General features: G+C 45.2%; 2 protein-coding genes across 2 annotated transcripts; one reads left to right on the top strand and one right to left on the bottom strand.

Moving 5' to 3' along the window:
* Positions 1-6,325: 6,325 nt before the first annotated feature.
* ACSM3 (acyl-CoA synthetase medium chain family member 3) lies at positions 6,326-65,114 on the bottom strand. Its single transcript, XM_040439865.1, has 15 exons — positions 64,996-65,114; positions 46,137-46,358; positions 45,802-46,012; positions 37,491-37,695; positions 35,964-36,107; positions 28,141-28,297; positions 25,521-25,600; positions 24,265-24,388; positions 23,477-23,557; positions 22,644-22,745; positions 21,370-21,497; positions 18,541-18,640; positions 6,876-6,995; positions 6,672-6,796; positions 6,326-6,625 (listed from the first exon to the last, which is right to left on the bottom strand). The coding sequence occupies exons 1-14, from the start codon at positions 65,080-65,082 to the stop codon at positions 6,710-6,712; spliced, it is 1,848 nt and encodes a 615-aa protein (XP_040295799.1). The 5' UTR covers positions 65,083-65,114; the 3' UTR covers positions 6,326-6,625; positions 6,672-6,709.
* A 10,773-nt stretch (positions 65,115-75,887) lies between these two features.
* LOC121008500 (THUMP domain-containing protein 1-like) lies at positions 75,888-95,402 on the top strand. Its single transcript, XM_040441096.1, has 4 exons — positions 75,888-76,206; positions 88,357-88,510; positions 89,224-89,472; positions 94,933-95,402. Exons 1-4 carry the CDS (start codon positions 76,006-76,008, stop codon positions 95,106-95,108), a joined length of 780 nt encoding a protein of 259 aa, XP_040297030.1. The 5' UTR covers positions 75,888-76,005; the 3' UTR covers positions 95,109-95,402.
* The last annotated feature ends 27,438 nt before the right edge of the window (positions 95,403-122,840 follow it).

The raw sequence follows: 122,840 nt of genomic DNA, 5'->3' as shown, positions 1-122,840 counted from the left end.
CAAACAGGTCAGAGTGTGCCAGTGTATTGCAGCTCCGCTCCCCTACTGAAGAGAAAGACTGTGCACCAGTTTGTGTGCCTTTTTTTTTTTTTTTTTAAACAAAGTCTCTGAATATCAAGATAAGGTAGGATAAGTATAAATAGTAATCACTGAAGCTAGTAAATGTACCCTTTTAAAACGTCACTTTTAATATAACAATTAAAATAAAACCCACAAAAATATAACAAACAGATATATACAGTGCTGCCCATAATTATTCCAATTTGTGCAGAAATCCCTATCATTCCAAAGGGTTCACATACTTTTTCTTGCAACTGTATAGTGCTAATTATAAACTGGATCCCAGATTATGCTTACTTGGAATGTTGGATTCGGATAACTTGCAACTGAATATTATAATTGGAATCAATAGGATCTTATATCAGGCACTCAACTCTGGCTGCTAAATGATGCCGCTTCCCCCGAGCATCTCTGAATTTATTGCAAGAATGAATATGATTATAAGATTGGAAAGGGGAATTTATTTGAAGCGTAACTGCCTTTTTAAAGTATGAAAATATCTGGGGCCCATGGATAGACAAATCCAGAGTTTGCAGCCTATGGCCTCATGCACACGACCGTAAACGGGGTTCCGTTGGTCCGTGACCGTTTTTTCGTCCGTGGGTCTTCCTTGATTTTTGGAGGATCCACGGACATGAAAAAAAAGTTGTTTAGGATCGGAGTTTTCTCCAATCCGAAGGTATATTTTAACTTGAAGCGTCCCCATCACCATGGGAACGCCTCTGTTAGAATATACCATCGGATTTGAGTTACATCGTGAAACTCAGATCCGACAGTATATTCTAATACAGAGGTGTTCCCATAGTGATGGGGACGCTTCTAGTTAGAATATACTACGAACTGTGTACATGACTGCTGCCTGGCAGCACCCGATCTCTTACAGGGGGCTGTGATCAGCACAATTAACCCTTCAGGTGCCGCACCTGAAGGGGTTAATTGTGCGTATCATAGCCCCCTGTAAGAGATCAGGGGCTGCCAGGCAGCAGGGGGCAGACCCACCTCCCTCACTAGTTTGAATATCATTGGTGGTCAGTGTGCGCCCCCCCCCCCCCCCCTCTATTGTAATATCATTGGTGGCCAGTGTGCGGCCTCCGTCGCCCCCCCCCCCCCCGCCCGATATTACAATATTAGAAGCTCATACTTACCTGCTGCGCTGTCTGTGTCCGGCCGGGAGCTCCTCCTACTGGTAAGTGAAAGGTCTGTGCGGCGCTTTGCTTAATGATCTGTCACTTACCAGTAGGAGGAGCTCCCGGCCGGACACAGACAGCGCAGCAGGTAAGTATGATGCTTCTAATATTGTAATATTGCTAAGTAACTATGGCAACCAGGCCTGCAGTAGCGTCCTGGTTGCCATGGTTACCGATCGGAGCCCCAGCGATTAAACTGGGACTCCGATCGGAACTCTCCGCTGCCACCAATGATCGGGGGGGAAGAGAGGGGAGGCCGCACACTGGCCACCAATGATATTAATACAATAGAGGGGGGGCCGCACACTGGCCACCAATGATATTACAATAGAGGGGGGGGGCCTGCACGCTGGCCACCAATGATATTACAATAAAGGGAGGCAGGGGGGGCCGGCGGAGGCCACACACTGGCCACCAATGATATTCAAACTGGGGAGGGAGGGAGGGGGGTCTTTTATACAGACGGATCTTCGGATCCGTCTGTATGAAAGTAACCTATGGCCACGGTTCACGGACGCGGATGCCAATCTTGTGTGCATCCGTGTTCTTTCACGGACCCATTGACTTGAATGGGTCCGTGAACCGTTGTCCGTCAAAAAAATAGGACAGGTCATATTTTTTTGACGGACAGGAAACACGAATCACGGATGCGGCTGCAAACAGTGCATTTTCGATTTTTCCACGGACCCATTGAAAGTCAATGGGTCCGCGAAAAAAAACGGCACAACGGCCACGGATGCACACAACGGTCGTGTGCATGAGGCCTAAGGCTGACTTTTCAAAGTAGTTTTAGGATTGTCACTGGCTAATTCTGGAGGAGGTGATTAAGGTTGATTGGGATTGCCCGGGTATAAAAGACTACTGGATTAAAATATTCCGGAAACTGCAGAATAGCTCTCCTCTGAAATATGAAGCCTGTATTGAATACGTGATTCTTGGTAACCTCCCAGAGATAAACAAAAATAAAATTGAGCAACTATTCTGGTTTAGGGGTATAGCCCTTGCCAAGATAATAATAGTTAAGTATTGGGGCTCTATGAAATATCCAAGTTTTCAGGAATGGACGGAGTACATGGATGGGGTAAAGGAGTATGAACACAGTCTTGCTCAAACAGTGGGGAAGAAAGCAGTTTGGTTGCGGATATGGGGCAATTGGAAATGAGAGACAGGTAACACTTAGAATCACGACAGTAGCTCCGCGGAAAAGGGGGTTGATGGGAGGGTAAAGATAAGAGGGACATTTTGTATGTGATGATACTATGTTGTATTATGTTCTTTTATATCAGCTTGGTAAACTGTAGATTTCCCCTTTGGAAAATAAAAGCTTGAATTTAAAAAAAAAAATAAATAAATAAATAAATACATCCCTCAGCAGCAAACACTTTTTCTTTTTCGCTAAAAACACCACAAAAAAGCCTTTACCACAGGTTACTTCACAGCAGTGCAGGGAAAAAATTTTTTTTAGAGCTAAAACACATCACAAAAGGCTTAATTAGAAATAACTACACTGCTGAGTGGCAAATATAATAATTCTTTTTACGCTAAAACACCCCACCAAAAAAAAAAAAAAAGTTGATTGGGATTAATCAAATTCTGCTTGCTTGCTTGACTTTGTATTCTGCTACCATAATGAATATGTTTTTAAGCACAAGATGGTTGTCTCTTAATCATATTAAGGGTCTCACAGTGGGTGGGGGGGGGGGGATTTTGTTGGGGTTTATATACAAAAAAATAGTATGTTAGCTGCTTTGCATTGTGCAAATATTATTTTTGCATTATTCTGAACAAAGCATATGATGCAAGAAATTTGTCAATGTTTATTTTCATAAACCAATAAAAACTTATATGATAAAAAAAAAAAAAAGGAGAGGCCTTTAGAGGTCTGTAGGAGGCAGAATTTCAATCTGAGCATAACTGATGGGTGCAATATACAGCCTAGGAACATTGCCCCCCTGCGGTATGATGACATTTCTCAGCCCTTTGTCCAGCTCCTCCCCAGCATGCATCGCCATCTGAAGGTCACGTGGTATAATGCGGTGGTGTTTCCAAAGCCGGGCTTGTAACCCAGCCACGAACAACACCTCCTTGGTCATATACTCCATCACAGCGGCCAGGTACACTGGAGCATCGGCCATAATTTTTTTCCCTCAGAAAGCGGTGTATACGTCCAACTGGAAACCTCAGGCCAGCTCTGGATGTTCTGCTGCACTTGGCTGTGGCTCTGCTCCTCACTCTGAGACGTTCTCTATCTGACATGTTCACAAGGAACAAATGGCTACCGCACAAGTCAATAACCAAGAAAACCCAAGCCGGCTTTATGACCTCACAATCAGTACAACTCATACCTTATGGACCATGCAAATCAATTCTCCTGAATCATACTGCTCCCTGATTGGTGGAAATTCAAGCCAGCATGATGACATCACAGTCAGAAAGAACATGGTCTTATTGGATATTCAAATTACTTATGCTGTTTTCTGATTGGTGGGAATTCAAGCCATCTGTAAATTTCGCAGTCACATGGCTATCACCGCAGGATATCTGAAATCTCTGACATTTAGTACATTGTTATTTAGCACATTATCCCCGTCCTGTCCGCTGCGCCGCACACACCTGAACCAGCAGTTATGTAAAGTGTAACTGTCATTTCAGGTGACTTCTCTAGTGTTTTCCCTCTGCAGTCTCAGTTTTCCCTGAGTTACTGGGTGTAGACGAGCTGCTAAGATGTCTCCTATACACAGCACACAGAGAGAACAGGGGATCCTGCTCGACTATCGCAGTAATGGAGGGCAATATACATCAGCTCTGAGCAGTTTATTGTGATTCCAGCAGTGAAATGAGACAGTGGACTAGCCAGAAGAATGGTCAGTGTGTTTCTCTACAGCAACTCCCTCCTTCCCCTTCCATCTCTGTAGACTTCCATGGTCTGTGTGTTTCTCTGCAGCCACTCCCTCCTTCCCCTTTCATCTCTGTAGACTTCTATGTAATCATTAATTCTCATGTACCCAAAAATGGCACCAATAACAACAACATCTCATGCCCCCCCCCCCCCCCCCCCAAAAAAAAAAATACAAGCCCTCATGACTATGACTCTTTAAATTCAGCCACAGATAACAATTTTTTTTTTTTTATGTTACGGGCTATTGTTATGCAAGAGTAGTAAAATACAACAAAAACAACACAAATTTGATGTTGAAGTAACTGTACAGACTTAATAAAAGTACTGTTATAGAAGCGCTCATTAGTAGAGCAGGAGAGGAGAGCGATGAATGCAGCGCTACCTGTGCTGGCTCTGTACTTACCGCTTCCTGGTCTTCTCCTGCAGGCTCTGCACACAGGAAGTAGGTGTGCTCTGTGCCTTCAGGTCACAGCACAGCGCGCCAGGAAGAGCATCCAGAACAGGAAAGGTGAGGTGAGTTGATTTTTTTTTCCATCTGATCAAGGACTGATTAACACAGGGGTCTTATTAACATGAGCCATGCATGGGATAGGCATAAGGCCATCCTTCATATAAGATAGGGCCAAGGGCTATTCATAGTATTCAGTCTATTGGGCAGACTAGATGGGCCAAATGGTTCTTATCTGCCAACACATTCTATGTTTCTATGGGGGTCTGATCTGAGGTCAGATTGGGTGTTCTTAAAAGCATTGGAGGTCTGAGCTGAGGTCTTATTAGGGGTTTTATTAACATGGGGGGGGTCTAATCTGGGGTCTGATTAACACTGGGGGTCTGATCTTAGGTCTAATAAAAAATATTTTTCCGGTTATTTTCCTCCTCTAAAGCCTTAGGTGTGTCTTATGGCAGTGGCTCTTTATAGGGCCAAAAATATGGTAACATGTTAGTCATGCCGCAACGTTTTAAATGGGAAATCAATGGGTACGTTTCTGTTTTGTTCAAATTTTCTTCCCAAAGCGAGTACACACTTCACGCCTGCAGATACTCCTGATGTATATTCAGCACATCTATGTACACATTTGCATATACTGCAAGAACTCACACTGCCCACCTATATATGGAATACAATCTTTATTAAATGCCCTTGATTGTGCCTAGTTTACCTGTGAAAGTGAATTTCCTGGTGGCAGACTCCTTTTGAAAACTTTGAGTTGTTTCTGACTCTGAAAATGCTTGACAATTTTTATTGACACTATCCCCAAAACGTGATTATGATGTCCCTTTAATTGGTTGGTAAGATTGTTTTGTAGGCATGTGGTGTAGGGATTCTTTTATTTCTTTTTTGAATCTGACTTTTTTTTTTTTACAAACAGAACATAATTAATCCCTTTTTTTTCTTGATCCAAGATATTGATACAGGTTATACAGTACAAGACAATAAATGTCATACAATCAAAGCACGATACATTACATGGGAAGAGACATATGCATGACAATAGTAACAAACACAATGATTCCTGGAAAGACAATTTGGTAGTGGCAGTTTTTAGGTGACATTCCACTACGAACCTCTCCTATTCAAGAGTATTAGGGTACGGCCACACGGTCAGGTTTCCTGTTGCAGTTTTGGGAGGCAAAATCATGAGTGGATCTTAAAAGAAGAGAAAGTATAAAGGACATACCACTTCTCCACTATTTTTTCAATTCATTCCTGGTTTAGGTTCCCAATACTGCAGGCAGAAACTTGGCCGCGTCGTCGTACCCTTGTAATAGAACATTGGGAGGACTCATGAAACCTGCTTCACTCCCCCCATATTTTCTCAGTCTAACAATAATCTTCACTTGATCAAGAAATTCCCTATAGGCAGGTACGTCTCTATTGTAAGGATTTTGGAAAATATGTAGGGGCACATTTGGTCTTAATAAGCCCTTTAGTCAGGGGCGGATTGGCCATAAACCTTACAGGGAAATTTCTTGGTGGGCCGATGTCCAGGGGGCCGCCTGAGCCCTCCTTACGGCCATCAAATGGAAGGTATTTGGGGATGTATTCTGTGCTGCTGGCAGTATTTTACGATGGACTGTGGTATTTGGCCATGTTGGGGTGGTATAATGTGAAACAATATGGTATTGCTGGCCCTGCCTTCCATCAATTTGGACCAGACTACAAAACGGGGAAAATTTTAGTATTTTTTCCAAGGCCACTTTAAGTTTCCACTCTGCCCCTGCTATAGTTGGAGGTTATGTAGAGGCGCGGCGTATCCAGCGCCAATTCTAATGTAAGACAGCTTTCTTTCTGTCTGAAATTTAGACCATTTTCTGTGCCTAAACAGGCGTAGAAAATGATGAATGAGATGGTCTGCCTGGCTTGCCCCCTTCCCGCTCATGCCACATCTACTTTTTTTAGACCTGGGGTGACTGGGGAAGAAGTCTCAGATTCTGGCACAACATGGCATGCGACAGAATCTGTACCAGATATATGCCACAAAAAGTGTTGTATATCTGGTCATAAATGACCCCCCTATTCTCCATACTAGTAATCGCAGGTCTTACTCGTGGTAACTGGCCTTTATGCCTTTCCCCATTCTTTATTTCTCAGCTCATTCCTCCGGATCTTCCCGCTGACTGTTTTTGGCAGATGTTGAACAAATTCAATCTATTAATATTGCAAAAAGAAGGAATAAGTCAGCACAAGGTCCAGCAGCTTTTTATGGTTGTCTTCTGAGGATACGTACCTTTCTCGGGTACTTGTAAGGAGCTGTCACTTTCTTCACATGTTCCTGTAGCTCTTTTGTCAGTGTCTCTTGGTCGTGTGCAGCATATGTCGGGGACAGGACAATGAAAGCTTTCACCACCTGTATGTTAAACACATTTATAAGGTTTAATACAAAGTGCTACGTATTTAGAGGGGTTGTCCGCCCTCCAAACCAAAATTAATTACTGCCGCGAATGTGTATGAAATAGAGACAAAAAAAACAAGCCACTTAAAAGCAGCTCCATTTCAGCATCTTGTGTCCTGTCCCTATTGCTTTCTGGTCCACTGGTGGACCTTAAGGGTGAGAACCTGTCCCTGGTCATGTGGACATCTGCAGCTATTCACTTGCCTCGGTGGTGACATTTCCCTGACCACACATGACCGCAGAGGTTCAGTGCGTCACGTAGCCTCGGCTATAAGGTGGAGCTACCTTCTAGAGGTTGAAAGTGTTTTCTTTAATTTACACAAACCCCCAGCAGTAATTAATTTTGGTTTGGGCTAAAACAACCCTTTAAGACACAGCTCACTAAACTAATTTTCCCATTCATACACATTTCCTACTTAAGCCAATTACCTAGACCAACGTACTAAAACATGGGCCCCGGCCAAAAAATAAAACTCCCGAATCCTTAGGTGCCCTCTTTCTCTTTTCTTCATACTTTGGCCTCATGCACACGACAGTATTTTTTCACGGTCCGCAAAATGGGGTTCCGTGGTCCCGTGGACCGTTTTTTCGTCCGTGGGTCTTCCTTGATTTTTGGAGGATCCACGGACATGAAAAAAAAGTCGTTTTGGTGTCCGCCTGGCCGTGCGGGCGCCAAACGGATTTGTCCTGATTTACAATGCAAGTCAATGTGGACGGATCCGTTTGACGTTGACACAATATGGTGCAATTACAAACGGATCCGTCCCCCATTGACTTTCAATGTAAAGTCAGGAGTTATATACCATAGATCAGAGTTTTCTCCAATCCGATGGTATATTTTAATTTGAAGCGTCCCCATCACCATGGGAACGCCTCTATGTTAGAATATACCATCGGATTTGAGTTACATCGTGAAAACTCCATATCCGACAGTATATTCTAACACAGAGGCGTTCCCATGGTGATGGGGACGCTTCAAGTTAGAATATACTACGAACTGTGTACATGACTGCTGCCTGGCAGCACCCGATCTCTTACAGGGGGCTGTGATACGCACAATTAACCCCTCAGGTGCCGCACCTGAAGGGGTTAATTGTGCGTATCATAGCCCCCTGTAGCCCCCCCTCCCTCCCTTTATTGTATTATCATTGTTAGCCAGTGTGCGCCCCTTCCCACCCTCCCCCCCTCTATTGTATTAATATCATTGGTGGCCAGTGTGCGGCCTCCCCTCTCCCCCCCCCCCCTCCGATCATTGGTGGCAGCGGTGAGTTCTGATCGGAGTCCCAGTTTAATCGCTGGGCTCCGATCGGTAACCATGGCAACCAGGACGCTACTGCAGTCCTGGTTGCCATGGTTACTTAGCAATATTAGAAGCATCATACTTACCTGCTGCGCTGTCTGTGACCGGCCGGAGGTCCTCCTACTGGTAAGTGACAGGTCTGTGCGGCGCATTGCTTAATGATCTGTCACTTACCAGTAGGAGGAGCTCCCGGCCGGTCACAGACAGCGCAGCAGGTAAGTATGATGCTTCTAATATTGCTAAGTATTGGGGGGGGGGGGAGGGGAGGCCGCACACTGGCCACCAATGATATTAATACAATAGAGGGGGGGCCGGGGCGCACACTGGCTACCAATGATAATACAATAAAGAGAGGGGGCCGGGGGGGGCCGCACACTGTGCCACCAATGATATTAATACAATAGAGGGAGGGGGACCGTACTGGCCACCAATGAAATTAAAACTGGGGAGGGAGGGGGGTCTGCCCCCTGCTGCCCTGGCAGCCCCTGATCTCTTACAGGGGGCTATGATACGCACAATTAACCCCTTCAGGTGCAGCACCTGAGGGGTTATTGTGCGTATCACAGCCCCCTGTAAGAGATCGGGTGCTGCCAGGCAGCAGGGGGCAGTCATGTACACAGTTCGTAGTATATTCCTAACTTGAAGCGTCCCCATCACTATGGGAACGCCTCTGTGTTAGAATATACTGTCGGATTTGAGTTTTCACGAAGTGAAAACTCAGCTCTGAAAAAGCTTTTATGCAGACGGATCTTCGGATCCGTCTGTATGAAAGTAGCCTACGGATCACGGATGCCAATCTTGTGTGCATCCGTGTTTTTTCACGGACCCATTGACTTGAATGGGTCCGTGAACCGTTGTCCGTCAAAAAAATAGGACAGGTCATATTTTTTTGACGGACAGGAAACACGGATCACGGAGGCGGATGACAAACGGTGCATTTTCCGAGTTTTCAACGGACCCATTGAAAGTCAACGGGTCCGCGGAAAATCACGGAAAACGGAACAACGGACACGGATGCACACAATGGTCGTGTGCATGAGGCCTTTATCAGACAGCTACTTCTTGTCGGCCATATTGCATTTCATGGGGCTAATATCTTGGTCAGTCTGTCATCAATAATGAAACTTACCCTGGTAAACTTTTACTGGCATTCAATCACAATGAAGGAGTCTCCTTACTTCCACCCATGCCCATGGAGTGTGAACCATGATCTGTTCTCTGTGCTGTAGTCCATCAGGGAGGTGTCACATAAACCAGAGGCTCCACCCCAATTTAGCTTTTATAAATTGTGTGAAATCAATAATGTTGGGAGTTGTAGTGACATTGGTACGTGAGGAATTAGCTAGTTACTCCTCCTATTTGGTTTACAATAAGCAGTACGGCTGGAGACTGGGATATAACTGCTTTTAATATAAAGGGTCACTTCATGCAGAACTTAAAGGGGTATACTCTCTCCCTCATCATGTGGATATGCTATATGTGTCTGATAAGTGTGGCCTCCTACCTCTGGAATGTGTAGAGATAAAATAGGAAGAGTTGGGGCGCCACATGTGTGGTATTAGTTGGTTTAAAACGTGAGTTAAAAAGGCAAGAGTATGCTTACCAGATCGTGTTGTGATGAGTCACAACACCTGTAGATTGCACTGCTGGTTATTTTAAAATCCCGACCAGTAGGCGGTTGTCCGGCCTGTGGTCCTCTGCGATGCTTGGAGCAATCGACAGGTTTAATAGCTGGTTGTAAAGAATTGGTTCAGGTTCCTTTAAGGCGCTGCCTGGACTTGGACGAGTAAAACATCAGGTATGATGCCAGTAATAAAGATTGATCTTTTATTGCAGTATAGTCATGACTATACTGCAATAAAAGATCAATCTTTATTACTGGCATCATCCCTGATGTTTTACTCGTCCAAGTCCAGGCAGCGCCTTAAAGGATCCTGAACCAATTTTTTACAACCAGCTATTTAATCCTACCTCTGAAATCCACAGATATAACTAGAATTGGCCCCTGTTCACCAACTCTGGCCCACCGGGATCTGTCAATGAAAGGTAGTCGGCACCATAGAAACAACGAAGATGCTTCACCATTTCCATAGTTCCCATACAAATGAATGGGTTTTATGGAAACAGTGTAGCACTTGTTTCAAAAAGACACTGGCTGGGGGGCGTGGCCGGCGGCGCATGGAGCAAGACGCACACTAGCTGAGCTCCGGTGCCATTAAGCCTATACAGCGGCTCAAAGAGTGTTTTAAAGTTTGCCGAGCAAGCTGAACTTCTCCCCAACAGGAGACTAAGTAGGGGGAACATGGTGAAGCAGAAAAAAAAGGCGGCATCTGCCAAACTCACCGAGTTCTTCCCGGCGGTAAGCGGCAGCCAAGATGGCGCGGGTGGAGGCGCGGCCCTTCGTCCCACGGCTGAACATACCCAGATGAGCCCTGCAGCCTCTTCCTCGCTTCAGGCGAGCATCGAGTCCCCAGCGATCCGGAGGATTACATCCCAGTGTGATAGTGTCGGCACACAGAATGCAGTTACAGCAGCTGCGATCACAGGTACTGGGGGACAGAAGCATGATATGGCGCTGGGACAGTATGATAGCCCGGGAGCACAAAACAGGGCAGCTTTACTAAAACTTCAGGAGGAGCACTTAGTTACTTCTGAGGCAAGGAGTGGGGATAACCCCCTAACCGAATCCATGCTTATTATATTGATGGGAGACCTGAGGAAATCTTTACAGGCGGACTTTAAAGAAATGATAGTGCCTTTACAGAAGGAGATAATGGCTGTGGGACACAGAACATCCCACCTGGAAAACAAAATGGCGGAATTTGCCAGAGCGCACAATGATCTTGTTGACACACAAAATGAGAAAGAAGAGGAGCTAAAGTTTCTGAGAGCAAAAGTAATTGATTTAGAGGACCGTTCTCGTAGAAACAATATCCGTTTCCGCGGCATTCCAGAGACGGTTAAGCAGGAGGAGCTGCACGTTTATTTAACGGACTTATTTGTGGCCCTATTACCTGATCTGTCACAATCAGAGCTATATATAGACAGGGCTCATAGGATTCCCAAGCCCAAGAGTTTACCACCTGAGGTGCCAAGGGATGCCCTAGCGCGGATTACTTTTTATCACGTAAAGGAAAAGCTAATGGCGGCTGCCAGAGAAAATCCTGATTTACCTGATAGATTCAGGGGTGTCTCCCTATACACAGATTTATCAGCTGCTACGCTTGCAAAGAGGAGAGAATTCCAAGAGGCGGCCAAAATTCTACGTCATCATGGAGTCCAATACAGATGGGGATTCCCGGCAAAACTACTTATTTCATACAGGGGAAAGAAATTTGTAGCGTCAACAGTGGATGAGGCGGTGTCTTTACTGGACAATTGGAACCTGTCATCAATAAATTCACAAAGATCCAAGGCTCCTTCTCCGGCCAAGTTAGATGGCGAGTGGTCTGAAGTGATAAGCGGACGTACACCAGATACCTGAAGAGGTTGTATGCAGATGTGAAGGACTTAATTCCTTTAAAAGCCAAATACACAGATAATGTGTCATAGTTAGGCTTAATCGGTCGTTGGTGGTTATTGCAACCCCCTCTAGGACGCAATGTTGTCGGCGTCCAGTTATGGAAATGTTGAGGTTTATTTGTTGTGTATGTTTAATTTTTTATTCTTTTTTAGGTACCATGGTCCGGAACTGAGTATTCATATTATGCATGCCTGCTATATACAAGGCTCACTGGAGATAACAGGGAACGGGGAATTGAAGCTCATACTAACTAGCATTTTTATGTTATTAATGTCAAAATGGTGATCAAGGTTACTACCATTAATGCAAAGGGGCTTAACAGTCCTTTCAAAAGATCTCAGCTGTGGAAAAATGCGTTATTAGATAGTTCAGATGTCCTGTGTGTGCAGGAGACGCACTTGGTCACAGCTGACGCACATAGATTTAAACATAAAAAATATCCACATGTGTTCTCATCCACCTTGAAAGATAAGAAAAAAAGAGGGTATCAATAGCCATAAAAGATTCTGTGGCATTTAAGTTGGTTGACTCGAAAATAGATGTTGGGGGGCGGTATGTTATCTTGATATGTGAGATCAATAATATTCCATATACACTGGTTGCAATATATGCGCCAAATAAGGGACCTTTGAAATTTATCCGCAAGCTGTTTAGCATGGTTTCAAATCTCAAATCAGGTTCCTTATTAGTCATGGGGGATTTTAATTCATTGATGTGGCCAGCATTAGACTCTTCTGCTGCTGAGAAGCAAGACGCGCCCTCCAAATTATTCTCAGTCTCACAACAGGAAGGCTTGGTGGATGTGTGGCGGGCCAAACATGCTGACGAACGCGACTATAGTTTCTTTTCTCAGAGGCATAAAACTTACTCTAGAATTGATCTCATTTTATCTGATTTAAACACTACGTCCAAAATCATTTCTTGTGATATAGGTTACATTAGTTGGTCTGACCACGCACCAGTTCATGCTACACTTATGGAACAATTTAAGTCAGGCACCCGCACCTCATGGCGTTTGAATGAGAGGATTCTTCACTCAGCAAAATACATAGAAGGGTCGCACAGATATATTAAAGAATTTTTTACATATAATGACACGGGAGAAGTTAATATTAAATCGGTATGGTGTGCGCACAAGGCCTTCGTTAGAGGACATTTTCTTAGTTTAGCAGCTAAAGACAAAAAAGAAAGAGAAGCTCATAGGGTACGCCTAGTTAATTCTATCATTAAAAATAGTTCCCTAAATAAGAAAGTGTTTTGTGCAACACGTGAGAAAGAATTGAAAGAGCTGAGGCGGGAGTTACATGACTTGGATTTATACAAGTATGATATGGCGCTCAGGCGGATGAAAGCCCAATACTATGGGAGGGATAACAAGGCAGGTTCCTTACTGGCATCTAGGTTAAAAATGAGGCAAGGTAAAATGAAACTTCCATATATACTTAGTGATACTGGTACAAAAATTTTTGATCCCCAATTGATAGCGGAGGGAATGGCTAAATTTTATTCGTCGCTTTATAATCTTAAAATAAATGACACAACGATCCAACCTTCAGTAGAGGGAATTGATAAATTCTTAGAGGGGGTAAAATTACCCACTATTTCCCAGTCACATTTAGAAGTTCTTCAAGCAGAAATTACTGTTGAAGACATAAATAGTGCCATTAGAGGTTTAAAACCAAACAAAGCTCCTGGTCCAGATGGCCTTACAAATAGCTATTATAAGGAATTTAAAGAGTATCTGGTACCCTCACTCATGAAACTTTTTAATGAAGTGAGGCAGGGGGGGGACTTTCCGGCTGAAATGTTGGAGGCCACTATTATCACACTGCCAAAACCTGGGAAGTCACCAGACAGACCAGAGAATTTCCGTCCAATCTCACTGTTGAATACAGATTTAAAATTATATGCAAAGATTTTGGCGGTGAGATTGGCGGAGATTCTTCCTAGCTTGGTCCATAAAGACCAAGTGGGATTTGTAAAAGGAAGACAGTCGGCAGATGGCACCAGAAGATTCATAGATTTGATTGAACTGGTGGAGCGACGTGGAACGCCTTCTCTGCTCCTATCTTTGGATGCGGAGAAGGCGTTCGACAGGGTCCATTGGGGTTATCTGGAGAAAATATTAGACAAATTTGGTATTGTGGGGGAAGCAAAAACAGCAATATTGGCTATGTATTCTAGGCCATCGGCGAGGGTTCTGGCTTCTGGTTTCATGTCTAAGGTGTTTCCCATTACGAATGGAACTCGTCAAGGGTGTCCGTTATCACCCCTAATTTTCACCTTGGTCATGGAACCAATGGCAGAATACATTAGGGGAGCAAGTAATGTTTCGGGAATACAAGTTGGAGGGACCGAACATAAAATAGGATTATTTGCGGACGACGTTATCATAGCGTTAACTGAGCCGGCCAGATCATTAGTCGCAGTTATATCCATTCTGGAAGAATTTAGTGCCGTTTCGTACTACAAACTTAATGTTAATAAATCAGTAGTGTTGAATATGGGTTTATCTCCTGGGGAACAAGCATTCATAGAATCTAAATTCCCGTTTAAATGGGCGGAAGATAGTATTACGTATCTGGGGGTAGAATTGCCATTTCCGTCTAAAAAACTATTTAAAGTAAACTACGAACCACTGATAGGTACAATAACTGAGGACATTAAAACATATGCATGTAAAGAAATATCGTGGGTAGGTCGGATAGCAACAATTAAAATGATGGTGTTGCCAAAAATTCTGTATGTGTTCAGAAATGTTCCAATTTTGGTGTCCAAAAAATATATAGCGAAATTACAATCCTTGCTGTTACGCTTTGTATGGAATAATGCTAGACATAGAGTAGCAGCTGATACTCTTTATAAACCAATTGCTTTGGGAGGTCTTAGTTTCCCTAACTTACTTTTTTATTACTACGCAGTTCTTTTGACGCCTATAAGACAAGGCCTGTTAGATCCGGATCCTCCGTTATGGGTGCAGATAGAGACAATCATGTCGGCTATAAAAAATACCAGGGTAGCTTTACAATGCCCGTATATAGATCCGGTAGGTAATGAACCCAAGTCAATAGTGATCAAAGCAGGGTTAGCGCTGTGGAAGAATGTAATTCTAGCCAAAGATTTAATTCATATGAATAGATCAGATATACCATTGGAAGCTATAGAGCAAATGATACCAGATATTTCCTTTATCTCATGGAGGCAAAAAGGAATTAAAACGGTAGGGGAGGTGTGGAGTGACTTAGGGATGCTACAATTTGCTGATATATCTCATAAATTTGAGATCCTAATAGAGAGTTTTATAAATATTTGAGGCTGAGATCCTTATTGAATTCTTTACCAGAAGAAGTGGGGAAACCAAACTCATTATTTGCTACATTTTTTTTCAGTGTAAACAATAAGGAGAAGGGTATTTCAAAAATTTATCGGCTACTCCTTGAAATTTATAATAAAAAGTCTGTGTCGGGTTTAGATAAATGGGCCAAAGATTTGAATATGCCTTCAGATCAAATAGCATGGGAACATATATTCACGCTCTCCCAGAAAAATTCTAAATGTTCATATAATTTGGAGGCTACTAGGAAAATAATCTATAGATGGTACATGACACCAGAGAGATTGTCAATGATATATCCGGAAGTTATAAACCTGTGTTGGAGGTGTGGGAGGCATGGGGGGGGCATGATGCACATATTCTGGGAATGCACAAAGCTGGAGCATTTTTGGAGAGAGGTGTCTAACATGCTTACTTCAATTTTTAACTTCGCTCTCCCCTTTACTCCAGATCTAGTCTTATTACTTAATGGGTTGCATTTAGTGCCAAAGGTATATCGTACGATAGTTTTTCATATATTAACGTCTGCCAAAATTCTCATAGCTAAATATTGGAAGTCTAACAGGGTTCCGGACATCTCAGAGATAATCAATCGAGTCAGCTTTCATTGTGAAATGGAAGGTACCTTGGCCTCGTGTCAGGGAAGGTTTAAACAATACTTGAACAGCTGGGCGAAGTGGAAAGAAAAATTCTCATCTGCCAGTAGATGAGAAGAGAGATGGGGGAGATCTTTGGGAGTAGGTGTTCCTTATTTGTTATTGTAAGGAGTGTATAAGTGCATAGGAGGATGGTGACCATTGTCAGACCCTTAAATCTCCAAGTGAGCTCTATGAATTCCGTTCATGCATATGTCATAAATGTAAAGGGGGCATTAATATGGACCATGGACAGGTTGTTGTTATTATTTTGGTGTTCTTATTTGTTCTCTTCCCTATGTCCCTTCCACCTTGTCCCTAACCTGATGCGGGCATATAATGGAGAAAATGTCATGAAGTCTGTATAAGCTGCTATTTTCTAATGCCTGTATCACTTTGTCTTAAAAATTTAATAAAAATATTGTGAAAGAAAAAAAAGACACTGGCTCACCAATAAAAAAAAATCCCTTTTAATTTAATCTAATATGATCATATAAAAATTTCACATATGATAAAGTTACATTCATTTCAATTCACACAAAAATAAAAAGTTATATTTTTTTTTTTTACTGCAGGGCCCTTGTGGTCAATTAAAATATTTATGATTAAAATATATTACACTGAGGAATATATTTTAATTATATATATATATATATATATATATATATATATATATACTGTATACACACCGTATTTTTCAGACTATAAGACACACCAGAACATATGATGCACCTGGCATATAGAGGAGGAAAATAAGTAAAAAATATTTTTTATCAGATCTCAGATAAGACCCCCATTAGTCCCCCATTCCTCTTCAGACCTCAGAGCAGACCCTCCTCATAACCCCTGTGGCAAGGTGTACAGTTCAGGAGGGCATGTATTTTTCACCCAGATACCTCAGCTGGGTGAGATAACTAAAATCCAGAAGTGTGCAGTGGTCTCAGCAAAGGATAGTTTGCTGAGACAGTTTTGTTTATATTGCAATCTGGGCTGGATTTTAATTGGACTGGCAGTTAGGCTTGGTAGTGGGAGCTGCCTGTCCACACCCTTCCACCACGTATTTCCTCATACCTGAGGTGAGCGCAGGTTAAGCCTACCCTAATCAGTCTGGCATAAATCCACCCTCAGTGTGCCAGTCTGGGGAAGTGTGTGTGTGAACCTGGAGCAGAGGCTCTGTACGAGTATTCTCAGCCGGGCTGGCTGAGGGGCCACAGGTCTAGGTTTTAGCCGGGACGTTGGGTGATGCCTGGGAACCAGGGTCACGAGGCCAGAGTCGGGAGGACTACTGGGCCACAAATCCCCCAAAAGGTGTTGAAGGATCACCTGGACTGTATGGCTGGAGAAAGCCGCATTTATGTTCCACATGTGAACAGCGCTTGATATAGGTGAGTCAGGGCTTGTGTTTTTGTATTAGCAAGTGCCTAGACGGGCAGGGTTTTGTTTTGTTTAATTTATGTTTTGTTGCTGTGAAAATAAACCTCACGTTTGGACCTGCAATGCGGCTGTTGTGAAGATAATTGTGAGAATGACCCCTGAAAAAGAGCTAATCCCTCACACCCCATAATCCTCAGACCTTAGATCAGACCCCTAAACTCCATCAGATCTCAGATCAGACCCCCAAGCTCCATCAGTCCTCAGATAAGAACCCCATTAAACGCCCATTTCTCTGCAGATAAGACTCCCATTCATCCTCAGAACTCAGATCAAACCCCCAAGCTCCATCAGAATTCAGATCAGACCCCCATCAGATCTCTGTATCAGACCCCCATTTCTCCTCAGACCTCAGATCAGGTTCCCATTCCTCTTCAGACTTCAGACCAAACCCCCAAACTCCATTGGACAAAAAATAAATAAATAATGAAACTTGCCTCTCCTGCTCCGGACTGGGCTGACACTCACCATTTGCTAGTCTTCTGCAGGCCCGCTCTGCAATGTGACCTGACGTCGCACAGCATCAAGTCATAGTGCACACCTATGTGCTCCACGCCTAGCACAGTACACAGTAAGAACACCTGCAGTGAGGCGCCTAGAAAAAGACCAGGTAGCGGTGAATGCAGCTACTAACCACGCCTCCTAATTGCGGATGACTGCTTCCATTACGCAGTGTCTTATAGTCCGAAAAATACAGTATATTTTATTATTTGACTGACAGCGAGGACCCCACGGTAATAAAATTTTTGGACCAGGATTTATTTTATTTTTGTGTGTATTCAAATGAATGTAGTTTTATCTATACCGGTATGTGTTTGTAAATATTTTTATTTAAATATTTTTTATATTAATATTTATATTTTATGATTAAATTAAAAGGGATTTTTTTTGGTGAGCCAGTGTTTTGTTGATTTTATTTATTTGTTGATTTTATTTATTATTTCTTTGCTGAATAGGGGTAAATAACTATCTATTGCTGGGCCAGTGTTGGCACAACTTTATGAACAAGTGAGTGGTTTAATATCTAAGTGCTGGGGCATTGATAATTCCAGTCCACCATATTTTTAAGGGATGCCAACTTTCTGGTTCAGACTTCCACAAGACAAGTTTGCATACACAAGTGACGATATCAATGATACAGCCTCACATATTCACTGCAGCCTAGTGCATTTAAGACATGAGCATCATAAGTACTTCTTGCTAGATTTATGAGTCTGTGTCTTCTAATGTTATTACATGAAATATTGCAATATTATATACAGCTAGCTAATGGTTACCTCTCCTCTGATTGCGTCAGGACTGCTGACCACTGCAGATTCTGCAACTGCCGGGTGCTCTATCAAGGCGCTCTCTATTTCAAATGGTCCAATACGATATCTAAACAGATAAGAGGAAAATAATTTATACTGTTTAGAGCCTCATGCCCAAGGCCGTTCTATGGATCTGTAATGTGGCACCATATTGTACCTCTATAGGCCTATACAAGGGAGTAGCTATAGGGGGTGCAGAAGTAGCAGCCACTACTGGGCCCAAATACCCTTGTGCCGCATAAGAAAACACGAGTATTATGGAAAGTGCATACAGGTCAAGTTACATCCCTGGCTGGAGGGAAGGGGTTAGGTCAAGAATTTGGCATGGAGGGGTGCCGTTTTAATTTTCACCTCAGGCAGCACAAAGGCTATGTGCTTCCCTGCCCCTGGCCACAAAGCACTGAGGGAAGGGGGGCCCAAGCTGAATCTTGTGAAGTTTCTTTCATGGATGGGAATCCATAGCCCACCTGGAACAAAATCTTTGTGTTTCAGATCCCAAATATAGATGCCAGAATGAGGCCTTACAGCAGCAGCAATGACCCAGGATAACACGTTACAACCTTACAATGTTCCTTGTTGTGGACTGGTTGCTAGGCGAAATGCAGTATGATTTGTTATATACTGTTATGTAATCTTATGGTATTTATTGTTATGTATTGTAACCAGTATAGCTATGTATGGATGGCACAGCCAGGGTTAATAATTCTAGCTCAGCCTTTGTAGGAAGCTAGGTGATGGCTGGCTCCACCCCTACCTTGAGGTTGTTCTGGGGAGAGTTCAGAGAGAGAGAAGAAGCTGTTGTCTCATGCTCCCTGTAACAGCTGCTGCAGTGCGCTGCTGTTCCCCTGCTTACCGGCGAGGTCCCGGGCGCCATGCCATGTTCAGTGGTGATCTGCTGCCAGCACTTCCCATTCACCACTGCAGTCCTGGGCTCTGTCTGTATAGGTACTGTTATTCTGGGATCCACTCCACAGTTTCCTCTCAGCCCTGGCCACAGCATGCTTGCTGCTTGTTCCCTACAGCAGTTCCTTAAAGGGAACCTGTCACCAGTTTTATGGTGTCCTAACTAAGGGCAACATAAATAAGTGACTGATTCTCTTAACAAAATGCTGGGTCACTTTCTTTAATTTACCCAGTTAATCTGCCAACATCTTGTATTGAAAAGCTCCAGCTCATAATGATGAGTCCTGAATATTCATGAGCTCCTGACTCTCCCCACCCACCTGCTGCTGATTGACAGTTATTTTCTATAAGAATCAGCAGCAGGTGGGCAGGGGAGTGGCTATAGCTGTTAATTAAATAAACGCTGGACTCAATGACATCACGCTGGACTCAAATCAGCTCATTAGCATGCGGCATGTGGCATCTTTGGGTGTATATTATGAGGTAACCATCTGTCACACCAGTAAGTGAATACATCTAAGGTACTTTTTAGTAGTTAATAATTGTATATAATTAGTTAGATTATAATCAAATATCCACATGACAGGTTCCCTTTAAGGGCCGGTGCGTGTCACTTCCTGTGCTTTATGGGTTAGGTCCTGTGACCTCGCTGACCAATTCTAGCCCTCCTGCACATACAGTATATAAGTGGCCCTTTCCAGATACCTCGGTGTCAAGATCCTTGTGTCCTGGTAAGGTTCCTGATTTCCGCTTGTGTTCCTGTGTTACTGACTCGTACTTGTATTCCTGTACTCTGCTACCTGTTTGATCCCTGCCAGCTTGCCTTGACTCTCCTGTTGCCAATCCGGATTGCCTGACCTGTGCCGCCTGCCCTGACCTATTGACTGTTTGACTTCGCCTCTGCCTCAACCTTTGGTCCTGCATTGTTGCTCCTTGTTACGACTAAGTCTGCTGACAACGCCTATACCTCTGGTACCTTCCTCAGGTACCTACTGGTCCTCCTGGACCATCTGCCTCATGTGTCAATCCTCCTCAAGAGGAAGCGACCTGGTGTTCCCCTCGGGAAAGTCTATCCCCACCATCAGGGGTACTGTTAAGATCGAGGGGTTTACTTAGACAACGCCCTTAGAGGAGGTAGGACACGTGGCACAGTGGGTTCACACCAGCTGGTTCGTGACACTCCCTCCCCTTAGGCCCAAGAAACAGATCTCTGCAAGATATACAGAAAGAGAGAAAGATAAAGGAGAATCTTATGTCCAAGCATAGGCATCAAAGTAACCTTCTACTAGCGCCATTCAGACTATGCTGCTGTGAGGGACACTGTTAAGACACCCATCACACTTGGAAACATCCTGGCTGGAAGTGCCTTCATAACCTTGTATCCCGCAGTGTACATTACAGCCATTATTGCCGAAGTACTGTTGCCAGCCATAGATTCTACTGAAAGAGAGCAAGATAGTCTACAAAGAGGGCCATAACTGCCATCCTTGCCTAAATCCATACATCGCTATTTGGAAGAGAATTGCACTGTGTATAGTTGGAACTGTGTCTGCTATAGTTGGATGTACTGCAACTCCCATTTTGTACTACAGTAAAGAGAGATGTTTATTCTTCTACCTCTGGCCTGGTTTTCTGAGTTATGCACCATACGCTGGCCGTGGCACTCCAAATGCTCTGCCTCGCACCCATACAGACACAAACCATCACAGGCACCCCAACTACCATCATGCAGAAGCCCCAGAACTAGGATGTGCACTGAGGGAAGAAAGGGTGCACCTTTCTTTAACTGCACAGCCCTAAGGGGCAACGTAACTACCACTCCCATCCTCCGTTCCAGCTCCTCCAAGGCAGCTGCACAAATATGGCCAATCTATCCACAAAAATTATATTTACCCAGAAGTTAAAATAACGTCATCAGATCTTCCAACAAACCAAAAATAATCATCTTCATCTTTAATGCCTCGGTCTCCAGTAAGGTAAAAGTCTCCTCTTAGGGTTGAGGCGGTTTTCTCTGGGTCCCCCTATTGTCAATAGATATTATAAGGGGGATGAGAGCTCATTTCTTTCTGTACAAAATGTACTATTTAACCATCATATATAAAACCAAAATCATTATATTATGTACTAGATTGTGTGAAAATAAGAGTCCAGGAGCTGCAACCCCACTTAAAAGGCTTGTCCCATGAAAAATATTCTACAGTTTTCAAACCAGCACCTGAATCTGAATACTTTTGTAATTGCATGTAATTAAAAATGTAGCATAGCCACTGAGTTATTCAATAAACTGTATCTGTATAGCACCACCTGCTGTTTATTTTTTTCTTATTTCTATGTCCTGCTCACTGAGATGGCCGCACATGCTCAGTTTCATCCTTCACCTGCCTCCTGGGCTGTGATAGGGAGAGCATGGACACGCCCCCTGAGCTGTGATAGGGAGAGAGCTGCAGCAGAAAAGATACGCCCCTGATCTGCCAGCTTGATATAAATGGGGAGATCTCTGGATCCATGTTAGGTACAGGGCTGGTTCTAGCTTTGTTATAAACAGCCTGCCATGTACTATGCGATATCTGATTTTCATTTTTTACATTATTCATGGGATAGCCTTTTAATAAATGCTCATGCACGTAACCATGTACAATCGGGGAAACACTACCCGTGCACCAGCCGCATCTCACAGACTGACGGAGGCTCACTATGATTGCAGTCAGGTGGCATTATACTATGTATTTTTAAATTTCTCCTTCAGAGTTCCAGTCTGATAAGCCTCTGCCAGTCCAGGAGATGCAGCCGACACACAGGCTGTTTTTCTGGGATTGCACATGGTCGTGTGCATTAGCCTTAAATGTCTAATAAAAAAGTCAAAAAACCCTTGTAAAGGTCTGTCAAGATTCACAACCAATTGGTTTGTATTGCTCCAATACAATGAAAAATGAAGCCATTTTGCAAAAACTCTACCAGATGTATTAGCAAAACCTATGGAACAGACAGAAGAGAGTATGCCAGCAGGATCAGACTACAGGGTTTCTTTGTAGTCTGTTACCAATGGAGACACATAGGTCTTCAGAAAAGCTGTAGACACATATGACTATTTTCAATTATTTGGAACAATACAAAACATTTATTTAAGAAAGCATACATAACCAAGTTCTGTTTGTCACTAAGCTTACCATGTATTGAGAAAAAAGATAATAGGGTTTTTGAGGTGCTATACGGATTCCAATATCACCTTCTTGATCTGGGGGTAAGACATTGCCATCAGCATCAATGACCTAGAATGAAAAAAAATAATAAATTTAAAAAAAAATATATATATATATATATATATATATATTACAAATAAGTATTGGGTAGAGTTATGACTGTGTGACCTCACCATCAAAATCAATCATTTAATCATACACATTATGGAACCAGGTATTGTGCAGAAACTTTATCACAATTTCAAAGAGGTAGATGGATAGCTTGTAAAGACTTGAGCTTAAAATTTGTTTTGATAACATCTAAAATTACAAGTTTGTGGTTGAGTTTCCCAGTCCGCTACAGCTGTCAGTCAGACCAGGGGGAGGGGCTGGGAAGCAGCTCAATGCAGAAAACAGAGATCACCATAGTGAATATCCACCTCCTGGGCACTTGCAGGAACAGAACCGGGCAGAATAAAACTTCATATTCACACTACTCCTGATAATAAAAGCTCCACAAAAGGTATGTGTTAGCTTTTTCAGTATGTTTGTCCTGCTCTCCCCAATCCCTACCTAGCGCTGTCAGCAGTTTAGCATGGTCATATATCTATTACATTTTAGCCTAACTTATTGTGGTCAGTATTGGCTACATCTCCTTGGGGCTAGTAATACCGTAGTTTTTGTACTCTAGGCATATTACTACATATGACTATATAAGCAATAGGCAATATGTGGTTGAAGTCTGTCACAAAATACAACAATTCTCAAGACCATAACTGCAAATTATAAAACATTCACATTATTTGTAGAGACAGAAATACCTGGACGTCGTAGGCTGGAGAAGCCTTTCCCATAGAGCCAGGTTTAATCTTCATCCCTTTAAATGTTCCACAGACCAGAACCTAGATGATAATAATGTGTCTAGTTAGTTGTACCATACCATAAGGCCTCATTCACACTTGCATGTTGTGGCTCCATATTCTCCTTGCAGGTGTAAAATATGCCTCCTATATCCTGCATGGAGAACGTCCAATATGAGCTGCATATCTTTTCAATATGTAGCCCATCCTGTTAGGTGCTGTATATACCCTTATAGAATGGGGCTCCCATATGGAACAGTAAACAACAGAGAATCCTGAACATATTTATATTCTAAAGAGATGCATGAAACTGAAAAGGCTAGGAGTTAGTTCAAGGCAGAAGAAATGCATATTTAGAGGAATTGTATTTAAAAAAGCAGGGAGACTAACAGATTAATTAAAAAAATGTAACAAACCTTCTCTGTCCTAGCGCCTCCACTCTTCCCCTCCGCTGCAGCCATGACGTAATGTTTTGGCTGCAGCAGTAACCTGCCATATAGCTGACCACTGCAGTCAATCAGTGGCCTCAGCGGTACACAGCACAAGAGCGCTAAGGCCAAAGGTTGGATTGAGTGATCATGTGCAGTATATGGGCACTTCACATTACATTTTTTAGTAATCTGTTATGCTCTCTGCCTTTTTATAAATCAAAAATGTATCTCAGACAATCCCTTTATTTAACTTGAATAATAGCAATATGCCCAAATGCTTGGCTGCAGATAATAAAATTATGTCCAGCTACAACTTACAGTCTCTGTCTGACCATAGCCTTCGTAAATGTAAAGCCCAGTGCCGGCCTTCCATTGCTCTATCACTTGAGGGTTGATAGGCTCGCCAGCGCTCACACAATGCTGTAGACTCGGGAATCTGTAGCTTTAGAAATACACCAAAAACATACAAATAAGAATAGAAACGTCCATAGAAACATTCATTGTGTGTGTCTGTGGCCAGGGCAACGGAACAAAGGGCCAGATATCTGGGCTCTGTGGTGCCAGACCTTCCATCAACAGCTGATGATGTTGTAATGAAGCTAAGGAAGGGACAATATAACAAAATAATAGAAAAGACAGGTGCACTCTGCGGTCTTACTAAACCCTCAAACTGATTTTAAAATTGAGAGATTAGCCAACATGTCCTACGGTGTAGGACATGTCTGAGCCCGAGCACCGCGCCAAGGTTTCTCAAGTAGCATGCTGGAGGTAACTGGTGAGTTGTTTGTGAGTCGGCCTCATGCTCCTGTAATTTGCCCACTGGCTCCTGGTATAGCCCATATGGCCCAGGTAGGTGAGTGTTAGGTCCCCGAGCTACTTGAGAAACCTTGGCGCTGTGCTCGGGTTCAGACATTTCCTCCACAGTAGGACATGTTGGCTAATCTCTCAATTTTAAAATCAGTTTGAGGGTTTAGTAAGACCGCAGAGTGCACCTGTCTTTGCTATTATTTTGTTATATTGTTATATTGATTATCACATCCACATAATTGCTATCTTGTGTAGGATATCTATTGTGGCACTTGTGGTTCGCTGCGGGCATCCTCCACTGTATGCATTTTTGCTGGGGATCGTCATTAGCAACGGGCCACAAGTGCAGGATTTTCTCCCCTGTATATATATATATGCACAACTGCATGTGGGTTTGAGCACTTCCTGCTTGTTTAATACCGTGCCATTCTTTTTAGTTTGAAGCTAAGGAAGGGGCCTGTTCGGTCCTGAAACGCGTGGCTCGACAACAAATAAAAGTTCATCCATATTGATCCACCTGTGGTTTGGTGATACAACAGAGCTCTTCCTTCCCTTTTATGTGCATCTGTCTTCAATTACTATCTATGAACAGGGTGAGGAAGAGGAGGCAGATCAGCCTTGTTGACTTGTTATGACCATGGGTAGGGGATTCCTCATAATGCAATTCCCTAAAATAATAGTTAAAAAGGCTCCAAACCTGAGCTTCACGTTACTATTCAAGATCTGAATTAATTTATGCTAATCAGTAATATACTGCATGTACTTACCCTGCAAGGTTGCATAGCACTAGGATACGATAGACGGTTGGAGCTGCACAGAATACAGAAACAGGGTAGTTCTTTAATGTCTACAGGAATAAATTAAACTGTATTCAAGCAATTACTCAAACCCAGCAGATGAAGATCCTGTAAACGAATCCCCCGCAAAATGTTTCGACCACATGAAAAAGATCAGTAACTTTGTAAAAGAATTGCATTCCTTATCTTGCACCAAAGATATAACCTGTATTACAATCCAGAGCTGCAATCATAATTCTGTAGGCTTCAGAACTGAAATTTTTAAGCAATCCTTATTGTCTCAGAAGTCTTATATAAACCCAATTCCAAAAAAGTTGGGACGCTGTGTAAAATGTAAGTAAAAAGAGAATGCGATGATTTGCAAATCTCATATTTTATTCACGATGGAGCACAGAGCACATATAAGATGTTGAAAGTCATGACATTTTACCTTTTCATGAAAAAAATAATTAAAGGGGTATTCCAGTTGTTAGAAGTTATCCCCTATCCACAGGATAGGGGATAACTTTTAGATTGGCCTGGGTCCTACCGCTGGGACCCCCACCAATCACGAGAACGGCGGCCCCATACCACCTGCAGCCCCCCAGAAATGAACGGAGTGGCCGGTCAGGCTCCACTCATCTCTTTGAGAATTCCTGAGATAGCCGAGCCCTGTACTCACTGGCTATCTCCAGAAGTCCCATAGAAATAAATGGAGAGGCCGCACGCATGTGTCCTGTGGATAGGGGAGAACTTCTAACAACCGGAATACCCATTTAACTTATTTAGATGGCAGCAACGTTGGGACAGGGCCATGTCACGGCCTTTGGTGTGCGCTGTGACACTGTTGCCACACTTGCGGTTGCCCGCGGCAACGTGTTGCTGTGAGAGCAGGCGGTGGCAATGTCTCGGCCTTCTGGGTGATTGCCGTGACATGGTTGCCACGCATGCTGTTGCCGGTGGTAACGTGTGGTTTGGTATGCTTGTGTGTGCACTTCCCCTTTAGGTGGCTTCCTTCCTCTGTCTGGTGTTGGAAGGGTTAACTCCCTAACCAGTGTTTTGTGAACACTGGGTTTATGTGTGTGTGGGTGTGGCTGCTTGGGCTATTTAGCCTCTGCTGGATGCCTGAAGCTCAGTGTTCCTCCAGCCTTGGTGTATGCTGGTGGTTCACTGTTCCTGGCTTTTACCATCTGTCCAGTGAGGGTCACCCTTGTGGTCATTGATGTTATTATGGTGTCTCTTTCCCTTCTTATCTTTTGGTTTGTGTGGGTTATGTTCAGGGTGTTGTATGTCTTGTGTTGTGTTACATGGCTGGTGATGTTTGGTGTCCAGCATGTTTGCTAGACATTCCACTGTCTCATGTTTATTGCAGCTATGGGTGTCCTGGGTTCCTGTGTGGTTTGTGGTGTGTGCTGTGTCCTTTAATGTTGGTGTGGACAGCAGCACTAGTGCATGGGTTCCAGTCAGCGTGTCTGTGGCAGGTAAGTGTGTTATGGGTTTCGCTTACCTGCCATCTCCTTATGCTGTATGTGTTCCCCTCTCCTTGCAGCCTGGCCTCAGATAGAGACTCCTGTTCCTCCATGACTGGGATGAACAGGTCATCTCTTCCCTGCTCCTTGGTGAGGGATTACCAGGGCGACTTAGGGTCTCTAGGAATCCAGAGTATGAGCCGTCCTACCATTGGGGTCCGCTCATACGGTGAGGAGTCAGGTAGAGGATTAGGGACGCTGTAGGAGGTGACCTGCTTCCTTATTACTCCTTTTGGCCAGGCTGATCCCCTTTTACCCATTGAAACCGCACCGTGGGGGGTTTCCCCCACTCCCCATCGTGACAGGCCATGTTTACCATTATGTAACAACCGCTCTTTTTTTAACAGCAGTCTGTAACCATCTATGAAGTGAGGAGACCAATTTCTGGAATTTTGGGAGAGGAATGTTGTCCCATTCTTGTCTGATGTAGGATTCTCGCTACTCAACAGTCCAGAGCCTCTTTGCCGGATTTATTGTTTCACTACGCGCCAAATGTTTTTTTTATTGGTGAAAAGTCTGGATGCAGGCGACCAGTTCAGCACCCGTACTTTTATTCTGTGATGCCATGCTGGTGTGATAGAAGCAGCATGTGGTTTAGCATTGTCTTGCTGAAATACACAAGATCTTTTCTGGAAGAGAACATAGGTTGACCTAAAATCATTGCGTTCTGCTTTCATTTGCATTTATTTACATGTTACACAGCGCCCCAACTTTTTTGGAATTGGGGTTGTATTTGCATCTGGCACTGCAATGTAATCTCATGCAAGCGAAACTAAGTGCCCCACTTTACGATAGGAGCTTAGCTGAGATGTTCATGGGTGTGTCTGTGGACAAACTTGCTGACAGCTTCCAGTGACCATCAGATATGAGCTGGCTGTAATCAGTACAGGTTAAGCAATGCAATGTACTGTATTTATGAACGGACTCTATATTTTATGATTACACCTACATATCTTCATGTAGCTACATATAAACTATAAAATGTTATTGTGGTTTTAAAATTACTTTTACCCATTAGTCTAATACATTATGGTGTGATTTTGACCCCCTTTATATAATACGGAATTGCTATTTTCACTTACTTCCAAGATTACACTTGGGTCAAATCGAGGCATGTAGTGAGCAAACACACATGTACCCTGAATCCAAGGAGCAAAAACACTGCTCCATGCAGATTTTGCCCAGCCTGTGTCTGATGTATTCCAAAATACGTCCGAAGGGGTTAAATCCAGCCAATACCTGCATGGACAAAAAGGTTAAGAAATTATTCTGCAAATTCCCATCATTTTCGGCGAGGGCAAGCAAAGACCTGTTGTCAGAGCTCAGCACTACCTTCCCTCCATTTGATCTTATGGGTAATGCTATACCCAGGATGGCTGACCTGTGGCTCTCCAGCTGTTGTAAAACTACAGCTCCCACCATGCCCTGCTGTAGGCTGATAGCTGTAATTATAAAAGTATGCGATCTGCACTCCAGTGCAAAAGTTACAGAAGGCAGGAAAAACACAACTTTTCGAGATCAGATCAGCAACTACATCAGAAGCACAAATGTGAACTTTATCCCTCTTTCCAGCTCCTGCGATATGTGGCCCCGTGGACGACACCATCACAATGGCAACCTTTTGACCAAATCTTTGGTTTAAGCATGCTTAGCTTTGGTAGCGAGGATCTGTGTTTGGCCTCGTTCCCAGGGCGGCTTTGCTAGCTGGGAGGCTCCCTGCTCCTAGGTCTGCCTTGAGCGCCGAGATGATCACTCGGTGCTCGACTGTCACGACCATGGTCATGGTCGCGACTCCTGGACCCGCATGCAGTTGCCTGCGGTTTGGTCTGTTGTCAACCACATGGTGTGGGCTGCTGGTATGTTGCCTCACATGTGGTTGCCGCTGGCAACATGTTTGTACTTGGCAGTATAGCAGCCTGAGCTGTTGCTAGGCAGCTTGCTGTCAAGTGCATGCGGTTACACCTGGCAACCTGTCTTTGTAGGTGTGCCTTTTGTTTGTATGGTATGCACTTTCTATGTCTGGTGTGCACGGGGTTTATTATGTTTGTATGCACTGTGACACCTCCCTTCACTTGCGGTTGTCCGGGGCAACGTGTGGTGTTGTGTGCATGTGGTGGCAGTGTCTCGGCCTGCTGGCTGTTCCCCAGGACATGGTTGCCACGCATGCCGTTGCCGGCGGTAACAGGTGAGTGTGTTGTTTATGTGCTTTTCCCTTTAAGTTGCTTCACTACCCTGCCTGGTGTAGGAAGGGTTAACTTCCTTCTTAGTGTGTGAACACTGGGTGTGTCTGTATGTGTGTGGCTACTTGGGCTATTTAGCTTCCGCTGGATGCCTGTATCTGAGGGGTACTTCAGCCATGGTTTGCTGGAGTCATCCTCCTGGTATTATTCCATCTTCCAGTGAGGGCCACCCTTGTGGTCATAAATGTTTATATGTGATGTTAAGTTGATGTTGTTTTCCTTTCATGTTTAATGCAGCTATGGATTTGGGTTCCTGTGTGTGTATGTGTGTTTGCTGTGTCCATTTATTTATAGTGTGGACATCAGCTGTGAGCACGGGATCCAGTCAGCAAGGCTGTGGCAGGTAGGTGTGAACTAGTGTAGTTCTCCTGCCATATCCATAGGCTGTTCTTGTTCCTATCCTCTTGCAGCTTGGCCACTTTAGACTCCTGTTTCTCCGCGTCCAGGAGGAACGGGCTGTCTACCCAGCTCCTAGCTCATCTGCGGAGGGTTAGTAGGGATCCGAGGTTCCGGAGCATGAGCCCTCCTACCATCAAGGTCGGCTCATGCAGCTAGGAGTCAGGGTCAGATTAGGGATGCGATAGGAGGTGACCTGCTCCCTAATTCTGTGGTCCTGGCCAAGTAGCGACCTACCATCTCCTGGCATCGCACGGCTGAGGGTTCCCCCATCCTCAGCCGTGACATCGACTTGTCTGTCTGTCAGTCATGTGACACTGGCCACGTCACATGACCCTCACTCCCCACTATAAATACAGGCGGCCTGCTGGCTACAGGTTGCCTGTGATTTTCATCTCTAGGGCTGTGAGTAATATTATTATTGCTTCCTACTTGACCTCTGGTATTGACCTTGTTTGTTTCCTGACCTCGCTTTGCCCGCTCCCTTGGTACCTACGCTATCTCTCGGATTTAACCTCGGCTCGTTCTCGGATTTCGTCTCCTGCCTCATCCCTTGTATTGACCTCGGCTAGTTGACCCGCCATTGCCTTTCCCATCACTGGGTACTGTTGTCTTATCTACCTCCCTGTCTATCCGTTTGCCTTAGTCTTGTGTACCGCCTTCTGCCTTGGCTGTCTGTTCCTCTCTTTCTCTGTTTGCTCTGCTCTACACTTACGTAGGTCAGGGACCGTCGCCCAGTTACGCCCCGTCACCTAGGGTGGGTTGTGCAAGTAGGCAGGGACAGGATTGAGGGTGGCAGTTTAAGGGGTGCACTTCCTCTCTACCTTCCTTACCCGTGACAGAATCACAGGCCTCAAATTAACATTGACAGAGTCTCACCGAGCATGTGCAGGGTCTTGCCCAAATTGTGCAAGAATTAGAGAAGAGGTTACAGGTACAGGAGACCGCCCAGACACCCCCCATTCTCGCTCTCGCCGCCATTTAATAGAACCGCATATTAAATTACCTGATCGGTTCTCGGGTGACCGACGGAATTTTTTAGCTTTCAGGGAGAGCTGCAGACTTTATTTCTGACTACGACCTCACTCCTCGGGCCCTGACCCACAAAGGGTTGGGATAATCATCTCTTTGCTTCAAGGGGACCCCCAGGAGTGGGCCTTTTCTTTGCCGTCTGACTCCCCTTGTCTCAATTCTGTCGACCTCTTTTTCCAGGCACTAGGGGTCCTTTACGATGAGCCTGACCGGGCATCTGTGGCTGAATCTAATCTAAAAGCCCTTACCCAGGGAGAGCGGCCCGTGGAAGATTATTGCACCCAGTTCCACAAGTGGTGCGTTCCCTCGGGCTGGAACGAGCCTGCTCTCAAATGGAGCAGGGTTGACAGAGAGGTTGAAGGATATGCTGGTCTTCTACCCCAGTCCTGACTCTTTAGAGGAGACCATGACCTTAGCCATCAGATTAGACAGACTGATTAGAGAGAGAGAGCGGGAGCATTTGTTTTCTCCTCATCCCCTTCTCAAACCTGAGACTTCTACCGAACCCAAGATGGAGGCTCAGTTGGACGAGCCCATGCAGCTCGGGATGACGTGAAGAGAACTATGCTGTCGTCGCGGCTCTTGTTTTTATTGTGGCGACTCCGACCACTGGGTTTGTCAATGTCCCAAAGCTCCTCCTTCCGGTAGATCGTCCAGGTCAGAGGGATCCAAGAACAAGGTATTCCCAGAGGTGGTAAGAAGCAAACTATTGTTGCCTGTCTCAATTTCCTTGGGGTCTTAAAGGGGTCAGGAAGTGCTTTTGTGGATTCTGGGTCAGCATTTAGTTTTGTTGATCTCAAATTTGTTGAACGGGTAGGGATCCCAATACTAAAATTGTCCACCCCGGTCCAGGTGGTTGCTAACGACTCTACTCCCCTCCTGGGGGCACGATAAGACTCTGTACTCCCGAGATTACCCTGTCTGTAGGGGTCTGCCACTCTGAGAAATGTTCTTTTTTCATTTTAGAGAATCTTCCGGTACAAGTAGTTGGCATGCCCTGGCTTCAGCAACATAATCCGGTCATAAACTGGAGTCTGGGCGAGTTAGAGAGATGGGGTTCCAACTGTAGTTCTTGCTTAACTGTAGTTCAAGCTGGAGTTTCCTTTGATGCCATTCCCCACTTTATTGCTGATTTTTATGATGTTTTTTCCACTGCTCAGACCGACACTCTCCCTCCCTATAGGCCTTATGACTGTTATTGAGTTAGTTCCCGAGTCCAAGTTTCCTAAGGGACGCATTTACAATCTCTCTGGTCCTGAACGCACTGCCATGAGAGACTACATCCAGGGGAGTCTTAAGAAGGGACATATTAGGCCCTCCACCTCGCCCTTGGGAGCTGGGTTCTTTTTTGTTAAGAAGAAGGACGGTGGTCTCAGACCCTGTATTGATTATAGAAACTTGAATAAAATTACTATTAGGAATCAATATTCCATTCCATTGATTCCAGATTTATTTAACCAGATCTTGGGTGCTTCTTGGTTTTCTAAACTCGATTTGAGGGGGGCTTATAACTTGATTCGTATTAAGGAAGGTGATGAATGGAAAACGGCCTTTAATACCCCAGAGGGACACTTTGAGTATCTTGTTATGCCATTCGGTCTATGTAATGCCCAAGCTGTGTTTCAGAACTTTATGAACGACATTTTTAGAGAACTTATCGGCAAAGTTATGATTGTTTATCTTGATGATATTCTTGTCTTTTCACCTGACTGGAATACCCATGTATCTCACATCAGATCTGTTCTTAGAATCCTCAGGGAGAATCATCTATCCGTTAAATTGGAGAAATGTGTGTTTGGAGTTCAAGAGATTCCCTATCTTGGGTACATTCTTAGTCCACATTCATTTAAAATGGATCCCAGTAAGGTTTAGGCTATCCAGGACTGGGTAAGACCATCCTCCTTAAAGGCACTTCAACGCTTTTTAGGATTCGCCAACTTTTATCGTAAATTCATAAAGAATTTTTCTGTTATCGCTAAGCCCCTTACTGATTTAACTAAAAAAGGGTCTGATCTTGTCAACTGGTCATTGGAGGCCTGTCAGGCCTTTGAGACTTTAAAAAATTGTTTTCAAGTGGCCCCAGTCTTGGTTCAGCCTAATCCTGAGGAACCTTTTGTGGTGGAGGTCGAATTTAAGACCGTGTGCCTTCTTCTCTCACAAGTTCTCTCCTTCGGAGAGAAATTACAACATTGGAAACCGCGAGTTACTGGCCATAAAATGGGCATTTGAAGAATGGAGGCATTTTTTAGAAGGGGCTAAACACTGTATTACGGTCCTCGCTGATCATAAGAATTTAGTGTTTCTTGAGGCGGCTAAACGCCTTAATCCTAGGCAGGCTAGGTGGGCTCTATTTTTTACTCGTTTTACCTTCTCTGTTACTTTCAGGCCAGGAAGTAAAAATATTAAAGCAGATGCCTTGCCCCGGAGTTTTAATGCCATCCAACCTCCTGACACTTCTCCTGAACCCATCTTACCGGCAAGCATCTTTGTGGCAGCGATATCCTCGGATCTTTCCTCTGAAATTCAACGAGCTCAGCAACTTGCTCCTCCACAAACTCCTTCAGATAAGTTGTTCGTTCCCGAGCATTTTCGTTTTCGTCTTATGGGTGAGTGTCATGACTCTGTCCTGTGTGGTCATCCAGGCATTGCTGCCACTAAAGAATTGCTGCTGAGGTCCTTCTGGTGGCCGCTGAGGTCCTTCTGGTGGCCTACTTTGTCTAAGGATGTACAATCTTATGTTTTGGCTTGTGAGGTATGTGCCAGATCAAAGCCCCCGAGAACACATCCCGCTGGGGAACTACAACCACTACCCATTCCCTGCAAACCATGGTAACCCATTTCCATGGATTTTATTTCTGACCTGCCCCCCTCTGAGGGGAAGTCAGTGGTTTGGGTAGTGGTTGACCGTTTTAGCAAGATGGTGCATTTTGTTCCTTTAAGTAAGCTCCCTGATGCGAAAACCTTAGCATCCTTGTTTATTGAACATGTGGTACACCTGCATGGTGTCCCTGAAAATATTGTCTCTGATAGGGGCGTTCAGTTTGTTTCCGGATTCTGGAGAGCTTTTTGTCAAAGATGCGACATCTCTTTATCCTTTTCGTCTGCTTTCCATCCAGAGACTAATGGACAGACGGAACGGTTAAATCAGGCAGTGGAACTTTTCCTGAGGTGTTATGTATCGCACAATCAGCTTTTATGGGTGAGGTATCTCCCGTTAGCATAGTTTGCCATCAACAATCGGGTTAATTCGTCCACAGGAGTATCTCCTTTTTTTTGTAATAGTGGTTTTCATCCTCGTTTTAGCTCTAATTCCTCCGCGTTCTCACTCAACCCACAGGCAGATGCTCGGCAATAAAGTATGTGTCACCGCCAGTTCTGTGAGAACGTCTGGCAGACGTTCTTCTCTACCTCTTGTATGACATTCTTTGTTTTGGTTTCACTTTGTCAGCTTCTTTCCTTCTCCCAGGTGTCACTTATTTAGACTAATCGTCTTCCTTTATATTCCCTCCCATACTGCCTCACTTTGCGGTTTATACTACTTCCTGGATGAAGTGTTCACTGCCGGAGGCTGCTGCTTCTGTTTGCTCAGATAAGTCTTTTCCTTTATTGTGTTTCCTTGCTGGCTTGATTCTAGGTGACCCTGACTCCGTCCGTATTAAGTGCAGGGAGCCGGTGGTCGTGTCCCCTCACTATTATATGGTTTTCAGGTGTCACCACAGTCTTAGGTACGTGGGCATGCAATCGTCTACCATTGAGACCCTTGCATGTGCATAGCAGTCAGGGAGAGCTCTTAGGGTTTTATAGGGCTCACCTATATGCTCCTTAGTTTGGGATCAAGCCAGTCGGTCGTTTATTTATAAGTTCCAGCTATCTGCAACTTCATTCGTGACAGTATGGTTGTCGACTAAGAATCTTTCTTTGAAACATTGTTCTCGAAAATTCTCTCCGCGTTTCATAGGACCATATAATATTATTGAGGTTATTAACCCGGTGTCTTTTAGAATAAAACTACCCGAATCCCTTCGTATACATGATGATCTTTACTCAAAAAATATGTGTCGCCAGTGGTTCCTTCTAAAAAACCTCCCCCATCTGTGGAGGTTGAAGGTCAGGAAGAATTCGTCATCTCTAGAATCATGGATATTAGAAAGGTTAGAAACTCCTTTCAATACCTGGTCCACTGGAAAGGTTTTGGACCCGAGGAGAGGTCCTGGGTACCTGTGTCCAGGATGCATGCTTCCAGGTTAATTGCTAAGTTTCACCGGGAACACCCTGAGAAAACCTCGTCCACAATGCTTGGGTCCGGTGGCCCCTCGTAAAAGGAGGGGTACTGTAACGGGGCGCCGAAGGCGCACTCGGTCTCCCATCAGCCACAGACCTGCTGCTTAGCTTCGGGAGCGAGGATCTGTGTTTGGACTCGTTGCCAGGGCGGCTTTGCTAGCTGGGAGCCTCCCTGCTCCTAGGTCTGCCTTGAGCGCCGAGCTGATCACTCGGTGCTCGACTTGTCTGTCTGTTGGTCATGTGACGCTGGCCACGTCACATGACCCTCACTCCCCACTATAAATACAGACGGCCTGCTGGCTACAGGTTGCCTGTGATTTTTGTCTCTAGGGCTGTGAGTACTATTATTACTTGACCTCTGGTATTGACCTTGTTTGTTTCCTGACCTCGCTTTGCCCACTCCCTTGGTACCTACGCTATCTCTCGGATTTGACCTCGGCTCGTTCTCGGATTTCGTCTCCTGCCTCATCCCTTGTATTGACGTGACCTCCCGGACCGACCTCGGCTAGTTGACCCGCCGTTGCCTTTCCCCTTCACTGGGTACTGTTGTCTTATCTACCTCCCTGTTTATCCGTTTGCCTTAGTCTTGTGTACGGCCTTCTGCCTTGGCTGTCTGTTCCTCTCTTTCTCTGTTTGCTCTGCTCTACACTTACGTAGGTCAGGGACCGTCGCCCAGTTACGCCCCGTCACCAAGGGTGGGTGGTGCAAGTAGGCAGGGACAGGGTTGAGGGTGGCAGTTTAGGGGGTGCACTTCCTCTCTACCTTCCTTACCCGTGACAGCTTACCGTGACCACATTGGGCCTTCCCAAGAATAGTTGACTCTGGCATCTGCCCACGTGTGTCTAGTGCTGATGCCAGTCCTGTCTTGGCCACTGAATTACAGGGTGGAGAATTTACTTGTATAATATTTGTAATGCAACCTTTGAAATTGCTTAGTTTCTTCCATATTTTCTTACCTTCCATTTATAGTCAGTCCTAGCCCGTAGCTGCAGTGACTGTGCTCTGTCATTTTTGGAGAACCTGTTGTCCCACTAGTGAAGAAAATGGTCATTGGATCTGTACTCCTGGTCCTAACACATGTGTGCTGGTCGTTAGCCACCCTTCAATAAAGGTAAACACATTTTATTATATGGTCATTGGTGGATTTTTCCTTACATAATAATATGATGGAACATACCTATAGAGTAATAGGCCCTTAAAGTTAAAAAATTGTTGCATTGAAAACAACTAAAGACTGCATGGGTATGTTATCCTGCAGAGTGATCGAAAATAGGGAAGGTACCCGATGTAGGGATAGAGGTAATGATAGAGTGAGAAGAAGAGTTTAGACAGAAGGACACAATGCTGGGTCTCACACCCTAGGTATCCCTGATTCTGCCTATCCCCCTCTCACTTTCAAGCCCTAGAGCGTCCCTTCCTTAATTTAGACTGCCCAGCTTCGTCAGACAGATATGAACGGGTCCAATCACTCCTGACGGCAGCAGCCATACGCAGGACGCCATGGAGGACACCCGCACCATTCTTCTGTGAACAATGCTCACCTAACATTGAACAGATAAGTACACAAAAGAGTGATCTTGTGCCTTTGAACTGTTGCTGCAAGCACTTGGGCACACCTCACTGAATAGTTGTGAAACATATTGGCAACATCTGACCATAATGACTGATTCAGCATTTGGGAGTGAACACTATATTGGCTTTGAGCATTGATAAAAGTTGATCTGGGTTGATTATATCATATCACCTTTGATCACAACTGATCTGTGATTATTTGATACAACATCTTTTGGGAATTTTGATTACTCCAATTTGAACTATGATCTGGCCATAGTTCTTATGTGGTCATAAGTATATATTAGTCCCCTGAGGAATTAGTAAATACTGATGAAACGCGTCGGGACATGTATTGATCATTAAAAGGGATACCACAAGGTCCCTAATATGTTGAGCGACACTGGTGTTTACTGACATAGGTCTGATTAAGTCAGACAGGAACAGGGTGTTGCGAATTCTATTCTTTGTTAGTTTTATATGTATGTGACTACCAGTGGCGTCAGGAGTGATTGGACCCGCTCATATCTGTCTGACGAAGCTGGGCAGTCTAAATTAAGGAAATGACGCTCTAGGGCTTGAAAGTGAGAGGGGGATATAGGCACACTTAGGGACACCTAGGGTGTGAGACCCAGCATTGTGTCCTTCTGTCTAAACTCTTCTTCTCACTCTATCATTACCTCTATCCCTACATCGGGTCCCTTCCCTATTTTCGATCACTCTGCAGGATAACATACCCATGCAGTCTTTAGTTGTTTTCAATGCAACAATTTTTTAACTTTAAGGGCCTATTATTTTATTTGAGACTATTAAACGTTAAGTTTTATTAAGCTACCCATTATTTGTTAAAGTGCTATTGGATCTAAGGGTTTGGCTCATAATATGAAATAACAGTTTGACCATCTTGATTTGGTTGTGTATAATTAACATACCTATAGAGCTCTTGAAAACTCAGCCACCCTTCTCTGGTTCCAGACACGGTCATTTTGGTTTTTAGCAATGGAGTTTGGGCTGAGATGGCATCTACAGCTGGTGCCAGTTCATGGCTAGTGATAATGCACCGTGCTTCTGATGTTTGCAGCCTGTGTAACATATCCTTTGCTGTAAGTTGAATTGTCCCAGGAATTAAAACTAAACCTGTAAATTAAATGATGGAGACATTAGTTGGAACTCTACTTATAATGGTTTTGAATTTCTTCCTAGAAGAGCATCTGAGGATGAAATCCTTGATCAGCTGAGATGTAACTTGAAGCTCCACGTCCATAAAGCAAGATTTGTAATAGACCACCAACCATCACATTTCTAGTACTGCTGTCTTCTTATATGACAGAGTGAGCTATGCTTCGGGGACATAATGCAAAATCTGTAATACAGTAGGCCACTAAACTGTCACATTTCATTTCTGGTCCTGATGTCTCCTTATTATGAGGTGGCACTCCATGTGAGCGCTGCTTCCTGTTCATTACACTGCCCGTCATCTCTGAGGTTTCGGCAGTGCAGTGTCATTTGAATCACTTGAATGGAGCAAGTACTTGTAATTACATTATGCCACTGCCTCACAGGAGACAATGTGTAGTGCAGTTCAGAGGGAGCAGCACTCGCATGGAGCGCCGCCTCCTCTAAAAACAGCTGATTGGAGGGGGTGCCGGGTGTCAAGACTCCCACCGATCAGATATTGATGACCTATCCTGACGATAGGTCATCAGGATACATGGAGCTAAAAACAACAATAAATTACTAATAGGAGTTTACTATAAACCACCTAATATACCAGAGTCCACAGAAAATCTACTACTAAATGAGATAGACAAAGCGGCAAATCATAATTAGGTGGTTATTATGGGGGACTTCAACTACCCAGATATAGACTGGGAAACTGAAACTTGTATATCCCATAAGGGTTCTTGGCAATAACCAAAGACAATTACCTTTCCCAACTGGTTCAGGACTCGACTAGAGGGACGGCCATACTGGACTTCGTATTAACCAATAGACCTGACAGAACAACAGACGTGCAGGTCGGGGGACACCTGGGAAATAGTGACCATAAAGTAATAACCTTCCAATTGTCATTCAAAAGTGCGTTTCTACAGGGAGGAACAAAAATACCAAACTTCAAAAAAGCTAAATTTAGCCAACTAAGAGAGGCCATAGGCCTAACTAACTAGGACAAAGTCCTCAAAAATAAAAATACAGCCACAAAATGGGATATCTTTAAAAACATCCTAAAATCTCATTGTGAGAGGTACCGTATATAAAATGAGAATGCTCGGACTGGGAGAAAACGTCTGTAAGTAGGTAAGTAACTGGCTCAATGATAGAAAACAGAGGGTGGTTATTAACGGTACATACTCAGATTGGGTCACTGTCACTAGTGGGGTACCTCAGGGGTCAGTATTGGGCCCTATTCTCTTCAATATATTTATTCATGATCTTGTAGAAGGCTTGCACAGTAAAGTATCAATTTTCGCAGATGACACTAAACTGTGTAAAGTAATTAACACTGAAGAGGACAGTATACTACTACAGAGGGATCTGGATAGATTGGAGGCTTGGGCAGAAAAGTGGCAGATGAGGTTTAACACTGACAAATGTAAAGTTATGCACATGGGAAGGAATAATGCAAGTCACCCGTACATACTAAATGGTAAAACACTCGGTAACACTGACATGGAAAAGGATCTAGGAATTTTAATAAACTGCAAACTAAGCTGCAAAAACCAGTGTCAGGCAGCTGCTGCCAAGGCCAATAAGATAATGGGTTGCATCAAAAGGGGCATAGATGCCCGTTATAAGAACATAGTCCTACCACTTTACAAATCGCTAGTCAGACCACACATGGAGTACTGTGTACAGTTCTGGGCTCCTGTAAACAAGGCAGACATAGCAGAGCTGGAGAAGGTCCAGAGGAGGGCAACTAAAGTAATAACTGGAATGGGGCAACTACAGTACCCTGAAAGATTATCAACATTAGGGTTATTCACTTTAGAAAAAAGACGACTGAGGGGAGATCAAATTAATATGTATAAATATATCAGGGGTCAGTACAGAGATCTATCCCATCATCTATTTATTCCCAGGACTGTGACGAGGGGACATCCTCTGCGTCTGGAGGAAAGAAGGTTTGTACACAAACATGGAAAAGGATTCTTTACGGTAAGAGCAGTGAGACTATGGAACTCTCTGCCTGAGGAGGTGGTCATGGTGAGTACAATAAAGGAATTCAAGAGGGGCCTGGATGTATTTCTGGAGTGTAATAATATTACAGGCTATAGCTACTAGAGAGGGGTCGTTGATCCAGGGAGTTATTCTGATTGCCTGATTGGAGTCGGGAAGGAATTTTTTATTCCCCTAAAGTGGGGAAAATTGGCTTCTATCTCACAGTTTTTTTTTTTTGCCTTCCTCTGGATCAACTTGCAGGATAACAGGCCGAACTGGATGGACAGATGTCTTTTTTCGGCATTATGTACTATGTTACTATGTTACCTGCACAACCCCTTTAAAGACAATTCCTTGCACAAATGTGTGCAGGACCTGCAGAAGGAACTGCACAGGTAAGGTGACATGACCATATGTGTGCAGGTCCTGTTACTCTTGAAGGACCTGCACAAATAAGGTCACATGATATCTACGCAGGTTCTGAAGCCAAGGAGACTTCACAGAGGAGGAGAGCGGTGTGCTGTGGTGTAAGTGTATGGGGTTTGTCTGGAGTCAAAATATTTCCTGTCACTGTCTACTTAACCGCTTGCCGTAACACTAACGCCGAAAGGCGTCAGTGCGGCGGCACTCTCAGGTCTCAGCGACTCCTATTTGCGTCATCTCGTGAGACCCGAGATTTCCTGTGAACGCGCGCCTACAGGAGCGCGCGTTCACAGGATCGCATAGTAAACAAGTTGAACTACAGCCTGCCAGCAGCGATCATTGGCTGGCAGGCTGTAGATTTTTAAAATAACCAATGAAATGGGTATGTCAGACGCCATTTTTTAAATAGCGTCTGATATACCTGCTACCTGCTCCTCTGGTGGTCCCTTTTGCTTGGATCGACCACCAGAGGACACAGGCAGCTCTGTAAGTAGCACCAAGCACCACACACACACACATTACACCCCTCCCTTTCACTTATTAACCCCTTATTACCCCATATAGACTCCCTGATCACCCCCCTGTCACTCCCCTGTAATTGATCACCCCCCTGTAAGGGTCCCTTATCACCGCCAGTTACTTAGCTACTTGTTAGGTAGTTAGCGCCCAGCCCACCGCACCGCACTCACTGATTAGCGACAGCGATGACGTTAATCAGCGACTAATCAGCGACTAATCAGCACTAGTACTATATAGTATCTGTAAGTGATCAAGACTGATCGCAATCAGATCTATATCAGTACATTAGGGTCACCTTAGGCTCTACAAAAAACGCAGTGTTCGCCCGATCAGGCCTGATCTTGTGCGCACACTTGCGTTCAGTCCGCCCCACCGCAGTGAAATTTTTTTTCTGATCATTGCAAAAACACTGTAAAATCGCTGCGGCGCTATAAAGATCACTTTTGAGCTTTCTGGATCTTTATTAGCGATCGCAGCTTTACTTCGCAAGCACTCCTTTTTACTAGGCAGGTTTGCTCTTTTTCCTGGGTAGTCTCAAAGGAATACCCCCTAAATTTAGTTAGCCCAAAATGTCAAAGGGGTATTCCGCTGAAGAGGCCTACAGGATTCTGGCCGTGATGGATGAAAGCGATGGGGACGCCTCACCCGCTGAATCCAGTGGTTCAGAATATGAACCTGTAGACAGCAGTGGCACTCTAACCGTTAGCGAAGATGACGAGGTTGAGGTCCCTGCTATGGTCAGGCGTACCCGACCCCATGTCAGGGTTCTGCATACCCCGCGTGATGAGCCTCATTTGCAGCAGAGTGGTGCTAGCGCTGATCTTGTTTATGGTGCGGCATACACCAGCAGCGCAGCACATCCTGGACCTTCTACCAGCACTGCCGTATTCCCTGGTGAAGTGGCGAGAAGGGCAGTTCAAGCTGCTACGGTGGCACGTGCATTAACTTCCCCGTCGCAGCCACAGCGTTCACAGGCCCGTAGAACCCTTAGTCTCCCAGAGGTGCTGGCAAACCCAAATTGGCAATCCCCTGCTTCCGCCGCACCCGTATTGCCCCCTTTCACCGCCCAGTCTGGAGTTCGTGTGGAGACAGCTCACTTAGGATCAGCCCTCGAGTTTTTTGAGCTGTTCTTCACTGCGGATCTCTATGACTTAGTTGTGGCAGAAACCAACCTCTACGCCACACAGTATATAACCGCCAATCCGGAAAGCTTCTATGCCCAGCCTTTCCGGTGGAAACCAGTCACAGTTTCCGAATTTAAAATATTTTTGGGCCTTATCCTCAGCATGGGTCTAACTAAAAAAAATGTATTGCGGTCCTATTGGTCTAAAGACCCAATACATTACATGCCCATGTTCTCTGCTGCTTTGTCCAGGGCACGTTTTGAGGTCATCATGCGCTTTATGCATTTTACTGACAATAAAACCTGTCATCCAAGAGGCCACCCTGCTTATGACCGGCTCCACAAAATTGGGCCCCTCATAGACAGTTTGTCATGCAGGTTTGCAGATGCGTATACCCCCAATCAGAACATCTGCATAGACGAGTCCCTTGTACATTTTACCGCAAGCGCGCCCGGTATGGGGTCAAACTGTATAAGCTCTGTGAAAGGGCCACAGGCTATACATATCGTTTTAGGGTCTATCAGGGAAAAGACTCAAAACTGGAGCCGGTCGGATGTCCTGACTACCTGGGGAGCAGTGGCAAGATTGTCTGGGACCTGGTGTCACCCTTACTCCACAAGGGGTACCACTTATACGTGGACAATTTTTACACAAGCGTGGCCCTCTTTCGGCACTTACATATAGTCAGAATTCAATGCTGTGGCACCGCGCAACCTAATATCCCACTTGCACGGGGGGAGAGAGCTGCCTTGTGTGACCAAGAACTGCTCGCGGTGAAGTGGAGGGACAAGAGGGACGTTTACCTTCTGTCCACCATTCACGCAGACACGACAGTACAAATTGAAAGGGCAACTGGAGTCATTGAGAAACCCCTCTCTGTCTATGACTATAACCTTCACATGGGAGGGGTGGACTTCAATGACCAGATGTTGGCTCCCTATTTAGTGTCCCGCCGCACCAGACGCTGGTATAAGAAGGTGTCTGTTTATTTAATTCAATTGGCTGTCTATAATAGTTTTGTTCTCTACAGTAAGGCTGGGAGAACGAGATCCTTCCTAAAATTCCAGGAAGAGATCATTTCGGAACTCCTGTATCCAGGAGGGTCTGTGCCCCAAGTCCCTGATGTAGTTAGCCGGCTACATGACAGACACTTCCTAAGTGTCTATCCTGGTACCCCAACTCAGCGTTCTCCAAGAAAAAGATGTTGTGTCTGTAGCAGGGGTGGAATAAGGCGTGACACCACCTTTTTTTGTCCTGAATGTCCTGACCAGCCTGCCCTATGCATAGGGGAGTGTTTCCGCAAGTACCACACACAGGTACACTATTAGTGTAGGGATTAGTGCGTCAAACAGGACAGGCACACAGAGGTCTTAGGGCCCTTTCACACAGAGCTGCTACAAACCTCCTTTCACCTGGGACAAAGTGCATAATGTACTTCGCCACATCTCTGGGCGATTTGCGCTTTGCACATTGTCCCATGGGGAAGGAGAGGTTTGTCCTCTAAAGGTAAAAAAATAAATAAAAACACCTTGGGAATACCTTGGGGTGTCTTCTTTCCAAAATGGGGTCACTTGTGGGGTATTTATACTGCCCTGGCATTTTAGGGGCCCTAATGCGTGAGAAGTAGTTTGTAATCCAAATGCGTAAAAAATGCCCTGTGAAATCCTAAAGGTACTCATTGGAATTTGGGCCCCTTTGTGCACCTAGGCTGCAAAAAAGTGTCACGCAATGTGTTTTGGGGTGTATTTTTACATATACCCATGCTGTGTGTGAGAAATATCTCTATAAATGACAACTTTTTACTTTTTTTTTATACAATGTTGTCAATTTACAGATATTTCTCTCACCCAGCATGGGTATATGTAAAAATACACCCCAAAACACATTGCCCTAGTTTTTCGGAGTACCGCGATACCACATGTGTGACACTTTTTTGCAGCCTAGGTGCGTAAAGGGGCCGAAAGTCCAACGAGTACCTTTAGGCTTTACAGGGTTGCTCACAATTTAGCCCCGCCCAAAATGCCAGAACAGTAAACACACCCCACAAATGACCTCATTTCGGAAAGTAGACACCCCAAGGTATTCACTGAGGGGCATAGTAAGTCCGTGGGAGATTATTTTTTTTTTGCCAGAAGTTAGCAGAAATGGAAACTTTATATATTTTTTTTTTTCTCAGAAAGTGTCATTTTCCGCTAACTTGTGAAAAAAAATTAAATCATACATGAACTCACCATGCCCCTCCGCGAATACTTTGGGGTGTCTTCTTTCTAAAATGGGGTCATTTGGGGGGTATTTATACTATCCTGGCATTCTAGCACCTCAAGAAACATGACAGGTGCTCAGAAAGTCAGAGCTGCTTCAAAATGGGGAAATTCACATTTTTGTACCATAGTTTGTAAACGCTATAACTTTTGCGCAAACCAATAAATATACACTTATTGGATTTTTTTTTATCAAAGACATGTAGCACAATAAATTCTGACACAAACTTGTATAGAAATGTAATTATATTTGAACAATTTAACCAGAGAAAGTTAAAAATACACTTTTTTTTTGAGAAAATTGCAGCCTATTTTGATTAATATCAGAAAAACGAAAAATCTCAGCAGCAATCAAATACCACCAAAAGAAAGCTGTATTTGTGAGAAGAAAAGGAGGTAAAATTAATTTGGGTGCCAAGTTGCATGACCGAGCAATAAACCGTTAAAGTTGTGAAGTGCCGATCTGTAAAAAAGGGCCTGGTCACTAGGGGGGTATAAACCTGTGGTCCTTAAGTGGTTAAAGTATACATGTCTCCTCTCCTGACTTGTCTGTTTTTAGTAACTACTTGCATCCCCCATGTAATAACAATTCTAGAGCATCTATACTTATGGCTCTATGATGTGCCAGTCCTTTATTATTCCTGCTAGAAGTTATAAATGAACAACTAGCAGTTTGCAATGAAAGTTCAAATGGGTGTTATCATTTGGGGAAGGGGTGAGTCCCTGCACAGTCTGACACTGGCAGCACTGATTGGATAGTGTCAAACTGTGAAAAGACACCCCCCCCCCCCCACCCCAACTGGTAACAATCAGCCGGACCTTCATTGCAAACTGCTAGTAATGAATTCATAACTTCCAGCAGGAATAATAAAGGAATGTCACAACATAGAGTCATAAGAATACAAGCTCCAGAATTGTTATTACACGGGGAATGCAAGTAGTTAAAAAACCAGACATGTCAGGAGTGATGATAGGTCCTGTTTAAAGGCTGCACTACTGCTGGAAGACTATAATTGACACTTAGACGAGAAATCCGTGCGGGTGAACGCATTGCACCCACACTGAATCCGGACCCATTCACTTAAATGGGGCTGTTCAGATGAGCAGTTATTTTTTAACACTTTATTTTTATTTTTTTTATTTTACACTTTTCATCCCCCATAAGGTCATACAAGACCTCTGGGGGACATTTAACTTACCCTTTTTTTTTTTCCACTGTTGATTTCTCCTGTAACTGGGGCTGTACAGCACTCACCCGGCTCCGGCGGTCACATGACTGCCGGACCGGAACAGGAAGCGCATAGCGCTTTCTGCTCTGTATACACAGCGCTCAGTGAGTGCTGTGTATACAGTGATCTAGAAGGCAGGGACACCTGGGAACTGTCCCCGCCTTCTCTAAGGCCCCTTTCACACGGGCGAGATTTCCGCCCGTGCATTCATTTCTATGGGGCTGTGCGTTGCGTGAAAATCGCAGCATGCTCCTCTTTGTGTGTTTTTCACGTAACGTAGGCCCCATAGAAATAAATAGGGGTTGCTTGAAAATCGCAAGCATCCGCAAGCAAGTGCGGATGCGGTGCGATTTTCACGCACGGTTGCTAGGTGATGATCGGGATGGGGACCCGATCATTATAACATGGTTATAAGGGAAAATAATAGCATTCTGAATACAGAATGCATAGTACAATAGGGCTGGAGGGGCTGGAGTCAGGAAATCATGCTGCTTGTGGTCAGGGAAGGTCCCCTTTCACTCTACGTACCTGATCTGATGCACGCAACATTAAAGAGCCACCACTCCGGTACCCGAGGAAGAATGACAATAACCCTGTCTCCTGGTTTCAAGTCACAAGCGTCGGAGAGTATATTCGCCACTTTCCTGGAGTGAAACCCCAATTCATCGAAGCTCCATTTGACCTCTTTTCCTTGCCCATCTATCCACCACAGAGCAGGATTGGGATTTCTGCTGCCATCCTGGAAAAAGACCATCATCTATTACTACTTATATATCATCCTCACATTACCCAGTGCTACTTCCAACCATTTCCATGGCCAGTTTTATGATGTGCGGGATCTGGAACAAATCATAGACATTTACCTTTTCAGCAGCAGTCCATTTATCTAAGATGTCGCTAGCGAAGTTGAAGTATTCCGGCAGTTCTAATTTGTAACTTTTCTTAACATCCTCATAGTCCGAGAAATTCTGAGGGGCATAAAATTTCTGGCCTTTGCTGAATAATCTGCAGCAGACACGTGTGTTAATATGGGCGGTGAGATGTTTAGCTTTAAGAAGAATTTTCATGGCTGACACATCAGGTCCCTGTACAAGAGGAAATTCTGTAACACGTTGAATATAAGGACACAAACAATATCTATCTATATTATAAAATAACAAGTTTTCCCCATTTAAAACTAGATCACTAATCCATCTGCATCCCTCTTGCTGTATATTTCCATTCTATCATGGATGAAGTGTGTGATTATCCTTCATACCTGTGCTGTAGGATGTGTTTAGTCTAATAAATCCTAATTCCCCAAAAATAAAAAACTGGTAAATAAAAAAAAAATTATAAAATGATTAATGCAATTTAAAATAAATAAACTGAGCCTCTTCAGGACTGGGCGATTTTTCATTTTTTACGTTTTAGTTTTTCATTCCCCGCTTGACCTTTCCTCCCAAAGTATTATCTAAACAGGTATCCTTATGTGCTTTGAGTTTAGCACGTGGATGCATTCAAGAAAACAAGATACAACTTATTAAAGGGAGACTAATATGATGTGGGAGTGTATCTCTCACCCAGGTTCCCCACCAGGGTAAGATAGCGGAAATCTAGAAAGATGCAGTTGCTTCAGCAGAGTCTGCTGGAGCTCTTTGTTTAAGTTTATATGGGCTGGATTTCTTTGGACTGGGAGATGGGTTTAGTAGTGGGATTTCCCAGTCCACACCTGTAGCTGGCCAGCTAAGACCTGTCCTAGGTTGCTAATATGGCTTATATGTGTATTACAGCTAGACCTGCCAATAACCTTAATACAGTTCCAATGTTTATATGTTAGAGACAAAAGCAGAGTTATTTACTGTGACTTCATGTTTTTGGATGTCATGTAACAGTTATATATTATGTTCACAGAAGCAGAAAAGATAATATGCCTTTAAGATTCATTATATGAATGTAAGGTAAGCTCAATGACACAGCAGAATCAACAGAAAGCATAGAGTTAAAGGGCTTCTGTCAGCCCACTAAACCGTTTTTTTTTTTTTTGCTTAATAATAACCCCTACACTGCGATTTATCCATACATAAGTAAAATAAGAATTTTGGTTCAGTAGAATTTGCTAAAACCCTATTTTTATAATATGTAAATTACCTTGCTACCAGCAAGTAGGGCGGCTACTTGCTGGTAGCAGCCGCATCCTCCGATGGTAATGACGCCCCCTCTGCTTGTTGATTGACAGGGCCAGCGGACGGGATCTTTATCCGCTGGCCCTGCCTGTTTTCATTCAATATCTGGCGCCTGCGCCGCGGCCGTACCTATCTTCAATCGGCGCAGGCGCACTGAGAGGCGGCCACTCACTCGGCCGCTTCATCCTCAATGCGCCTGCGCCGATGACGTCACATCTACACCCGGCGCAGGCGCATTGAGGATGAAGCGGCCGAGTGAGTGGCCGCCTCTCAGTGCGCCTGCGCCGATTGAAGATAGGTACGGCCGCGGCGCAGGCGCCAGATATTGAATGAAAACAGGCAGGGCCAGCGGAGAAAGATCCCGTCCGCTGGCCCTGTCAATCAACAAGCAGAGGGGGCGTCATTACCATCGGAGGATGCGGCTGCTACCAGCAAGTAGCCGCCCTACTTGCTGGTAGCAAGGTAATTTACATATTATAAAAATAGGGTTTTAGCAAATTCTACTGAACCAAAATTCTTATTTTACTTATGTATGGATAAATCGCAGTGTAGGGGTTATTATTAAGCAAAAAAAAAAAAAAACGGTTTAGTGGGCTGACAGAAGCCCTTTAAACTGTTGTTACTGAGTTACAGGAGTCTTGACCAATCACAGCCAGTCTTACACTCAGCCTGTGTGGGAAATCCCCTAGTTGGAATCATTATTCACCACCAGAGGAGAGGAGCTGAACAGACATTCACTCCACTAAGAGCTGTGTTTTATGGGAACAAGAGGCCAAAATTTATATTTAGAACAGTCATATAATGTTCCTATTGTTAATGTAGTGATTAGAACTGTATACTGAACCAGTTATGTGTTTGTTCACAGTTCCACCATACAAATACGAACCGCTCATACCAGATCATACTGAGCCACAAAAGCAATCAATCATCAAATAATTGCATACAAACAAACCAATAGCAAATCTCAGATATACCTCTCAGAGAGATCATAAAGTGCTTAAAGAGGACCTTTCACCAAAAAAAAAAAGTAAACTAACAACACTACCTTATGCTGCTGCTGCCAGTGATGCCCAGACACGTTTTCTTATTTATAATGGACCCCCCGTTCGTCCGCTTTGCCCCCCGTTATGTTTGGCGCCGAATATGCAAATGAGGCGCCTAAGTTATAGTAGGCGTCGATTCCCTAGGTATGGTAGGCGGTCTTCTGTCTCCCTTGCTGCCAGCGCATCCAATCGCAGCGCTCGGCTCGTCTCGGAGTCCCTGGGGACTCCGAGACGGCGCCGGCTCCGGAACTCTGCAAGCTCAAGTTCTCGCGAGAACTTGAGCTCCGTCTCCCTTGCTAAGAGCCGAGCGCTGCGATTGGATGCGCTGGCAGCACATAACGGGGGGCAAAGCGGACGAACGGGGGGTCCATTATAAATAAGAAAACGTGTCTGGGCATCACTGGCAGCAGCAGCATAAGGTAGTGTTGTTAGTTTACTTTTTTTTTTTTGGTGAAAGGTCCTCTTTAAATAACTTAAAGTGAGAGTACAGATACTGAAGAGAGAAATATATCCACCATTTTACGTTGAATGACAAGATTGAACAGCTAAACCACCATCTTGTGCATACCGCCATTTTGTGAGTCTTTATGCAACGCGTGTTCGTACATGGACTATCTGCTGCGGAGGTTGCAGTGTTATATATGAAGAAAAGTTGAAGTTAACAAAATAAGTTATTTCAAGCATTTAGTGTGCTCTTTAACCCCTTCCCGACACATGACGTACTACTACGTCATGAAAGCCACTGCGTTCCCACAATTTGACGTAATAGTACGTCATGGTGATCGGGCGGGTACCGGAGCGGTGCGCAATCAATGCAGGGGCCCGGCAGTCCCTGGTATCACTGTAAAAGCTGATGCAGGCGGATTAACCCCTTCTATGCCGTGGTCCGCGCTGACCGCGACATAGAAGGGGTTTGTGTCGGGTGAGGGACCGCATTAAGTATCCGCACTGCTGTGGCGGGGACTCGATGTGTCAGAAGGCAGCCCGATGCTGTGCAGAGGCTGCCCAATGCCTTTCACGGCATCGGGACCTGCCCTCTATGGGTGCCGAGGAGATCCAGCCTCAGGCTGCGTCTCCTAGGCAACCTGTTTGTGTATGACTCACTGTAGTACACAAACAGGCAATGCATTACAATACAGATGTATTGTAATGCATTGCAGAGTGGATCAGACCCCCAAAAGTGATCAGAAATAAAGTAAAGAAAAAAATAAAAAGAAAAAAATAAAATGTGTTTTTAATAAAATAAAGTAATAAAATTAATAAAGTAAAAAAAGAAAAAAAAAATGCCCCTTTCCCCTTATTTTATAATAATAAAAAACAGAACCTCCCCCACACACATATTAGGTATCACCGCGTCCGTAATGACCGGCTCTCTAAATTTATCACATGATCCACCCTGTCCGATAAACACCATAAAAAATAAAAACGGTGTAAAAAAAAGCCATTTGTGTCCCCTTACATCATAAAAAGTGCAACACCAAGGGATCAAAAAGGCATATGTCCCACAATATGGTATCAATAAAACCGTCACCTCATCCAGCAAAAAATGAGCCCCTAGCTAAGACTACCGCCCAAAAAATAAAAAAAACTATAGCTCTCAGAACATGGAGACACTAAAACATCATTACTGCTATTATTCTGCTAAAGTGAAATACCTAATATATATACATATTTTTTTTATGTATCGCCATGTCCTAAACAACCAGCTCTATAAAAATATCACATGACCTAACCCCTCAGGTGAACACCGTAAAAAAAAAAAAAACGGTGTAAAAAAAAGCAATTTGTCACATTACATCACAAAAATTGCAATAGCAAGTGATCAAAAAGGCATATGCCCCCCAAAAATAGTACCAATCAAACCGTCACCTCATCCCGCAAAAAATGAGACCCTACCTAAAAGAATCGGTCAAAAAATAAAAAAGCTATCACTCTCAGACAATGGAGACACTAAAATATAATAATTTTTTGCTTCAAAACTGCTATTATTGTGCTAAAGTGAAATAAATACAAAGAAGTATACATAATAGGTATCGCCATGTCCATAACAACCAGCTCTATATAAATATCACATGACCTAACCCCTCAGGTGAACACCGTAAAGAAATTTTAAATAAAAACTGTAAAAAAAAAAGGCATTTTTGTCACCTTACATCACAAAAATTGCAACACCAAGCGATTAAAAACGCATATACCCCCCAAAATAGTACCAATCAAACCGTCACCTCATCCCGCAAAAAATTAGTCCTTACCTAAGAAAATTGATCAAAAAATAAAAAAAGCTATGGCTCTCAGACTATGGATACACAAAATTATCATTATTTCAATTTCAAAAATGCTATTATTGTGTAAAACTTAAATAAATAAGAAAAAGTAGGCATATTAGGTATTGCCACAGCCGTAACGATCTGCTCTATAAAAAAGTCACATGACCTAATCCCTCAGATAAATGCTGTAAAAATAAATAAAAACTGCACCAAAACAACCAATTTTGTAATAATGAATCAAAAAATCATATGTACCCAAAAATGGTACCAATAAAAACGTCAACTCTTCCGGCAAAAAACGAGCCCCTGCACGATCAACAGAAAAATATAAAAAAAATAGGGCGTTCATAAAATGAAGATACAAAAACCAAATTTTTGTTTTCAAAAATGCTTTATGTAAAACTGAAACAAACATCATAGAAAGTAGACATATTTGATATCATTGCGTCCGTAACAACCTGCTCTATAAAAATAGCACCTGATATAACCTGTCAGATGAATGTTGTTAAAAGTAAAAACGGTGCCAAAACATAAATTTTTTGGTTACCTTGCCTCACAAAAAACGTAATATAGAGCAATTAAAAATCATATGTACCCCAAAATAGTACCAATAAAACTGGCACCTTATTGTAATGCAAGGCACCAACGAAACAGACCAGTGAGGATAAAGTCAAAGGGGTTTATTAACAAAATAAACAAAGTCCAGGTAAACTTCACTGGGCAAACGTCAGGCAAACAAAAAACAAAGGAAAGCCAGGAGTAGTCCCGATGCGTGCATAAGTCTCTGTGCAACTTGCCAGGTAAACGGATGCGTCACGGAAAGTCCCGGGTCCTGGGTCCCACTGGAATGGACGGAGTCCCAGTAAACTTCAGTCAGTAGCTAGCAGTACTGACCTGCACCAGGATAAGGAAGGATAATAGTGGGCACTGACCGACCTGGGAGGCCAACTTTTATGTGCCTGATAACAAATCCCAGGGCGCCAAGTGTCCACTCCCCATAGGTCATGATCGTGCCCTACACCTGTGTACAAGGCTTTGGTCGGTCATTAGTCAATTAAACCAATGCCGGCTCCCTAATCTGCTTTGAACTTGCGGCCAGGTGCTATTCCCTTCGCGTGACCGTGTATCCCCTTGCGAACCCGTTTTCGAACGTAAATGCGGATGCACGACAGGCTCTGCGAGAGTGCGTCGACATGAACACCGGAATGGAATCCGCAATAGGCACCGGAGACAAGCTCAGCCGCAGCGTACTGCCACTAGCCCGGCAAAGCTGTCCCCAAAAGCTATGCAGTCTTCCCCTCCGGCGCATATGCAAACGCATCCCCACGTCGGTTCTCAAAGGGGTCGGAGCTGGTGTATCAATGGAGACACACGTAACCTGTCCCGCAGCTCCACGAGGACCCTTTTTGGTCACACCGGAGTGCGAGACAGGTGAGGATCTCACACTTATCCTGTTTCCAAAATGTGGTCACTTCTTTGAGTTTCTACTGTAGGGGTGCATCACGGGGGCTTCAAATAGGACATGGCATCTAAAAACCAGTTCAGCTAAATCTGCCTTCCAACAACCATATGGCGTTTCTTTCCTACTGTGCCCTGCCGTGTGCCTGTACAGCAGTTTACGATCACATGTGGGGTGTTTCTGTAAACCGCAGAATCAGGATAATAAATATTGAGTTTTGTTTGGCTGTTAACCCTTGCTTTGCTACTGGAAAAAATTGATTAAAATGTAAAATCTGCCAAAAAAGTGAAATGCTGAAATTTCATCTCCATTTTCCATTAATTCTTGTGGAACACCTAAAGGGTTAAAAAGTTTGTAAAATCAGTTTTGTATACCTTGAGGGGTGTAGTTTCTAAAATTGGGTCATTTTTGGGTGATTTCTATTATGTAAGCCTCACAAAGTGACTTCAGACCAGAACTGGTCCTTAAAAAGTGGGTTTTGGAAATTTTCTGAAAAATTTCAATATTTGCTTCTAAACTTCTAAGCCCTAAAAAATAAAATGTCATTTTCAAAATGATCCAAACGTGAAGTAGACATATTGGAAATGTAAAGTAATAACTATTATATGAGGTATGACTATCTATTAAAAAAGTTAAGAAATTGAAATTTGAAAATTTGGGAATTTTTCTAAAATTTGAGATTTTTTCACAAATAAAGGAGAAATATACTGACTCAAATTTATGACTTCAAGCAGTGATCAGCCGGCACTCCGTTCAAACAGCGTGGTGCACGTGTCCGAGATAGCAATCTCACGTATATTGTAAGAAAAGACCGGCACTCACTAAATCTTCTGCAAACTCGATGCTTTAATCGGTCACATATCGAATTTCTGTGACTCGTTTCGGCTCACTGTATGAGCCTTTCTCAAACAGGTAATGGCATACAAAGTAGCCTACAGGATTTAAATAGACCGCCAAAGTGGAAAGGACATCAGGTAACCATGGTGATGGACTAAACAAAAAAACTGAAAACCGTGAGGAAACAGCCCAACTGCAGCAGCATCAACAAATACAACAATAATATGGCATGTGAAGAATTCTCCAAAGGTGAAGACAATTTCAGGATGAGATGATGCCGTTGGGGGTTCGTCACGTTTTCTGAAATAAAGAAAAGAAAAAGCAAGTAAATTAAATGACACTTACATAAATATTAAAAATAATAATGGAGCTTGGAAATTACAGGAAACTGTTGAGATCATACTCCCGGTTCAATCCCCTGGGTTCAAGTGTCTGCAGTTTGTGAATCCAATAGGCTTCACGTTTTTTTAACATTTTAATCCTGTCACCACCTCTGCGAGGTTGCGATACTTGTTCGATAATCTGAAAACGCAACTGTGAGACATTATGACTGCAGCGATCAAAGTGGTAGGGAACCGGTAAGAGCAGGTTCTTTTTACGTATAGTGGACTTGTGTTTTGAGAAGCGATCCTTCATCCGCATAGAGGTCTCTCCTATATATAAGAGACCACACGGACATTTCAGTAAATACACCACGTAATTGCTGTTACATGTGAAAAATCCCTTAACAGGGAATTGCTTTCCTGTATGGGGATGTAAAAAATATTCGCCTCTGATAACGCTCGAGCAGTGTATACACCCCAAGCAGGGAAATGTGCCCTTTCTTGGTGTGGATAAGGTAAGTTGTCGTTTCTCAATCTGACTACTGCCCACATCAGCCCTTATTACCATGTCGCGTATGTTTTTATTGCGTTTGTAACAGATTAAAGGAGGACTGCCCCATTCCCAATTCCAGAGGGTTCACAGAATTGTCTCTAGTGCCGGGGTTAAGGAAAATCGTTTGAATGAAATGTCAGAGATTTAAGAGTCGTGGCTACCCCACTTCACTGCTCAATAGAGAGAGGAATAAAACTACTTCTTTGGGACAAAAAGAGGACAAAAAGTCACGTATACCATTTGTCGCTAAATATCACCCATGGGTAAACAAGTGTAGATTCATTTTATATCGACATTGGAGTATTTTATCCAGGGCATACCCCTCTGTGGAGGCATTTCAGAGTCCTCCTTTAATCTGTTACAAACGCAATAAAAACATACGCGACACGGTGGTAAGGGCTGATGTGGGCAGTAGTCAGATTGAGAAACGACAACTTACCTTATCCACACCAAGAAAGGGCACATTTCCCTGCTTGGGGTGTATACACTGCTCGAGCGTAATCACAGGCGAATATTTTTTACATCCCCATACAGGAAAGCAATTCCCTGTTAAGGGATTTTTCACATGTAACAGCAATTACGTGGTGTATTTACTGAAATGTCCGTGTGGTCTCTTATATAGGAGAGACCTCTATGCGGATGAAGGATCGCTTCTCAAAACACAAGTCCACTATACGTAAAAAGAACCTGCTCTTACCGGTTCCCTACCACTTTGATCGCTGCAGTCATAATGTCTCACAGTTGCGTTTTCAGATTATCGAACAAGTATCGCAACCTCGCAGAGGTGGTGACAGGATTAAAATGTTAAAAAAACGTGAAGCCTATTGGATTCACAAACTGCAGACACTTGAACCCAGGGGATTGAACCGGGAGTATGATCTCAACAGTTTCCTGTAATTTCCAAGCTCCATTATTATTTTTAATATTTATGTAAGTGTCATTTAATTTACTTGCTTTTTCTTTTCTTTATTTCAGAAAACGTGATGAACCCCCAACGGCATCATCTCATCCTGAAATTGTCTTCACCTTTGGAGAATTCTTCACATGCCATATTATTGTTGTATTTGTTGATGCTGCTGCAGTTGGGCTGTTTCCTCACGGTTTTCTGTTTTTTTGTTTAGTCCATCACCATGGTTACCTGATGTCATTTCCACTTTGGCGGTCTATTTAAATCCTGTATGCTACTTTGTTTGTATGCCATTACCTGTTTAAGAAAGGCTCATACAGTGAGCCGAAACGCGTCACAGAAACTCTATATGTGACCGATTAAAGCATCGAGTTTTCAGAAGATTTAGTGAGTGCCGGTCTTTTCTTACAAATCAAATTTATGACCATCATGAAGTGTAATGTGTCACGAGAAAAAAAAATCTCAGAATGGTTTGGATCAGTAAAAGTGTTCCAAAGATATTACCACATAAAGTGAAGCATGTCAGATTTGCAAAAAATGGCCTGGGCAGGAAGATGAAAACAGGCCCGGGGTTGAAGGGGTTAAACCTACTGTGTCCATAAAACGGCACTAGAAGAATTACAGAGTGACAGACAGTCTGGTTGGACTAAAAAGTTAGAGGCAAAAAAAATATATACAATGCAACAGCACTCTGCAAACCAAATAAAGTACAATAATGCCAAAATAATAGAAAGAATTCTGGTGCTAATGCTACGCTAATAAATTTGAGACGCTTGGCAAATCATTTTGTACAAAATTATTTGGGCCCGTCTGCCAAACGTCAAGACCCCCAATTTTTCTAAAAAGTTGGAGATATCGAATTCTTCTAATGCCACTTCATAGTGCTGAGCCTGCCACAACACCCCTCTATTACTGTTTTTATCCCTAGCCCGTGGTGATCCCATGTGAGGCCTGCTGGGATCATCACTGGGAAAATAAAGCAGACCTCAGAATGCCAGTCTGGGGGAATGAAGCCTGGAGAGCTGAATTGTGTGGTTAGAGCTTTGTGACTGGCTGACCATGAGGCTAAGTGAAGCCTGATCTTCCCTGGTGTGAACAGGACTCTATAGGTGAGACAGGAACCACCTGTGTATTAGGTAGAGCCCAGACGGGCAAGCATTTATTTTGTTTTATGCTAGTGCTATAACTTTACCTAACCAAGTGACGCTATAACTTGAATGCTAATGTTATGCTGAAGTGACCAAATAAAGCACAGTTTGGACTTTGAAACCACTGTCTCTGTGAAAATCTACTGTGAGTACAGATCCCTACAGTATATATGTGTTTTTCTGTATATATATATATATTTGTAGTCATGGCTACGGCCAAGAGATATCCGAAGAACCCTAGAGAGAGAAACAACGGGAACAACTTAACCCAGCTAGGCGTGTCTTAGCTGACCTGACTAAATGGCTTGTTGTGTGCCCTAAGCCCTGATCGTGGGTAGGCCTATAAGTGGGCATACCCTGTGGAAATGAGAAGATAAGGGAGGGAGGGTGGGGCACCTGAGAACACACGCCTATGAGTGAGGCTGTGGCTCGTATATGAAGAGCCTCCACCCCTCCCACAAATGCAGGCTGACTAATCAGCCTTACCAACTTGTGGTCATGGCTACGGCCAAGAGATATCCGAAGAACCCTAGGGAGAGAAACAACAGGAACAACTTAATCCAGCTAGGCGTGTCTTAGCCAACCTGACTAAATGACTTGTTGTGTGCCCTAAGCCATGATCGTGGGTAGGCCTATAAGTGGGCAAAAACCAAGCCAAGTAGGGTAGAAAAGGAACTCGAATGGCATGTGCAAACTAATCCCCAAGCCAACTGCAAGGCGTCAGAGATCTAGAGCGAAAATTCGAGGTGTATGAGGCAAGACCAGAAGGAGACCTACAACCCCTCTTGTGGATGACAAGGCCAGAGACATGATGCTGAATATTGCGGATACTGCCCCAAAGCGGAATGGAGGACCGGGAATACGTTGTGAAATGGATCATGAAAACCAACTGAACCTTGTAAAGTTTTGGTTCTAGTGCGAGTACTGGCAATGCCCTAGCCTCAGGAGATCGTGGGACCGAAACCTAATTGCCTAGACTATGCAGGAATGAGGGCCAAAAAGAACCATGTGGATAGGAAGAGAATCCTTGAATAGTTCCCCAGACAACAGCTATCTGCTAGCCGTGGTCTGCGCGTTGTTCTACTGTGTCCCCCTGAGAATTGTTTTAACGCTTGAGACGAGAAGACCGACCTACTATCTGAATCTTCTACCATGAGGAAATGCTGAACTTTGTCCAAAACCCGATTCAACGTGGTTGTAGGGAGAAAATGAATTCCTGGTCGTAGTAAAAAGGCAAAGACTTTGCGCGGGGACCTGGTTGACAAGATATGATCGACTACGATCAGAGACTGAAATGCTAGAGGGAATTGCCCTACTTGTTCTTCCTCTGGCAGGACCTGAACGAAAGCATGAACAATTAAAGCAAGACGAAAATATCTGCGTAAGACATGACAATGATGCTGTAGGGCGAACCGGACCAGTTTGCGGTCAAAACATAAAGTGAGTGATCAACATGGATTATTAGGAAATTAGGGAAGCAGGTATGTATGCGATACATACGGGCCAAATCAGCACAGATGGACAACCAACCAGGCAATCAGCCCAGCAGGACTGAAAACAGTCATCGGGCCCCCGAAGCCATGGGGCCGAAGCCGTCATCGGGCCCCGGAAGCCATGGGGCCGAAGCCGTCATCGGGCCCCGGAAGCCATGGGGCCGAAGCCGTCATCGGGCCCCCGAAGCCATGGGGCCGAAGCCGTCATCGGGCCCCCGAAGCCATTGGGCCGAAGCCGTCATCGGGCCCCCGAAGCCATGGGGCCGAGTTTATTTCATTTTATTTTTTTCAAGAATTATAACTATAATAAGTGACCTGAATAAGGTGCAGGTGAAATCAAACCATGAGCCTGACCGATGTGGCAGGCGATACCTAAGATAAACTACGTGGCCTGAATAACATGGAAGGTGACCCCTAACGTGGAAGGTGACCCCTAACATGAGTTCAACTGCATGACCTGAAAAGACGAAGGGAAATGTGACAGAAAATGGAGATAATAACGGACATTAACTAAAATGAAACCTAAATAACATAGGCTGGCAAGCAGGTAAAGATGCGAGTCATTCAAAACCAAAAGCAAAGCTGCACAGGTGGACAGACAACCATTGGTCAGACCCCTGAAGCCATGGTGCCAAAGCAACCACCAGGGGCCCATGGAGCTGGGCAGCCACCGGGATGCGAACCTTAGAATTAAGGACGGCTGGGGAAAAGATTGGGGCTTAACCCAACGGATTTAGTAATCAACCGGGACTCGATAACCTAGAAAGACAAAGACATGGGGGTAAAGCTTCTTAATGAAATGAACCGCAAGTACTAATCTGTAAAATATAAATGAACAAAAGAAAACTTCTGAAAGGTGTGCCATGGAAAATAGTATCAGATGGCCGTATGACCTACCAATGTCGATGACAATTGTGAAATCCTCTAAGCCAAGAGCCATGCGTGCGAGCCTCTTATGGCGGGAGCCATGCGTGCGAGCCTCTTATGGCGGGAGCCATGCGTGCGAGCCTCTTATGGCGGGAGCCATGCGTGCGAGCCTCTTATGGCGGGAGCCATGCGTCAGATGACCGTGGGAACTACGAATGACGATGCCAGTCGTGAGGTCCTATAATCGAACAGCCACTCGTGCGAGTCTCTTAGGGGAGGAGCCATGCGTGCGAGACTCTTATGGCGGAAAAAAGTATCAGATGGCCGTGCGAACTACAAGTGTCGGTGCCAATCGTGAGGCCCTATAAGCGAAGAGCCACTAGTGCAAGCCTCTTAAGATTTTTTTTTTAAATAAACCATTTATGCAGCACCAGAATGCCTTGGGGACTCGCATGACCATGACCCTCTCCAACAGCAAACCTGGGACACTAACTAGCCTACAACCATGTCGCACCCCTAACCAAAACATGAAAAACGGTCATGGGGCCCCCGGAGTCATGAGGCCGGATCAGTCATAGGGCCCCCGAAGCCAGAGGGATGACGTTGTGGTGACGATAAGTAATTAAAACGTAAGCCGGACCTGATGGGATATGCAGCGACTTGAATGATTGGATTGGCTAGAAGGTGGCCTAAGGAACATAACTGCCAACAGGCATTGAAAATATAGACATTAGTAATCCGAAGCACGTGCATGCATAAAACACTAACCACCGCAAACCATAAAACGTAAACATGAAATTGAAACAGAGATGGGAGAAAAACAAGAGCCTGAGGCATTGCAAGTTCGCTAAGAGAAGTCTCTTATCGTGACAAACAAATGAACAGCTTGTGAAAACATAGCAGGAAACTTACTCCTTTTGGCCCACTGACCTCCGCTGAGGAGCTGTTTGGTGAACTGGGGCAGGAGACCAATCTGAGTGAAAACTAACCAGAAGTAAAAGCAGACCAGTCTGAGTGATCATGAACCAGGATTAAACAGAAAAGTAGGCCTATGGAATGTAACAGACCACCGAGGAAAGGAACGTAAGCCTGAAAAGAACGCAGTTATGTTTGTCGGGAGAGGTACTAGAGCGGTGGGTGCAGACTGCCCCGGTGAGATTATTGAGTAAAACCATGATGTAGCAATGCACAGGAGAATGCAGCTTTGAGTGGAAGCAGAGTACAACACATGATGTAACAACAAATGGGTGAATGGAGTTTTGGATGTGAGTGGTACCTAAAAAACATGGTATGGGCGCAGCTCTGAGTATGGGTAGCGCATGAAAAGCATGGTATAAAGCAGACGTATAAATGCAATCTGAAAGTGAGCAGAGTATTGAACGTGATGCGAAAGCAGACACGTGAACGCAGCTCTAGTAGTGAATAGAGTATAGGACAAGATATAAAAGCAGACATGCGGACGCAGCTTTGGATGTGAACGGAATATTAACTTGATGTGACAGCAGACATGGAAAGCGGCTTTGGTGAGTGGAGTATACGACCTGGTGTAGCAGTAGAAGTGTGAACACAACTCTGGGTATAAGCAGAGCATGAAATTTGGTATAACAGCAGCTCTGGTTGTAACAGTGACATGAATGCAGTTCTTGAAATGGGCCTGGAAAGAACCTGTAGTAGCATAGGACGTGTGAACGCAGCTCTGGGTGCGAGTAGAGGAAAAAAGATGTACCAATAGACGTATGAATGCAACTCTGGTCGTGGGTGGAGTGCAAAAATGATTTGACAGCGTAGTGTGAATGCACCTCTGGGTGTGGCCGAGAATGAAATTGGAAGAATAGCAGCTCTAAATGTGAGTGGAGCATAAACATGATGTAACAGTGAACATGAATGCAGCTCTGAAACAAGCCTAGTATGAACATGTTGTGACAGCGGACGTGTAAACACAGCTCTCACAGTGAGCAGAGCAAACATGGTATACCAGTCGACGCATGAACGCAGCTCTGGTTGTGAGTGGAGCAAGGTGGGAACACCAGGGTGGTGCGTCCAGAGCATAAAAACGGAGTAACAGTAGCAGCTATGGCTGTAAGCCAAGTATACAACATGTAATAACAGGCATGTAATACGGATCCGGCTGTCGGCTGGGTACGAAATGAGATGTAACAGCCAACAGGTGAACGCAGCTTGAATGTGAGACCAATCTAAGTGACTACGAACCAAGAGTAGAAAAGTGCTGGACAGTAAGGACGTGCGGATGCAGCATAAGACATGAAATAAAAGCCAAAAGTGTAAGGCTACTTTCACACTTGCGTTCGGAGCGGATCCGTCTGGTGTCTGTACAGACGGATCCGCTCCTATAATGCAAACGCTTGCATCCGTTCAGAACGGATCCGTCTGCATAACTGTTTTTTTCAGATCTGATTTTTCACTTCGTGAAAACTCAGATCCGACAGTAAATTCTAACACAGAGGCTTTCCCATGGTGATGGGGACGCTTCAAATTAGAATATACTAAAAGAACTGTGTACATGACTGCTGCCTGGCAGGTGCTGCCAGGCAGCAGGGGGCAGACCCCCCCCCCCTTCCCTGTATTTAACTCATTGGTGGCCAGTGCGGCCCCCCCTCCCCTATATTTAACTCATTGGTGGCCAGTGCGGCCGCCCCCCCCCTGTTTTTAACTCATTGGTGGCCAGTGCGGCCAGCCCCCCCTCCCTCCCTCCCCTGTTTTTAACTCATTGGTGACCAGTGCGGCCAGCCCCCCCTCCCTCCCACCCGTTTTTAACTCATTGGTGGCCAGTGCGGCTGCCCCCCCCTCCCTCCCTGTTTTTAACTCATTGGTGGCCAGTGCGGCCGGCCCCCCCTCCCTTATATTTAACTCTTTGGTGGCCAGTGCGGCCGGATCCCCCTCCCTCCCCCTGTTTTTAACTCATTGGTGGCCAGTGCGCCGGCCCCCCCTCCCCCCCTAATTAAAATGACCGACCCCCCATCATTGGTGGCAGCGGAGAGTTCCGATCGTAGTCCCAGTTTAATCGCTGGGACTCCGATCGGTAACCATGGCAACCAGGACGCTACTGCATTCCTGGCTGCCATGGTTACTTAGCAATAGAAGCATTATACTTACCTGCGATGTCTGTAACCGGCCGGGCGCTCCTCCTACTGGTAAGTGAAAGGTCTGTGCTATAAGCAATGCGCCGCACAGACCTTTCACTTACCAGTAGGAGGAGCGCCGGGCCGTTCACAGACATCGCAGGTAAGTATGCTTCTAAAATTGCTAAGTAACCATGGCAGCCAGGAATACAGTAGCGTCCTGGTTGCCATGGTTACCGATCAGAGTCCCAGCGATTAAACTGGGACTACGATTGGAACTCTCCGCTGCCACCAATGATGGGGGGTCGGTCATTTTAATTAGGAGGGGGGGGGGAGAGGGGAGGCCGCACTGGCCACCAATGAGTTAAAAACAGGGGGGGAGGGAGGGGGGGCCGTCCGCACTGGCCACCAATGAGTTAAAAACAGGGGGGGGGGGCGGCCGCACTGGCCACCAATGAGTTAAAAAAGGGGGGGGGAGGGGGGGCCGGCCGCACTGGCCACCAATGAGTTAAAAACAGGGGGGAGGGAAGGGGGGCTGGCCGCACTGGCCACCAATGAGTGACAACTGTGTACATGATACAATATACCATCGGATTGAAGAAAACTCCGATCCAATGGTATATTAATAGGGATTCCTGACTTTACATTGAAAGTCAATGGGGGACAGATCCGTTTGCAATTGCACCATATTGTGTCAACGTCAAACGGATCCGTCCCCATTGACTTGCATTGTAAGTCTGGACGGATCCGTTTGGCTCCGCACGGCCAGGCGGACACGAAAACGCTGCAAGCTGCGTTCGGGTGTCCGCCTGCTGAGCGGAACGGAGGCCAAACGGTGCCAAACTGATGCATTCTGAGCGGATCCGCATCCACTCAGAATGCATTGGGGCTGTACGGATCCGTTCGGGGCCGCTTGTGAGAGCCTTCAAACGGAACTCACAAGCGGAACCCCGAACGCAAGTGTGAAAGTAGCCTTAATGCCGCTCATGATAACAACAGAGCATGAAAGTGCGGCAGGGTTTTTTTTTTTTTAAATCAAATCGTTTTTATTGAACAATAAATACATAGTAAAACATAAAACAATACGTTGTATTTTCCTTTCTTTGCTTTATCCACCGTGTGGAATCAGTGAACAACAGTAATCATAGAGATACCAACACACAGTTTTATCAAGTACCTATACATTGCGTGTACACATGCTAAAACAAATATTTTAGACATAGAATTACCACTATCTTAACCCCCCCAACATCCCTCCCCCCCCCACCCTGCCCTAACCCCCCCTACCCTAAAAACTGGTCTTGACCGTCACGAGCCTATATAACCACGTGAGTATGAGATAACCATTCACTCCACATTTTATCAAACTTCTGAGGACACCCTCTCTTCACATACACCCCTTTTTCAAGTATCAGCATGTCATGCACTTTCCGTTCAAACTCACTCAGTGTAGGCGGACTTCCCTGGATCCACCTCATAGCCACCAGCTTCCTGGCCACATACATCAACCTCGCCACTGCAACCTTAACCGATTCAGTCCCTCCAATCTCAGACACATACCACAGAATACACACCTTAGGATCTTTTTGAATTTTCAATGTCAGTTTGCTATTAATCATATTCCTAACATCCTCCCAATAATTACCAATTACTGGACAAGACCACAGCATATGCAACAAGTCTGCACCATCTTCCATACACTTTGGACATTTGTCATCACTTCTCACTCCTATCTTTTTCAGGAACACCGGTGTTTTGTACACTCTATGTATGATAAATAGTTGGGACAGTTTGCCCTGTTCGCTCAAGGACACCTTGGGGACTCCTTCCAATATATCTTCCCACTTATCCTTAGACATATCTCCCACGTCAGCCTCCATTTTTTCATTCTTGAAAGCGGATACCCCTCTAAGAATTTTTCCAGTAAAAGAGCGTACACCTGTGATATTAACCCTCTTTTTCCCCCACCTGTCAGAAGAACAAGCTTATGGACGACCTCCATTTGAGCTATCTCACATCCTTTCCGCAACGTGACCTCAAGGGCATGCCTTATTTGAAGATATTTATAGAACCACTCCCTAGGGATATTAAATTCCTGCTGCAGGTTTTGAAATGACTTACATATCTTGTCCTTAATTAATTGGCCAATTCTCGTCACTCCATAAGTTTCCCAGTTCCTAAGTCCTGGTATGGCAAATAGTTCTGGCAACAAGTGGTTCTTTCCAATAGGGGAAAGTTCACTAATACCACCTACACCTCTTAGCTGCTTCACTTTTGCCCAAACTTTTTTCATAAGTTCAATAAGAGGGAGTTTTTCCCTCCCTGCATGCATTCCTGAGCGGCAGGGTTTTTAAGTACATGGAGCAGTGAAATACGTGAAGTCTAAGGATGGTGGTAGCGGGGGGAGGGGGGAGACACGTGGCAAGGAACAGCTACAGCAAAAAAGGCCTAAATAATAAACGCTGCGTCCGATCTCCAAACATGACGTCACGTGCAGCCCGGGTAACTCTTCCTTTACAGCAAACCGGCTGAAGTAACTTTTCATACGAGACGAACAAAGCGAAGTAAAACTTGTAAGATTTATAGGAACTAACTCCTATTACCAACAAACAAAGTAGAAAAGAAATAGAAGTATTTAGCCCCAACGAACAAACCTGAGGTAGCAGATTCTGAAGCCTCCCGTTCGCTAGCAAAGACGGTTCTGACCGGCCAGGAGAGATGGCCCCGGCCCAACCTACTTACGTAGTATGGCGCGTGCATGCTACGGTAGCAGAGAGCAAAATAACAAGCTCCATGCTGCAAAGAAAGAATCCTACCACCAGAGAAGCGAGTTTGCTAATGACACCCAGCGGCAGCTGTGCGGCTGTGGCTCCTATATGAAGAGCCTCCACCCCTCCCACAAATAAAGGGTGACTAATCAGCCTTACCAACATATATATATATACATACAAAAAGGTGTAACAAAAGACAGTAATACAATGCACAACAGTTTCATAAAATAAAAATAAATAAACCAGAAACCTAACACTCACGTAAATGGCATACGCCGGGACAGGCAGAAAACCAGGACAAATCTTCACTACTTCGGTGAGCCCTAAGAACTGACACCCAGCCCCGTTTATTTGTATACCTTTTTTTAGCCATCCACTATGTCCATGTCACCGTGGAGGATCTAAGTATAGCGAATTAGATCATAACTCTATTTTATGATGCCAGTGCTGTCTTATTTCGGGTTGATAAGGTGTGACTGGCTAGAAGGCAGCTTCAAAGGCCCTAGATGACCAGACACAGATCTCCAGCCAAGCACAGTGCAGCTCCTCGGGAAACTGTGAGGAACTGATGGAGAAAGTATTGTATTTTCTTCTTTCATTACACAATGAATAATATCCAGAATGTGCTATCCCTTTAAGTGATCTCCTAAGCAATCAATGCGCTTTTGTAAACAGAAGCCCTAGAAAATGCAGCAATGTAATTCCTAGGCGATATATTGGTATTCGTCCCCACCTGCTACTGCACATTAGGGTTGTGCAGTGTCAGAGGTTAGTGGCATGAGGATCCCGTATACATCAGTAATACTTACAGTCTGTCGTGTGAAAGTCTCTGAACCTACAGATGTCAGATCCCACTTCCCTATTCTGGTTTTACATAAACGTTTGAGGAATGTCATAGAGCGGAAGGCCTGGAGAGATAGGCTACAACTGGTGGAGGAGGCACTCATTAGTTACTATTAACTATTCTTCTGCTGGAAAGCTGAATGAGTGCATTTCTTGTCATATCTTGCAAATAACCGGTATATATACATAAGAACAGCACTATAGCAATTTCCTAATAAGTAATTAGGGAACCTGGATTATAAAATATTCTGGATTATCAAAAGGAGCAACATAGAGATGGGCCAATCGATTTGCAATTTGTCCCGAATTTTCCAAAATATTCAGATTTTGGTCGAAGAACATGCAGATGCAAAAGACAAGCAAATTTGTTTTCATTCATTAGGAAAAGAAAGCAAAGCCGCTCTGATGCTACCAGATATAAGATATGCTAATTTGCAATTATTTTCCCCAGAAATCCAGAGAAGCATTGCCTGGCCTACAGTACTCTACATGTGGAATGGGTGCTCTCCATAAGGTGAAACAGTAGTGACCAAGGCCTCTCAGTTAGCTAAGCCATTTCTCTCTGCTCTGCACTTAAGAGGAGCAATCACCTCTAAACAGCAGATGAGGTTAACTATTAGCAAAGTTATCCTTGAAAGCCAGTTTAAATGTTGAGCATTGAATTAGGATAGTTATGTTATATCTGGTGTTATGAGATACTTATCTTTTTTTTTGTTTCCATTTGGAAGGAAAGCTGAATTGCACATCTTATTCCCAGAGGGAATAATTGAGACAACACATAATTGAGAGACAACCTACTTAGAGTGAGCTTAGCAATCCAGTGAAGATGTAAAAGTGCACAGCATGGGAATAGAGGGGAGTAAACTAATCTACCGTAAATATAAAACTTTGAGATCTGGACTGCCTCCACTGAACTGCTTGTGTAGCGCTGCAGTTAATAGCGCTAAATCAAGGTGACCCAAGCCCGCCCATCAGTGCCGGAGACATCACCAGGAACACTGCTGGATGGAAGCCTCGCCTAGCAGTTTAAAAACATGAAGAAAAAAGCCCTTGCCCTGCACAATCCAGATAATCCAATCATAATATCAGGGATAAAAATGTGGTTATGTCCGGGTTCAGCTTTGAATCCGGACAACCCCTTTGTCACGGTCCCTCCCGTGGCAGAGGTTAGAAGATCTGAGAGACTGGCTGCACATGAGGTTATCTGACAGCCTCTCTGTTTTCATGTGTTGCAGTGTTGTTGTTGGTAATGAACACACCTCTTGTGTCAGGTGTAGCTTGCGGTTGATATTCTCTGCCTGGAGTTGGAAGAGCTGGTGTGTTGTCCTCTTCTGAGTTCCTGCTCATCCATTTTCTATTGAAGATACGTGTTTTTCCCTTTGTATTTTATTGTTCCCATTTGCTCGTTGTTTACTAGGCCTCAGGGAGACGTTGGTTTGTTCATCTGGGAAGGAACCAGTAGTCTCAGACCCTGTCACTACTCCTAGGGATATTCAGGGTTACTAGGGCCTAGGTTTACGGTGTATGAATATTCCCACCTTCAGGGTCTATTCATATTGACAGGAGTCAGGGCTAGGTTTAGGGTTTCCATAGGTGGTGACCGTCTCCCTTTCCCTAGCCTTGAGGCCTAGCTCCTTGTCTTTTTTCTTCTGTTGTCATTCTTGTGTTCCTCCCCTCCCCTTACAGCGTGACACCCTTTAACTAGAAACTATATTACAAGACGTGGCGTTAACTATCACTGTGCGGCACAGTATTACAGAGAGCGGGGTACAGTAATACAATATGATGAAGCACCTTCATATGATCGATCAGACCCATATCTACTAAAGGACTTATCTCACTACAGACAACCCCTTTCCTATTAATCAGCTGAACACCGCAGTGTATTGTTAGGGTATTTTTAAGTACTGATTGGTTCTGTCCCCTTTAATTCTGTATCTTTTATACTACTTTTAGTATTCTGTGTAAGATATTTCTTGTAATGTAGTAGGTTAAGCATACCCGATGCTAATGTCTGTGAGGCGCTGCGGAATATAGTAGCGCTATATAAGTGCATAAAGTAAATTTAAAAAAATAAGACCACATCCCTTAGTATTGATCTCAGGACATACGTGGTGCACAATGGAGGAGGGGCTGATGGGAATAACTGTGGTCTGCAGCGACAATTAGGGGGACTCCACTTGGAACCTCATCCTAGGTAGGATGTAAGTATTGATTTGCCCTATCTCTTGTACACCCTGGGGTGTCGGTCATGTGTTGTAACGTGGTAGACGGCCATGTGTTATAGCATGGCTGACCGATACCCTACCCCATATTGCATATTTAGGCTAGTGATGTTTATTTACTTTTTATTATTCTGCATGCAATTTGTCTGCTTTATCTTATATGTAATCACAATTAGTAAATATATTTATTCACTTAGCCTGCTTAAGCTTATTCATTCTCAAATCTTTTGAATTCACGTTACACGCAGGGCATGCATCAATACCCCCTGCATGCAGCTCGTTTTGCCAAGCTGTGGATAACCAGAGATATAGACAAGGGATGTTTTTATGTATCAACCCAAACTCAATACCCCCTAGTACCCTCCAACCAGAACCCTTTCCCCCACCTGTGAGTTGGAACCCCACCAATCAGATATTTATGGCTTATCGTGAGGATGTGTCATCAATATTTAAATGGACTGTTCACCCCTGGAGACCCCTTCTGCAGACCCCCCAGGGTGGTTGGATTCACAGAGGGAATCATACTTACCTGAACCCCAACTCTGCATTCCATCTCCATGGATCCCCCCTGGCTATGCAGTTCTCGGGTCTCCAAGTGTCAACATCTGATTTCACATGGGTCGCAAGGCCACTGCAGTGTTACCCATGTGGTATGTCCCAGCTATTATTCACTAAGTATGAGTCTCACCACGAATCCGGACGTGCTGGTGGTGGGGTCTATGGAAAAGGTCCCCAGAGGTGAATAATCTGTTTAATACCTGGACATAGGGTTGTTTCGATACCAAAATTTTGATTTGGTTTCGATACTATAAAAAAAGTATTGCGATACTCGATGCCATTCGATACCACGCGAAAAAAATTAAATGCAAAAAAAAAGCTGCGTGCATTCCGCATTTTATGGAACGTCCGGCCCATAATCGAACAGCCCTATCCTATTTTTGGGGGGACAAGGTGACTAAAAAAAATGGCGAATCGAGCAGTTTTTCTTTTCTTTTACAGGGTTCACCGCATAGGAGATATTTTTTTATATTTTAATAGTTTGCACTTTTCGGACGCAGCGCTATGTAATCTTTTATTTATTTATTGTTTATATATTTAATATGTAAAATTGGGAAAGGGGTGATTTATACTTAATATTTTGGTGGGGTTTCTTTAAAACTTTTTTTTAAAAGTTTATTTAATAACTATTTCCCCCCTTAGGGGCTAGAACCTGGGATCTTTTAATCCCTTTTTATTCACCCTAATAGAGCTCTATTAGGGCGAATAGGATCTTATACTCTCTCCTATGCATAGTACACACAGCAGCCAGGGCTTCAGTAGCGTCCTGGCTGCCATGGTAACCGATCGGAGCCCCGCAATTACACTGCTGGGGCTCCGATCAGAAGCTGCCACTGCCACCAATGAGAGTAGGTGAGGGGACCCTGTGGCCACCGCCACCAATGATAATTAACTTTTAATATTTAAATACAGCCGGTGGCAGAAACACATTGCCAGCACCCGACCTCTGACAGGGATCGCAGCACTCTGTCAGAGGTCGGGTGTCGGCAATGTGTTTCTACCGCCGCCTGCATTTGTAATGTATTAAACGTTAGTTATCATTAGTGGCGCAGTGGCCACAGCCCCTCCCCCCCCTCCGCGCTCTCATTGGTGGCAGCACAGGGGGGAGAGAGAGACTGCTTCCTTCTTCCCTGTGCTGCTGAGGGAACATGGAGAGCGCCGAGAGCAGTAGCACAGCCTAGTATCGATAAAAGAAAAATCTGATATCGGGCTAAAAGTATCGATTGGGTATCGAAAGTTCAATACCCGAAACAACCCTACCTGGACAATCCCTTTAGTTCTCAATGGACATGATGTTACAAGCAGGGGAATTGGTTGCAGCACTCACCTGAGCGCTGCTGCCTTTTCCTCTGAAGTCATGTTTATTGATCATAAGACCATTTTGCAGCATGCACGCAATACCACGAAAAGCCGCTATACAATGTATGGCAATGTACTTGGTACTAAGTAAAAAGGCTGCAGCGCTGACAAGAGCACCACGGCTGACTAGCAAGGGTGCCGGGAGCTGGACCCTTACCAATCAGATATTGATAACCTATTCTCAGGACAGGCCATCAATATTTAATTCCCCCTTAAAAAAAAAAAAAAATACTTTTCTAATCCACTGTTAAAGAGGAACTTTCACTACTGTACAAACTAAAAGCCAGGCTATAGCTGTGCGCTGCGATTGGCCAGCGCTGCAGCAAGGGACACGCCTCATACAAAAAATCAGTCAGAGGGAGCGCAGACACCGGGGCCTATACCGGGCGAACGGAGCGGCGCCCAGACATACTAGTAAGTGCAGAGGGACCCCTGGGCGCCGCTCTGCCCACTGATATAGTTTGTTTTTAGTTTGTACAGTAGTGAAAGGTCCTCTTTAAAAAATAGTTTGTGAAAGTTTATAATACAACAATGGCTTAAAAATGTATGTAAAATAAGGACATACAGTACCTTAAAGGGGTTGTCCGGGTTCAGAGCTGAACCCGGACATACCCTTATTTTCACCCCTGAGCCTAGCATCGGAGCATCTCATGCTCCCGTGCCCTGCGCTAAATCGCGCAGGGCACGGGCTCTTTTGTTTACAATAACACACTGCCGGGCGGTAACTTCCGCCCGGCAGTGTGTTCGGTGACGTCACCGGCTCTGAGGGGCGGGCTTTAGCTCTGCCCTAGCCGTTTTACTGGCTAGGGCAGAGCTAAATCCCGCCCATCAGTGCCGGTGACGTCACCGGGGTTCCTGTCTGCCCCATGGAGAGCCCCGGTACGTCACCGGAACTCCTAAAAATGCCTTTGCCCTGCGCAATTTAGCGCAGGGTAAAGGAGAGCATCGGAGCATGAACTGCTCCGATGCTCATGTCAGGGGGGCTGCAGGGGTGAAAATGGAGGGATGTTCGGGTTCAGCTCTGAACCTGGACAACCCCTTTAAGACAGTATCCATATCCCTTGAACTTTTCCACATTTTTTCACGTTACACCCACAAACTTGAATGTATTTTATTGGGATTTTATGTGATAAACCAATACAAAGTAGCAAGTATGTGTGAAGTAAAAAAGAAAATGATACATGGTTTTCAAAATTTTTAATAAATAACAATCTAAAAAGTGTGGTGTGCATTTGTATTCAACCCCTTGTACTCTGATACCAGATCCAGTGCAACCAATTGCCTTCAGAAGTCACCTAATCAGTAAATAGAGTCCACCTGTGTGTAATTTATTCTCAGTATAACTACAACAGTTCTGTGAAGGCCTCGGAGGTTTGTTAGAGAACCTTAGTGATCAAACAGCATCATGAAAACCAAGGAACATACCAGACAGGTCAGGGATAAAGTTGTGGAGAAGTGTAAAACAGGGTTAAGTTAGAAAAAAAATTATAGCATCACCGAAAACCTACCAAGACATGGCCATCCATCTAAACCGACAGCCTAGGCAAGAAAAGCACTAACTAGAGAAGCAGCCAAGAGGCCCATGGTCACTCTGGAGGAGCTGCAGAGATCCACAGCTCAGGTGGGAGAATCTATCCACAGGACAACTATTAGTCGTGTACTTCATAAATATGGCCTGTATGGAAGAGTGGCAAGACGAAAGCAAACCATAAGAAGTCCCTTTTGCAGTTTGCCACAAGCCATGTAGGGGACACAGAAAACATGTGGAAGAAGGTGCTGTGGTCAGATAAGACTAAATGCAAAAGACTATGTGTGGCGGAAAACTAACACTGCACATTACCATGAACACACCATCCCCACCGTAAAACATGGTGGGGCAGCATCATGCTGTGGGGATGATTTTATTTAGTAGGGGTAATAACTGGCAGCAATAGTAGTGTCTGAAAAAAATGGATCTGGCACCATTGACAAGGATTTTAGTGCTGGATCCGGCATGTTTAATTTCCCATGCCGCACACAAAAATGCTTTTTGCAGCAGCACAGTATGGAACAGACAAGTCAGTAAGTAGGAGTGTGTATGGCTGTATTGGTCTAGTAGTAATAGTAGCGGCGGCTGCGTAGGGGTAATAGTAGTGACAGTAATGAAAGTAGGGGGTTAGGCCTCTTTTACACGAGCGTGATGGATTAGGTCCAGAGGCGTTCAGTAAAACTCGTACCATTTTGCAACCAAGTTCAGTCAGTTTTGTCTGCAATTGCATTCAGCTTTTTCCGCGCGAGTGCAATCCGTTTTGATTTGTTTTTTCACGCGCGTGATAAAAAACTGAAGGTTTACAAACGACATCTCATAGCAAACATCAGTGAAAAACGCATTGTATCCGCACTTGCTTTCGGATGCAATGCGTTTTTCACTGATGCCCCATTCACTTCTATTCACAGCGATTAATAGCAACCATCAGCAATTGCAATCTACTCATTGGCCTCATTATATGTGAAAATCCTCATAGATCCATGTCTCATGCATTTTGACAAAAGAGATTTTTTTTGTACACTGGCGGAGGAAAAGTTAGTCAATTTGGGTGTCACAACACCTCCTGCCAAGCTGAAAATCCTCTCGAGGTGACACTGGAAACTGGACAATACAGTAGAGAGAAGCCAGTTCTGACCACTGTCTGCCCTGAAGTTTATGGGGTCAGGGAACATGATCTGTGCAGAAGAAAGGCCAATGGCCAGGTAGGATTGAACCTGGTTGTTCAGGCGGTATGTCTCCATTTACTGATTTGCATCAGCCTGGCACTTGAAAATACTGCTCCATCATGTTCATTGTCACGGGGTTCCGAAGGTGCACTCGGTCCCCCATTGCCCGCAGACCTGTTGCTTAGCTTTTGGAATGAGGATCCGTGTTTGACCTCATTCCCAGGGCTGCTTTACTATTACTAGCTGGGTAGCTCCCTGCTCCTAGTCTGCCTTGAGCGCCGAGCTGATCACTCGGTGCTCGACTGGTTGGTCTGTCGGTCATGTGACGCTGGCCACGTCACATGACCCTCACTCCCCACTATAAATACAGGCAGCCTGCTGGCTACAGGTTGCCTGTTAATTTCTAGATTCCTGGCTATTTGTTGGACTGCTGAATACTTACCTGATCCTGTTCCCTGACCATCCTTTTGCCTGCTCCTCCTGTACTGCGCATACATCCTGGTATTGTGACCTCGGCTCCCACCTGACTACTCTCTTAGGACTCCTCTTGTACTTCTCTGCTCTCCTGGTATTTGACCCCGGCTTCTCCTGACCATTCTTTGCTTTATCCTTTGTACTGTGTAGCTCTCTTGGTTCTGACCCAGTCCGTTCATGTTCCGTATTTTGTCTTGTCTGTCTTCCCTGCACGTATCCTAAGTTAGGGACTGTCGTCCAGTTGTCCCCTGTCATCAGGACTCGTGAGGCAAGTAGGCAGGGCCAGGGGTGAGGGTGGAGCGCAGTGGTCACTATCCTTTCCCCGGTGTGTGTGTGTGGACGTGACCGTTACATTCATGAGACTGAACTGGCTGTTGCTTGTGGTAGAGGAGAAAGTGGGAGGTTAGTGATTCGGGGGGTGGAGAGGGCCACAGACCACCAAACGGCAGGCGTCTGCTCACCAAAATGCTGCAAACACAGTGGGGGAGAGTTATCAAAACCAGTGCAAAGGAAAACTGGCTAAGTTGTCCATAGCAACCAATCAGGTTTCACTATTAATTTTTCAGAGCTCCTTTGGAAAATGAAAGGCTCACTCTGATTGGTTGCTATGGGGAACTAAGCCGGTTTTCCTTTATACCAGTTTTGATAGATCTCCCCCACTGTATTCTGGTAATAAAGCAATTTGGCTTCCCTTTCAGCAACAGGAAAACATTCCCCCATTTTGCCTTGATAGCAATGGTCTAAAACAGTGATGGCTAACCTCCGGCACACCAGCTGAGGTGAAACTACAACTCCCAGCATGCTCCATTCATTTCTATGGAGTTCTGAGAACAGCCAAGCAAGTGTGCCGGAGGTTAGCCATCACAGGTCTAAAAGCATGGCTATCCAGTAATTATCAGATTGCTTGAAGGTAAGGATACGGCTGTCATTATGTAAGCAAGCAACCATATAGCTTGTAATTCTGGCGTTCATCCAAGGACCCAGTTCTTTCTGGCACTGTCCCGCACTGCGAAGATTGGTCATCGTGACCAGTGCCTTCGTCGTCATCAGCCTTGTTCTCTTGCAGATGTTACACCTCCTTCTGTGGTCACTCCTCATCCTCCCATTCTTCTTCCATGGGACTTTCTTCATGTGGAACCAGCCACTCCGTTCATTTCAGGGTGGCTGCAGGAGGTATGGACCCCCCATTTTTGTGGTCGTTAGGGGTCCGAGCGGTAGGACCCCCAGCAATCTGATAGTTATGCCCTATCCCTGTGATGGATAACCTCCGGAACCTCAGCTGTTGTAAAACTATAACTCCCAAGATGCATACTTGCTTGGCTGTAGGGCTGCAACGATTACTCTAAGTTATCGATAATATTCGAAAACGGGATTCGTTGTCGACAAATCCCGTTATCGAATAATCGGCCAATTCGTTGCTATGCGGGCGGGAGCGGGCGGTCAGGCGCTATGACTGCGGGTCCTTAACCGGCAGTAACTTTTACTTGAACTTTAAATCAGCGCATCTTTATTACCTTACAATGAAGCTCCGGTAACAGGCAGAGCGGGCGGCGGCGTAACGTCACTTACTCACGTGATGCGCCTGCTTCATTCATAAAGTGGGCGGAGCAGGCGCGTCACGTGACTGAGTGACGTTACTCCGCCGCCCGCTCTGCCTGTTACCGGAGCTTAATTGTAAGGTAATAAAGATGCGCTGATCTAAAGTTCAAGTAAAAGTTACTGCCAGTTAAGGAATACTCTTTAGATATGAATACTGATGTGAGAGGCGGGGCCGGTGTATTGGGAGACACTGTTATGGGGGAGATCTGTGAATGACACATATAGCATAAGATGCTATATAGTGTCATCCATAGATCCCCCCATAGCAGTGTCATCCACAGATCCCCCTCCCCATAATATTGCTGCCATCCACAGACCCACCTCCCCATAACAGTGCCATCCACAGATCCCCCTCCCATAACAGTGCCATCCACAGATCCCCCTCCCATTACAGTGCCATCCACAGATCCCCTCCATTACAGTGCCATCCACAGATCCCCCCATAACATCGCCATCCAGAGATCCCCCATAATGGTGTCATCCACAGATCCTCCATAATAGTGTGTCATCCACAGATCCTCCATAACAGTGCCATCCACAGATCCCCCCATAAGAGCACCAGCCACAGATCCCCCATAATAGTGTCAGCCACAGATCCCCCCATAAGAGCACCAGCCACAGATCCCCCCATAAGAGCACCAGCCACAGATCCCCCATAATAGTGTCATCCACAGATCTGCCATAACAGTGTCATCCACAGATCTTCCATAATAGTGTGTCATCCACAGATCCCCCCATAACAGTGCCATCCACAGATCCCCCCATAACAGTGCCATCCACAGATCCCCCCATAACAGTGCCATCCACAGATCCCCCATAATAGTGTCATCCACAGATCCCCTCCATAACAGCGCCATCCACAGATCCCCCCCCATAACAGTGCCACCCACAGATCCCCCATAATAGTGTCATCCACAGATCCCCTCCATAACAGTGCCATCCACAGATCCCCCATAATAGTGTAATCCACAGATCCCCCATAACTTGTCTTTTTTACATTGTAATGCAACATTTTTATAATTATGTAACTCCTAAATTTGTTTTAATATGGCCTTTGAACATAATTTTTGCAAGTAAAATCATATAAACCCCTTTTTTGTCATTTTGGTGTTTTTTTCCTGATTAATCGAGGAAATTATTGACCACTAATCGATTATTCAAATAATCGTTTGCTGCAGCCCTACTTGGCTGTTCTCAGAATTCCACAGCATGCTGGGAGTCGTAGTTTCACCACAGCTGGAGTTCCAGAGGTTAGCCGTCTATGCCCTATCCTGTGGATAGGGGATAATGTGAAACAACCGAAATACCCCTTTAAGGCCGTGTTAACATCACCGTTTTGTTTTCCGTTCCTCTGATTCGTCCGAAAAACAGAAACATTAAAATAATAAAAATCCATTACGTTGAGCATCCATTGTGCTAATTTAGCACCCATTTTTACCATTTCCATCACAGATCCGTTATTTTTGACTGACTTTTTCGCAGGACTTTTCCTCCCGTCAAAACAAAAACAACAAAATACTAATCTCTGACGGAAATGGCAAAAACAGATGCAAAATTAGCGCAACAGACGCTCTAAATAACGGATCCATTTCAATTTTTCTGTTGGATCAGAAGAATGAAGAACAAAACGGTGATGTGAACTCGCACCTATAAATAATTTGGTTCTAATCAGTTACTAGGGTTCCGCCGCAGCTTGTGTGGCTGTGTCAGCTTAGCCAGAATGCGGCACTGCTGCTTCCAAGTGGCTGCACCCTGAAGAAAGTCCATTTTTGATACTGGTGACTGAAAACAGAGCAATAAGCCTCCATTAGTAGTGGAGCTACTGAAACATTCCCAAGGAGGTGTAATATCACCAAATAACATGGAGCACCACAAGCTGCAAGTCACTGGCAAACACCATCCTAACACAAACCACGTGTTACCAGCAGATGCCCATACAGCGGCGCCTCCTGATGACGTCAGACGCCCCCCTTACCAATTACCACACAACGGCGCGTCCTGGTGACGTCACAGGAAGAGACGGTGGTTACGTATTACCTTTGTGTGACAGGCGCTCCTGCAGCTGAGATGAACCGTCCCCCCGTATTTGGACCGAGGAAGAGAAGGCGGTTTGTGAACAAAGGCTTGAAGAACTTCAAGTTTGGCAAGCAGATGACGGTGGGCATGCAGGGCATCCTCATCTCCTGCAGCCAGCATGGGAGGGACTGCGTGTCGGAGGCCTACCGCCTGCTCACTGAGTATGGAGACCTGCTGTACGGCCCTGAGAAGGTAGGGCCCGAGCTCTGCCATGTATCTGTACGTGTATCCTGGCACCCTGCGGAGCAACCACCCTCAACATGCACGAGGGCTGCAGATTGTAAGGGCATGCTGGGAGGTGTAGTTCTACCACAGCTGCAGACAATGCACTCCCTGCCTGACCCTTTAGACCCCTTTCACACGGGCGAGTTTTCCGCGCGGGTGCAATGTGCAATGTGTGAGGTAAACGCATTGCACCCGCACTGAATCCGGACCCATTCACTTCTGTGGGGCTGTGCACACGAGCGGTGATTTTTTTACACATCACTTGTGCGTTGCGTGAAAATCGCAGCAGGTTCTATATTCTGCGTTTTTTCACGCAACGCAGGCCCCATAGAAATGAATGGGTCTGCGTGAAAATCGCAAGCAAGTGCGGATGCGGTGCGATTTTCACGCGTAGTTGCTAGGAGACGATGTTAGTAAATTGATAAGTCAATTTACTGTATTATTTTCCCTTATAACATGGTTATGATATATTAATACAGAATGCTTAGTAAAATGTGGCATGAGGGGTTAAAAAAACCACTCACCTCATCCTGTTGTTCACGCAGCCGCCATCTTCTTCTTTCTTCTTCTTTCAGTTAAATGAACAAGCGTGGTGTTTGCTGTATAAACAGAAAAACGGGGCACACTATAGGGTGAAAACGTATGGGAGATTGAATAAACTCCAATTTAGGAGGCTCACCTTGAACGGTTGTGCATATATAGGCACCAGATGAGAATGGCGTATCTTCAGAAGTATTTATTGCAAACTCGCTACGCGTTTCGAGGACAAAAATCCCTTTCATCAGGTGAATAGTGTTGCATAACAATTGAACAAACGAAACAAATTGTTATGCAACGCTATTCACCTCATGAAGGGGATTTTGTCCCCGAAACGCGTAGCGAGTTTGCAATAAATACTTCTGAAGATACGCCATTCTCATCTGGTGCCTATATATGCACAACCGTTCAAGGTGAGCCTCCTAAATTGGAGTTTATTCAATTTCCCATAAGTTTTCACCCTATGGTGTGCCCCGTTTTTTTCTGTTTATACAGCAAACACCACGCTTGTTCATTTAACTGAAAGAAGAAGATGCCGGCTGCATGAACAGGATGAGGTGAGTTAATTATTTTTTTTTTTTTTATATAACCCCCTCATGCCACGTTTTAGTAAGCATTCTGTATTAAGAATGCAATTATTTTCCCTTATAATCATGTTATAAGGTAAAATATTAAAATATACAGAACACCTAACCCAAACCCGAACTTCAGTGAAGAAGTCCGGGTTCGGGTCTGGGTACCACAGTCGGTTTTTTATCATGCGCGTGCAAAACGCATTGCACCCGCACAATAAAAACTGAACATCGGAACACAATCACAGTCAAAACTGAATGCAATTGCGTACCCACTCGCACAATTTTCCCTGATCGCAGACGCAACGCATCCGGACCTAATCCAGAGACGCTCATCTGCAAGGGGCCTTAATGACCCTGTTCAAGTTTAGTTTAAAGGGGCTGTCCAGGTTCAGAGCTGAACCCGGACATATCGCCATTTTCACCCAGGCAGGCCTCCTGCTCCTACACTGTTTGTTTATATTTCTTCACTGCTAGGAGGAGGCTTCCGCCTAGCAGTGTTGCTGGTGACGTCACTGGCACTGATGGGCGGGCTTTAGCGCCGGTGTTAATTTGGGAAAAAGGAGGTGATTTTGAGTTAAAAAAAAAAAAAAAAAATATATATATTTTTAAAGTCCCCCTAGAACCGTGATGGCGAACCTATGGCACGCGTGCCAGAGAGGGCACGCAGAGCCTTCTCTGTCGGCACGCGCGCCCTAGCCCATATGTAAAGAGGAGGATCGCGGTCCGGACTCCAGCTGACTTACATTGATGTGCGCCGAACACAGAGCGGGGGACTGGCATCAGCGCTGCGCCAAACACAGAGGGGAGGGACTGGCATCAGCGCTGCAAAGACAGAGGGGTGTGAGAGGGGAGGGACTCCCATCACTGCGCGCCTCCTGCAATCAGGAAGCAGAGAGGGCAAAACATGTGATATGGGAGGGGCGGAGGCAGAGCCAGAGGACCGAACGGAACATTGCAGGGCAGCTCACTACCCTTCAGTATTCCGTCAGTGACTGCTTGTGGGTTTCAGGTAGAAACATAACGCTGGTTGGCTGAGCTTCTGCCAATCAGTGTTATGCTTCTTCCTCAGCTGTGTCAGTACAACATCATCTTGCTCTGTCAGTTGTACAGCCTGGACCCACGAGCTGAACAAGCAGTGAGAGAATCACATCTGGCCTGGTATAATTATTTTTTAATGTAAAACTTCACACTGACTGAGGGGACTCAGGGAGCACCCCTGTTCCCCACTCATACACCTCCAGACTCCAGCCCAGTGTATGGGAGGTGGTAGAGGGGTCCTCCTCCCTAAGGGCCCATGCACACGACCAGTCTAAGGCTTGTTTCACGCTAGCGTCAGGACGGATCCGACAGCCTGTTGGATCCGTCCTGCCGCTAGTTCACGTGTGGCCCCGAACTGCTGCTCATCCCCATTGACTATAATGGGGGCGGATTTCCGGCAGCAGCGCTCTGTGAGAGGCCCTTGGACTAAAACTACGACATGTCCGACATTTAGTACGGCAGCCTCTCACCAAGTGCTGCCGCTGGAACGCCGCCCCCATTATAGTCAATGGGGATGAGCAGCAGTCCGGGGCCACACATGAACTAGCGGCAGGACGGATCCAACAGGGATCCATCCTGTCGCTAGTGTGAAACTAGCCTGAGTGGGCCATATGTCCCGGACTGGTATTGATCATGTGCAGGGGAGCACACAACATCATAAGATCTTATGATTGTGGGACATTAGTTCCCCTGTACACAATCAATGCCTGTCCGGGATATCTGGTCCGCTCACGTTATTTGAATGAAAAAAAAGGATCTCTGCCGGTCCCCAATTATAGCGAACAGGGCCAGGTGAACTTCCGGCAGTGCACGTGGTAGTTACGGATCCGGCAGGCTGTTCCCCCACCGGAAAAGCCTGCCGGAGAAGGCTGCCACTAGTGTGAAAGTAGCCTAAGTTGGGAAGTGTTCAAGTTACCATTATTTTTCCATTCTGAATAAAGAAAAAAAAAAAAAAAAAGAATCCTGTAAAAAAAAAAAAATCCTGTGCATCAGTTGCACATTTAGCATTTATTTGATCCATTTCTGTGTGATCCTTTAGGCCTCATGCACACGACAGTGAATAATGGCCGTGTGACTGCCGTCTAAGTAACGTCCGTCACACAGCCATTTTTAGCACCAATGAAAGTCTATGGGGCTATTCACATGGCCGTTCTTTTAACAGCCAGTGAATAGCATCTGTCCAAAAATAGGACATGTCTTATTTTTGTCCGTTTCCACAGCCATGCGGACCCCACTGAAATCAATAAGACAGCCAATTGACGAGTACACTTTTATTAGGGGTTTAAAAGTGTCCCCATGGTTTAAACAATGCCCCCATGGTGACCCGCAGCAAAAAAAAAAAACAACTCACCTCACTTGCTCGTGGTGCGGCAGTCTCTTCTCTCTTCATTGAGCACGACCTGCCGAATTACCTGCGATGTGTGTGGTGACGTCATCACGCACATCGCAGGTCCTGTTCAGTGAAGATAGAAGAGACTGCTGCAGAGCGAGCAAGTGGAGTGTGTTTTTTTTTTTTCCGTGTAAAATCAAGAAAACAGAAACAACGGTGGACCATTATGGGGGCATTGTTTAAAGCATGGAGGAAATTAAGATGGGGCATTAAAAAAAAATATTCATACCCTACGGGGGGCCATTATTTAACCACCTCAGCCCCCAGTGCTTAAACACCCTGAAAGACCAGGCCACTTTTTACACTTCTGACCTACACTACTTTCACCGTTTATTGCTCGGTCATGCAACTTATCACCCAAATGAATTTTACCTCCTTTTCTTCTCACTAATAGAGCTTTCATTTGGTGGTATTTCATTGCTGCTGACATTTTTACTTTTTTTGTTATTAATCGAAATTTAACGATTTTTTTGCAAAAAAATGACATTTTTCACTTTCAGTTGTAAAATTTTGCAAAAAAAACGACATCCATATATAAATTTTGCTCTAAATTTATTGTTCCACATGTCTTTGATAAAAAAAAAAATGTTTGGGTAAAAAAAAAAATGGTTTGGGTAAAAGTTATAGCGTTTACAAACTATGGTACAAAAATGTGAATTTCCGCTTTTTGAAGCAGCTCTGACTTTCTGAGCACCTGTCATGTTTCCTGAGGTTCTACAATGCCCAGACAGTACAAACACCCCACAAATGACCCCATTTAGGAAAGTACACACCCTAAGGTATTCGCTGATGGGCATAGTGAGTTCATAGAACTTTTTATTTTTTGTCACAAGTTAGCGGAAAATGATGATTTTTTTATTTTTTTTTTTCTTACAAAGTCTCATATTCCACTAACTTGTGACAAAAAATAAAAAGTTCTATGAACTCACTATGCCCATCAGCGAATACCTTGGGGTCTCTTCTTTCCAAAATGGGGTCACTTGTGGGGTAGTTATACTCCCCTGGCATTCTAGGGGCCCAAATGTGTGGTAAGGAGTTTGAAATCAAATTCAGTAAAAAATGACCTGTGAAATCCGAAAGGTGCTCTTTGGAATATGGGCCCCTTTGCCCACCTAGGCTGCAAAAAAGTGTCACACATCTGGTATCCCCGTACTCAGGAGAAGTTGAGGAATGTGTTTTGGGGTGTCTTTTTACATATACCCATGCTGGGTGAGATAAATATCTTGGTCAAATGACAACTTTGTATAAAAAATGGGAAAAGTTGTCTTTTGCCAAGATATTTCTCTCACCCAGCATGGGTATATATAAAATGACACCCCAAAACACATTCCCCACCTTCTCCTGAGTACGGAGATACCAGATGTGTGACACTTTTTTGCAGCCTAGGTGGGCAAAGGGGCCCATATTCCAAAGAGCACCTTTCGGATTTCACAGGTCATTTTTACAGAATTTGATTTCTAACTCCTTACCACACATTTGGGCCCCTAGAATGCCAGGGCAGTATAACTACCCCACAAGTGACCCCATTTTGGAAAGAAGACACCCCAAGCTATTCCGTGAGGGGCATGGCGAGTTCCTAGAATTTTTTATTTTTTGTCACAAGTTAGTGGAAAATGAGACTTTGTATGAAAAAAAAAAATAAAAAAAAAAATCATCATTTTCCACTAACTTGTGACAAAAAATAAAAAATTCTAGGAACTCGCCATGCCCCTCACGGAATACCTTGGGGTGTCTTCTTTCCAAAATGGGGTCACTTGTGGGGTAGTTATACTGCCCTGGCATTTTCCAGGGGCCCTAATGTGTGGTAAGTAGGTAAATGACCTGTGAAATCCTAAAGGTGCTCTTTGGAATGTGGGCCCCTTTGCCCACCTAGGCTGCAAAAAAGTGTCACACATCTGGTATCGCCGTATTCAGGAGACGTTGGGGAATGTGTTTTGGGGTGTCTTTTTACATATACCCATGCTGGGTGAGAGAAATATCTTGGCAAAAGACAACTTTTTCCATTTTTTTATACAAAGTTGGCATTTGACCAAGATATTTATCTCACCCAGCATGGGTATATGTAAAATGACACCCCAAAACACATTGCCCAACTTCTCCTGAGTACGGCGATACCAGATGTGTGGACACTTTTTTGCAGCCTAGATGCGCAAAGGGGCCCAAATTCCTTTTAGGAGGGCATTTTTAGACATTTGGATACCAGACTTCTTCTCACGCTTTGGGGCCCCTAGAATGCCAGGGCAGTATAAATACCCCACATGTGACCCCATTTTGGAAAGAAGACACCCCAAGGTATTCAATGAGGGGCATGGCGAGTTCATAGAAAATTTTTTTTTTTGGCACAAGTTAGCGGAAATTGATATTTTTTATTTTTTTCTCACAGAGTCTCCCGTTCCGCTAACTTGGGACAAAAATTTCAATCTTTTCATGGACTCAATATGCCCCTCACGGAATACCTGGGGGTGTCTTCTTTCCGAAATGGGGTCACATGTGGGGTATTTATACTGCCCTGGCATTCTAGGGGCCCTAAAGCGTGAGAAGAAGTCTGGAATATAATGTCTAAAAAATTTTACGCATCTGGATTCCGTGAGGGGTATGGTGAGTTCATGTGAGATTTTATTTTTTGTCACAAGTTAGTGGAATATGTGACTTTGTAAGAAAAAAAAATAAATTCCGCTAACTTGGGCCAAAAAAAAGACTGAATGCAGCCTTACAGGGGGGGGGGGGATCAATGACAGGGGGGTGATCAATGACAGGGGGGTGATCAGGGAGTCTATATGGGGTGATCACCCAACTGTCATTGATCACCCCCCTGTAAGGCTGCATTCAGACGTCCGTATGATTCTTACGGATCCGATCAGTCTATCAGTGGATCCGTAAAAATCATGCGGACATCTGAATGGAGCTTTACAGGGGGGTGATCAATGACAGAGGGGTAATCAATGACAGGGGGGTGATCAGGGAGTCTATATGGGGTGATCACCACAGTCATTGATCACGCCCCTGTAAGGCTGCATTCAGACGTCCGTATGATTTTTACGGATCCGATCAGTCTATCAGTGGATCCGTAAAAATCATGCGGACATCTGAATGGAGCTTTACAGGGGGGTGATCAATGACAGGGGGGTGATCAGGGAGTCTATATGGGGTGATCACCTCCGTCATTGATCACTCCCCTGTAAGGCTGCATTTAGACGTCCGTATGATTTTTACGGATCCGATCAGTCTATCAGTGGATCCGTAAAAATCATGCGGACATCTGAATGGAGCTTTACAGGGGGGTGATCAATGACAGGGGGGTAATCAATGACAGGGGGGTGATCAGGGAGTCTTTATGGGGTGATCAGGGGTGATCAAGGGCTAATAAGGGGTTAATAAGTGACGGGGGGGGGGTGTAGTGTAGTGGTGCTTGGTGCAACATATTACTGAGCTGCCTGTGTCCTCTGGTGGTCGATCCAAACAAAGGGGACCACCAGAGGACCAGGTAGCAGGTATATTAGACGCTGTTATCAAAACAGCGTCTAATATACCTGTTAGGGGTTAAAAAAATCACATCTCCAGCCTGCCAGCGAACGATCGCCGCTGGCAGGCTGGAGATCCACTCGCTTACCTTCCGATCCTGTGAACGCGCGCGCCTGTGTGCGCGCGTTCACAGGAAATCTCGCGAGAGGACGCACCGGCGCGTCCACCCAGAACAACAGGACCGCCGCAAAGACGCAATCCTGCGTACGGCGGTCCTGAGGAGGTTAAGATGGGACCTACATTGGGGGCATTATTAAAGCTGAGGGTGCTAAAAAAAAAACACACACACACACACACACTATGGGGGACATTATTAAAGCTGGGGACAGTAAAAAAAATTCCTACACTATGGGGGCCATTATTAAAGCTTGGGTCCTACATGAGGGCATTATTAAAAAAATATATTTACACTGTGGGAGACATTATTTTAACTGGGGACAAAATAGGGTGCATTATTAAAGCTCGGGGCAGTAAAAAATAAAAATAAATCCTACCCTATGGAGGACATTATTTTACCAGGGGGCCTACATGGGAGCGTTATTAACGCTGGGGGCAGCAAAAAAAAAAAAATCCTACACTATTGGGGACATTATTTTAGATGTGGGCCTACCATCCTGTGGGTGTTCTCAGAAGGGTGGGTCTAGAAATGACTGCCAATCAAATTCATCAGTTTTTCACGTCCGTTTTTAACGGACATGAAAAACTGATGCAAAATGGACATTAAAAATGGACACATGGCCAGAAAATGGATGCACACACTGATGCAAAATGGCCATCAAAAACTGACAGTGTGTCCGTTTTTAATGGACGTTTTTTTCCCTGTCATGTGCATGTAGCCTTAGGCTACTTACACACATGCGCTTTGCATTCTGGCAGGCTGTTCCCTCTGAGAACAGCCTGCCAGGATGAACTTGATTCAGCGCAGCCAGATGAAAATGCAATATCTTCCAGCCCCGTTGAAGTATAATGGGGTACAGATGACATTGCATTTACAATATGTTTTGCCCTATAAGAGGCACCAGCCCATAAAACGCACCTAGGTTTTAAAGGAGGACAATAAGAAAAAAATATTTTTCATTAGACCTCAGATCAGACCACCAATCAAACCTCCAATTTTAATAAGAACCTCAATCAGACTTAGCTCAGACCTCAGTTAAGAATTGCCTCTCATCAGCCCCCATGTGTCTCATCAGTCCCCATGCGTCTCAGGTCATCCCCCATGCCTCTCATCAGCCCCAAAACACAGAGCATATAAAATAAAAAATAACACCTCTCCTGCTCTGGATGCCACTGCCATAATGGAAGCGCTCATTAGTATTCGCCCCATAAGACACTGGAGAATTTTCCTCCCACTTTGGTGGAAAAAAATGTGTCTTATGCGGCGAAAAATACAGTACATCTGTCTGACCCCTGAAGGATGGACAAAAACAGCAGAATGCTGCCATTTTTTGTCTGGATGATCTTCCACTTGCCTGCTGGAACATACTAGCAGACATCTGCTAATGCACTAATGCAGATGTGAAGGTAGCCTTGTCCTGCATGCAGGATTTTTTTTTCCACCTGAAAAACATATCTGAGATAGAACTAAACATGCATAACTGATGCACACAATAGTTTTTTTTTTTTTTAGCAGGATCCATTTCCATTGCCCTCTTGTGCTGGTGGTCAGCTAATTGAAATGGAACCCCAGCTAAGAATCACTGCCGTAGATTGTTGATTTAAATTAATATCCATTTCTTTAGTGTTAACTAATAGTATTAGCTATTTTTGGTATAGGGATAGATTTTATTGGGTGCTTCATTTTTCTTTTTAATGTTGTGTATTTGTAGACTCCAAGTCTTGAACACCCAAAAATGAGTGCAGCAAAAAAAGCAAAAACAGATGGTGGAAGATCATTCCAAGAGGCCTGGACAGAGTCATTTGGAGTGATTGAACGCAATGGGAAAGCGTTATGCATTCTCTGTAATGAAACTGTTGTGTGTCGCACATCAAGTGTCAGACGGCATTTGGACACCAACCACAAAAGTGTTGCCGCACTTGGTGAAACTGAAAGAAAAAGAGTTTCTTGAAGGGAAATTAAGAAGCTATCAATCCAGTACCGTAGTTTTTTCCAACTACCTTTCTAAAACAAATCATCTGACAAATGCCAGTTTTCAAATTTCACTATGCCTAGCAAAACATGGTAAGCCCCTCTCTGATGGGGATATGATAAAAATGGCCATGCTGTCTGGGAGTAATTCCCTTTTCCATGATTTCCCAAACAAGGATAAGATTATTCAGCGCATCTCTGAGATGCCACTTAGCAGAAATACTGTTAAAGACCGAGTCCAGCGCATGGCCAGGGATGTTAGTCAGCAGCTCACCACTGACTTACAAAAGGCAGCCTGTTACTCCATGTGCTTGGACGAAAGCACAGATATAAATAATCCTGCAAGGCTAGCCGTAATTTTGCGTTATGCTGCTGGTGACATCATGAGAGAAGAGCTGGTGAAACTAGTGTCTTTGCCTAAAAGAACACAAGGGATAGATATCTACCATACTGTGATGGAGGTTTTTTGTCACAAGACATAAGACCAGAAAAAGTGGTTTCAATTACTAGTGATGGGGCGCCTTCCTATGGTGGGGGCAACATCTGGTTTCATACAGTTCTTTGTTAAAGAAACGAAACATGAAGTCATTCAGTTTCCATTGCATTATACACCAAGAAGCTCTTTGTGCCAGGGGAAAGCAGCAAAAAATTTGACGATGTCTCCAAGATGTCACAAAAATGGTGAATTACATCATGGCTCGCGCTCTGAATAGTCGACAGTTTCAAGCACTTCTTGAGGAGGTTCAGGCCCAGTATTATTGTTTTACTTATGTACAATAATGTACGGTGGCTGAGCAGAGGACGAGTCCTGGAGAGATTTGTAGCCTGTTTGGATGAAATTAGGCTCTTTATGAATGAAAAAGAGCAGGAATATCCAACAGCTCACTGAGATGGCCTGGCTTACCAACCTCATGTTTTTTACAGATTTTACACTGCACTTCAAATGTACTGAACAAACAACTGCAAGGTGGAGGGGAAAACAGCAGAAAGGATGTTTTGCGATATCAAAACATTTGAGAGAAAACTACAGGTTTTTGAAAGAGACCTTGAAAGTGGGCAGCAAAATATTTTCCAAATCTAAAAAAGCATTAGAAAATGCTACAGCATTTGCAGACAATCCTACCAGCCACCAGGAAATCTACAAGGGATTTTCTAGCATCCTAGCAGCTGCGATGGTGAATTTTAGTAAAAGATTTTTACAATTCCGTAAATTGGAGACAACCCTGTGTTTTCTCACTTCTCCAGATAAAGCCAAATTTGAAGAACTTGATCTTTCCTGCTTAGACTGGTTAGATTTAGGAAGTCTAGAAATGGAGCTATTGGAAATTTCAAGAAAGCTCTATCTGGAAAAAATAAATTCTCTGACCTGCGTGAAACACTGAGAAGATGGAAGGATGACAAAGGACAGCACAGTTAGTTCTGAAAATGAGATCCTTAAAGTGTGGAATTCCCCTGCCAAATAACTTTAAGCTATGAAAGCACTTGCGATTGCTTACTTACTTTGTTTGGATCATCTTATGATTGTGAGCAGCTTTTTTCAGCTTTGAAATTATATCAAATCTGACATCAGAAATAGACTAACAGACGACCTCAGTGCTGCATGTGGTTGCTCTCAAACTTACAAAGTATGAGCCAAGATTGACAAATTGTCAGCATGCATACAACAGCAAAAATCACATTAATTGCAATCTTTTTACCTTTTTACTTTTCAATGAAAAGTTGTTTGTATCATTGAAAGGTCTGTTATTGTATTTTTCTTTTAAAGCAAAAGATGTGAATGTATGAGTTTTTCTAAAATAAAACCCTCAACATTAAGGTTAAATTGCTATTGGCACTTTGTGATAAGTTAGTGGGTTTTGGGTTGCGATTTGGGCACTCGGTCTTTAAAAGGTTCGCCATCACTGCCCTAGAAGAAGACTTGAACATGGGATTGTCTGATCGCTTCTCCCATAGACTGCAGTGATTTACCATTCTAGGTCTATGGGAGCTCCCTAATCTCAGCACATGGAGCCAATCAGGCACTGGGAGAGCAGCATTTCCAGGAAAGGCCTGTCAAATTCCCTTGGTCACAAGTGAGCATGGGTTAAAAGTCGGCGTCGCCTCCAGGTTTCTGCTGTGTAAAGCCTCATTCACACGTCCATGTCTGGCTTAAATTCGTGAAAAGGTGGTCAGTGACTATTCGTGAAGGATCAGTGTTAGGTCAACGTGGTCCGTTTTTTGCTGTCCGTGATTCACTCACACTGCACAGCTGAATAATAATTTTCAAAGCATCTCTTCCTAATGATCCGTGAAACACTGATCGCATCCGTTAGTTTTCACAGACCCATAGACTATAATGGGCGTGATGGATCCGTGAACACAGCATCCGTGCCAAAAACACAGACCCATGGGTCGTGGTAAAAAAAACTGATGTGTGAATACACACATTAATATGAATTGGTACATGATGTGCTGAAGAACACATTACAGGACACGTCCCGTGAAGACTGATGTGTGAATGATGCTTAAAAAGGCCGAAACCAGGCGGATATGGTGCCCGCTCACAACCTGTTGGGGCGAAAAAAAAATAATCACTCGCTTGTCCCCCACTGCTTGTTTCTGGTTCCCTGGCTCCTTTGGCGCTCTTACAGTCCCCATCCTGCAAACGTCCAGGTAGATGATGTCACATGTGCTGCTGCAGTCAATGAATGGCTTCAGCGGTGATGTGCCACGGCCACTACACTTTGTGCTACTTCCCGCACCAGAGGCCGCAAATTTAAAAATGCGCAACCCACCCTAAACTGTGTGCAGGTTTTTTTTCCTGATGTAAATTTGATTTTGTAAAAACCCCACTGGCTTGTATTATACTGTTCTTCTTTACAGATTTTCAGCATGGATCCCTCACCGTAAATCTGCTACAAGCCCACAGCATCCAAACATGGCCTAGGCCTGCCTGTGAATAAGTAAATGTATTCCTCTATTTACAGAAGGAAGAGGAGGAAGAAGATGATGAAGAAGAAGAAGAAGGGGAATCTGCTCAAACTGTACCAGAGAAAAGAATCAAGACTGAAGAGATTTTGCGCAGATTTCATCCCCAAGATATCGGGCCCAGTAATATTTTCATGAGGACTTGTAATGTAGGTGAGTTATCATGTTCCTCTTTACATGTAGTTGCTGGAGTGTTCCAGGGGCAATGTCAGATCGGAATAACCGCCATATGGTCGGTGATACGGACACGGCTGCGCTACGCTGTTTTAGTAACTGACGTTCCTCGCTGTTGGCGCACAGCTGTCTCCAAAACTGGCCGCTGCACACAAGTGTTATTCTGACCTCAGCCTTACTCTCCTATATGATATACGTAAGAAGTCGTATTTGTCCTGTATACTTTCATTTCTTTTATAATCTACTTTTGATTCTGATGTCCAAAACTGCATTAGGAAACCTGACCGTGTGGCTGTACCCTTCCAGCTAAACTGACATAAGGCCCAAGTTCGGCCCTGGCAAAAGCCATTCTTAGACCACTGCCCACCATAGCAACCCCGGGGTTACTTTCTGATCGGACTACGGTTAGGGCGAGGGAACCGGTTCTTTTCTCTAACCACTTAGATGCCGCAGTCAGCAATTGACAATGGTATGTAATGGGTTACATGCTCAGGATTGGAGTTATCTTCCGTTGCCACAGGCAAAATCTACTGGGGTTAACGACTGATCGTTATCGACTTGCTTGATGTGACGTAATTGTATGGCACAGCACAGGAAGGGGTTAATGTCCCATTACTTTGTTCACGCTTTGCCTAAATGTCAGAATGTGAGGCCAATTTCTAACTAATATTTGTGAACATGTCTCGTTTCAGAGCCCGAGAAGTTGGTCCACCACATTTTAAAGGATCTGTACACCACAAAGCAGAAGAAGGTGCAGTTGCTCCTTCGTATGTTACCCGTCAGCGGTACTTGTAATGCGAACCCAGAGGATCTCAGGAAATATGCAGAGACCTTCTTCCAGCCTTGGTTTAAAGCCCCCAAACAAGGAAACTTTCAGATTATATTTAAAGCGAGATGTACCCATACTCTGAACAGGACCATGGTTGTCGATGAGCTGCCAGGTGAGATGTAAAATTGATGTTCCCCGACTGCTTTATGGTGTGACTCTCTGGGGTGATTATTATTTTTATTATTACCGTGAGAAGGATCGGCTGAGGTGGCCTGCTGCCTGTACACATTAGGACATGAACAAAAATAAAGGCTCTTCCCAGCTGTAGGCTACATTCTCACAACCAGTAAAAAAAAAAAAGCCGTTAAACTCCAAACGTTTTTTTTACAGATGCCTTGTTGAAAAAAAACTGCCACTTAAAGGGGTGAGCAATGGCATTTATCATGTAGAGGAAGTAAAAACAAGACACTTACTAATGTATTGTGATTGTCCATATTGATTCCTTTGCTGGCTGGATTTATTTTTCCATTACATTATACACTGCTCGTTTCCATGGTTGCAATCCAGCCGCAGTGGTGGTGCTTGCACAATATAGGAAAAATTGTTAGTCTATGCACGCTCCCACTGTCCTGGGCTGGTACTTTTTTTCTCTAGTGTGCAAGCATGACCACCTCCCTGGATTGCAGGATGGTCGTAACCCCTGGAAACGAGCCGTGTATAATATAATGAAAAATGAAATCAAGCCAGGAAAGGAAGCAATATGGACAATCACAATACATTAGTGTCTTGTATTAACTTCCTCTACATGACTAAATGTCATATGCTGAAGTGAGAGGAAAACCCTATAACACCTACAAGACCCTGCAAGGGCCTTGTTTTTTGCAGAACAAGTTGCAACTATTTAATATTACTTACAATGTTGTGAGAAACGGAAATACAAGGGTTCTAGTTTTTACAGTGTTCCCTAAATCTGATCTGTGCCCTTTCAGTCTCAAGGTGAGTACGATTACAGCAGTACCACATTCAAGCTCCTTTCACACTGCCGGCAGGAGCTCCTCTACCGGAACGGCCTGCTGCGGCTCTCTGAGTCCGTCCATTTCCACCAGGCACTATTATTAGTACATGAGGCAAGCATTCCAGAACCAGAGAGCTCAGGCAGGCTGCTCTCTGCGGAAACTACCTGTCACAATTGTGAAACAGGCCTTATATAGTTTATCTTAACTTAAAATAGTGTTTTTACCTTCCCCCCCCCACGACAGCACCACAGAGAGATGGCTCCGCTTCCCAGGACTGGAAATCTGCAGCATAAGTGTCCATTCACACGTCCGTTGTTTCTTTCCTGATCTGTTCCGTTTTTTGCGGAACAGATCTGGACCCATTCATTTTCAATGGGTCCTGAAAAAAAATCAGACATTGAGCTGTCTGTTTTTTTTCAGGACCCATTGAAAATGAATGGGTCCAGATCTGTTCCGCAAAAAACGGAACAGATCAGGAAAGAAACAACGGACGTGTGAATGGACCCTAAAAAGGTGGAGCCTCTCTCCAACCTCAGTGAGGTTTCCTGTCCCTGGAGTGGGAGACCTGCAGTTTCTCTTTCAGGTTCTTAGCTATAAGCAAGGATGTCCCAGAGATGCTCTGGAGGGCTATGAGGTACATACCTGCTGGGGTCTATTGCCCATATGTTGTGCTGGCAGGACCCTAGGAGCCGGTGGTGGTCCGAGGCTTCCACCTGGCTTTTGTGGCAGGTGCGTGTGCGCTCCTCAAATGGGAGTGAGGCCACGCTGAAACATAAAGGAAATTGTAGTAGCCCCATGGGGGGTGTTGTATTCCTCCGCATGTGGCCGGGACCCAGCAAGGATTGGGTCTTCTGGAGCGGCTTTTTCCTATGCATGCGGTCCAGGGGAGAAGAAAGCGCAAGACGTGGACGTCCCTTCTAAAAAGCGTAGGTTTTACAGCAAATTTTTGGTGTTATATGGCCTAGTTGGCTGGCTGGCTGCCTCATGGCTTCAGGGCCTGGCTGGCTGCCTCATGGCTTCAGGGCCTGGCTGGCTGCCTCATGGCTTCAGGGCCTGGCTGGCTGCCTCATGGCTTCAGGGCCTGGCTGGCTGCCTCATGGCTTCAGGGCCTGGCTGGCTGCCTCATGGCTTCAGGGCTTTTCTGACTGTTTGCCTTTGGTGTTATGTTTGTTAGGCCAAATTCTGATGACGTTATGGTTGAACACCTTTGCATATATGCATGCTTGGTTGAATGTTTTGCTTTATACCGATCTATGGTCGGCTGTACGCCTATGGCGCCTGTGCCTGTACAGCTGTGCGCCTGTGCCTATGGAACAATTGCTTCTCTTTTTATGCTTGCTGGGATGACTGCTCTTGCAGCATCACATGGTAACTGTTTTCTGCTGCTGGGCTTATTTAGTATGTGTCTGCAGGGTTGGCTTAAAGTGGAGGTCTATGTGTCCAGCTGTGCCTGAGGTGCCGCCATGCCTCGGTGGCGGTCTACCTTGAGGGCAAATGCAGGCAAGGTGAACTAGTTTTGTGACTGTCTGGTTGTCTATTTGTGGTTAAAGGGGTTGTCCGGGTTCAGAGCTTAACCCGGACATACCCTTATTTTCACCCCGGCAGCCCCCCTGAGCCTAGCATCGGAGCATCTCATGCTCCGATGCGCTCCCGTGCCCGGCGCTAAATCGCTCAGAGCACGGGCTCTTTTGTTTTCAATAACACACTGGCGGGCGGTAACTTCCGCACGGCAGTGTGCTTCGGCTGACGTCAGTTCATGCTCCGATGCTCATGTCAGGGGGGCTGCCGGCGGTTTGAAAATGGAGGGATGTCCAGGGTCAGCTCTGAACCCGGACAACCCCTTTTAAGGGTCTACAATAAGCATAGCACTCTAACTTAAGCCCTGTAATGCTCTGTGGTGAGAGTGAGAAGATGGGCTGGACCATATTGCTTAGATGGCCTACAGGATGTAAAGGCATACCAACAAAGCCCCTATATGGCTCTGGTTGGGGGTATGAAGATGGACTAGAACATTTACTCTGGATGGCATACAGGGGGTATTGCGCGCCAGCAAAACCTATAAATACTTGCTGCCCATCTAGTGTTTCCCAGGGAGGCCCTGGTAAGGTCAGCGGGCGTCGTTTGTGCGGTGTTTCTGGCAGGGACCCTAGGGGGATCTGTAAGGTCCAGGGGACTCATGGGACCTGTTGCGGCAGATCTGTGAGGGGATGGATGCCACGGTACAGCTCCATCGTGGATGCCAGATTGCGAGGAAATTTTGGACGCCTAAAGTTCTTCTGGTGATGTAGGAAAGGGCCTCAAGTGGATCTTGGATCAAAGCATCTGTCTCGCAATATATTCTGCACCAAAGGAATCTGTGTTCAGCAATCACCTTCATTCTTGTCAAGATAAGTACTTCTCTAAAATGTTTGTTAAATCTATTATGTTTACTTTGTTAAAATTCTTGGTGAGAAACCCATATGAGATTTCTTTTATAAGCTTATGCTGGTTTTTAGTCTAGTGTCCAATATAAAAATTTCCTTGGGGTTCCCTATGCTTCCATCTGGGTATTCTTAGCTTAAGATTACCTCAGGTTCTTTTTGATAAGCCCGGAGATCAGAAGGAAAGAGTTTGGCCGCTGCCTGGATGTCAGGAGATGCCTTAGGCCCCTTTCACACGGGCGAGTATTCCGCGCGGATGCGATGCGGTAGGTGAACGCATTGCACCCGCACTGAATACCGACCCATTCATTTCTATGGGGCTGTTCACATGAGCGGTGATTTTCACGCATCACTTGTGCGTTGCGTGAAAATCGCAGCATGCTCTATATTCTGCGTTTTTCACGCAACGCAGGCCCCATAGAAGTGAATGGGGTTGCGTGAAAATCGCAAGCATCCGCAAGCAAGTGCGGATGCGGTGCGATATTCACGCATGGTTGCTAGGTGACAGTCTATTCACTGTATTATTTTCCCTTATAACATGGTTATAAGGGAAAATAATAGCATTCTGAATACAGAATGCTTAGTAGGTGATCAATTGAGGGTTAAAAAAATAAATAAAATTAACTCACCTCTTCTTGTTCGCATAGTTCCCGGTCTCTTCTTTACTTCTCAAAACTATCGGCTAGGACCTGTGGTGACGTCAGATCACATGCTCCAATCACATGGTCCATCACCACGGTGATGTACCATGTGATTGGAGCATGTGATCTGACGTCACCAAAGGTCCTTTAGCCCACAGCTCATCATTAAAGAAGTAAAGAAGAGACCGGGACCTACGCGAACAAGAGGAGAAGGTGAGTTAATTTTTTAATTATTTTTTTTAGCCCCTCCAGCGCTGTTTTACCATGTATTCTGTATTCAGAATGCTATCATTTTCCCTTATAACCATGTTTATAAGGGAAAATAATAAAATCTACAGAACACCTAACCCAAACCTGAACTTTTGTGAAGAAGTTCGGGTTTGGGTACCAAACATGCGTGATTTTTCTCACGCGAGTGCAAAACGCATTACAATGTTTTGCACTCGCGTGGAAAAATCGTGGGTGTTCCCGCAACGCACCCGCACATTTTCCCGCAACGCCCGTGTGAAAGAGGCCTAAGGGTACTTTCACACTTGCGTTTTTCTTTTCCGGCATACAGTTCCATCCTAGGGGCTCTATACCGGAAAAGAACTGATCAGTTTCATCCCCATGCATTCTGAATGGAGAGTAATCCGTTCAGGATGTCTTCAGTTCAGTCGTTTTGACTGATCAGGCAAAAGAGAAAACCGTAGCATGCTACGGTTTTATCTCCGGCAAAAAAAACTGAAGACTTGCCTGAATGCCGGCATTTTTTCCCATAGGAATGTATTAGTGCCGGATCCGGCTTTCAGAATACCGGATCCGTCCTTCCGGTCTGCGCATGCGCAGACTGAAAAAAAGGTGAAAAAAAATAAATGCCGGATCCGTTTTTGCCGGATGACACCGGAAAGACGGATCCGGCATTTCAATGCATTTTTTCGACTGATCAGGCATTTTTAAGACTGATCAGGATCCTGATCAGTCTTAGTAATGCCATCAGTTGGCATACGTTTTGCCTGATCCGGCAGGCAGTTCTGGCGACGGAACTGCTTGCCGGATTTCTCTGCCGCAAGTGTGAAAGTAAGGGTACTCATGCAGTCTCTTCCGCTTGGGCTGAAAGGGCTAATGTTTCTATTGAACAAATCTGTAAGGTTGCCACGTGGTCTTCTCCTTCTACCGTCGCTATTGGCTTCAACTGTCTCTGATCTTCTATTGGGAAGAAAGTCTAGAAGTGGTTACCCACCCTTAAGGAAGGGGGTTTTCTCTGTAATCGCCCTCTGTGGTGCTGTCGTGGGGGAAGGGTAAATCCGATTACCGGTAAGTGTAATCCTCATTTTCTGCCATATTCTGACCCCCAGAACTTCTTTTTTATTTATTTTTTAATAGTTAAGTCTATGGAGCTGTTTGAGGTTTTGGTTTTTTTTGTTTGTTTTTTTATTTATTTTTTTGCGGGACAATTTGTATTTATTGATACTATTTTGAGCTCTTTTAGACCTTTTTGGTCACTTTTTTTTGTTCAATATTATTGGCAAGGTGTCTTATGGCTTTATAGACTTTACACTGTTTTCTGTTTCAGCTGTACTTCACAGGTTGAATCCAGGGAATAGGTTCGACCTGATAAACCCAGACTACACCATTGTAGTGGAGGTCCTCTGGAATGTCTGCTGCCTGGGGGTGGTGAAGGACTACGACCTGTTCAAGCAATACAACCTGCAGGAGGTGATAAAGAGTGGGGAGGAGGGAAAAAAATGACCAGGCAGTGGGCTCTAATGCTTAACCACTTCCAGACCTAGCCTAAGGCCGTATTCACAGTGTCTGTGTTCTGCCAGTGATTTCCATCCGTGATTATGACCAAAACCAGGAGTGGAAGCTAGACAGAGATCTGTGTTTAGAGCCGCACCTGGTTTTGGTTCCACTTTTTACAAATGGTCCAGAAGACCAATAAGAGCCTTTTTGTTGCATGTGTTATTAGTTGTATATTAAAACGTAGCTTTTATTTCTTAAGGTTCTAAACGCCTATTAACTAAATAAAAGTATTAAAAAATATCAGCTGTGTCACTTTGTCTCTACCATGTATCAATATCTGTTACATTAAGGCCTCATGCACATGACCGTGGATCCGCAAACCGCGGATCCGCTAAAAAACGGAAGCCACCCGTGTGCCTTCCGCAATTTACGGACCAGGCGGCCCATTGTAGACACAGGGCTGTGGAGTCGGTAGATAAATACTCCGACTCCTCAGTTTTTGGTACTTCCGACTCAGACTCCTCTGTATTTAATATGCAAATGTATTTTATACATTCCTTGAAGGAAAGAAAGGCAACATACATGTCATTACCACAGAACTACTGGCTAGGAAGCCGCTGATCTTCTGCTGAAGATAGGGCGGGGGGATCCAAGAAGGGGCATTTATTTTAAAATATGATTTCCCTAGTTTAATCCCATAGTCATGTTTAAAGTTTAACCCCTTAGGGACGCATGACGTACCGCTACGGCATGTTTCCCGAGTCCTTAAGGACCCATGACGTACCGGTACGTCATGAGTTTAAAATGAGATTGCGGCGCTGCGGGGGTTAATCCGAACAGGATGCCGGCTGAAATCATTCAGCCGGCATCCTGTCACAACGCCGAAGGGGGGGGGGGGTGTCATGTGAGACGCTGTGGAGAACGTTCTGCTGCCTGCAACATCCTCCAGCATGACCGGTTTGGCATTGGGTCAGTAATGGTGTGGGGTGGCATTTCTTTGGAGGGCCGCACAGCCCTCCATGTGCTCGCCAGAGGTAGCCTGACTGCCATTAGGTCCCGAGATGAGATCCTCAGACCCCTTGTGAGACCATATGCTGGTGCGGTTGGCCCTGGGTTCCTCCTAATGCAAGACAACGCTAGACCTCATGTGGCTGAAGTGTGTCAGCAGTTCCTGCAAGACTAAGGCATTGATGCTATGGACTGGCCTGCCCGCTCCCCAGACCTGAATCCAATTGAGCACATCTTTTTCTGTAATGGCAGCGGGGCCCAGTGCAGTCACTGTATTCTTCTACACCGGGCCCCGCTCACTGTAGTATACGGTAATCATATCTAACTTGTGGGTATTGTTAAAGTATTCCAATCATGGTTATAAGGGAAAATAATAGCATTCTTTAATACAGAATGCATAGTACAATAGGGCTGGAGGGGTTAATAAAAAATAATTTAACTCGCCTTAATCCACTTGTTCGTGCAGCCCGGCTTCTCTTCTGTCTTCATCTTTGCTGTGCACATGAAAACACAGTGCTCGCCCCTTTAACATTGACCACCCCTTTTAACAGTGAACTTCATAGTGGCCACTAGTTTAACAGTGAACTGCACAATGCCTATCCCTTTAATAGTGAACTCCATAGCGCCCGTCCGTTTAATAGTGGCCCCTGCCCCCCATGCATGTAGAAGTGTTGCTGTGCCGTCATACGACTAAATATTTAAGGACTTGCGAACTGCTAAAACCTGTGATCAGTTGTTAGGGCAACCTGGAGTAGGACCTGCGAGCTTCTATTGGCTAATAAGAGACATGTGACCGTGTAAATGGCAGTTTGGATTGAAGTGAAAGGCTTGCTGGCTTCTATTGGCTAATGCAGGTCATATTTTGGGAATATCTCAGGAACGGTAAGTCCTAGAGAGCTGACACGTGGTCTAAAACCTTCCCGGACACCTGATGTACCTGTGTGCCAAATTTGGTGAAGATCGGTCCAGTCGTTTGGTCGTGCATAGAGAACATTTAGACAGACAAACTCATTTATATATATATATATATATAAATAAGAGATATTACAACCGGATCTGTTCATGACTAGGGATGAGCGAACCCGAACTGTATAGTTCGGGTTCGTACCGAATTTTGGGGTGTCCGTGACACGGACCCGAACATTTTCGTAAAAGTTCGGGCTTGGCGCTTTTTGAAAGGCTGCAAAGCAGCCAATCAACAAGCGTCATACTACTTGCCCCAAGAGGCCATCACAGCCTTGCCTACTATTGGCATGGCTGTGATTGGCCAGTGCAGCATGTGACCCAGCCTCTATATAAGCTTGGGTCACGTAGCGCTGCACGTCACTGCTGATACAAGCGTAGGGAGAGGTTGCTGCTGCGACGTTAGGGCGAGATTAGGCAGATTAACTCCTCCAAAAGACTTAATTCAGTGATCGATCTCCAGCTGTGGATCATTGAAGTGCTGATATTGAATTGCTCACTTTTTTTAGGCTGCCCAGAGCGTTTTTATATCAGTTTTTTCTGGGGTGATCGGCGGCTATTTTGTGGCTTGTGGTGCGCCAGCACAAGCTACCACCAAGTGCATTTAACCATCAATAGTGTGGTTATTTTTTGCTATATCCTACATCAGGTGCAGGCTGAGCCTGTGTCACCCAAGTGCATTTAACCATCAATAGTGTGGTTATTTTTTGCTATATCCTACATCAGGGTCAAGCTTTCATCAAGTGCATTTAACCATCAATAGTGTGGTTATTTTTTGGCCATATACTACATTAGGTGCAGGCTGAGCCTGTGTCACCCAAGTGCATTTAACCATCAATAGTGTGGTTATTTTTTGGCCATATACTACATTAGGTGCAGGCTGAGCCTGTGTCACCCAAGTGCATTTAACCATCAATAGTGTGGTTATTTTTTGGCCATATACTACATTAGGTGCAGGCTAAGCCTGTGTCACCCAAGTGCATTTAACCATCAATAGTGTGGTTATTTTTTGCTATATCCTACATCAGGGTCAAGCTTTCATCAAGTGCATTTAACCATCAATAGTGTGGTTATTTTTTGGCCATATACTACATTAGGTGCAGGCTGAGCCTGTGTCATCCAAGTGCATTTAACCATCAATAGTGTGGTTATTTTTTGGCCATATACTACATCAGGGGCAAGTTGAGCCTGTCACCCAGCGCCTAAAAAATAGGCCTGACATTTCTATTCCTCCAAATCAGTACAGTTTTAGCTGGTCAAGTTATATTTAGCGACCGTAAAAGCACAGTTTTTGTTCTGGGTTGAAAAACTATTCCCAAATTTGCCATTCTCAAAATTAGTAGTTTCTGCTATATCAGGCCTACTTTAAATCTATCCCAAAAAGGATATCTTAGATTCAAGGTGCTGATAGTGTCATTCTGAAAAACTTAACACACACGCTACCGTGCAGATACAAGTCTAATTCTGTGATTAAAGGTATATCTGTCACACAGCGCGTAAAGAATAGGCCTCACATTTATATTCAACCAAATCTGTCATTACTTGTGTGCCTGTATTAGTGTAATACGGTACCTAAATAGATAGCCAGACAGTGTTAGGTGTCTGTAAAAAAAGGCCTGAATTTTAATTCAATACATTGGCCCGAATCATATTTTTCTTATTGTGGTGAACGGTAACAATGAGGAAAACAACTAGTAAGGGACGTGGACATGGTCGTGGTGGTGCTGGGAGAGGACGTGGCCGTTCTGCCACAGCCACACGTCCTAGTGTACCAACTACCTCAGGTCCCAGTAGCCGCCAGAATTTACAGGGATATTTGGTGGGGCCCAATGCCGTTCTAAGGATGGTAAGGCCTGAGCAGGTACAGGCATTAGTCAATTGGGTGGCCGACAGTGCATCCAGCACGTTCACATTATCTCCCACCCAGTCTTCTGCAGAAAGCGCACAGATGGCGCATGAAAACCAAGCCCATCAGTCTGTCACATCACCCCCATGCATATTAGGGAAACTGTCGGAGCCTCAAGTTATGCAGCAGTCTCTTATGCTGTTTGAAGACTCTGCTGCCAGGGTTTCCCAAGGGCATCCACCTAGCCCTTCACCAGGGGTGGAAGAGATAGAATGCACTAACGCACAACCACTTATGTTTCCTGATGATGAGGACATGGGAATACCACCTCAGCACGTCTCTGATGATGACGAAACACAGGTGCCAACTGCTGCGTCTTTCTGCAGTGTGCAGACTGAACAGGAGGTCAGGGATCAAGACTGGGTGGAAGACGATGCAGGGGACGATGAGGTCCTAGACCCCACATGGAATGAAGGTCGTGCCACTGACTTTCACAGTTCGGAGGAAGAGGCAGTGGTGAGACCGAGCCAACAGCGTAGCAAAAGACAAAGAGGGAGCAGTGGGCAAAATCAGAACACCCACTGCCAAGAGACTCCGCCTGCTACTGACCGCCGCCATCTGGGACCGAGCACCCCAAAGGCAGCTTCAAGGAGTTCCCTGGCATGGCACTTCTTTAAACAATGTGCTGACGACAAGACCCGAGTGGTTTGCACGCTGTGCCATCAGAGCCTGAAGCGAGGCATTAACGTTCTGAACCTTAGCACAACCTGCATGACCAGGCACCTGCATGCAAAGCATGAACTGCAGTGGAGTTAAACACCTTAAAAACAAAGAAGTCACTCAGGCTCCCCCTGCTACCTCTTCTGCTGCTGCCGCCTCGGCCTCTTCCTCTGGAGGAACGTTGGCACCTGCCGCCCAGCAAACATGGGATGTACCACCAACACCACCACCTGCGTCACCAAGCATCTCAACCATGTCACACGGCAGCGTTCAGCTCTCCATCTCACAAACATTTGAGAGAAAGCGTAAATTCCCACCTAGCCACCCTCGATCCCTGGCCCTGAATGCCAGCATTTCTAAACTACTGGCCTATGAAATGCTGTAATTTAGGCTGGTGGACACAGACAGCTTCAAACAGCTCATGTCGCTTGCTGTCCCACAGTATGTTGTTCCCAGCCGGCACTACTTCTCCAAGAGAGCCGTGCCTTCCCTGCACAACCAAGTGTCGGATAAAATCAAGTGTGCACTGCGCAACGCCATCTGTGGCAAGGTCCACCTAACCACAGATACGTGGACCAGTAAGCACGGCCAGGGACGCTATATCTCCCTATCTGCACACTGGGTAAATGTAGTGGCGGCTGGGCCCCAGGCGGAGAGCTGTTTGGCGCACATCCTTCCGCCGCCAAGGATCGCAGGGCAACATTCTTTGCCTTCCTCCTCCTCTTCTTCCACCTGCTCATCCAGTCAGCCACACACCTTCACCACCAACTTCAGCACAGCCCGGGGTAAACGTCAGCAGGCCATTCTGAAACTCATATGTTTGGGGGACAGGCACCACACCGCACAGGAGTTGTGGCGGGGTATAGAACAACAGACCGACGAGTGGTTGCTGCCGGTGAGCCTCAAGCCCGGCCTGGTGGTGTGCGATAATGGGCGAAATCTCGTTGCAGCTCTGGGACTAGCCGGTTTGACGCACATCCCTTGCCTGGCGCATGTGCTGAATTTGGTGGTGCAGAAGTTCATTCGCAACTACCCCGACATGTCAGAGCTGCTGCATAAAGTGCGGGCCGTCTGTTCGCGCTTCCGGCGTTCACACCCTGCTGCTGCACGCCTGTCTGCGCTACAGCGTATCTTCGGCCTTCCCGCTCACCGCTTCATATGCGATGTGCCCACCAGGTGGAACTCCACCTTGCACATGCTGGACAGACTGTGCGAGCAGCAGCAGGCCATAGTGGAGTTTCAGCTGCAGCACGCACGGGTCAGTCGCACTGCGGAACAGCACCACTTCACCACCAATGACTGGGCCTCCATGCGAGACCTGTGTGCCCTGTTGCGCTGTTTCGAGTACTCCACCAACATGGCCAGTGGCGATGACGCCGTTATCAGCGTTACAATACCACTTCTATGTCTCCTTGAGAAAACACTTAGGGCGATGATGGAAGAGGAGGTGGCCTAAGAGGAAGAGGGGTCATTTTTAGCACTTTCAGGCCAGTCTCTTCGAAGTGACTCAGAGGGAGGTTTTTTGCAACACCAGAGGCCAGGTACAAATATGGCCAGACAGGGCCCACTACTGGAGGACGAGGAGGTGGAGGAGGATGAGGATGAGGATGAAGCATGTTCACAGCTGGGTGGCACCCAAAGCAGCTCGGGCCCATCACTGGTGCGTGGCTGGGGGGAAACACAGGACGATGACGATACGCCTCCCACAGAGGACAGCTTGTCCTTACCTCTGGGCAGCCTGGCACACATGAGCGGCTACATGCTGCAGTGCCTGCGCAACGACAGCAGAGTTGCCCACATTTTAACGTGTGCGGACTACTGGGTTGCCACCCTGCTGGATCCCCGGTACAAAGACAATGTGCCCACCTTACTTCCTACACTGGAGCGTGATAGAAAGATGCGCGAGTACAAGCGCACGTTGGTAGACGCGCTACTGAGAGCATTCCCAAATGTCACAGGGGAACCAGTGGAAGCCCAAGGCGAAGGCAGAGGAGGAGCAAGAGGTCGCCAACGCAGCTGTGTCACGGCCAGCTCCTCTGAGGGCAGGGTTAGCATGGCAGAGATGTGGAAAAGTTTTGTCACCACGCCACAGCTAACTGCACCACCACCTGATACGGAACGTGTTAGCAGGAGGCAACATTTCACTAACATGGTGGAACAGTACCTGTGCACACCCCTCCACGTACTGACTGATGGTTCGGCCCCATTCAACTTCTGGGTCTCCAAATTGTCCACGTGGCCAGAGCTAGCCTTTTATGCCTTGGAGGTGCTGGCCTGCCCGGCAGCCAGCGTTTTGTCTGAACGTGTATTCAGCACGGCAGGGGGCGTCATTACAGACAAACGCAGCCGCCTGTCTACAGCCAATGTGGACAAGCTGACGTTCATAAAAATGAACCAGGCATGGATCCCACAGGACCTGTCCATCCCTTGTGCAGATTAGACATTAACTACCTCCCCTTAACAATATATTATTGTACTCCAGGGCACTTCCTCATTCAATCCTATTTTTATTTTCATTTTACCATTATATTGTGGGGCAACCCAAAGTTGAATGAACCTCTCCTCTGTCTGGGTGCCGGGGCCTAAATGTGTGACAGTGGCCTGTTCCAGTGGTGGGTGACGTGAAGCCTGATTCTCTGCTATGACATGAAGACTGATTCTCTGCTGACATGAAGCCTGAATCTCTGTTATGGGACCTCTCTCCTCTGCCTGGGCCTAAATATGTGACAGTGGCCTGTTCCAGTGGTGGGTGACGTGAAGCCTGATTCTCTGCTATGACATGAAGACTACAAGCTACGTGTGCTGTCCGTGGAAAATGCGGACAGCACACGTCAGTGAAAAACTGAAAAGTGGATGATGCCTTAATTTTGATAACTTGGAGTCAGACCCCTGACCACCGTAACAATCACATACTGATGACCTATCCCATGAATAGGTCATCAATAAAAACACTGGGACAAAAACTGCAGAACGTGCAAAAACTATTGATACTTTATGCAAATCTGGTAATAATTGTGGATCAAGCGATCGTTATTTATCAGTTTGGATCCATCCCTGGATTATACATTTGCACCTGCATTATTTATCTTTTTGGGGGTTAAAAACTCTAGCTCTAGATGTTAGCTGACTGGCTATAGGAAATGTGAAACACTGGCTTTTTTTAACCCCTTCAGGACCCTGCCATTTTTCACCTTAAAGGGGTATTCTCATCTTAATGATCACTGTTAATGATTTAGCAGTGATCATTCTTCTAAATATATTTAATTAACAAATTCCCACCCCTTAGAAGAAAATAAATCTATACTTACCTGACTGTTGGCTTCCGTCTCCCCTGGTTACGGCCACCGCTCTTCTCAGGAATCACGGTGGCCGCGTGTGCGCAGACGACTTCTTCTCTTCTCCCGGCCGGCCGCTGTACTGAACGCGCATGCCGAGGCCGCGCATGCGCTATGGTGATTTGCTCCTGGCCAGTATAGTATACTTGCCAGGAAGAAGTCACCAGGGCGCATGCGCGGCCTCGGCGTGCGCATTCAGTACAGCGCGCGGCCCGGCCGGGAGAAGACATCAATCAAGATGGAGCCCGCTCCCTGCCGAGTGCCGAAACCAGGAAGTGGACAGCACGCAGGGAGCAGGTAAGTATCATATAGCGTGTTGATAATACCCCTTTAAGGATCAGGCAATTTTTTGGAAATTTGACACTGGCGTTTTGGCTTTCCGTTTGTGAGATCCATTCAGGGCTCTCACAAGCGGTCCAAAACGGATCAGTTTTGCCCTAATGCATTCTGAATGGAAAAGGATCCGTTCAGAATGCATCAGTTTACCTCCGTTCCGTCTCCATTCCGCTTTGGCTTGCAGCGTTTTGGTGTCCGTCTGACGAAACTGAGCCAAACGGATCCGTTCTGACACACAATATAAGTCAATAGGGACGGATCCGTTTTCTATGACACAATCTGGCACAATAGAAAACGGATCCGTCCTCCATTGACTTTCAATGGTGTTCAAGACAGATCCGTCTTGGCTATGTTAAAGATAATACAAACGGATCCATTCTGAACGGATGCAGACGTTTGTATTATCTAAACGGATCCGTCTATGCAGAACCATGACGGATCCTCAATAAACACGAGTGTGAATGTAGCCTTATGTGGTAATAACTTTGGAACACTTTTACTTATCCAAGCCATTCTGAGATTTTCTCGTGACACATTGTACTTTATGATAGTGGTAAAGTAATGGAAGTAGGGGGTTAGAAGCAGGGAGCAGCAGATGCAGAGATGGCGGCAGTAGCCATACAGTACGGAACATGGTTGTAGGTACGCATACAGTAGCACGATGGGGCCAGCGATTAATAGCAACCATCAGCAATTGCAATCTACTCATTGGCCTCAGAAGAGTATATGTGAAAATCCTCATAGATCCATGTCTCATGCATTTTGACAAAAGAGATTTTTTCTGTACACTGTGGAGGAAAAGTTTGTCAATTTGGGTGCCAAGCTGAAAATCCTCTCTGAGGTGACACTGGAGACTGGACAATACAGTAGAGAGAAGCCATTTCTGTCCACTGTCTGCCCTGAAGTTTATGGGGTCAGGGAACATATGTGCAGAAGAAAGGCCAACGGCCAGGTAGGACTGATTTGCATCAGCCTGGGACTTGAAAATACTGCTCCATCATGTTCATGAGGCTGAACTGGCTGCTGCTTGTGGTAGCAGAGAAAGTGGGAGGTGAATGATTCGGCGGGGGGCGGAGAGGGCCACAGACCACCAAAGTGGGTGAGAGATATCAAAACTGGTGCAAAGGAAAACTGGCTAAGTTGTCCATAGCAACCAATCAGGTTTCACTATTCATTTTTCAGAGCTCCTTTGGAAAATGAAAGGCTCACTCTGATTGGTTGCTATGGGCAACTAAGCCGGTTTTCCTTTGCACCAGTTTTGATAGATCTCCCCCACTGTATTCTGGTAATAAAGCAATTTGGCTTCCCTTTCGGCAACAGGAAAAACATTCCCCCATTTTGCCTTGATAGCAATGGTCTAAAACAGTGATGGCTAACCTCCGGCACACCAGCTGAGGTGAAACTACAACTCCCAGCATGCTCCATTCATTTCTATGGAGTTATGAGAACAGCCAAGCAAGTGTGCCGGAGGTTAGCCATCACAGGTCTAAAAGCATGGCTATCCAGTAATTATCAGATTTCTTGAAGGTAAAGGATACGGCTGTCATTATGTAAGCAAGCAACCATATAGCTTGTAATTCTGGCGTTCATCCAAGGACCCAGTTCTTTCTGGCACTGTCCCGCACTGCGAAGATTGGTCATCGTGACCAGTGCCTTCGTCGTCATCAGCCTTGTTCTCTTGCAGATGTTACACCTCCTTCTGTGGTCACTCCTCATCCCCCCATTCTTTTTCCATGGGACTTTCTTCATGTGGAACCAGCCACTCCGTTCATTTCATGGTGGCTGCAGGTGGTATGTGGTTGGTGGGGGTCCCAGAGGTAGGACCCCAAGCGATCTGTTATCCCCTATCCCCGTGATGGATAACCTCCGGCACTTCAGCTGTTGTAAAACTATAAGGCCTCTTTCACACGGGCGTTGCGGGAAAATGTGCGGGTGCGTTACGGGAACACCTGCGATTTTTCCGCGCGAGTGCAAAACATTGTAATGCGTTTTGCACTCGCGTGAGAAAAATCGCGCATGTTTGGTACCCAAACCCGAACTTCTTCACAGAAGTTCAGGCTTGGGATCGGTGTTCTGTAGATTGTATTATTTTCCCTTATAACATGGTTATAAGGAAAAATATCATCATTCTGAATACAGAATGCATAGTAAAATAGCGCTGGAGGGGGTTAAAAATAAATAAATAATAATTTAACTCACCTTAGTCCACTTGATCGCGGCCCGGCATCTCCTTCTGTCTCCTTTGCTGAACAGGACCTGTGGTGAGCATTCATTACAGGAACAGGACCTTTGATGACGTCACTCCGGTCATCACATGATCCATCACCATGGTAAAAGATCATGTGATGACCGGAGTGACGTCATCAAAGGTCCTGTTCCTGTAATGAATGCTCACCACAGGTCCTATTCAGCAAAGGAGACAGAAGGAGATGCCGGGCCGCGATCAAGTGGACTAAGGTGAGTTAAAAATTATATATATATTTTTTTTTAACCCCTCCAGCGCTGTTTAACTATGCATTCTGTATTCAGAATGCTATTATTTTCCCTTATAACCATGTTATAAGGGGAAATAATAATGATCGGGTCTCCATCCCGATAGTCTCCTAGCAACCGTGCGTGAAAATCGCACCGCATCCGCACTTGCCTGCGGATGCTTGCGATTTTCACGCAACCTCATTCACTTCTATGGGGCCTGCGTTGCGTGAAAAACGCTGAATATAGAGCATGCTGCGATTTTCACGCAACGCACAAGTGATGCGTGAAAATCACCGCTCATGTGAACAGCCCCATAGAAATGAATGGGTCGGTATTCAGTGCGGGTGCAATGCGTTCACCTCACGCATCGCATCCGCGCGGAATACGCGCCCGTGTGAAAGGGGCCTAACTTCCAATATGCACACTTGCTTGGCTGTTCTCAGAATTACACAGGAATGGAGCATGCTGGGAGTCGTAGTTTCACCACAGCTGGAGTTCCAGAGGTTAGCCGTCTATGCCCTATCCTGTGGAATAGTGGATAACGTGAAACAACCGAAATACCCCTTTAAGGCCCTGTTAACATTACCGTTTTGTTTTCCGTTCCTCTGATTCGTCAGAAAAACAGAAACATTAAAATAATAAAAATTCATTATGTTGAGCATCCGTTGTGCTCATTTTGCACCCACTTTTACCATTTCCATCAGAGATCCGTTATTTTTGACGGAAGAAAAATTTCTACGATTCTACGATTGTCGGGATTCGAATTGAAGTTTTAGGTGCGCTCCGATAGCTGACACAGACACGATGCTTAATCAGATTATCTCTACTTTATTCCACATACGTATACATCTTTATACAGATAAGTTTGAAACTAGTGATTTCATTGGTTATTCATAAAAAGGTAAGAATTCTTTTAGTATGATGCAGAAGTATTAATTAAGACGTTTCTGTGAAACTGAGAAACCAAAACATAACATTCTTGGAGATCAAACTCTGATAAGGGGGGCCAGGGAGCTGCCTTTCCCTGGCCTTAAAGCTAGGATACACAGAGATTGCCCCCTCCTTTGCAGCTGTCTCAGTAATTTTCCACATATGAACAAAATGGAGGACATATTTATGCAAAATAGATTCTTATCACTGACAATTCCCCCATTTTGAGATATCTTGGAGCTGACATCTTAACCCAGAGGTACTTCCGGTGGGATAGGTCCAACTGCCAGCCGGAGGCCAGATTCCCTCTCGGGTATTGATGCAGTTTCCAAGACCTCTCAATAATCCTGGTAGTTTCTCCTTTTGGCACAGAACCTGTTGGTGCACATAAACAGAAGCTTAATCACAGCATATACTACTATTATAATTAACACTAGAGCGTGATTTCAGCGGGGGTGCATTTTGCAATGCGTGATGCGAACGCTTTGCGCCCGCACGGAATCCGGACCCATTCATTTAAATGGGGCTGTGTACATGTGCATTGGTTTTGACGCATCACTCTTGTGTTGCGTGAAAATCGCAGCATGTTCTATATTCTGCGATTTTCACGCAATGCTGGCCCCATAGAAGTGAATGGAGCTGCATGAAAATCGCATCCGCAAGCAAGTGCAGATGTGATGCGTTTTTTACACATGGTTGCTAAGAGATGATGTTTGTATACATTGTTTTTTATCACGCGAATGCAAAACGTATCAAAACGCATTGCACCTGCGCGATAAAAACTGAACGTGATCGTAGGCAAAACTGAATTACTTTGCCTGCGAAATCACGCAGTTATCCCTAAAAGCATCCGGACCTAATCCGGACACGCTCGTCTGCAAGGGGCCTTTGTCTTACCACCAGGGAGCCTTATACTTTTGATCATCAGGCCCTGGTCTTCTTTGTGAGACAAACTGCCAACAAGACATATGAATAAGTTCCTTAAAAGTCAAAAGGGATTGCCAGATAAGGCACAGTTCTTGAACTCACAGGACTGAGTACAGATCCAACAGTCTTTAATTTTACTGTCAGTGTCATTGAGTCCACTAAACAGCACCTGGTGGTGTCGGATAAGTGCATTGTCCCAATTATCCTTCAGTTGTTGGTAAAGTGCCGTTGTTCCCAGGATTAGGGCGACCATTAGCAGGGGGATCCTCTTCCTTGGGCGTCGGAACTTTCTTGCAGTGAGAAGAGTGTATCCATTTAGGCACTCCTTCAACCTTTACTGCTGTATAAGTAGTCAACAGGACTTGGAAAGGACCTTCAAATCTGGGATCCAGGCCTTTCCTCGCATGTCTTTATCACCACCCAGTCTCCTGATTGCAGACTGTTCCTTCTACTGGATCTGGAAGGGAAACAAACACTTGTTTATGGGCGTACGCAAGTCTCTTTGTGAGGGTCTGCATGTAGCTTTTTAGGCTATCATAGTTCATTTGCAACTGTTGTGGAAAATACAATCCTAATCTGGGGGTGCTTCCAAACAGAATCTCAAATGGGGATAATCCTGTCTTTCTGTTTGGAGTGGTCCGGACTGAGTATAAGGCTAAAGGCAAACACTCTGGCCAAGGCCGCTGCTTTGGGGATGGTATGCTGTATGGAAAGCTTGGGTGACCCCTAAAGCCTACATTACTTCTCCTGTGAAGTGGGAACCCCTGTCTGATTCAAAAACTTCAGGGACACCATACCTGCACACCAGTTCACTGACCAGCTACTTTGCTGTGTTCTTAGCATTTGCTTTTACTCCTGGGAAGGCTTCCGGCCACCCTGAAAAGAGATCAACACACACAAGGACAAATTCATATACTCCTACCTTAGGCAGTTGTATATAGTCTATCTGCAGTCTCTGGAACGGGTAAAGTGGCCTGGGGGTGTGCTTGCTTGGAGTCTTCACCACTTGACCGGGATTGTTCAATGCACAGACCATGCATCCTTGTACAAACCGAGAGGCTAATGTAGAAAATCCTGGAGCCATCCACCCTGCATTAGCCACACTTACCATGGCACCTTTAGATAGGTGAGTGGGCCTGTGGGCCTCCTGAGCCATAGCTGGGTATAGAGGGCATGGTCGACAAATTTTGTCCTTGTTTATCCAAATTCCATGTTCAAAGCCCCTTTCTTTACCCAAAGTTATTTTTCCTCAGGAGTGTCTTGTTCGAGCATTCTTTGAAATGTACTTACAGAAATGTCCTCAGGTCTCAAGGCTCTCACCGGGGTGCCGTCAGCATTTAGTGGCTGGAGTGCAGCTTGTTTGGCTGCCTTGTCTGCTCGATCATTGCCTTTTGCTTCCACCGTGGTACATCTTGTATGAGCCTTTACCTCAATAATAGCAACCTCCTCTGGTAATAACACAGAGTTCATAAGTTCAAGTACAGAGTCTTTATTTTTAATTGGCTGGCCTGCTGATGTTAGAAAGTCTCTAGCCCACCATATGGGTCCATAGTCATGTGCAAAACCAAAAGCATACCTTGAGTCCGTGTAGATGTTCACCTTCTTTCCCTTGGCCAATTTACACGCCTCAGTGAGTGCCTTCAGCTGCGCCTCTTGCGCTGACATGTAAGGTTCAGCTATCCCTACCTCCTGCTGTGTGACCACTGCATATCCAGTGTGGAACTGGCTTCCATCTAAAAAATACTCAAAATCAGGGTTATCAAGGAGGTTTTCATGTACACGATTAATTGTACACAGTCATGGGGGTCTTGTTCCATCATATCATTTAGGATGCTGCCTGTACCTTCTATGCCCCCTTCCCCCATTTCTGAATCTGTGATAGTAGCAGGATTCAGAGTAGTACACCTTGTGAAAGAAATGTTAGCGGCATGAGGAGTGCACACTGGAGTCTGAGTTGCCTGGCCATAGAAATAGGCTTAGGTTGAACCTGTGTTAATATGCCCTGTATATCATGGGATGTTTGTACAATCACCGGGTAGTCTAAACACAATTTCAGAGGCTTTTTCTATCATTGGCTGCACTGCCGCTACCGCACTGACACAGGAGGGGGCGCCTCTGGCGACAGGATCTAATCTGGCTGACATGTACGTCACTAGCCGCTGGCGGTCACCATGTTTCTAAGTCGGTACAGCCGTGCTGTTACCCTGCATTTCTGAACAGAACAGGTTAAATTCCTCGTCATATTTTGGAATACCCAGGGCTGGGGCCGAGGTTATGCACAGCTTCAATGTATGAAAATTATTCACTGCCTCTGAGGTGAAATGGGTCAGATGACAGACAATCATACAGAGGCTGCATTAACATGGAGGCATGTCTAATCCAGGGGCGACAGATACCAGCCCCAAAAACACCTGTAGGCTTTGTGCTCCTTTGGGCACTTGTATCCTTTCAACAGTCTCCTTTCTTTCTGGGGTTAGGTTGTGAGCTCCGTGGGAGAGACAGTGTCCTAGAAATACCACCTTGTTTTTACAAAATTGCAGCTTCTGCTTTGAGGCTTTACACCCGTTCTGATGTAGGAAAATTAAAAGAGATATAGTCGCCTCACAGCAAGTCTCCTTGTCTTCAGCACAGGAAAAGCATCATGGGATTATAGATCCTACAACAACCCGCATACAGCCAATCCCCTTACCAACACAACCAAAATAAAATAAATAAGACACGTGGACACATAATATGGTGGAAGATTTTGGCCACGACCAGCTTTATTAAAGAACAGCTTAAACCAAATAAACATTAAAACCATGTACCAATATAACTTTATAACCACGTAACGGCCCAGCCATAAACTCGGACCATCTAGCTTAATACCACAGATTAGACCAGCCATAAGCTCGGCCTAAATACCTGAATAACTCGTCCGCTCACCATTTCAGTGAGCGACTTTACCCCTCCTTAAAATAAAGCAGTCGTGACAATATCGCAAAATTGGGCGGGCGCAGCTCCACACTTGCGGCTTGGCTGACAGCTAAATCACTGACAGCCACCGCAATATATACACAAACAAACCCCACCCCCACAAATCAACACCCAATGCCGTAACTGTTGCTGGGCATCAACAATTAATCTGCCCAGCAACCATCCTCTATAGGTGCCCTAACTAGCCAATCCCAGACCCTTGACCTCCACCCAGCAACACTGGCTAAATTTAGCCACCCTGACCACCATTTTCGGCGGGAAAATCTCCCGCCAAAACCTCACATATTGACCTGTAATGATCAAAATCCCATGCGGATCCCTCCATATTAAATTCCAGGATCCTAACATGGGATTATAGATCCTACAACAACCCGCATACAGCCAATCCCCTTACCAACACAACCGAAATAAAATAAATAAGACACGTGGACACATAATATGGTGGAAGATTTTGGCCACGACTAGCTTTATTAAAGAACAGCTTAAACCAAATAAACATTAAAACCATGTACCAATATAACTTTATAACCACGTAATGGCCCAGCCATAAGCTCGGACCATCTAGCTTAATACCACAGATTAGACCAGCCATAAGATCGGCCTAAATACCTGAATAACTCGTCCGCTCACCATTTCAGTGAACGACTTTACCCCACCGGACCAGACCGACTAAACAGGAGGCATGGGCCCCACCCCACCCATAGCTGCTTCAATCATAGCCTGAAAGCCCAAATAAAAAATATTGAGTCCAATGGCCGACAGATGAACACCATCGGAGAAATACAGGCCGGGCAAACCTCCCTCCAAGTTTACGTGTCTATATGAGAAACCCCAAACCAAGGGCATAAATTTTGCCATGACTCTGTTGATGCGAATCCTAATCATATCCAGATATTTCAGATTCGCACAAGACAGCCACACTAGCCGCGGAACCATCTCTGAAAAGACAAATCGTGACACTGGAAACAATCGCCGCATCCGAACCAAAGTACGCTTCATGCTGAAAGCTAACTCCATGGTACCAAGCTTCCCCACGTCATTGCCACCAGCATGAAGAATAATAATATCAGGGTCCGGATACAACGAACACATCTCCAAAATCAAATCAATAATACCCTCCCAGCGCAGTCCTCTGACACCATTCTGTAGACCATGACAAGTTATCACCGTACGATCTTCCTGAAGCTCTTCGCTGGGCCCAATGAACGAAAGAATGGCCGACGATCCATACGGTGATGCCTTGGAAACCTGAGAAGACAAACAACATTAGAGGGCACCAGGAAACGGACGGACATACATCTTAAAGCGATTGGAGGACCATCTCCCAATCCTCTTAATCACTGATGCACCCAAACCGAATTGAGCTGCTGTGGATGCGGCCCCGATCCTAAAGGAATGTGATGTAAACCGGAAATCCTCCAAACCCAATACACCAAGACATTTACACAAAACCCTCCGAAACTGATACTGGGTTAGCGGAGAAAAATCCTGATGAACAAAAAACAAAAGAACCACCGACTGGTCTGCACTCCCAAAAACGCAATAGCATACTCACCGGGCAGAGATCACCTGACCTGACCCTGCCCACCCGAATCCAAGAATCTTGTCCAGCCTGATCCGTCTTAGTAGTAGAAAGGAAAAATAAAACATAGTTAGCATGAACGTGCACATTAGCCAGCAACAACCCTAGGCCAGACCTGCTGCTCTTCGGCAACAGCTCACTTATCCTGAAAGCCCCAAAAAACATGCACAAAAAGACAGTAGAGAAAAGCAGAGACTCATAATCACTGACGCAAACCACCGCTGTCGCTTCACACAAAGCACCCAATAAATCAGGGGAGATAGGACATCTGCTGTCAGAAGAACAATGACCTCTCTTATAACCCTTCAACATCTGCTTCACCATGAAAAATTCCAGAAAAGGAACCCCCAAAATCCTGAGAAAAAATGAAACACCCGACAAGATCCTAACCACAGTGGCATGAGCTAGCCTAACCCTAAAGAGAGACAGACAAAATGCTAACGCTGAAACCTCATTACTCACAAAGGGGGACCCACCTCTACCTTCCACAAAACGACACCAACGACTCCACGAACGGACATAGTCTGACCACGTTGCTGGGGCTACTGACGATTGAAGATACGACATCCCTAGGACCAGATCATACTCCACAGATGTGGAGGGCACACTTCCCCTTCTAAATCGGCCCCCGCTGCCAATGAGCGAAATCTCTGAAACTGAAACCGAGAAAGAGCATCAGCAATTGAATTATCTATACCTGGAATATGACGAGCCTTTATCCAAATATTCAGTTGTAAACAAAGCAAAACTAAATGGCGTAACAGCTTTACCACTAATGGACACTTTGAGGACAAGCAATTAACCGCAAATAATACACCCTTATTATCTGTGTGCAGAAAGATCCTTTTATTAGCAAAAAACCTACCCCATAAAACCAGAGCCACTATAAACAGCGAACAATCCCAGAACCACTATATTCTTTGTCACACCATTAACCACCCAAGATGAGTGCCAAGCAGCCGCGTACCAGTGCCCATTCCAGTAGGCCGCAAAACCAGAGGCCCCCGCTGCATCCGTGAACAGCGACAAAGAGGGGGCAAACACAAACTGATCCTGCCAAAAAAGAACGACCATTATAATTCCTGAAAAACTCCAACCAAATCACGAAATCATCCTTACTATGCCTACACAGCCGAACATGAAAGTTGAATTAGTCTTACCGGTAATTCCTTTTTCGCGAATCCTCCATGACGGCACCTTACTTTGAGATTATCCTCCTCCTCCAGCCAGGCAGGGACAGGATGGTTCAAAAGGGCCCGCCTCCTCACTTATCTTCAGTGTCTTCTGGACTTGACAGGCCCTAAACTTACACACTCATTCGTGACCTTCACCAGTGATTCATCTATTCTCTGTTATACATATTAAATCTCATACATATAACTCTAGACTAATTATTTAATTTTATAACTAGTCTTTTTTTTTTTTTTTTTTGGGGGGGGGAATATAAGCGGTGCCGTCATGGAGGATTAGCGAAAAAGGAATTACCGGTAAGACTAATTCAACTTTTCCCCTCCCCTCCATGACGGCACCTTACTTTGAGAACTAACAGATTAGTCAATTAGGGAGGGACAACTGCTTGTAAAACTTTCCTACCGTAGGATAGGTCTCTTTTAGAATCAATATCTATCCTATAGTGTTTTACAAAGGTATGAGGGTTCGACCAGGTTGCTGCCCTACAGATCTGATCCAAGGAAGCGGATGCTTTTTCCGCCCATGAAGTCGAAACTGCCCTTGTTGAATGAGCCTTGATATTTACCGGGGGTCGTTCCCCTATTGCTATGTAGGCTTCTGAGATAGCCGATTTTAACCAGCGTGAAATAGACGGTTTGGACGCTTTTAATCCTTTCCTACTCCCTAAGAATTGGACAAATAGGTTATTAGATTTTCTCCAGTCTTTAGTTTCTGATATATACTTCAGAACACACCTTCTGACATCCAAAGTGTGAAAAACCTCTTCTTTTTTAGATTTGGGATTTTCACAGAATGAAGGAAGAACCACCTCCTCCATCCTATGGAACTCCGAGACAACCTTAGGTAGAAAGGAATTGTCGAAACTTAGAATTATTCTGTCGTCCCTGATCGTCATGAAGGGTTTTTTAACCGAGAAAGCCTGTATCTCATTAACCCTACGTGCCGAGGTAATGGCCACTAGAAATACTGTTTTAAGGGTCAGATATCTGATATTTGCTGACTCTAAGGGCTCAAAGGGGGGTTTAGTGAGACCGGAGAGGACAGAGTTTAAATCCCACGGAGCGACTAGAGGTCTACTCCGGGGTCTGAGTCTGACGGTTCCTTTCATGAAGCGAATGATCCACGGATTAAGAGCTATTTTTTCGTCTAAATAGGCACTTAAAGCTGAAATTTGGACTCTAAGAGTGCTAGGTTTTAACCCTTTATTAAAACCTTCTTGAATAAAATCTAGAATAGACAGAATACTCCCCACGGAGTTAGAAGTATTTTCTGAACACCAGGAAACATATCTATTCCAGATTTTGCGGTAAATTCTATTAGTGACATCTTTTTTGCCAGCTAGCATGGTATTAATTACTCTGTCCGATAAACCCTTAGATTTTAAGACTGCCCTTTCAGGATCCAAGCAGAGAGATGCAGACTTTGCGTCTTTGGGTGGAAAACTGGTCCTTGACAGAGGAGGTCTTCCGACCAGGGTAGAATCCATGGATCCTCCTTGGACATCTTTGCCAGGAGAGGAAACCAGGATCTCCTCGGCCAGTTGGGAACAATTATGATTACCTCGGCCCTCTCTTCTTTTATTTTTCTGAGAACCCTTGGAATCAGAGGCAGAGGTGGGAAGCAGTATGCCAGTTGGAAATTTCAAGGAAGAGCTAGTGCATCCGTTCCTGCACTCCTCGAATCCCATGGATCTAGGGAAAAATAAGTTGGTAATTTTGCATTTATTTTGTTTGCAAAGAGGTCTATTTGGGGAAGACCCCACCTTTGTGTTAAGGTCTGGAAAATTTCCTCTTTTAAACTCCACTCCCCCGGATCTAATTTCTTGCGGCTGAGGAAATCCGCTTGGATGTTTTGCGTCCCTTTTAGAAAAATCGCTGATAGGGAGAGGAGATTCTCCTCCGCCCACAAGAAAATCTTGTTGGCTAGGACTTGAAGTTGTTTGCTTTTTGTTCCTCCCTGGTGGTTTATATATGCAACCACCGTCTTGTTGTCGGACCTTATTTGTACGTTGGACCTCTTTAATTCTTCTGAGAAGTAACTCAGAGCCTCCCACACCCCCAGAAGTTCCCGGTGGTTTGACGAGTACCTCTTCTGGGATTGTGACCACTCCCCTTGGGCTGACACTGATTGGAGATGTGCTCCCCAGCCCCATAGACTGGCATCCGTGGTGAGGATCAACTGATCTCTCACTATCCAAGGAACTCCCCTCTGTAAATTTAAATTTGATTCCCACCATTTTAGTGAGGACCGAATTGGATCCGGAATCGTTATTAGACTGTCTAGGGAATCTTGTCTTCGGTTCCATATTTTTAACATGAACGTCTGAAGAGGACGGGAATGTATTTGCGCCCACTTCACTGCCGGGATACAAGCTGTAAAGGATCCTATCAGGGCCATCGTTTGTCTTATGGTGTGGGATCTTTGTTGCCTGAATTGTTTTACTTGGGATTGGATCTTTGTGATCTTTTCTACTGGTAAAAAGCATTTTTGGCTCACCGAGTCTATGAGAATTCCCAAAAAAACTATTCTTTGTGTGGGAACTAAGTGGGACTTTTCCCGATTTAAAATCCAACCCAGTTCCTCCAGTCTGTCTATCGTTTTGGATAGATTGACCTCTAGGTCTTTCTGGGAGTCCCCCACTATTAAAAGGTCGTCCAGGTATGGGATTATCATTATTTTTTCCCTCCTCAGAGGGGTTATTGCCTCTAGCATAATTTTTGTAAAAAGCCTGGGGGCCGTCGTTATCCCAAAGGGTAGAGCTTGAAACTGGAAAGGTTTTAGATGCCCTTGGACCGATACCGCTATTCTCAAGAACGGTTGAGACCCTGGATGAATGGGTACGTGAAAATATGCATCTTTTAAATCTATGGATGCTAGAAACACCCCTTCTTGTAGAACTTTGACCGTGGTTCTTATAGATTCCATCCTGAATTTTTCGTACTTTATGGATCTGTTCAGGGCTTTCATATTTATGATGAGACACATTTTCCCATTTGTTTTTTTTACTAAGAACACCCTGGAATAACAGCCCAGACCGACTTGGTTCGTTGGTACCGGAACCAAGACGCTCATCTGAACTAGCAGTTCGATTTCTTGTTCCATGCAAAGCTGGAGATGTTCCGAGCTCTGAACTGGAGTCTGAACAAATAAAGAGGGGGGACTTTTGACAAAGGGAATACTGTATCCTTTGTGGAGGGTATTTAGTAACCAGTGGCTGCATGAGTATTTTTCCCAGCAATCCACAAATTTCCCCAGTCTTCCCCCCACTGGGGCTCTGGCGTCATTTCTTGGAAGATTCCTCAGAACGGGGAGAGAACATAAAACCCTTCCCTTTCTGTCTTCCTGATCTCCAGTTTTCCGTTTTACTCCTTTTATTTTGAAAACTAACCTTTTTTTGGGGACGAAAAAAGGGAGCTTTCCTCTTCTTTTATCCTCTGGGAAGTTCTTTTTGGAATCAGAAGCTTTCTCTAGAATTTTATCTAAGTCCTGACCAAAGAGAAGATTACCATAAAACGGGATGTTACATAGTTTTGCTTTGGAACCTGTGTCTCCGGACCAAGCTTTTAGCCAAAGTGCCCTTCTAGAGTTATTGGCTAAAGCCGTAGCTCTTGCGGCCAGCCTGACAGAATCCGCTGTTGTGTCTGACAAAAAATCTACGGCCTTTAATAAAAGAGGGAAGGAGTCTGCAAAATTTTCATATGGAGTATTGGATTTTAAGAGTACATCTAGTTGTTCCAACCAACTTTTTAGGGACCTAGCAACGGACGTGGCCGCGATATTGGGTTTAAACAAAGCCGCGACCGCATCCCAGGTTCTTTTAAGATTAGCATCCACTTTTTTGTCCATAGGATCACGCAATGATCCTGTATCTTCAAATGGCAAAGAAGAACCTTTAGCTAGTTTGGAGAGTGACACATCAATTTTAGGACAATTCAAGAACGGGGACAATTCTTCTTCGTCAAAAGGAAGCCTTTTCCTAATTGTTCGGGGTAAAAAAAACCTTCCTGTCAGGATTTTTCCACTCCCTCAAGATAAGAGACTGCAGATTTTTGTGTACCGGAAATACCCTTTTCTTCTTAGTTTCTAACACTGAAAACATTCTATCCTGGGCGGACCTATGTACTTTTTCTTCCTTAATTTCCATGGTATCCCTGACCGCTTTCAATAGATCGTTTATATCGTCAGAAGAAAACAGATCATTTTTAAAATCGCCATCTGAGTAAGAGTTGTTACTATCCTCATCACTATCTGAAGAAACATCAGAGGAGGATGAAGAGGTTTTTATGGGGGATTTTCTCCTGGGCTCCTGTTTTGATGTCGACGGAACGCTAGCGGCTGCAGAAAAATCTGAAAAAGCGGTTTTTATTTCCTGCTTAATCAGGCACTGCAATTCCTGTTTTAGGGACGGGACTTCTTCCCTAACAATGCTATCAATGCATTTTCCACACAGTTTTTTAGCGTAATTTTCGGGGAGTTTGGCCGAACATACGCGACATCTGGGTATTTTAGTTTTCGGCGATGTTTTAGGTTTTACAGAGCTATCTTTGTCACTCTTCCATACAGAAAAAGGGGAAAGATGAGAAAGATTTAATAACAGTGCAAGCAGCATTCCATACTCACAACCTGGATGTCACTCACAGCTACAGGTTGGTCCATAGCTTCCTCCTGATCCATAAGTGCGGATATCTGAGGCTGCAGGAAACTTGCAAACTCTCTGGTCAGAGGCCGACATCCGACTTGACCAGGGCGCCAGTTTTTAAAACTACGTAGGCCGGAAGTCTCCCCAGGACCTCCGACGTCATCCGGCCCGGCAACTCTCCGGCTACCACAATTAGGCCCCCAGATGACGTCACCCGCCGGAGCCGAGAATCTCGGGCAGCAGGCAGCCTAGAAACCGGAAGAACTCCTTTGAGTGTCCGGTTGCCGCGGCTAGTCACTACGCGCTGGCGCGCGCGAGTTTTGAATATGGAGAGGACCGCGGCAGGCTCCATGGAACGGCCTTACTTGCCCAAGGTAAGACCGTGGCTGACGCAATGCACCCGCAACTCCGCGATAGCTCCCGACCGGAGCACGAACATAGTCCTATCTTCCGCCTGGCAGGGACAGGAAGACACTGAAGATAAGTGAGGAGGCGGGCCCTTTTGAACCTTCCTGTCCCTGCCTGGCTGGAGGAGGAGGATAATCTCAAAGTAAGGTGCCGTCATGGAGGGGAGGGGAAAATACTGGATTCCGAATGCCTGCAATTAAAGCCGCTAACTGACGACAAAAAACCCGACCCATTGGCATGACTCTAGATGCGAAAGCCAAAAGACCCAATAACGACTGAATCTCCTTAACCGTAGCTTTCCTCCTACCCAACAGATCTGAAATCGCTGAACAAATTCTAGTCACCTTCTCCTGAGGAAGACGAAACTCACCCTTTAAGCTACTTTCACACTTGCGTTGTTCTTTTCCGGCACAGAGTTCCATCACAGGGGCTCTATACCGGAAAAGAACTGATCAGGTATATCCCCATGCATTCTGAATGGAGAGTAATCCGTTCAGTTTGCATCAGGATGTCTTCAGTTCAGTCGTTTTGACTGATCAGGCAAAAGAGAAAACCGTAGCATGCTACGGTTTTATCTCCAGCTAAAAAAACTGAAGACTTGCCTGAACGCTGGATCCGGCATTTTTTCCCATAGGAATGTATTAGTGCCGGATCCGGCATTCAGAATACCGGAATGCCGGATCCGTCCTTCCGGTATGCGCATGCGCAGACTGAAAAAAAGGTGAAAAAATAAATGCCGGATCTGTTTTTGCCGGATGACACCGGAAAGACGGATCCGGCATTTCAATGAATTTTTTCGACTGATCAGGCATTTTTAAGACTGATCAGGATCCTGATCAGTCTTAGGGCTCTTTCACACCTGCGTTATGGTCTTCCGGCATAGAGTTCCGTCGTCGGGACTCTATGCCGGAAGAATACTGATCAGGATTATCCTAATGCATTCTGAATGGAGAGTAATCCGTTCAGGATGCATCAGGATGTCTTCAGTTCCGGTACGGAACGTTTTTTGGCCGGAGAAAATACCGCAGCATGCTGCGCTTTTTGCTCCGGCCAAAAATCCTGAAGACTTGCCGCAAGGCCGGATCCGGGATCAATGCCCATTGAAAGGCATTGATCCGGACCCGGCCTTAAGCTAAACGTCGTTTCGGCGCATTGCCGGAGCCGACATTTAGCTTTTTCAGAGTGGTTACCATGGCTGCCGGGACGCTAAAGTCCTGACAGCCATGGTAAGTGTAGCGGGGAGCAGCATACTTGCCGTCCGTGCGGCTCCCCGGGCGCTCCAGAGTGACGTCAGGGCGCCCCAAGCGCATGGATCACGTGATCACATGGATCACATCATCCATGCGCATGGGGCGCTCTGACGTCACTCTGGAGCGCCTGGGGAGCCGCACGGATGGTAAGTATACTGCTCCCCCGCTCCCCGCTCCTACTATGGCAACCAGGACTTTAATAGCGTCCTGGGTGCCATAGTAACACTGAAAGCATTTGGAAGACGGTTCCGTCTTCAAATGCTTTCAGTACACTTGCGTTGTTACGGATCCGGCAGGCACCTCCGGCAACGGAAGTGCATGCCGGATCCCAACAACGCAAGTGTGAAAGAGGCCTAACTAATGCCATCAGTTAGCATACATTTTGCCTGATCCGGCAGGCAGTTCCGGCGACGGAACTGCTTGCCGGATCTCTCTGCCGCAAGTGTGAAAGTAGCTTTACTGAATCAATAGTAATACCTAAATACTCCAAACAATTAACAGGATAAACTGTTTTCTCAACAGACAAAGGCACACCAAACTCAGAACAAACCTGGAAAAATGAATCCAACAACTCAGAACAAACTGGGGAACCAACCGAACCTATAAACAAAAAATCATCTAAATAATGCGTCACTGCGCCTTTCATGCACCGAACAGACACAACCGATTCAATAAAAGAGGAAAAAGCTTTGAAATAAAAACAAGACACAGAACAACCCATAGGTAAACATCTATCAAAAAAAACAAACCCTGAAACTGAAAACCCAGAGAATTAAAACAAGCAGGATGAACAGGTAATAAGCGAAAAGCCGACTGAACGTCGGCCTTTGCCATTAAAGCGCCCTGACCGAACGAGCGCACCATATCCACAGCTGCGTCAAAGGTCGCATACTTTACAGAACACAAGGCCTTATTGATCTCATCATTTAAAGATGCCCCATAAGAGAAAGATAAATGATGAATCAAGCGAAAGGCATTCGGTTCCCTCTTAGGTACAATACCCAATGGTGAGAGACGGAAATTGACAAACGGAGGGGAAGAGAAAAGACCCGAAATCCTATCCGCCTCCAGCTCCTTCATCAATTTCGACTGCACCACAGACGGGAATTGGTTAACTGACGAAAGGTTATTAACCCATTCGCAACCAGAACCTGAAAACGAAGGCAAAAGAAAACCCACGGAAAAACCCTCAAGAAGTAATTCCGCCATCTTGCAATTTGGATATTGCTCTAACCACGGACCCATGCTCGCTACCCTTACTGGAGTCCAGGCTCTTTGAAACATATTCCCTTGCGGACGACTGAGAGGGCAGATTGGCTTTCTTAAAGCAACGCACCATGGGGTGGCTGCCGATATTTGCATGAGGAAGGCCATCGACACTGCGACTCATTGAACGCAAAGCAAGTGCCCTTCCTCAAAGCAGACGGCTGAGAAACTGCTGAGGACGGCTGCTGCCTAGGAGCGGAAAAGGACGTGCGATGCGGTACCAACAAATTGAGCCACAAACCCACATGCTTTGCCCCCCAACGCATACAGACAATTTTTGCCTAACGCCTTCATCATAAGAAAACCATCCCACACCTCCAAAATTCGTATAGGCTTCCAAAACGTTGTCTAAGTGCTGAACTAACCCCGAACACTTCTGAGGAAATTTCTTTCCCATGACACTACAAAAAATACAATACGCCTGCAACCAATTGTTGAACGACCGAGGAATCGGACGTCGCCGATCCTCCTCATTCTTCTCATCACGCTTATCTAATTTAATTACAAAATCCTTAGATGCAGGCAGAAGAGATAAAATATCAACAAATTCATTACGCCAAATTTTTTCTTTAACAGAGACAGGCAAATGAAAACCTAAGGGGGACATCTCGCAAGGGAGAGCCTCCTTGTAACAAGTCTCCGCCACCCCCTTCCGCTTACAAAATAACGGAAGAGGGAGGGAACCTTCGCTGTCAGAATTCTGCTCATCCCTCTGCCCAACCGACCGCCACGCAGACGTAACATTATCCGCAGCGGCAGACGGCATAGCAGATAGAGGGACAGCAGGAATCATAGCTTGAAGAGAGGAGAGGACAGGACAGAGGACAAGGAGGTAAGTACCGGAGCCAAGCCACTAAGGCACTCACCATCAGACGATGCCTCAGTCCTGCGAGGAGGGGAAAGTGATGACACTCCTGGTGGCAAAGAGGTATCTTCCTGGCATGCATCCGCCTGCAGCTCGACACCAGAGTGGAGCCGCAGAGCTGGACGCTGCCCTTGCTGTCCGCGAGTCCTGGACCTCTTCCCACTTTTGCGGCGAAAAGAAGAATTCCCTTGAACGTCCACCAGAGGGCACCCAGGAATCAAAGGACCTCCGGAACCATCAGCCGCATCAAAGTTACCGGGGGACACAGAAAACTGCTGCACCACTGGAAGTGACATCACACCCGCGCCGCTACTTCCGGGTCCGGACTCCTATGCCTGCCGCTTCTCTGGACGCCGCCGCTCAGCAGAGGACCTAGATGGAGAAGGTGAAAAACGGGTGCGCTGCCTCCTCTCACGCTGAGAAGAGCGCAGCGCAGGCAAGGCAGCAGCAGGGTCCGCAGGCTCCGGTCCATCACCGCAAGAGGCTCCTCCAGGTCCAGGCAACTCCGGGAAGGCAGGCGACAGGTCCGGCAGGCACGCTTCAAACCAGGCAGACGCTCCTTCCTCCTCAGCACGGCTCCGCAGGGCAGCGATGAAATCCTCCATCAGGTACGGCCGGCAGGAAGCAGGCGAGACTTCACAGGGGCAGACAGGCAGAGTGCAGCTCCACACTTGCGGCTTGGCTGACAGCTAAATCACTGACAGCCACCGCAATATATACACAAACAAACCCCACCCCCACAAATCAACACCCAATGCCCTAACTGTTGCTGGGCATCAACAATTAATCTGCCCAGCAACCATCCTCTATAGGTGCCCTAACTAGCCAATCCCAGACCCTTGACCTCCACCCAGCAACACTGGCTAAATTTAGCCACCCTGACCACCATTTTCGGCGGGAAAATCTCCCGCCAAAACCTCACATATTAACCTGTAATGATCAAAATCCCATGCGGATCCCTCCATATTAAATTCCAGGATCCTAACAATTTGACTGGCCACTGGTATCTCCTGGGCATGAC

The sequence above is a fragment of the Bufo bufo genome, chromosome 7 (genome assembly GCF_905171765.1).
Source record: "Bufo bufo chromosome 7, aBufBuf1.1, whole genome shotgun sequence".
In the NCBI taxonomy this organism is placed as follows: Eukaryota; Metazoa; Chordata; class Amphibia; order Anura; family Bufonidae; genus Bufo; species Bufo bufo.
Note: the sequence above shows the minus strand (reverse complement) of the source record. Positions and strands in the feature narration are given on the sequence as shown.

Excerpts from the sequence above, each read along its gene's own strand:
- ACSM3 (XM_040439865.1), bottom strand. The coding sequence starts at position 65,082 with ATGACATTCCTCAAACGTTTATGTAAAACCAGAATAGGGAAGTGGGAT. Across the intron at positions 24,389-25,520 it reads GTGCTATGCAACCTTGCAGG|CTACAGATTCCCGAGTCTAC; the intron begins GTAAGTACATGC and ends GTATTTCTAAAG. Across the intron at positions 23,558-24,264 it reads GCTATGGTCAGACAGAGACT|GTTCTGGTCTGTGGAACATT; the intron begins GTAAGTTGTAGC and ends ATTATCATCTAG.
- LOC121008500 (XM_040441096.1), top strand. The coding sequence starts at position 76,006 with ATGAACCGTCCCCCCGTATTTGGACCGAGGAAGAGAAGGCGGTTTGTG. Across the intron at positions 76,207-88,356 it reads TGCTGTACGGCCCTGAGAAG|AAGGAAGAGGAGGAAGAAGA; the intron begins GTAGGGCCCGAG and ends CTCTATTTACAG. Across the intron at positions 88,511-89,223 it reads CATGAGGACTTGTAATGTAG|AGCCCGAGAAGTTGGTCCAC; the intron begins GTGAGTTATCAT and ends GTCTCGTTTCAG.